At 40.8% G+C, this 134,784-nt stretch overlaps 7 protein-coding genes across 12 annotated transcripts in view; 4 read left to right on the top strand and 3 right to left on the bottom strand.

The window, feature by feature from the left end:
- The first annotated feature begins 17,147 nt into the window (after window positions 1-17,147).
- cks2 (CDC28 protein kinase regulatory subunit 2) lies at window positions 17,148-20,740 on the top strand. Its single transcript, XM_079666872.1, has 3 exons — window positions 17,148-17,377; window positions 18,213-18,340; window positions 20,193-20,740. The coding sequence occupies exons 1-3, from the start codon at window positions 17,319-17,321 to the stop codon at window positions 20,234-20,236; spliced, it is 231 nt and encodes a 76-aa protein (XP_079522998.1). The 5' UTR covers window positions 17,148-17,318; the 3' UTR covers window positions 20,237-20,740.
- Window positions 20,220-23,309, bottom strand: cimap1d (CIMAP1 family member D). The gene is made up of 4 exons (XM_079666884.1): window positions 23,105-23,309; window positions 22,290-22,400; window positions 21,746-21,859; window positions 20,220-21,287 (listed from the first exon to the last, which is right to left on the bottom strand). Exons 1-4 carry the CDS (start codon window positions 23,142-23,144, stop codon window positions 20,800-20,802), a joined length of 753 nt encoding a protein of 250 aa, XP_079523010.1. The 5' UTR covers window positions 23,145-23,309; the 3' UTR covers window positions 20,220-20,799.
- Window positions 23,310-26,378: 3,069 nt separating this feature from the next.
- cpamd8 (C3 and PZP like alpha-2-macroglobulin domain containing 8) lies at window positions 26,379-79,110 on the bottom strand. The gene is made up of 44 exons (XM_079688890.1): window positions 78,580-79,110; window positions 76,029-76,180; window positions 75,571-75,593; window positions 74,558-74,723; window positions 74,149-74,201; window positions 73,279-73,296; window positions 72,696-72,750; window positions 72,323-72,436; window positions 71,982-72,066; window positions 71,370-71,478; window positions 70,084-70,311; window positions 69,283-69,453; window positions 69,062-69,190; window positions 68,480-68,678; window positions 67,692-67,870; window positions 65,761-65,910; window positions 65,290-65,451; window positions 64,756-64,898; window positions 63,674-63,736; window positions 61,625-61,856; window positions 59,761-59,914; window positions 58,141-58,271; window positions 57,933-57,984; window positions 57,428-57,726; window positions 54,946-55,014; window positions 54,704-54,860; window positions 54,247-54,423; window positions 53,445-53,526; window positions 48,048-48,204; window positions 47,887-47,961; window positions 45,142-45,307; window positions 43,958-44,044; window positions 42,809-42,945; window positions 41,902-42,057; window positions 41,072-41,134; window positions 37,513-37,772; window positions 37,323-37,410; window positions 33,525-33,599; window positions 33,259-33,364; window positions 32,930-33,040; window positions 32,638-32,850; window positions 31,289-31,363; window positions 28,167-28,368; window positions 26,379-27,446 (listed from the first exon to the last, which is right to left on the bottom strand). Coding segments are annotated over exons 1-44 (5,610 nt in total). The 5' UTR covers window positions 78,666-79,110; the 3' UTR covers window positions 26,379-27,445.
- Window positions 79,111-79,452: 342 nt separating this feature from the next.
- On the bottom strand, window positions 79,453-92,205 carry LOC307019789 (uncharacterized protein). Its single transcript, XM_079650895.1, has 15 exons — window positions 92,052-92,205; window positions 91,639-91,703; window positions 91,371-91,432; window positions 90,769-90,889; window positions 90,104-90,202; window positions 89,909-90,012; window positions 89,620-89,778; window positions 88,405-88,546; window positions 87,164-87,305; window positions 86,173-86,285; window positions 85,687-85,692; window positions 85,121-85,154; window positions 83,910-84,324; window positions 82,215-82,497; window positions 79,453-80,455 (listed from the first exon to the last, which is right to left on the bottom strand). Exons 1-15 carry the CDS (start codon window positions 92,114-92,116, stop codon window positions 79,989-79,991), a joined length of 2,277 nt encoding a protein of 758 aa, XP_079507021.1. The 5' UTR covers window positions 92,117-92,205; the 3' UTR covers window positions 79,453-79,988.
- Window positions 92,206-100,907: 8,702 nt separating this feature from the next.
- On the top strand, window positions 100,908-102,155 carry foxe3 (forkhead box E3; the record flags this gene model as incomplete). The annotated part of the gene is made up of 1 exon (XM_079655227.1): window positions 100,908-102,155. One exon carries the CDS (start codon window positions 100,908-100,910, stop codon window positions 102,153-102,155), a length of 1,248 nt encoding a protein of 415 aa, XP_079511353.1.
- Window positions 102,156-107,814: 5,659 nt separating this feature from the next.
- foxd2 (forkhead box D2) lies at window positions 107,815-110,233 on the top strand. Its single transcript, XM_079662752.1, has one exon. It carries the CDS (start codon window positions 108,328-108,330, stop codon window positions 109,420-109,422), a length of 1,095 nt encoding a protein of 364 aa, XP_079518878.1. The 5' UTR covers window positions 107,815-108,327; the 3' UTR covers window positions 109,423-110,233.
- Window positions 110,234-129,775: 19,542 nt separating this feature from the next.
- Window positions 129,776-134,784, top strand: part of LOC307040114 (uncharacterized protein) — a 153,908-nt gene continuing 148,899 nt past the window's right edge. For all 6 annotated transcript variants that reach the window (XR_013808431.1, XR_013808432.1, XR_013808433.1 and 3 more), the window contains exon 1: window positions 129,776-130,231. The gene's annotated coding sequence lies outside the window, so the exon portion shown is untranslated. The remainder of the gene's footprint in view (window positions 130,232-134,784) is intronic.

Here is a 134,784-nt window from a genome sequence, read left to right as displayed (position 1 = left end):
GCTGCTAAATTGGATTTTCATAACAACAATATAAACTTGGTTGCATCCAAATGCGGCCTAAGGCCCATTTTGAAACAGCCCTCAGCTAATTCAAATAGCATAATGAAATATGGCCCACAAATTAAACTTGTGCTTGTCATATATTGTACTAATTAAACACACAATCCTTTACACATACTTTGTTTGGTTAAAATGTAAAGAGAGAGTTTATTTTTCATTTGCTTAGAAATCATTGACTGGGGAAAGTAATAGAGCCTATTTACATAAGGCCCAAAGAGAATATATAATAGATGACTGAAGTAGTTCTCTTTGCTTAGCCTGTTATGGTGCCACTGCAATAACAGTGAATATACAACAACAAAAAGTGGGATATGTCAGATTCAAAGAGAAAGCAATAGAGTGGTGCAGTGACACGTCCTAAAACCGGGAAGTGAGTTAGCATTTTACCACTGACGGTTCCCTCGTCTCAGAGTCAATGGGATTTCTCCATAGGATTTTGGAAAATAGCTCGAAATAAGAGGCGCTTTCACAACGGAGTACTATTCCCAGGAATAGTTCCGATAGTTCCTGGGATTTTGCGTTCACACCAAAAAGATCTGGAACTAGAACTTTTTTGCGAACCTTTTCCCCGCTTTTTAGCCCCTGCTAGAGAGTAGGGACCTTCCTGGGGAGAAAAAGGTTCCAATTTCTGATTGGCTGGGCGAATTGCAAACCACGCCCCATAAAGCTCTGAAAAGGTTTTGTCAAGCTGCCATTTTATTTGCTCGCATTAGCATTATTAGCATTAGTATTAGCCCTAGATTCCACGGGCCCGTCTGCGCCGCGTTACGGCCGCATACATTTCAACCATATTTGATGTAAATATTGCTACATTTTTTGGAACGTTATTATAGCTTTCTTTAAAACGTTTTTTATCAGTCTTTTATTTTTTTACGTCTGTTTATGTCTGCACCAAAAACACCAAGGCAAATTCCTCGTATGTGTTAAAAATCACCTATTATGCAACATGTGTCCCCTCTGTGTAAAGAGATTCTGAAAGTTTCAGGAAAAAATATTTTCTCACTTTTTGTCCTGATCCATTTATATAAAAACCTGTCTGAAAATGAGCCGATGTTTTGGCTTGTGTAAACATTAGCCAATCACCAATTCTACCGGAGATAAAGTTAAATTCTGCTGTGATAAAACGCCATCCTGTTCTAAATCACATCAAGGTTTATTTCTGAAACAGTATGGAGCTCAAATTATTTTTCTCTTGCAGGTTTATCAAAAGGTGAGTTCCTTTTTTATCTCCTGCTTTTTAAACACATGTGTTCTCCAGTACAGGGTAGCTCTGAGTGTTAGCTAGGCTTGCTAATGTAAACAAAGACGAGATTATGTCCGAAACACGTCAGGCATTGTTTCTGATAGCAACTTTCTGTGGGTCCAGCGCCGATTTGACTCAGATCGGCAGCAAATCTGTATCCGCTCGTTGTACCCCCGTTTTTAAAAGATTTGGGGACGGAGGAAAAGAGAAAGGGTTTTATTTTCTGACGCTGCGTGAGTTCCCCGACGCACCGGGGATACATATTTATGTATAAAATACATAGAAAAGTGCATTTTGCATGATAGGTCCCCTTTAAGCAATAGCTCGACAGGCCGTGGTATATGGTCATTATATCACAGCTAAGATTAGGATTAGGTAAAAAGGTAGGGAGTGGTTAGGGTTAGGATTGGGGGAAGGGAAGGGTTAGATTGAAGGGAGGGAAGATAACTGCTACCCGGGAAACAGGATGCAACGCGTCATCTGTGAAGCTCCGCCCACGATGAGCTCCCGCCCACATCGAGCTCATTGAGGCACTGCGCACTGCAGTGAGGGGCTTCTCGTCCGCGGCCGCAGCTAGACCATTCTCAGCCACCGTAGTGTCGTGTCAGGTGGGCGTGTCATGTAGTGTCATGTAGTGTAGTGATGGCAAAATGAAGCTTTGAATGAAGCATCGAACCACTTGAGAAGCCCCTCACTGCAGTGCGCAGTACCACACGCCCCTCCTTCTCAACCTCAAGATCGCCCCTCCTTCTCAACCTTTGAGACACGTGACGGGACGGTCCCTCCTTCTCAACCTTTGAGGCACGTGACGAGCTTCACTGATGACGCGTTGCATCCTGTTTCCGGGGTAGCAGTTCTCTTCCCTCCCTTCAATCTAACCCTTCCCTTCCCCCCATCCTAACCCTAACCACTCCCTACCTTTTTACCTAATCCTAATCTTCCTTCCTCCCTCCCAAAGCTAAACCCCAAAACCTCTCCTACTGTAAGAAATTAAAATCAATGTTGATATGACGTAATTTAAATTAAAGACAGGGTTTTAATATAAAGCAGTTTTATTCTGAAAAGAACGGAAGTTCACACTAACTATTAACTTAACACTTTTATTCTGAAAATTCTTCATTTCCGGTTAGCATTAGCATGTGGCTAACGTTTTGAAAACCGTGAATTGAAGGTGAAATGACATGTGATGTTGCACACTAAACACACTGGGATTAACACTCATTTATTGACGCTGAAATAACGTTTATCAGGGACGTCACGTGCCTCAAAGGTTGAGAAGGAGAGGCGTCCCGTCACGTGCTCAAAGGTTGAAGGGGCGATCTTGAGGTTGAGAAGGAGGAGCCTGTGGTACTGCGCACTGCAGTGAGGGGTACTACACTTGGACAATTGTGTCGGAAATAGGTTCATTTCTCGAAGCTTCAGTTACAGCGACCTCTCCTGGCAAAGTGCAAGGTTGCAGTGGGTTTAACGTATCTTTGCCTTGAAAAATATTTGATGCATGTCACACACACTAAAACAGAATATCATGTTCTATTTGCAATTAAAGATTGATAATTGTGTGTGTTGGGTTATTGAGAAGAGACTAGAGAATGCTGGACATTTTTTTGGGCGGAGAGGGCCTTTTATCAGTTATTAAAGTATTAAAGTTGAAAAGCAATGATTAAAAGTTTTACTCTTCCGGGCTATGAACCAGCTGCGTGGAGGACATCACCGCATCCTGACCGCCGGCTCTGTCCACTAGGCTATCTATTCCTTAAACTATTGAAGTGTTTTTATATTTCCCTTTGTCTTTTTGTTCACAACTTCTCCACATTTCGAACTTCGAAGTGTTTCACGAGCCAGAACGACCTATCTTTCTTCCTGGCTTGCTCTATAATGATCCAATTAAAATGCAATACCAACAACAACTCAACAGCAACAACGCAAACTACGACAACAACCCACACATTGCGCATTGTTTAGACCGGCGGGTTGGTTATAAAGTGTTGAAGCGCTCAAATTTGAAACAGTTTCAACCTGTCACCTGTCAGAATCGAGACGAGGCAGTGCATTGAATCACCTGATTGGACGGCGAACCAGTGAGTTGATTAATTCAGGAAATGAAGCAGTTGCGTTGTCACGTGATTTGAAGCAAGCTTCGAAGCACTGTTTCTAATGAATAGGAGGTCCAGGGTTGAAGCTCCGTTCGAAGCTTCAGTGTCAAACTGCCATCACAAGTGTAGTTTACTGTACTGTCCGCGGCCACAGCTAGACCCTTCTCGTGTGCCAGGCTGCAGCTTCATGCTACTCCATGATGAAGCCTCATGAGATAAACCCTTTAGAGAACCAATTCAAGGCTCAATGTTCCTGTTATGTCAATGAAAATCTTAGGTCACAGGATTCTCCAACAGTGCAACACAATAATACAGATAGTCAGAAAAATATAGTGCAAGTAAACATTAAAAACTAAAATAAAAATAGTTTAAATTGGCTAGTAAGCTTCATAAGGCTTCATCTTGCAATAACAATTGTGGATAAGGATAAGGAAGCACAATAGACGAGATTCCGTACAACCATGTTGTCGACGATATTTTTGTTTCACATTTTATCAGGGGGGAGAGCGCGAACGCAGTCCCCCACTACCACAAATAATGCAGTTGAGATTTCTACATTTGAGAAATTCATCTGGGTCAGCTTGGCCTGAGTGCAATGGCCGAGCCTCACCAAAGGAGAACCACCTTTGTGATCATGGTATCTCCCCTGCCAGGTAAGTATGATGTGTACACGACTGACACAGGCTAGTGGTACACAGGAATACAATGCTAACTGATGGTGCAAAAAATGAAATGTCCAAATTCTAGAGATATAAAGAATGAATACTATACATGACTGTAATATAGAAGACACACCATATTACCCATGGATGTAAGAACGATATTACCCCTCCTGTAGGCTACCCGGGCTCGGTGACACGATGGAATTAAGAGCTCATACCCTCACTTATATAGAGATCGGAACATGTAATAAGTATAAATTAATAAAAGCATAAATGTAGGAATAAAAACATGAATAAATAAATGAACAAATATAGGAATAAATAGCATCCAGTGTTTTCAGGTAGATTCAATCTGGGCTGTGGCTCAGCTGGAAAGCAGTTGACTCACAACCGCAGGGTCCTTGGTCCAACGACTGGTCGACACGTTTTTATTTTATAAAAGCTACAGCTAAATTAGATAATGCAGTTAATAAATGTATTATTTTATTAGGTTTAGCCTTCTTAGGCTACAACATGGTTAAATTTTCGAATATTATTAAGGAACACAAATCCCTCTTTGCAATGTTTACCAGCCTCCTTAGGCTTTTCAATCACAATCATTAAAGTTGAATAAATACAATATTGTTAACATGAAAATAAGATTGTATGTTCGTTGAAAAAAGGCGCATTTGCGTACCAACATTGAGAGAGAGAGAGAGAAAGAGAGAGAGGGAGAGAGAGAAAAAAGAGAGAAAGAGAAAGAAAGAGAGAAAGAAAGATATTTGCGAGTTGCATATGAACTCAGGGCAGGCCCGTAGCACCGGCTTTAGGGCGCCAGATCTGGAGAGGCAGGCGCTGCGCTGGCAGCTCTGGGAGGGAAAAAAAACATTTTTGACCGTTGGGGCTCATCCTAATTTTCGGCCTTGATGTAACAACATTCATAATTAAATAAATGTAACACCCTTTTCACCCCGGTTACACGTTTCATTTGCCCTGTACGATGGGCACTGTAAGTGATGAAAATGGGGGATGTTGGCTTATCTGGCGCCCGCAGCTCACAGCCAAAGTGCGAGGGAGAGAGGGAGGGTGCACCGGTACCGGCGCTGTTGTTATTGGAATCTGGTGCTAGCTGCGGATATAAGAAGATGTTTCTACAATAATGTGGAGGGAGTGTCCTCTCCAGTCAGACTGAGAGGCTGAAAACTACAGCTCAGTTAGGTAAAGGATTGAGTGTTTAGATAGTTCACTTTAGTCTAAGTTCAAACGGTTTGGTCACAATTTATGTAAACACATATTTCCAAGGCACTCCTTTATAATTATTGGGATAAACAGGTTTGAAATCATTTCAATGTATACTATAGGACAGTAACCAAAAATATCCTTTAAAACTGGAGAGATAAAACAAAAATGCGTAAATGTTAAGGTAAAATAAGATATGAATGAACAACACAAATAAAATAAGTGACATTCATTTGTTATTGGCTATGGTAGGTTATTGGTTATGTTCACAGTCTTATTTGATTACATCCACTTGTCTAAGATGACAACAGAGACTTTCGACCCAAAACCAGCTGTTGACTTGTGGATGCACGCAGCTAATCGCAGACTCAAGCAGAGAGAAAGTAGTAGGCCTACATCATCAGCTACCATGTCTGACAGAGAGGAAGACAGTGAGAAGAACAGTCAGGAGGGTAGTGATGACAGCTTGTAGGATTACTGGTCGTGCTAATGTTGTCTTGTGTTCACCTCTGCATGTGTGTTCTGTGTTCTGCACGTGTGTTCAGTGCCGTGTGTCTGGCAAATAAAGACCCCCTCAAAAGTTACGGTTTATTTAATTTTAAGGATGAGCACCAAGCAACATCTCCAGGTGCTCCTTTGAGAACCAGGGCAAAAAAGTGATTTGCATCCTTGTCTATGAGATAGACTTCTATCTTCTTCTACCGATAGAGCACACTGTTGAGATGTAAAATCTGCCTGTTTTCCACCCTTTGACCAACAGGGGGGTTTGTGTTCAAATGAAGCCCATGATGAAGCCTCATGAGATAAACCCCTTAGCGAGAACCAATTCAAGGCTCAAGGTTCTTTAGTTATGTCGATAAAAATGTTAGGTCACAGGCTTCTCCAACCGTGCAACACGATAATACAGATAAAGAGAAAAATATAGTGCAGTAAATATTAAAAAGTAAATACTAAAAGAAAAAGTTTAAATTGGTTGGTAAGCTACATAAGGCTTCATCTTGCCTTCACTATTATGAATGACAGAGCACATGAGATTCTGTGCAACCATTTCTTTGAAGATATTTTTCTTTCACAATCTATCAGGGGAGAGCGCGAACGCAGTCCCCCACTACCACAAATAATGCAGTTGAGATTTCTACATTTGAGAAATTCATCTGGGTCAGCTTGGCCGGAGTGCAATGGCCGAGCCTCACCAAAGGAAAACCACCTTTGTGATCATGGTATCTCCCCTGCCAGGTAAGTATGACTTGTACACGACTGACACAGGTTAGTGATACACAGGAATACCATGCTAACTGATGGTGCAAAAAATGAAATGTCCAAATTCTAGAGATATAAAGAATGAATACAATACATGACTGTAATATAGAAGACACACCATATTACCCATGGATGTAAGAACGATATTACCCCTCCTGTAGGCTACTCCTGTAGACTTATATAGAGATCGGAACATGTAATAAGTATAAATGAATAAATAAAAGCATAAATATAGGAATAAAAACATGAATAAATAAAGGGAAAAATATAGGAATAAATAGCATCCAGTGTTTTCAGGTAGATTCAATCTGGGCTGTGGCTCAGCTGGAAAGCAGTTGATTCACAACCGCAGGGTCCCTGGTCCAACGAGTGGTCGACACGTTTTTATTTTATTTTATAAAAGCTACAGCTAAATTAGATAATGCAGTTAATAAATGTATTCTTTTATATGGTTTAGCCTTCTTAGGCTACAACATGGTTACATTTACGAATATTATTAAGGAACACAAATCTCTCTTTGCAATGTTTACCAGCCTCCTTAGGCTTTTCAATCACAATCATTAAACTGGAATATGATTGTATGTTCGTTGAAAAAAGGCGCATTTGCGTACCAACATTGAGAGAGAGAGAGAGGAAGAGGGAGAAGATAGAGAGGGAGAGGGAGAAGAGAGAGAAGGGAGAGGAGAGAGGAGAGAGGAGAGAGAAAGAGAAAGAAAGAGAGAGAGAGAGAGAGAGAGAAAGAAAGATATTTGCGAGTTGCATATTAACTCAGGGCAGGCCCGTAGCACCGGCTTTTGGGCGCCAGATCTGGAGAGGCGCTGCGCTGGCAGCTCTGGGAGGGAAAAAAAACATTTTTGACCGTTGGGGCTCAACCTAATTTTCGGCCTTGATGTAACAACATTCATAATTAAATAAATGTAACACCCTTTTCACCCCGGTTACACGTTTCATTTGCCCTGTACGATGGGCGCTGTAAGTGATGAAAATGGGGGATGTTGGCTTATCTGGCGCCCGCAGCTCACAGCCAAAGTGCGAGGGAGAGAGGGAGGGTGCACCGGTACCGGCGCTGTTGTTATTACAATCTGGTGCTAGCTGCGGATATAAGAAGATGTTTCTACAATAATGTGGAGGGAGTGTCCTCTCCAGTCAGATTGAGAGGCTGATAACTACAGCTCAGTGAGGTAAGGACTCTGAGTGTTTAGATAGTTCACTTTAGACTAAGTTCAAACGGTTTGGTCACAATTTATGTAAACACATATTTCCAAGGCACTCCTTTATAATTATTGGGATAAACAGGTTTGAAATAATTTCAATGTATACTATAGGACAGTAAACAAAAATATCCTTTAAAACTGGAGAGATACAACAAAAATGCATAAATGTTAAGGTAAAATAAGATATGAATGAACAACACAAATAAAATAAGTGACATTCATTTGTTATTGGCTATGGTAGGTTATTGGTTATGTTCACGTTCTTATTTGATTACATCCACTTGTCTAAGATGACAACAGAAACTTTCGACCCAAAACCAGCTGTTGACTTGTGGATGCAAGCAGCTAATCGCAGACTCAACCAGGGAGAAAGTAGTAGGCCTACATCATTAGCTACCATGTCTGACAGAGAGGAAGACAGTGAGAAGAACAGTCAGGAGGGTAGTGATGACAGTTTGTAGGATTACTGGTCGTGCTAATGTTGTCTTGTGTTCACCTCTGCATGTGTGTTCTGTGTTCTGCACGTGTGTTCAGTGCCGTGTGTCTGGCAAATAAAGACCCCCTCAAAAGTTACGGTTTATTTAATTGTAAGGATGAGCACCAAGCAACATCTCCAGGTGCTCCTTTGAGAACCAGGGCAAAAAAGTGATGTGCACCCTTATCTATGAGATAGACTTCTGTCTTCTTCTACCGATAGAGCACACTGTTGAGATGTAAAATCTGCCTGTTTTCCACCCTTTGACCAACAGGGGGGTTTGTGTTCAAATGAAGCCCATGATGAAGCCTCATGAGATAAACCCTTTAGCGAGAAACAATTCAAGGCTCAAGATTCTTTAGTTATGTCTATGAAAATGTTAGGTCACAGGCTTCTCCAACCGTGTAACACAATAATACAGATAAAAAGAAAAATATAGTGCAAGTAAATATTAAAAAGTAAATACTAAAAGAAAAATAGTTTAAATTGGTTGGTAAGCTACATAAGGCTTCATCTTGCCATCACCATTATGGATGAGGAAGCACATGAGATTCTGTGCAACCATTTCGTTGACGATATTTTTGTTTCACATTTTATCAGGGGAGAGCGCGAACGCAGTCCCCCACTACCACAAATAATGCAGTTGAGATTTCTACATTTGAGAAATTCATCTGGGTCAGCTTGGCCGGAGTGCAATGGCCGAGCCTCACCAAAGGAGAACCACCTTTGTGATCATGGTATCTCCCCTGCCAGGTAAGTATGATTTGTACACGACTGACACAGGCTAGTTATACAGAGATATACCATGCTAACTGATGGTGCAAAAAAAGAAATGTCCAAATTCAAGAGATATAAAGAATGAATACAATACATGACTGTAATATAGAAGACACACCATATTACCCATGGATGTAAGAACGATGATACCCCTCCTGTAGGCTACCCTGGCCCGGTGACACGATGGAATTAAGAGCTCAGACCCTCACTTATATAGAGATCGGAACATGTAATAAGTATAAATTAATAAAAGCATAAATGTAGGAATAAAAACATGAATAAATAAAGGGAAAAATATAGGAATAAATAGCATCCAGTGTTTTCAGGTAGATTCAATCTGGGCTGTGGCTCAGCTGGAAAGCAGTTGACTCACAACCGCAGGGTCCCTGGTCCAACGAGTGGTCGACACGTTTTTATTTTATTTTATAAAAGCTACAGCTAAATTAGATAATGCAGTTAATAAATGTATTATTTTATTAGGTTTAGCCTTCTTAGGCTACAACATGGTTACATTTACGAATATTATTAAGGAACACAAATCTCTCTTTGCAATGTTTACCAGCCTCCTTAGGCTTTTCAATCACAATCATTAAACTGGAATAGGATTGTATGTTCGTTGAAAAAAGGCGCATTTGCGTACCAACATTGAGAGAGAGAGAGAGAGAGGGAGAGGGAGAAGAGAGAGAGGGAGGGTGCACCGGTACCGGCGCTGTTGTTATTAGAATCTGGTGCTAGCTGCGGATATAACAAGATGTTTCTACAATAATGTGGAGGGAGTGTCCTCTCCAGTCAGACTGAGAGGCTGATAACTACAGCTCAGTGAGGTAAGGACTCTGAGTGTTTAGATAGTTCACTTTAGTCTAAGTTCAAAAGGTTTGGTCACAATATATGTAAACACATATTTCCAAGGCACTCCTTTATAATTATTGGGATAAACAGGTTTGAAATAATTTCAATGTATACTATAGGACAGTAACCAAAAATATCCTTTAAAACTGGAGAGATACAACAAAAATGCATATATGTTAAGGTAAAATAAGTTGTTATTGGCTATGGTAGGTTATTGTTATGTTCACATTCTTATTTGATTACATCCACTTGTCTAAGATGACAACAGAGACTTTCGACCCAAAACCAGCTGTTGACTTGTGGATGCAAGCAGCTAATCGCAGACTCAAGCAGAGAGAAAGTAGTCGGGCTACATCATCAGCTACCATGTCTGACAGAGAGGAAGACAGTGAGAAGAACAGTCAGGAGGGTAGTGATGACAGCTTGTAGGATTACTGGTCGTGCTAATGTTGTCTTGTGTTCACCTCTGCATGTGTGTTCTGCACGTGTGTTCAGTGCCGTGTGTCTGGCAAATAAAGACCCCCTCAAAAGTTACGGTTTATTTAATTGTAAGGATGAGCACCAAGCAACATCTCCAGGTGCTCCTTTGAGAACCAGCGCAAAAACTGATGTGCACCCTTGTCTATGAGATAGACTTCTGTTTTCTTCTACCGATAGAGCACACTGTTGAGATGTAAAATCTGCCTGTTTTCCACCCTTTGACCAACAGGGGGGTTTGTGTTCCAATGAAGCCCATGATGAAGCCTCATGAGATAAACCCTTTAGCGAGAACCAATTCAAGGCTCAAGGTTCTTTAGTTATGTCGATGAAAATGTTAGGTCACAGGCTTCTCCAACCGTGCAACACAATAATACAGAAAAATATAGTGCAAGTAAATATTAAAAAGTAAATACTAAAAGAAAAGTAGTTTAAATTGGTTGGTAAGCTACATAAGGCTTCATCTTGCCATCACCATTATGGATGAGGAAGCACATGAGATTCTGTGCAACCTTGTCATTTACTATAATTTCGTTTCACAATTGATCAGGGGAGAGCGCGAACGCAGTCCCCCACTACCACAAATAATGCAGTTGAGATTTCTACATTTGAGAAATTCATCTGGGTCAGCTTGGCCTGAGTGCAATGGCCGAGCCTCACCAAAGGAGAACCACCTTTGTGATCATGGTATCTCCCCTGCCAGGTAAGTATGATTTGTACACGACTGACACAGGTTAGTGATACACAGGAATACCATGCTAACTGATGGTGCAAAAAATGAAATTTATAAATTCAAGACATATAAAGAATGAATACTATACATGACTGTAATATAGAACACACACCATATTACCCATGGATGTAAGAACGATATTACCCCTCCTGTAGGCTACCCGGGCTCGGTGACACGATGGAATTAAGAGCTCAGACCCTCACTTATATAGAGATCGGAACATGTAATAAGTATAAATAAATAAAAGCATAAACGTAGGAATAAAAACATGAATAAATAAATGAACAAATATAGGAATAAATAGCATCCAGTGTTTTCAGGTAGATTCAATCTGGGCTGCGGCTCAGCTGGAAAGCAGTTGACTAACAACCGCAGGGTCTCTGGTCCAACGAGTGGTCGACACGTTTTTATTTTATTTTATAAAAGCTACAGCTAAATTAGATAATGCAGTTAATAAATGTATTCTTTTATATGGTTTAGCCTTCTTAGGCTACAACATGGTTAAATTTACGAATATTATTAAGGAAAAAAAATGAAGAGATATATGGATACCTCTCAACATACATATGAAACAACTGTAAACAGATTTACTTTGTCTTTATGGATTCGATTGTGGACTTGATTGTGATTGCTGCACATTATCCCTTACTTAATAAATACTTTTTTTGATAATCTATTATATAGAAAAGTATATCATATTGATATATAATATATAATTTATTGATAATATATAATATAATCAAATATAACAATCAAAACGAAATAAGTAGTATTAAGTATTAGGGCTAAGAAAATATTGTACATGTGAAATAGTTGTATGTATTGATTTAAATTGACATGCATACGCTAAGAAAAATAGTCCGTTGTTACTGTTTGAACTAACGTACCAACGGCACTGTCTGAACATATTACATATTACCTACCATATTACGTTTTATACTTCTTACCTTCGATTTATCTTGTTCTTCTCCTCATTCGTCTTTGTTTTTCTTCAAGTTTTATTGTATTTCTTCAAGTTTTTATCTTGTTGGTCGAATGCACTTAAGCGTCAGCTAAATACAATGTAATGTAATGATCAAAAAACCCCTCTATACTCTAGACAGCGTGGGTAAATTACCGTACAGCCAATCACAATGCGTGACGTCATTACGTCGTGACGTCGTGACGTCACTGGTAAGAGACGGACCCCGAACACATATGGTACCCCGAACACATCTGGTACCGACACCGGCTTTAGGGCGCCAGATCTGGAGAGGCAGGCGCTGCGCTGGCAGCTCTGGGAGGGAAAAAAACATTTTTGACCGTTGGGGCTCATCCTAATTTTTGGCCTTGATGTAACAACATTCATAATTAAATAAATGTAACACCCTTTTCACCCCGGTTACACGTTTCATTTGCCCTGTACGATGGGCGCTGTAAGTGATGAAAATGGGAGATGTTGGCTTATCTGGCGCCCGCAGCTCACAGCCAAAGTGCGAGGGAGAGAGGGAGGGTGCATCGGTACCGGCGCTGTTGTTATTATAATCTGGTGCTAGCTGCGGATATAAGAAGATGTTTCTACAATAATGTGGAGGGAGTGTCCTCTCCAGTCAGACTGAGAGGCTGATAACTACAGCTCAGTGAGGTAAGGACTCTGAGTGTTTAGATAGTTCACTTTAGTCTAAGTTCAAAAGGTTTGGTCATAATTTATGTAAACACATATTTCCAAGGCACGCCTTTATAAACTGGAGAGATACAACAAAAATGCATAAATGTTAAGGTAAAATAAGATATGAATGAACAACACAAATAAAATAAGTGACATTCATTTGTTATTGGCTATGGTAGGTTATTGGTTATGTTCACATTCTTATTTGATTACATCCACTTGTCTAAGATGACAACAGAGACTTTCGACCCAAAACCAGCTGTTGACTTGTGGATGCAAGCAGCTAATCGCAGACTCAAGCAGAGAGAAAGTAGTAGGCCTACATCATCAGCTACCATGTCTGACAGAGAGGAAGACAGTGAGAAGAACAGTCAGGAGGGTAGTGATGACAGCTTGTAGGATTACTGGTCGTGCTAATGTTGTCTTGTGTTCACCTCTGCATGTGTGTTCTGTGTTCTGCACGTGTGTTCAGTGCCGTGTGTCTGGCAAATAAAGACCCCCTCAAAAGTTACGGTTTATTTAATTTTAAGGATGAGCACCAAGCAACATCTCCAGGTGCTCCTTTGAGAACCAGCGCAAAAAAGTGATGTGCACCCTTGTCTATGAGATAGACTTCTATCTTCTTCTACCGATGGAGCACACAGTTGTAAAATCTGCCTGTTTTCCACCCTTTGACCAACAGGGGGGTTTGTGTTCAAATGAAGCCCATGATGAAGCCTCATGAGATAAACCCTTTAGCGAGAACCAATTCAAGGCTCAAGGTTCTTTAGTTATGTCGATGAAAATGTTAGGTCACAGGCTTCTCCAACCGTGCAACACAATCATACAGATAAACAGAAAAAAAATAGTGCAAGTAAATATTAATAGGTCAATACTACAAAAAAAATAGTTTAAATTGGTTGGTAAGTTACATAAGGCTTCATATTGCCATCAACATTATGGATGAGGAAGCATATGAGATTCTGTGCAACCATTTCGTTGACGATAATTTTCTTTGACAATTGATCAGGGGAGAGCGCGAACGCAGTCCCCCACTACCACAAATAATGCAGTTGAGATTTCTACATTTGAGAAATTCATCTGGGTCAGCTTGGCCGGAGTGCAATGGCCGAGCCTCACCAAAGGAGAACCACCTTTGTGATCATGGTATCTCCCCTGCCAGGTAAGTATGATGTGTACACGACTGACACAGGCTAGTGATACACAGGAATACCATGCTAACTGATGGTGCAAAAAATGAAATTTCCAAATTCAAGACATATAAAGAATGAATACTATACATGACTGTAATATAGAAGACACACCATATTAACCATGGATGTAAGAACGATATTACCCCTCCTGTAGGCTACCCAGGCCCGGTGACACGATGGAATTAAGAGCTCAGACCCTCACTTATATAGAGATCGGAACATGTAATAAGTATAAATTAATAAAAGCATAAATGTAGGAATAAAAACATGAATAAATAAAGGGAAAAATATAGGAATAAATAGCATCCAGTGTTTTCAGATAGATTCAATCTGGGCTGTGGCTCAGCTGGAAAGCAGTTGACTCACAACCGCAGGGTCCCTGGTCCAACGAGTGGTCGACACGTTTTTATTTTATTTTATAAAAGCTACAGCTAAATTAGATAATGCAGTTAATAAATGTATTCTTTTATTAGGTTTAGCCTTCTTAGGCTACAACATGGTTAAATTTACGAATATTATTAAGGAACACAAATCCCTCTTTGCAATGTTTACCAGCCTCCTTAGGCTTTTCAATCACAATCATTAAAGTTGAATAAATACAATATTGTTAACATGAAAATATGATTGTATGTTCGTTGAAAAAAGGCGCATTTGCGTACCAACATTGAGAGAGAGAGAGAGAGAGAGAGAGAGAGAGAGGGAGTGAGAGAGAGAAGAGAGAGAAGGGGGAAGAGAAAAGAGAAAAGAGAGGAGAGAGAGAGAGAGAGAGAAAAAAAGAGAGAAAGAGAAAGAAAGAGAGAAAGAAAGATATTTGCGAGTTGCATAACTCAGGGCCGGCCCGTAGCACCGGCTTTTTAGGGCGCCAGATCTGGAGAGGCGCTGCGCTTGCAGCTCTGGGATGGAAAAAAACATTTTTGACCGTTGGGGCTCATCCTAATTTTCGGCCTTGATGTAACAACATTCATAATTAAATAAATGTAACACCCTTTTCACCCCGGTTAGACGTTTCATTTGCCCTGTACGATGGGCACTGTAAGTGATGAAAATGGGGGATGTTGGCTTATCTGGAACTCGCAGCTCACAGCCAAAGTTCGAGGGAGAGAGGGAGGGTGCACCGGTACCGGCGCTGTTGTTATTAGAATCTGGTGCTAGCTGCGGATATAAGAAGATGTTTCTACAATAATGTGGAGGGAGTGTCCTCTCCAGTCAGACTGAGAGGCTGATAACTACAGCTCAGTTAGGTAAAGGACTGAGTGTTTAGATAGTTCACTTTAGTCTAAGTTCAAACGGTTTGGTCATAATTTATGTAAACACATATTTCCAAGGCACGCCTTTATAATTATTGGGATAAACAGGTTTGAAATAATTTCAATGTATACTATAGGACAGTAACCAAAAATATCCTTTAAAACTGGAGAGATACAACAAAAATGCATATATGTTAAGGTAAAATAAGATATGAATGAACAACACAAATAAAATAAGTGACATTCATTTGTTATTGGCTATGGTAGGTTATTGGTTATGTTCACATTCTTATATGATTACATCCACTTGTCTAAGATGACAACAGAGACTTTCGACCCAAAACCAGCTGTTGACTTGTGGATGCAAGCAGCTAATCGCAGACTCAAGCAGAAAGAAAGTAGTAGGCCTACATCATCAACTACCATGTCTGACAGAGAGGAAGACAGTGAGAAGAACAGTCAGGAGGGTAGTGATGACAGCTTGTAGGATTACTGGTCGTGCTAATGTTGTCTTGTGTTCACCTCTGCATGTGTGTTCTGTGTTCTGCACGTGTGTTCAGTGCCGTGTGTCTGGCAAATAAAGACCCCCTCAAAAGTTACGGTTTATTTAATTTTAAGGATGAGCACCAAGCAACATCCCCAGGTGCTCCTTTGAGAACCAGGGCAAAAAAGTGATGTGGAGCCTTGTCTATGAGATAGACTTCTATCTTCTTCTACCGATAGAGCACACTGTTGAGATGTAAAATCTGCCTGTTTTCCACCCGTTGACCAACAGGGGGGTTTGTGTTCAAATGAAGCCCATGATGAAGCCTCATGAGATAAACCCTTTAGCGAGAACCAATTCAAGGCTCAAGGTTCTTTAGTTATGTCGATGAAAATGTTAGGTCACAGGCTTCTCCAACCGTGCAACACAATAATACAGAAAAATATAGTGCAAGTAAATATTAAAAAGTAAATACTAAAAGAAAAGTAGTTTAAATTGGTTGGTAAGCTACATAAGGCTTCATCTTGCCATCACCATTATGGAAGAGGAAGCACATGAGATTCTGTGCAAGCATTTCGTTGACGATATTTTTCTTTGACAATTGATCAGGGGAGAGCGCGAACGCAGTCCCCCACTACCACAAATAATGCAGTTGAGATTTCTACATTTGAGAAATTCATCTGGGTCAGCTTGGCCGGAGTGCAATGGCCGAGCCTCACCAAAGGAGAACCACCTTTGTGATCATGGTATCTCCCCTGCCAGGTAAGTATGATTTGTACACGACTGACACAGGTTAGTGATACACAGGAATACCATGCTAACTGATGGTGCAAAAAATGAAATTTCCAAATTCAAGAAATATAAAGAATGAATACAATACATGACTTTAATATAGAAAACACACTTGTGTACTAAGTCTGAACATTATTATTTGCTTTTTCAGTGAGAGAAATTCGACAATATCCCATCATGCAATGCGGTATCCAGAAAAACGAATCCAAAATTAAGTTTCATGTATTTTACTCCAAAAAGAAAATTTAAAAAATGGAGGTCGTCAATAAATCACATGCTTCTAATCAAACGTGTGTAATGCACAATTGAAATTCACGGGGAAATATTGTTTTATTTAGACTTTACAGTTTATTTTTATTATTATTTATTTATTTCCGGTTTCTTCCCGGTACCAGTCGAGAGAATAAAGCAGCGAAGAGCTCTTGTTAAACTCATTTTCGTTCTCAGAAAAATAGCTGGCAAAGTACCAGAAACATTTACAAATACATCAAATACCTTACCTCCAAACACCTGGTGCTGATTTTAACAATATGCCACACAACCAAAACGCAACATACAAGCCGAAATGTATCATTTTAATAAATTGTACGTGGAATTAAACATCAAACATTGCCTCTTCGTTAAAAGGTGACTGAGTGAAGCACTCATCTATCTTCTATAGGCGATCTTGTTAGATGGGAAGTACACGTGGTGCTGCCTTGACCAATCAGGTGAGTGTGGGGAACCGTTGGTGTTTGAATGTCTCCTGAAAACAGCGGCAGATGACAGCAGCTTGTTGCGCTCGCAAAAAATACTAGTTACTTTCTCTTTTCTTTCTTCAGTGAGCTAGCGTCTTCACTCCGCTTGAAAACTGCTTTTTGGGCTTCAGTTTTGTCTGCTATCATCAACTGAACATGTCGAAAAAACAAATTTACTATTCTGACAAGTACACCGATGAGGAGTTCGAGTACAGGTATGGTTAAAGATGCGTGGTTTGTCGTTAGCTAACGTTGTTTTCAAACGTCCGTTAACTAAAACTGAGTTACGTCGTTAGGTTAGCTTACTTAGCACGGCTCAATTCAACGTTAACGTGTGCTGACAACTTCATTTTGTATTGGGTTATAACGTTTAAGTCAGTATGGTATTTAACTAATTAACTAATACAACTCAAACACGCCTGCTAACTGCTTGTAAACGTCAACGTAAAGTTATTTTGAAAATGTCTATGAGATGACGTCATTGATGCTGCAATGTAAAAAAAGAAAATACCACATTTAACATGACTAGTTACGAGGCCTCTAACAACAACGTTATCTAATATAGATTCAAAGGTTTTATTGTTATATATACAGTAGCTACAGTGTAGTTATGGCAATGCAATTCTGACGTCCCAGGCTTCTCCAACAATAAAACAACAAGAAATAATGCAAGAAGAATGTTGCAAATGACCAATGTGCAGGTAAATGCGTAAGAAGTAAACTGGTAAATGCATAAGAAGTAAGCTATATTCATGTACAATTGAATAACATGAGATAAAAAACAGAATGAAATACTGTTCAAGGATAACATACTGCTTGTTTTTAGTAATAAATAAACATGTGAAATGCAAACAGATGAATGCTTGACAGTTATTAAGGAACTTAAGAGCTCAGGAGTTCAACAGTAGGGCCTGTGGGATAAACTGTCCCTGATACTGGTGGTCTTTGTATTGAAGATTCTGGACATTGTCTTCCTCAAGGTTTAGTTCACTTAATGTGTTTTCTGAGCCATAGTGGGTAATTCCTGACTGTTCCTTTATCTTTCCACAGACATGTGGTGCTTCCAAAGCAGCTGTCTAAACTGGTGCCCACCTCCCACCTGATGACAGAAGAGGAGTGGAGGGGACTGGGGGTGCAGCAGAGCCAGGGCTGGATTCACTACATGATCCACAAGCCAGGTAAGGGACGGGACGGGGGATTTGGGAACAACGTTTTTTATTTCTACAGGTTTTGTCTTAAAACAGTGCTCACAAGCCCACATGCACATTGACAAGGCTATTGCTTATTGTAATCATCCAATATATATTTTTTAATTGTTATTGATTAATGCATCAGTGTTTCTTAGGGTCAACAACACTAAATTCACAACTTAAAATGAAAGCGTTTAGTTTATTTAATAAAAGAGCACATGTTCAATGTGAAAGGTGACAGTAGATATAGATTAGTTGCAATTTGGTGCTATATATATTATATATATATATATATATATACACATACACACACAGCGCCCCTCCAAGACAATGGTAGGGGAAACACTGGGTTTAATTGTCATGACAATTGACTAAGTACAATTGCAATTAGGAAAAACAATAAAGTAAAGTTATATTATAAATATTAGTAGTAAGTAGAATTAAACAAATATATATTGAAAATATGTTAGTAATGCAACCGAGCTTTAACAATGCAAGGCATAAAGTTGTTAGTTACAGTGATGCAAATTAGTCGCTTTTCGGCGCCTCCCGCTTTTTTAACGCTGATTTGGGTGACTTGTGTAATTCGTGGAGAACCGAAGAGTTTTCGTTTTGGGGGGGGTCCGTCAGTCGACGGACGGACAACTTCTCACTTCAAAAAAGAAGAAGAAATCTAGATCGCAAAATAATTTATCAAGCGAGTGCCTGTTTTTCCTGGCCAAGGACAGGTTCATTGAACACAACACAACACGAGCGTAACGTGTCTTCACGTGGTTATGTCTCGTCTGAAAGGAGTAACGGAGAGCATCGGAACGCTGCTCCAGCTCTTCAAATATTGCAGTACCCATAAGGAGCCGTCCACATGCCGCAGTGTTTGCGAGGCTGTGTCTTTAGTTGTAAGCACAGTGGCGATCTGTTGTTATTAGCATCTGGTTAGCTAGCTATGCTAACGAATTTAAAGAGCTTTTCTACAACCAGGTGGAAGAGAGCTCTCTCCTGAGAGGCTCAAATAACCTCAGCTCAGTGAGGTTAAGGCACACCTTGATATGATCATTATAGTTATTAATGAGACATTAGAGACTCAATTATTAACAGGTATAAAATACTATATGACAGTAACAAAAAAAAGTTGTTAAAAATAAGAAGAATAGAGTTTGAAAGGGGAGTGATTTGTAAAATATCCAAAAAGAAAAATCTATCATTGTCAGATGGTATATTACGCTGTTTTTTTTCTGCTTCGTAGTTATAGTTCTCTCTTTTTTCTCCTTACCTGTGTTTGCATCACTGTAGTTAGTTGTTGGAACTGATTGAATACAAGAGATCAGAGACGAAATCCTCATTCCGTCCATTGTAATGTTCAGCTAAAGCAAATGCATTGTTTTATGGTACTTTCGGCAGTCTGAATACGTTTTATCAAAATGGATATTAACAATTTAACAGTATTATTATATATATATATTTTACCCTAACCCTTTGTCTTAGTTTCACTGCAGCTCCGCAATGAAAGAGTGCAGGGAAGTGCATAGATTGGATTTTGTATTTAAGACTGTATGTTTAGAAAGTACCTCCTTGTTTTGTGCAATTTGAAAAGCTGATGCCTTATTTTAACTCAGCTTAAGAGGGCATGTATAGTAAGGACTACATTTTCCACAATCCGTTACACTGCCACATGAGATCTCTTCATGACCATGTGGTGTAGAGGAAGGATTACAATAAACAGGAACTATCGTTACACATTTTTTACATCGGCATGTGAGTGCTGCATTAAGAAGAGAACTATCTCTGTGTACTGTACAGTATCTCATGCTGACAGATTCTCCTTCTTTGCTTTGTTCTCCAGAGCCACACATACTGCTTTTCAGAAGGCCTCTCCCAAAGGATTAAAATGGGAACCACCTCTAAATGCCTGCTATCATCTTTGCTGATTTGTATTGTATTTGAACCATACATCTCCTACAAACACATCTACATATGTTCTAATGTATAGTGTAGAAACCCTTAGTTGTGTTGTGTGTTTTTGTCCTTTCCAACTTCCTCAATTTTTAGAGGTAACGAGAGGCAACCTGATTCCACTGTGAGGGATAACCTTATAAACAATATGAAGGTGGGGTTTGCCTGTCAACTGTATATTTTAATACATTTTAAAAAATGTTTTCTGATGTCATTTTGTTATGATACAATTATTTACTGAGTATCCTACAGGCATAGGATTTCATTTTTCTCAAGCCCGCTTTTTATCCTAAAAGCTTTGTTTTTCCTGTTCTTTAAACTTATATTTGTTATGTACATAATATTATTTCTAGATATTCCAAATGTTGAAAGTGAGTCATGGTTGACTCAACACATTCTTTGTTGCTGAAAGAACAAAATTAAATGTACTTCTTCACATATGTTTGCTCATTTTTCTGCCAGATCACGTTGTTATGTTTCTTTCATTCTGAAGACGTTCAGTCAGAAACATAGACAACCAGTGGAGTAACAAACTCTGAGTGTCTGACGCCCAGGGAGAAGGCAGGGGCCCGGGCCTTGTGAACCGTCACTTTCTCTGGATTATAAGTTCCTGGTCCGGGTTTCTTGGTGGCATCTTTAGGTAAGCTGTGGCGTCCCAGCATGGAGTAGGCCGGCTGTCTGGGCAGATACACACTGGGGTCCGTGCTGTTGTATCTGCACGGCCCCGGGGTCTGGGCTAGATCCACTGACGGCCCTCCTGCGCTGTAACTACCTGACATCGTGTAGCTTGCGCTCGCCTGCTTGTTTGGGACCTGAGGGCCCATGAGAGGAGGGAGACAGTACTTGTTCGGAGCCGGTACTGGGTCCACGCTCCGGTAGTGCGTTCGGGAGCCCATAGTGTAGGAGGGGGGTCTGCGCTGCAGGTTGCATGGGGGGGTTTTCTCAGGGCTGTATGCTCCTGGGCCAGGTGTCTGGAAAAGCTCCTCTAGTGAACAGAAAAACAGTTTGTTATTACAAACATATGGTGGAGTGTGTTTAATTCGAGGGCTTCAGATTTACAGTTAGAACGGCTGACTCTGGATCTGTAGAGCAGTGTCCAAAACAAATGCCTTGTTCAAGGGTTCATCCTTTCAAAATGATGGAGCAGTTAGTTTGGTCTGCATCATTATACAACCCATGAATCAAAGACCATTATATTCTTTGAGAGAATACCTAAATATTGATATTGGTATACACTTACATTTTTGATAAACAAAAGTCAGTAATGTGGATGTTAAGGTAAATTATAAAATGAAAAGAACACTTGCCATGTTACAAGAAATCTACGACATTATCTTTCCTCAAATCAAAATATCAATATATTTCATAGCCCTAAAATGAGTTTGAAACAATGTGAATTCAGAATAAAAGTAATTTTACGTTGATATAAAGATGAACACTTACTCTGTGCCTTGGATCGGCCCAGCATGGAGTAAGCAGGCGTGCCGTCCCTCCCAAAGCGGGTGATTTTTGCATCAACGCGGTACTGCGGCCCTGGACTTGAGTCGACACAATACACTGCAAAATAAAAATAAAAACATTTATCATTGAATATATTATAAACTCTGTCAGCCTAGTTGTATCATGCATTGGTCTAAGAACGGATCCCATAACCGTTATGTGATGAATAACTATAGAATTGTGAGGTTTTGTCTCCCCCTACTGGCTCTCATTGTACATTACAACAATTAGGATGTTTACTCTGACTTGGCTACAGTTATGTATTTGAGTCATAGCTTAAAAAAGATAACATCCATTAGCTAAGTCCCCTCATACAAATGTCTGTTTCTAAAATTCTAATGTTACTGAGCTTTTGACAAGATCTATAGCTTTGGCCTCAATATTCTTACTGACACTAAAAGCATTTATTCACACATATTGAACGTTTTCTCTGCAGGTATGTAACATGATCATTTAAAAGTCAGAGAAAGACATTTTAAAAGCTCACTGGTGTCACTCATCCTGCCATGGAAGGAGTAGGCGGGGCTTGTGGACTTGGTGAAGTCATGGCCCATAAACCCAATGGTGGGAGGGAGCCCGTATCGCCCGGGGCCCGGCCCTACAGAGACATGGGGACACGTCAGCGAACCTCCTACACACACTATAACAATGTTGTTCATTAATGTCACCATTGTGCAGTCAAGAACATTCAAGTGGAAAAAACGTTTTGCCTAAAACTAGCTGGGCATCGGCCGCTTTTTGTGCCGTATAAAAGTAGTATATTTCAGCCGTACACTTTAAAATAAAAAAGTTGCATATTTATGGAATTTGATCAAACATGTAAACATTAGATAAACTTCAGTTAAGAAGTCCTAATGACCTGCATCATCATTCTGCTTAGAGTCATTCTCTTATCGTTGTAGGTTTGTCAGATAAACAGCCAGTGAACAGGATGCAGGCAGCATAGAGACACATCCCTGAGCTAAGTGTTACATCGGTAAACAACAACTTTAGTGACATGTGCACAAGCAGGGAAAGTGGAACAAAAATTCCTAGAAAGAGCGAGTCCAGGCAGGTCTGCAGACTGAGAAGTCCTCTGCTCAACTCGATGTCCCCCCTTCACATCATGAAGTAGCAAATGAGTAACTGGAATATAGATATGTGATGTCATCTTGCTGCTTTTACTGGGTATTGTTTCTCCCTTTATCTCTTCGTAGAAGTGACAGACACATACCAAATGATATTAAACATAGCTACTTATATATGCCTACAGTTCTACACACATGTTTTTACATAATCAGTAACTTCTATTAATGAACTTACCTTTTTCTCTTCCTGCTATTAGTGGGTATTTCTTCTCCATGTCTCTCTCTGTGGTTCCCTCAATGGATGCACTGCCACCAAAACATTCAGACAGAATGTCCGTCACGAAGCTAGTTTAAAAAGTCCTTTTTCTTTGCACCTTGCCACGGATAATCTGATCTGAAGCTAGCTGCATATTAGATAATGATTTTAGGAGTACCTCCATGTCAACCTTCACATATCGAAGTATTGTCCCTCCAGGAGTGGGGCCTCTCTGACGGTGAAACCCAGAACCCTGGATCCCCCACAATCAATCCCTAATTTCCTCTGAAACAAAGAGGAAACCTGAGCTCTTTAATAAATATCAGTGTCAACAGCAGAGCGGACTCTCCACTGGAAAGGGTTTGATCTATCTGTCCTCCCTTTGTCCACCTGGGGTGAATAGCCCTTCCTCCGCAGAGGGTGATGTATAGGTGCACTCAGCTGGTGCTCAGGAACAATGTCATCACTCCGATTCGCCCTCATGTAACGCTAGCTCTCCCTGCACTCCATGAAACCAAGATCCCCCTCTCCCTCCTCTCCCTTTTCACTCTTTCTGCTCATCGCACTGTGGAGAGGCGCAATATCACTCTTCAGCCATGCATGCAGTTGCCACGGAGACTGCTGCAGACATTTGGACCCCTGCACGGCTGGTGTTTGGTCACCGCAGGAACCAGGGTTTACTTTTAGACTGGAGGGGGTGAATCCTACTGCATCGTCTCAGGACTGTGTCTTTATTAGCAGCAGCATAAGAGATTCTCCCCTCGGGTCTATGCACATACAGTCACACACTATAGCCACATAAACACAACAAACACATTTAATAAAACTACCAATCAAATATGGAAGTAGAAGAACAAGTCGTCTTGCACCATCAAAAGCCAAATATGATCAAATTATTCCTCAAGAATATATAAAATACTTCTACAAATAAATAGTAATTCATGATAAATACAAGTAATTGTCTGAAAAGACTTTAAATTAAATATGTATGTATCCTGCATCAGCTTGGGTATAGTCTTCAAACTTCTGCATTACATTTGACCTTAAAGGGGTTCTATTATTCTCTTGTTTAGGTTCATTTGTGTATTTTGTGCTTCACTTATGGCTGGATGTACGGGGTCGGGGTGTATTCGTAATATTTCCTGGTTTGAAAATGCATACTGTGTTTTTCTCCCTCAAATGTGAACCCTTTGGAATTACCTGGATTTCTGCATAAGCTGGTCATAAAATGGAGGAAGCCACTGCTGTCCAGAAAAAACATTGCTGCACGTTTGAAGTTTGCCAAAGAGCACCTGGATGTTCCACAGCACTACTGGCAAAATATTCTCTGGACAGATGAAACCAAAGTTGAGTTGTTTGGAAGGAACACACAACGCTATGTGTGGAGAAAAAAAGGCACAGCACACCAACATCAAAACCTCATCCCAACTGTGAAGTACGGTGGAGGGAGCATCATGGTTTGGGGGCTGCTTTGCTGCCTCAGGGCCCGGACAGATTGCCATCATCGACGGAAAAATGAATTCTCAAGTTTATCAAGACATTTTGCTGGAGAACTTAAGACCATCTGTCCACCAATTGAAGCTCAACAGAAGATGGGTGATGCAACAGGACAACGACCCAAAGCACAGAAGCAAATCAACAACAGAATGGCTTCAACAGAAGAAAATAGGCCTTCTGGAGTGGCCCAGTCAGAGTCCTGACCTCAACCCAATTGAGATGCTGTGGCATGAGCTCAAGAGAGCGATTCACACCAGACATCCCAAGAATATTGCTGAACTGAAACACTTTTGTAAAGACGAGGAATGGTCCAAAATTCCTCCTGACCGTTGTGCAGGTCTGATATGCAACTATAGGAAACGTTTGGTTGAGGTTATTGCTGCCAAAGGAGGGTCCACCAGTTATTAAATCCAAGGGTTCACTTTTTCCACCCTGCACTGTGAATGTTTACATGGTGTGTTCAATAAAAACATATAATTGTTTGTGTGGTTTTAGCTTAAGCAGACTGTGTTTGTCTATTGTTGTGACTTAGATAAAGATCAGAACACATTTTATGACCAATTTATGCAGAAAAGGTAGTTCCAAAGAGTTCACATAAGATGCAGAGGAAAGTGCAGCAGACTGACCAGTGACAGGCCGAGTATACCTTTATCGTCAGTCATTGAATTTTCATCACACGGCCCTCTTTTTTTACCTTCACCTTAAAGGTCAGACTGATCCCCCAGATGCAGTTACAGTTGAGCCCTCTTTGATCTCCTCTAATCCGAGTGATGATTTGTAGTTTAGGATTTGAAGGACTCATTTCCAGGCCCGATCAGCCACAGGAACCAAGAGGGTTCGACAAGTGACACGTGGAGAACACAAACATTAAACTTTAACAGGCTCTAACTCTCTCCTGGCTGCTGCTTTGGAAACCTGAATCTGTCGTTAGCAGCTACAAAAACACATTTAGTTCGGAGCACGTCGACCTGGAGATGTGGGTATGATCTGATACACACATGTACATGCTCTCTGTCTCCAACACAGAAGCCTGGCAGGGTCACAGTCAGCCTATCAAAGCAGCCGTAATACAGCTCACTGCTCTGACAGGAAATCATCTCCAGACTTAACTAGCCTTTCAAAGGAAATGGAGCGACGCAGCTTTCTGCTAGTGCATCAAATACATGTATGTGCTCAGAGGTGGAACAAGTACCCAGGTCCTTTAAGTACAACTACAAATACTGTGGTCTTAAGAGTTATTATTAGAAAAAATATTCACTTAAGATTATTATTATTCAATTTTTATCACCAGCATGTCATCTTTTAATGTTGTATTTTGTCAATTTAAAATACAAATGCTGTGTTTATTAGTAGTACACCACTGCATCATGTTATATAAGCACGTTATGGGTTTTTATTACGTATGAAGTTATATATATAAATAATAAATAATTATGTTTTGAAGTAAAAGGTGCCATATTTGCCTCCAAAATGTAGTGGGATAGAAACATTTGTAGCATATAATGGAAATACTCGAGTCAAGTATGTCAGAATAGTATTTAAATATGAATACTTGAGTAAATGTGCTTAGTTAAACTTCCACTGACTGAGCTGGTTAAACAAAGTAGTACACACTTTAAAGGAGGAATAGGTTCGCAACCATGTGCAAAAGTCACATCATAAACTCAGGTGCCACATAATAATGACTGAAAACATGAGTAAATACATTATTTCTATTACCATGACATTCATACTAAAAACTCAAATAAACCACAGCTTTGGATTGTATACAAATTTTATTCTCGTTTGTCTTAAAAAGCACATTTTTGTTATGAATCGGGGCTACATTTAATCAAATTTGGTAAATTGACAGAGATTCAAAACTTCATTCTTGATTTCTTTTTTAAGTTGATTGCTTCACGAATCAAAATTGAACAAAAACAAAATAGCTTATGAACTGTACAATCAAATCTCAAGGTAGAAAGAGAGAGTGACTTGAGAGTAAATGTTGATGGTGTCTGCGTACGACCAGTTTGTGTCGCACAGAGGCTTTGTGTCATGTCTCCTTCTCTGTCTTAATGTGTCGATCTGTGCTGCGCTGTATGACAAAGGCAAGAAGCCCAAACTAATCTTTAAACTGAAAAACATTTGAGCTTATGTTTCGGTGAAGCATATGGTTAGCATATGTCTTCTTCCAGCAGGATACCAGCACAGGAATTTCATCAAACATTTCAATAATTGGGTTAAAGCTTGCTATGGAAGAAGGTAAAAGCCTTTGACAGCACATCTCTTTTGAATGTAGGGCAGAGAGTATGGGAGGGGCGTTGACAATAGAATATAATAAAAATGATATGACATCTAGCTAAAAATAAATACCACAGATAGAAAATATAACAAAATATGTTTTGCTTAAAGTCAGGTGTAATTACAAACATAAATACTTGATTATTTATTCTAGTGATTATAATGGCAGTACAGTGAATAACAAAGATGCTATGGTGCCTATTGGTGACCAGGAGTCTGCAGGAAGAACAACAACAGTCTGGAGGACACTAACACACACACACACACACACACACACACACACACACACACACACACACACACACACACACACACACACACACACACACACACACACACACACACACACACACACACACACACACACACACACACACACACACACACACACACACACACACACACACACACACACCAGACTCCATTGTCTCTTCCTCTCAGGCTGCACCCGTCCCAAGTCTCTCTTCTCTTTCCATTCACTAGCATATTCACAAATAATGTACAATTTGGAGGCGAGTATGGCTTCGCTCAGTCAGCGTCTCTGTGGACGAAAAGAAAACAGGACAAACTGTATTATGACATCATCTAAGACACTTACACAAACTGTATACAGTTCAATCTAACAGACTTCTTTGTGCAGATGTGAGCGTCCTTAACAACGGTCAATAAGTGGTCTGTCTGTTCTGGATGAACAACGTGTCACATGTTCTGAATTGACCAATCAGAATAGAGTATTCAACTAAACCATGTAATAATATGTTATTTCTTTTTTTTTTATTATTACTGCCACATTTTATTCCATATTTTATTCCATTCTATTTCTATGTAAATACTACTTTATTTTACTATATTTTTTATAATGTTTTTAAATGCTATTATAGTTCTCTATCTGTGTTTTTAAATTTGTTTTACTTTTACATCAAGCCAAATTCCTCGTAAGTGTCAACCTACCTGGTGATAAACTTGTTTCTGATTCGGATTATTTCCCTGAACAATATCAACCTGTTAAAACCACCTGTGGATATTATTATTTACTGTTTGAAGGAATAAGATCGGGCTATAGACAGGATAGACATCTCGGGAAATGTTAAGGGAAAGATATTTGCCTTTTACATGATACTTTGACAGAAAGAAACAGAAAGAAATGCAATAATAAAACCACTGTTACACTTTTAAATTCAAATAAAACACATGAAAAACATAACTGAGATCCAGAAAGCCTGATTACATTCATTTTTTAAATAAATAGAGCATCTCCTACCATCGCTCAGGGGTGTTTTTTATGTCCAGTGTGGGTAGCTGGGTGTCTGCCGACAGGAGAACCTTCTGCTCTACGTCCGCCCCCCCGTCAGGAAGGTCAAACTGGTCTCCTCCATCTGCATCAGCGAGGAAATGGTCCGAGTCCTGGTCGTATTCGTAGGAGTAGTAGGACACCTCTGCCATGGACCCCTGCTCCTCTTCACCTGCACAGATCAGATTGAGATTGAGACACAGAACATGTCAAAATCCGGCCTTTACATGGTAGCCGTTCAAAGTGTTAATAAATATCTGTTATACAATGACTATAGTTGCATTCAGAGTAAATAACGGGACGTCATGGATACATAAAGGTACCCTGATGTTAGTGAAAGCTCGTGGAGGGATGTTGTTGCATATAGGTCTGTCTGTTCTCACACATATGCACAAGAACGTACATGCATGAGAATGATCCAATGCACATTCCTGTTGAATAGTTTTATTCTGTTCCACTGATCTGCAGGTGGCGATAACACGCAAAGAAATAAAAGAATGGAGGGAGAAGAAGGCCGTTACAGTAAAAAGGTTTCAACTTTTTAAGGGAAAACATGCTTTTTAGATATTTTATGAAGTAGGAAACGCATACAGCATGTTTTGTAGACCTCCATATTCTTTAACACTTGATGTAAACTTAGCTTGCACCTTTAACATCTGAAGCTCTTGCAGCAGTACACCGTCACAAACAGTAGGGGTCCCTCTATGCTTAACATTTAGTTTTCTCACAAAGCATGATACCTTAGACATGTTTTTCTTTTAATGTTTATTAACTATAGGTCCACTATAATCATATCTTCAACTTGTGTTATCTTGCACTTTATGGTAAAGTCCAAACACACTCAAAAAAAGAATATGCACACATTTGATTCTTGCATAGAAAGTGACTCCAGCGCTTGCATATGTAGGATAACTGTCTGTGTATCTATATAATGTCCTCTGGTAGAAGTTCACTAATAAGACAAGTCTGCACAGGGACGCTAATTCCAGAGCTCCAGCTTCCTCCTCTGTTCCAGTGGAAAGTGTCAGATCGTTGGCACAGGCCTTCACCTTTTACACTCTCAGTGCACTTAGCGGGCATGTCGTCAACAATCTAATGGTTTACAATGACTGTGTTTCGACAGTACTTATTCAATCTAATCACCCCTGGGTTATCTTATTGAGGTGAGAGTGCGTCTGTGTAGGAGAACGTGCCTGTGAGCAAGCAATGTGTGTGTGTGTGTGTGTGTGTGTGTGTGTGTGTGTGTGTGTGTGTGTGTGTGTGTGTGTGTGTGTGTGTGTGTGTGTGTGTGTGTGTGTGTGATATATATGTATATGTGTGTTAGTTCATAACAGCATTCCTGTGGTGAGTGTGAAGCGTTTTTGTACTATGGAGACCTTTGACTGAGAGCAGCTTTGTGAGGTTCTGCTAACAGGAGCTGCAGGCTGGGAAACAAGTCAGTGCAGGCTGTGCCACATATCACCGACACACACACACACACACACACCGACACACAGACACCGACACACCGACACACACCGACAGACAGACACACACACACACACACACACACACACACACACACACACACACACACACACACACACACACACACACCCCCACCCACACACACACACCCCCACCCACCCACACACCCACCCACACACACACACACACACACACACACACACACACACACACACACACACACACACACACACACACACACACACACACACACACACACACACACACACACACACACACACCCCTTAATGTTCAGAAACAGCTCACATATCACCCTCACACACACAGCGTGCATGTACAGTACGCACTCTTCTGCTACTTGTGAATGACCGCAGTGGCTTTCTTGTGTTTTTGTTGGCAAGTGCACCACAGCTACATCCTCCCTCCACACGCAGACAAACATCCTATCAGGAATTCTCTGGCTGCCTCTGTGGAAGTGGCAGCTGATCTTCATGGCAGAGCTACAATCGAGCCTGCAGTGTGAAAGCCATCCACCTATTTATCACAGCGATCGCAGACATGATGTGGTGGCAGGGGAATGTGCTGCCACACACCCCACCTACGTATCTACTTTCTTCTCATCCTGCCTCTCATTTTACTTTTTTCTTTCATCTTGTTTCCCGCTCATCAATCTTTGACTATCTCTCCCCCCCCTTCTGTTCACACCCCCACACACACACCCTTTCATCTCTTTGTCTCAATTTTTCTTCTTTCTGCCCTTGTGGACGAAACACACACACACACACACACACACACCACACACACACGTCTGAAGTCTCAACTTTCTTCATTTACATTTACCAGACACAGATTCCCAGATTGACTTTTGATGGATGCAGAATAAGATAAGATTTGGAGAAGAAAAAGAGAGCAGATATGCTGACATGCTTCTGACTCTTAGGGCGGATTCACACCTAAAGGTCCGGTTCCTGAATCAAACAAGCAAAGATTAAATATTGGTTCAATTTCCCAACTGGTTCGGTCCGCCTTCACCAAGGCTATAAATCAATTGGTCTAGATAGAAAATGTAATGTTGGTGGAAATGTCTTTTGATTATTGGTCATACAGTTGGATCCTCGTAAGACTAACTGTGTTTTCCTAAGCTGAGAAAGATTGCTCTCAGTCAGCTAGCTAACTTTCTCTCAACCATGCTTTAATTCTACACTTGAGGATTGAAGGACCTTAGACTGCGCTAGCTAATTAGTGTCTTATTTGTGGTCTGATAAACAGAAAATTCATTAAATGTTTAGCCAATTAAGATACACATAAATGATACCCTTACTGTGACTGATTCAGGAAGTGTTCACACAAGAAATAAGGAGGACCAGAGTTCACTTAAAGGGGTCCAAACGGCTCTTTTGAGGGCGGAGTAGGGACAGTTTGTTTAGTTCACACAGGAGAACGGATCCAAATTAACTCCACCACGGGGGTACATATCTTCCTGGTTTTGGTTTAACAAGGCTGCTACGAATGTCCAGTTTAGAACATGTGTATTATCCCCCATAGTGGGCATAGAGATAGAGGGGAGATAGACGGTAATGCAAAGCTGTGTATGAGTAGGGGAAAGGTGTGTTTGATGAAGTTACCTGTGTGTACAGGCACTGAAGGCAGCTCAGTTTCCTGGGTTACTATTGGCTGCCTGTCCTCCACCGTGGCCTCCACTGGAAATACAAACACACACACACACACGTTAGATGATTCACATTTATGTGGCTGCCGCAGCCACTAAATAAACTAGTAAATAATTCAACAGAGTTTCAGTGTTGCATAATGTAAATACTGTCCAAAAGCATTATCCCCCCCACTGAGCAACACTTTACTGGCAAAACAATCATGTACACTCAGTCCCAACAAGATTAAAATGTTTCCAAAAATAGCAGGGGCTAAACTGTGGTCAGAGGGGCCGTGTGTGGAAACAAATTGTATCTTTCTCCTTTTCAAAACAGGGAAACGGTGGCATGAATCTCCCCCATGCAACCATACACAAACAAACAAGGTCGGGGCGCTCTAAACAAACATATGATTCTTTTGATGTTCTGCAGCATGAACTACTTGGCACAAACCGAGGACTTTTCCCACCAAAGTTTTGTCTATTCCTTTTTTTCCAATCTGCTCCACAACATGAAGGCTGCTTTGTTGTTGGGCTGTGCGTCGGAAAGGAATGTGACAAGGATTTCAAAGGGCTGGACAAAAGCACTCTGTCATTTGGAGAGAGCCCTGTAATACAGCAGAGAGCGAAAAGAGGGTGGGGGGGGGGGGGCGGGTAGCTCTCCTCAGAAAACTCATCCAGTAATCAGCTCAACACCTGAACAGCTGTTTCTACCGCTCAGACCACGGCACACACAAAAGACACACATGTGTGCACTGTGCACAATGGACAAGCGGGCGGACGATCGCGGACACACGATCGCGGACACACACACACACACACACACACACACACACACACACACACACACACACACACACACACACACACACACACACACACACACACACACACACACACACACACACACACACACACACACACACACACACACACACACACACACACACACACACACACACACACACACACACACACACACACACAAATAACAACTTAAAGGTCCAGTGTGTAATTTTAGCCATACCCATTGATTCAAAAATGTATGTCATAATCATAATTTTGTTTTTATTAGTGTTCCATGCTGGCCCCTCTTTCCACGAATGTAGCTATTGTATGTAGTCGGCTAATCATGTAAGAAGATGACACCTGATTATCCATCATGCTTTCTTAACTCCAATTAATTGACGGTTTCTGCAACTGGCAGACCTATTTTGAATAATTTAAAGAAGCTTAGATATCGGTGGAGATCCAGGGGTCTGGAACCAGGTGAGTGATTGAGGGAGACTGCCTAGTTGTGAGGTTGTGTGATAAGAGAGCTCTTACTCAGAGGACACTGGGACAGGGGGACCTGCTTGATGCGTGTCCCGTTTCGACAGGCAAACACCTCCATCTGACACTGGTTCTGATAGAGCTGTCCGTCCGACCCACACACCGGCTCTCCGTCGTACCCGCAGTCTCTGTAGCAAGTGCAGCGCTCAAACTGCTCTTCCTCCGGGCAGCCAAACACATTGTTGCACTGGTTTGCCTGCACAAAACCTGATGGAAAAAAGTGTTTTTAAGACACTGATGAAAGTGGGGTGTCCATGAATCATTCAGTGTGTAGCATGTGTCTCACCTATCCACTGATTGGTTGAACTTTCCACCTCATTGCATGTGGGCCCGTCACACAGCTCCCGAGCTAGCGGGCTGCTCTCGCTAACGTTGTAGAACCGGGTGGCTTCAAAGGCTGCATGAAAAGCACAGACCCACACCAGCACATTCACACATACACACACACACAAAACAATGATGACACTTACCAACACTATAGGTCATAAACTTGAAAAGAAAATCCAATTTCCACGAGAAAAAGAAGCCACTTCATAAATCACCGGTGAGTTAGACAGTGTTCCTGCTCTGTAACTCTTTAAAGAGCAGCACTTAAAATATTCATCAGAGACACACCTGGTTCGTAGTAGTCATAGATCTTGACCGGAACAGGCGCTGTCTTGCCCACAATGTACTCCCTGACAGCTTGAAAGGCCACACACGTCATGCATTGGCTGGGGATCTGAGAAGGGTAACATAGCACAGGATAAAATACTTAGAAAAACTTCCACAAGCACAATGTGCACAAAAATACAATTTTAACAAACAATATTCTCCCCAAACCTGTGCAAAGAAAGGTATCTCCACACATACAGCGTTCTTTTAAATGCCCAACAACTCACCTCATCAAAGTAGAACAACACTTTTCTTCCACTCAGCTCGTATCTCTTCAGACCCACTCGCTTGTCCATCAGCAGCTGTGGAGAAAGACACAATTAAATGTAGGCTCAGTAAAACCAACACCACTGGATAGGAAATATTTGTCCTTATACTTCTGTGGTCCTTCTCAGTAGTTTATAGAGTTACCCTGTGGAAACAAGATTCAAACGTAACTTTTTGAAGGCACCACTCATCCATTAGTATAAAATAAGACTTAAAGGGGCCCTATTATGATTTTTGGGGTTTCCCTTTCCTGTAGTGTGTTATATAGGTTTGTGTGCATGTAAATAGTCTAAAGGCTAAAATACAAAAGAGGGAGTTTCTCTCCCACACACTCCCCTCCCCGTCGGAAATGCCTCCATTGGACTCCTTTGTTTTCTTCTGTAAATAGTGACATCACTATGTAACACTCGTGCATCTATGGGCTAGCGCTCCTACAGTTTGGACGTGATAGGCTAAGGGGCGGGACATCTCTAAGCGGTTGACAAATGATAACCGGCCAGCTAACCAATCAGAGCAGACTGGGCTCTGGTTTCAGACGAAGGGTGAAAAGAGGTGCAGCAGCACAGGCAGTATGAGAACAACTTCTAAACCGCCCCTCTTCAACAATGTTTCCACATCACAATGATATTCATACTCTAGCGTTGCTATGGGATGCGACTAAGATATTACATTTGTGAATAAAAAGCACATGGCTTAGAGTTAAACCAGATCAACATTTCAACATTTGATTCTAACATCTATGGACTACTATTGGTCATGGACATAAAAATCGATTTAAAAAGTAATCAGCACCGGACAGCTCCGTCTCATGCTAAACAAGTTTTTATTTGTTATCATCTTTATTTAATGTCATGCTTCCCAACACATGGTATTGCTTTTAATCTATTTTCCACACATTTACAGAGCCGGAAACACAACTGATGTGTTCGATATAATGTATATGTGTGTTTGGTGTGTATGTGGATGTATTAATGTGAGTGTTAGCCTTATATAAACATAAACAGCTGAAGTGAATTGAATCAGAGATGTGATTTCTTAGCCTAGACGAACACTGATCAAACTGCAGTCAGTCATTGGGAATGTTTTAGCTGAACTGAACGATTCAAATAAGCAGTGATTTTCACAATGTATACTTCTAGTATAGTGCACCTAAAACCCCATCGTCAAGAGTCCACATGGTCTGCATTTGAATCCACAACTGGAATGCAAACCATATGCACTCTACCATGACACGACTGCAGGGTGGAAAATGTAAAAGGTTACCAATCATGGACTCTGCCAGTTGAAATCAACAAGAGATCCTAGTTTTCCTCTTGGACATGTGATCAGTTTTATATCCTCTGGAGATTTAGTGAACCTTGTGCATAATATATAGTTCTGTCATAGATGCATTAGATTAGAACATCTGAGTTTATGAATGAGTAATGGGGAAGCTGTTTACTACAAATGTGAGTGTGTGCATAGAGAGCCAGCAGACTTCATTCCCCCCACGGGAGATTTTTCATTCTGTCAAAGGTGGCAGCCTCTGGACAGCAGGGGTTTATGAGGTGCTCAGCCTGAGCTGGCGCCACCGAGACACTGACACACACACACTCTCTCTCTCTCTCTCTCCTACACACACTACACAATTGGTCTCTGTGTTTACCAAAGCGTTGTTTGTCTATCTAGCAACTAAACATTGCCAATGAACTCCCATAGCTCTAATGTTATATCCACAGTGTGTTCTGGGTCGTTACACAAAGCTCATTATATTGGGTGATAAGAGCCCGTGGCTGTGGAAGCTGCCGGTCAGTCACCGTCTAATCCTTCACGACTGCAGCTTCCACGAGAGCAACTAGACATGACTGCAGAAGCCAAGCTTGCCACCATAAATTGAGGAATGTAAGTGGCAGTCGGGCAGGCAGCAGTAAAAGCCTGAGGGAGGCCAGCAGGGGTGTAAACTGAGTTTGTTAGCCACTACAACACAGGTCAGCCTCAACGGACACACTCATAGGACTTCAGTGTGTGTGTGTGTGTGTGTGTGTGTGTGTGTGTGTGTGTGTGTGTGTGTGTGTGTGTGTGTGTGTGTGTGTGTGTGTGTGTGTGTGTGTGTGTGTGTGTGTGTGTGTGTGTGTGTGTGTGTGTGTGTGTGTGTGTTTAACATCTCCCCAGGTAGCCAGAGAGGTGGCTCTTTTAGAGGTGGAAGCCTGCAGACTAAGGCCCAATAACTGTGTAGTAATGAGGGAAAGACTCCTGATGGGTGGCTGGGGAGCTGACCTGGATCCAGCCCTTAATTTAATCATCACCTACTCTCGCTCTCGATTAGTAAACCCATAGCACAAAACCCCAATCCATCCAACATCTTTTAACAATAACAGATACTCGATTATCTGTCTTTTCCCTCCGTTATTTGTAACAATCCGAGGTTTCTCTGGAGTCTGAACCTCACAAGGCCTAAAAGAGGTGCCTGTGCCCGATGGCCTCTGACCCTGAGACATACGGGTCTACGGGGTCTGAGCCGGTCTTTCTCTTATCATACCTAGAAAAACCACCATGAAAAGGACCCTCACCTTAATGATTTAGCATACAACACTCAGACATACACAGAGTCCCACATGTGTGTTACATGCAGGATGTGTGCTACATAAGATGAACACAAAACAGAGATATTAAAGCCTAAACTCAACTAAAATGATATATTTGTGGTCATTGACACCGTAGTGTTCAGTTTTCTTTCAGAAGATATAATACGTTGAGTATGTTGTTCTTTTGAAATACACCAATTATCAATATTATCGCTTGTCACATTATTCCCTTTGCCAAGGAGGTCATGTTTATGCATCTCGGAAACAGATATTATTTGTCCCTTTTGAAGGTAGTCTTTTATTAATCGTCTTAAAACAATGGATATTATATCAGGGAATCATTCATTCCTGCTCTGAACATACAGGTACATGATACCTGCCAGTGTATCACAGGAAAAATAGGAAAAACTCCTCGAAAAATATACTTAAGATATGAAAAAAATATCGATATTTACAGTATGTGTGCGTTTGTTTTTGCATGTGCTTTAAGAGATGCTTCCTGTGTGGGTGTGAATGTGTACATAGAGCCTGGGGTTTGCAGAGGAAACAGGAAGAGTCTGATGCATTCCATGACATACTATTTTTTTGTGAAATTGCCTCCAGATGTGCATCTGTTTCTGTTTCCACCTGCCTTACAGTTCGGGAACTTACCTGACATGTGCCCTGCCTGTTTAGCAGTCTGTGAGCCACTGTGACGATAGGCATTGTGTATCGATGACCCCGTGTCAGAGACGGTTTAAAACATGGACATAGTCTAGGTCACTTATAGGCTGAAGTTTGTCAATGGAGCTAAGGTAAGCCCAGAAGAAGCTGCAGAGCAAACAAACCCACCTGTTACTCAAAGTAGCCACACTTTTAATTTAGCAAAACTTCAAGCCTTAATATAATTTAACCGCCTGATTGTTGATTTAAAAGATCACCCCCCGTAAAGATGTCACGAACGTGGGTAAATCAGCTATAGAGCCATATAACATTTTGTTATCAGGCTTTTATCATGTGTATTTCTGCTTTAATGCTGGGCGTTTTTAACATGGGGGTCTTTGGGGATTGATTTGTTTTTGGAGCCAACCTCAAGTGGCAATTCGAGGAACTGCAGTTTTTGACCCATCTATCTCTTGGTTGGTGTATTTTCTGAAATGATCTCTAGAACTTTGGCAAAGTGTGCACATGTATATTACTGTGATTACTACGTACCCTCTCTAGACTCTCAATATCTGCTCGGAAACCGGAAATCATGGGAACTTCGATGACGGCCATGTTGGACGATCCTGAGTGGAGCCACCTGCACAGAGAGTGGAGTTCAGGATGAAAATGGGGGATTGTCAGAAGCAGCGCTGTGCATATGTGCCAGCGTCTTCTCTTTCATGTAGTGTGTGTGCTGTACCTGGCACAGACTTCTAAGGAGATTTGGAAGTCCATTTTGTCCTGGTGGGCTGCTGGGTCGTCGTCATCGATGGGCGCCCGCCGCTTCCTGTTTAGCTCAGACCGGTTGTCAGCGCGGCTCCGGGGGCGAGAGGACGGATGACGGGAAGACGAGGAGGAAGGAGGCGGCGTGTGTCGCTCCTGGAAAGGCTCTTTCAGGTCCACCTTGAGCTGGAAGGCCGGCTTAGATACTGGGTCAGGTAGGTTGTAAGATACATCAATCTAAAGACAAACAGGGAGCAGTGCAAGTGCAGGATTAATGAAAAATATCAATGAAATTAAGGCTTTAAATACACATTACACTACATATATCCCTATAACTGCTGAATTGATGTTTACTTGCGATTTTAAATGTCTGCATTTTAAAGTTACTTTATGCAAGCTGCATGGCTGTAGAGATGGCAAAGTTAGTTTTTTTTTCCACCAATTTGGTTTAAGCTGTAATATTGCTATTTCATGAATTGACATTAAAGTGCATTCTGGAAGTCATGGTCCGCTGTCAGATAAGCTTACAGTTCATTATAATGTCTGCTATCAAAGTAGTTTTTCATTTGTTTGCCAAATTTGCAAAAATATAAATCTACATTTTTTGTATGAGGAAACAAAATCAATATGTTTTGGCAGCATCAATTGGAAACTAAGGACTAAGAGTTCATCTATTTAAGAACTCTGGCCTTAAAAAGACCAGAAAGGGAGAAATAGCTACTTAGGCAGAACTTTAACTTGTTAAACCCTGAGCCTGTTTTTCAGGTCTCAGGCTCGAAAATGACATACCCAGAACAAATAACTATATCTTCCCTTTTAAAAAGGGGTAAATGCATCATCTTTTTTCTCAAAACAATGATAAACCTGTGAGTTGGATGTAAAAAAGTCAGAATCAATATAGATTTTTTTTATTTTAATGTAAATTCTGATTGAACATAGTAAAAAAATGTAAATTATAGTGTCCGTCCAAGTGAAAACCACCCTTGAAGGATGGGATATTACACTAAAAGCTTTAGGAATCCAAACTATAACATATAATAAGTACCCTGTATCAAGATTGATTCAAAACAAGTGAAATTTGGCCTTTTTAGAGAGATTTAGAAAAGAAAACCCACTTCTGGGGTCATTTGGGTGCATTTTCCATATCTCTGGTCCCCCTCGTTCGATTTTGATGATTGACATCTCTTTTTAACCGTTAGAGCCAATAGTATCGAGGTGAAGTTCCTCAAATCCATCTAAACATTACCCATTGGTGAATGAGTGCTGCGCAGCCAGAATGCCCCGGAACCGGAAGCTGGGATACACTCTGGGGGCTACCATTAGCAGCTAATTTAAAATCTCTTTTACATAAAAATTGAATTATGGATTATCAATATTTTTTACATAAAAATTGAATTATGGATTATCAATATTTTTTTGAAACTTATGGATTAACCTTCAGCCGCGTTTGTATCGTTTTAATGCCATTGAACACAACTTGTGATCAGAAACCAACAGCTAAGGTGAGAATATCTCCGTGAGCGCTCCGTGATGCTACGTGTTATGATGTCTGTGTTTGCTTCCCCTGTCGCGAATTCTGATTGTTCAGTGATGATACCAATACCTATATAATCTGTGGAATCTCAGCTTTAAATCAGATATCTTGTATGTGCAGTTACGATAAGTAATAAGGGTATTTTTACCTTGAGTTCTGTGCTAAGTAAGTTAACATTTTTTTGCTCTGGGCTAATTTAGACGCTTCTTGTGAGACTTGTGCTTTGTTTCAGTAAAAATGGTTCATATTTTCAGTTAGCTGAGTTTCTAACAATTAAGTGAGTATGACACATTAATAGGTTTTTAAAAATATTAAGAAGCCCTGAGACACAGTTTCGTGAAAAAACTACCCGCCAGACCCGGATTAGGGTCCTCTCGGGTTTGTTAAAGCCTGAACCACAAATCATATTCACCGGACACCAGACATGCTTTTAGTAAACTTGTATTTCAGCCACAACACATCGACACTGCTTTGATGCTCTTTTTAAATTCCACAAAATATTATTATTGCAAGAACTGTAATAAATAAATAAATGAATAAATCATCCCATCTGAGTCCTTTGCAAAGCTACTAAATAATTATCCTGAAGCACAGGACACATCACCTACTGTACAGTCTGTTTAAAACACACACACACACACACACACACACACACACACACACACACACACACACACACACACACACACACACACACACACACACACACACACACACACACACACACACACACACACACACACACACACACACACACACACACACACACACACACACACACACACACACACACACACACACACAGGCACACAGGCACACAGGCACACACACACGCAGGTCTCTTTGATTGCCCCGCTCTTGTATTTCATTAGAGCCCAGGTGCTGCTGGCCTGAGGGTCTGTCAGAGAGTGTGTTGACGCACAGAGAGGTGTGGATGGAAGGAAAGTAGAGAGGGAGAGAGGTGTGAAGAAAAAAAATGGTGTGTTTCTGCGTGTGTGTGTGTGTGTGTGTGTGTTTCTGCGTGTGCGTGTGTGTGTGTGTGTGTGTGTGTGTGTGTGTGTGTGTGTGTGTGTGTGTGTGTGTGTGTGTGTGTGTGTGTGCGTGTGTGTGTGTGTGTGTGTGTGTGTGTGTGTGTGTGAGAAACCTGCTGAGTAGAAGATGTTTCAGAGACTGCACAGCAGAACACAACATCCGCTGCTGCAACTAGACCTGCCTCAGTCAAATCAACTCATCTCACTGTCTTAAGTTTCCAAAAGTGGGATTGTAAACATCTTTGATCCCTGGTGCTTTTTCACTTACACCTTGTTTGGTTTTTAAGCAGACAGACGTTTAAAAATGGGGGACAAAAGTGAAGAATGATTGTTTTCCTTTATTGGAAAGCATAGTCAAAGGTAGACAGAAATGAGGAGAGTGAAGCAAATAGGATACAATTAGATGAACCTTTATCTATAACAGCAATAGGAGACAAAGGAAAGGGCAGAACATATTTTATTTTTTATCCTTCTCTTATAACTTGTTTCCTTATACTGTGTTTATGTTTGCACCGCTGTGCCATGTTGGCAATAAACCGATTCTGATTCTGATAAGGGCTCACACAGGGATAACAAGAATACAAATGTAGAAGATGTAATTTATAGTATAGATTAATTCAAAAACAACAACATGGCCACAGGTCAGATTTGAACCCCGGCCCGGCGCAGCAAGAACTCTGCATGAGGCGCCTCAGGACGAATAACTGAATGATTGTACTTACGAAAGAGATTTTTTATGTCTGTGTTAAAGAACTAAACATCCTGTTCAGGGGACTTCAGGAATCAACAGGAATTACGCAACAACTCGCTAAACTCTACCAGATTACTCCAGTTTAAAGGGAGGAATGTGGGCAGTATTAATGCTAACTGACTACCCTACACCGTCACATGCAGAGTATAATGGTTCCCTTTTCTTCCAAGACAACAAATGTTTGTGTGAGTTTGTGTTGTGTGTGAGAGTACTGCAATACCTGCATGAGACAGCAACCCTCTCCTTTAGCGCTGACAAAAAGGCCTGTGGGGATACTGGGGATCTGAAAAACAAAACCAGAAGAGAAACAAAGACAGTCAGAGGGGGCAGGGAGAGGTGAATGAGTCATGTATCAAGTGAATGAACGCTGTAGGCTGCTGCACTGCCACTAGTGCTTCCCTGGCTACTAACCAGCAGTCCTTAATTGCCCCCAATTAAGCTGACACCACTAATCACAGCGGAGAAACATGCCCGGCTGAGAGAACATACTGCACTCTCACCTGAACAACTCTGGCTGTCTGATGGATCACTTTTACACACACAGCGAAACAAACACACACACACGCGCTGACCTGACGCCCTGATCCCTGGCCAAGGTGCTGCCTGCCCACACTGTCAAGTTGTAATGTGTGGGCAAGCAGGTCAATACAAAACGGAGTTATAAAATCAACAAACCAACAAGGCGCTTCTGGGAAATCCAGTCCAGTTAAGCCTGGTTTGGTTTGGCAGAGTAAAAAAGGTCCTGGCTACTGAACAGCCGGACATAGAAAGAGAGATTAATGTTTAATGCCAGAGTGTGGTTCTGGTGCGTAATCTCTCATCAATCACTTTAATAAAGAGGGGAAAATGTCTACGTTGCATGGGGTTTTCTCTCAGGGGAAAGCCGCCCCTGAAGTGCTGGAAATCATTAGTGGAGTTAAAGCCTAATGTTGATAAAGTGCTGTCAAACTGGAGGCAGGAGCATGGTTAATCAATTATCATGCCTCATCTGCATCTGCTTGCCGTGAATAAATCATGTATGTTATTCACTGTTTCCATGGATGTGGTTACCTTGGCACTCTGGAGGATTTTCTGGTTGTCTCTGTTGAGGTCAAAGGTCTCCTGGAAGTCGAGGTTGGTGGAGGCCAGTGAGATGGTGAGGTTGACCCCGCCCGCGTAGGACAGGATGGCGTACTCCGACAGAGCCTGCAGAGCCACACACGTGTCCTGCAGAGAGGTTGAAGAAAAACAACTTTACACTGGAGCTTTGGGTTCAATAAAATATATTTTATCTTAAGCAATATCCAGAGGTGGGAAGTAGTGGAGTACAAATACTTTGTTACTGTACTCCACTAATAATTGTTCTGACGACTTTTTATTTTTACTTCTTACATTTTCCAAACAGGCTGGTTCCTGTAGTTTGAATGTGTGTTTGATGGCCTGATCATTATTATTTATATATTATATTAATCATTGCGTGCCTATTGATTTGAACACGGTCCGTGTATCCATCATTTCCTGGTCTTCTCTAAAGAAGAGGGACCAATGAAAACGTTGTCATGTTGCCGTTGTTCAGCATGAAAACATTCATTAGCTAACAATGACATTATTGTTCTATTAATATAAAGGGAGGTCAGGTACTCTTTAAAACAGCTGCTAGTTATGGGTACTTTTTACTGAAGTACATTTTAAAGCCTCTTTACTTTGACTTGAGTAAAGAAGTTTAGTCAGCACTTCTACCAGAGTATTTTCAAACACAAGTATCTGAACTTCTACTTGAGTAAAGGATGTGTATACTTTTTTTGCCCTCTCTGGCAATATCTTTAGTAAGATCATTTTCAGTGCTGTGTACGATATGAATAGCTATGACAGAGGAGGATACATTTTTCTGTGCCTAAAAACAAACTGCATCAAATGCTATGATTTTGCTACAAGAGGCTGAACCTAAAGGCAGGAGACGCCGGAGGAAAGGGGCTACCTGTGTGGAGGAGAAGCCCCCCAAAGCGTTCCTCTGCTGGGAGAGCCATTTGACGACAGGCAGGGCGGACGCCACGTCCCCCAGCAGAGTGTAGGTCAGGAGACCATAGGCTGTCATCTCCACCTCCGCTGACACCACTGAAAACAAACATGTTAGATTTTTATCTAGATTCTACATTAAAGTTTGGGTAATGAGACAGTCTCAGATCTCTGAAGTTGGCAAGAGGGTAAAAAGAAAGAGGAAAAGCACATATAAATGTCCCATTCAATCTCGTCCTATTTTTCTGATAGGTAGCTAATGAGAATCAGACAAAAAATTACTTTATTAGGCCTGGAAGGAAATGTGATCTTTAACAGATGCTCCTTTGTAAAATAAAACGACATTTAAAGTTAAAGTGGACCTATTATGCTATATTGGAAAAATATATTGTAGGACCCCTCTATTGCAGCCCTGTTAGAGAAACGCGGATTTTGGGTCCTTAGCTTGAAAATAAAAAAAGAGGAGGCGGAGCTAATGCCTGATCAGAATTCTACCGGAGATAAAGTTACATTCTGCTGTGATAAAACGCCATCCTGTTCTAAACCACACCAAAGATTATTTCTGAAACAGTATGGAGCTCAAATGCTTTTTCTCATGCAGGTTTATCACAAGGTGAGTTCCTTTTTTTATTTCCTGCTTTTTAAAAACACATGTGCTCTACAGCACAGGTTAGCTCTGAGTGTTAGCAAGGCTTGCTAATGTAAACAAAAACGAGATTACGTCCAAAACACGTCAGGCATTGTTTCTGATAGCAACTTTATTTTCTGGCGCTGCGTGAGTTCCCCGACGCACCGGGGACACATATTTATGTATAAAAGACATAAAAAATAGCATTTTGCATGATAGGTCCCCTTTAAAGAAAAATACATATTGTACCACAAATTATAAAAATAAAAATGTAAAGAAAATGGAGAAGAAATGAAAACATATTTATAGAAACAAAGAGTAGTCAAAGTCAAAATGTCCACGCTTTACCACACTGTATAACAACATCAAATGTGTAAAAATATGCATGAAGATTTCAGTTTTCCAGAACATTGCTCTAACTATACAGTGTAATACAGTAATAATGCCAAATATATGAAATAATATTACATTAAATAGTAGTACCTGACTGAGAAAGGCCATCACTGAAGCCCATGAAGGTGTCCTCGTCTGTCATAGTGCTGCCCGTCAGACTCCAGTGGGTGAGTCCGTCTACAAAAACAAACGGGGTGAGATAAAGCTTAGTGACTCATTGTACCAACATCCTAATAGCTCAATCTTTCAGCATCTATGCAACCAAGCCCTGTGCCTTCATTGTAGCCTACTTGTAGAATACAATAAATGTGATTAGAAAAGAACATCTTGTTCCGCTAAACTCTGTCAAGTCGGCCAAAAGTTGCAGAAAGCTGTAGTCATGAGGAAGAAAAGGAAACGGCCGAAGGAAACAGATGATGAGATAAGAAACAGAGGGAATGGATTAAACTAATGCTGAGCGCTACAGCAGCTTCCTTCACAGTCACTTCTGTGTTGAATATAGAGGTGAAGGAATGAGCCCTAAAACTCAGAAATTAGTCAGCATTTCGGCACATCAGGTTCCTTCATCTCTATGTACATTTCTTTAATTTGTTTTTGGTTAAATGCCTGAAATAAGGTCTGTGGTTATCATAAGCATAACATATTTTCCCATTTTGTTCTCTTATCAGTACTTTACTCCACTACTTATTTTTCTGACGACTTTTTACTTTGACTTCTTACATTTTAAACCCAAATACCTGTACTTTCTACTTCTTACATTTTAAACCCAAATACCTGTACTTTCTACTTCTTACATTTTCCAAACAGCCTGGTTCCTTTAGTTTGAATGTGCATTTGGTGGCGTGATCATTATTATTTAGAGTCATTGCGTGCCTATTGATTTGAACACGATCCGTGTATCCATCATTTCCTGGTCTTCTCTAAAGAAGAGGGACCAATGAAAACGTTGTCATGTTGCCGTTGTTCAGCATGGAAACATTCATTAGCTAACAATGACATTATTGTTCTATTAATATAAAGGGAGGTCAGTTACTCTTTAAAACAGCTGCTAGTTATGGGTACTTTTTACTGAAGTACATTTCAAAGCCCATACTTCTTTACTTTTACTTGAGTAAAGAAGTTTAGTCAGTACTTCTACTTTTACCAGAGTATTTTTAAACACAAGTATCTGTACTTCTACTTGAGTAAAGGATGTGTACTTTTGCCATCTCTGAGTGCAGGTGACTCCGACTAAATGACCCAGTAGTGTCTCCCAGGTGTGAGTAAGGCAGTACCTTGTGTGATGGCCATGTGGTTGAGGCGGCGCAGGGCCAGCGGGGCGTAGGCGCTGCGCAGCAGAGCCATGGCGTACGCAGACAGCGCCGTGGTGTACGGGTCGTCTGCAGAGTACGTGTTGCTCTCCAGGAACTCCTTGGCTTTGGCCACAGCCAACTTCTCCTCCTGGACCAGAAAGAAGAGAACATAGGAGAAACAAATTAACACAAGGGTGTCAATACTTTAAAAGTCAGTGCAAAGGTGGACTTTTTGAGTTGGGAGTTTTGTTTCTGAAATAGGTCTAATTAGTCTCTGCTGGTGATGACCTGCTGTTTAGACCTGTGTATTTCAAAACAGTGTGTTTTAATTGCTGCTTTAAGAATATGTTTCCCAATGTTGGTTAAAAAAAATGAAGAACCATTTGATACTAAAGCCATGCTGGGTAAACTACCACCTTACATCTGCTCACTGGTATCACAGAGAGTCGCAAGTAGCTATTGCCTAAGATCCCAGGATGTGTTTTTATTACAAGTGCTAGGACTGTTTTAGGCACTAAAACTTTTATGTGCGCAACTCCTCTAACTTGGAACACTCTCCTCTAACTTGGAAAAAATATTAAAAATGAGCATTTTGGTTCCCTTGCATCATTTTAAAGCACAGCTTGAGGGATTGATATTTGATACTCCTGGTACCTCTCTTTGTAAATACGTTTGTAAATTGTACCCCTGTCATTATGTTGTATGTGTCCTTTTTTGTTTTGTGTTACAGGTGTAACCAATGTGCGGCAGGTCTCCCTTGTAAAAGAGATTGTTGATCTCAATGGGATGTTTACCTGGATGCATGAAGGCTACAAACAAACAATACTTAAGGGATGGTTATAGCTGTACCGCAATGCAAGACACAAGTGAAATAAAGTAATGACTCTCACTGAAAAAACTAAATACATTTTCTATACACGCCAACAAAGACACACACACACACACACACACACACACACACACACACACACACACACACACACACACACACACACACACACACACACACACACACACACACACACACACACACACACACACACACACACACACACACACACACACACACACACACACACACACACACACACACACACACACACACACACACACACACACACACACACACACACACACACACACTTCTCTACCTGTGTTCAGATGTTTAGAGGCTGCCCTGTCCAAACTCACAACCGCTTTTACTTAGATGCAGTTTCTGAACAAACATTAATTTTGTCCATTAAAAAGTTGTGAGTTGACTTTCATCTCATGCAGATGTGACCTCCCCTCTCATCCCTGAGATGATAGGCCTCCAGAGCCACTCACTGTAATTGCAGCAGTCATCTTTTAATTAAGTGAAATTGGAGGGGGGTTGAAGGTTCTGCTTTGATGTGAAGGATACCTTTTCACTTTTTATCAGTTGTAAAAGGAAAGACTCTCAGAAGAAGCCCTGTGGTTTAGATAACAGATGGATGGATGGGAGCCAGGGAGAGGAAACGCTAAAATAAAATAGTCAACTATGTGAACAAAGGGCAAAGAGAGCACGAAAACAATGAGAGCTTTGAAGGCTTTTTAAATTGCCAGAGTACGCAATACATGCTGTGGAGGATTTCACGAGGTTGTATCTTTTCCCATGTCTTCGAGCGATTGAACAGCACACATGCTGAAGTTTAATTGCTGATGATGACTATCAGTGAGAGAGTAAAGAAAAATCCAAAACAGATAAAAAGTAGGACAACAGCGGCATGGAGGAATGCAATCGAAGTGGCTTTCACGGATTTAATCGTCTCTGCACGTCAGCAGTGAAATGTTTTCATATAGTCCGAAATGAAGATATTAGATTAGAGGCACTGGGGCAAAACAAATATGAGCAGGCTGAATGCCAGCTCATCCGTCTTCACAACTATCAGGAATGCGGCGATATGTCCACACACGACCGCTCATACATTCACAGCAGGCTGGTGGGATGTGCTGCGAAATGTAAAGTGGTTCAAGTGGGACAGATGACTTAAGCACTTTCTCCTCTAACCCACTGACATCATTAATTCATTTTTACATAACTGCATCTGCTGTAGGTGACCAGCAGTGGTGGAAATGTAAACTTAGGATATGTACTCTTCTTATATACTTAAGTATATTTTTAAGGTATTCTATTTTAGTCTTACAATGTTCTGCCACTGTATACTTCTGCTCCACTAAAGACTGATTTTTTTTCTTTGCTATTTGGGGTTTTATATAGGTTTTTGTGCATGTAAATGGTCTGCAAAAGGCACAATTCCTGTGTTCCCTCCAGAGGGAGTTTCTCTCCGACACCCCCCCCACCTGCCGAAACGCCTCAATTGGACTCCTTTGTTTACTTCTGTAACACAAGCGCTTCTATTGGCTAGCGCTCTAACACATTGTACGTGATAATGCTAAGGGGCGGGACATCTCTAAGCGGTTGACCAATCACAACAGAGCCGGCCAGCCAACCAATCAGAGCAGACTGGGCTCTGGTTTCAGACAGAGGGTGAAAAGAGGTGCTGCAGCATAATATATGAGAAAAATAAAGTGCTTTTTGAACATTAAAACATTTAACCGTGTCACAGTAGAGACACAACATACAAATGTGAACCTGAAAATGAGCATTGTATCTTCTCTTTAAACGCAGTTTAGCTAATCATAGAGCAGTGGCCATGATGGAGTAGCACAGACCGCAGTGACATGCTGTTTTGTTGGATTGCTTACCTCCGTGTTTATCCCCGTCTCCAAGAGAGCTGCCACCACATAAGCTGTGAGTGAGATTTTCCCATGGATCCCTCCCTGTGGACAAAAGCACACATTAGCTTCAAGTTCATTTCACACTATAGAGACCTCCAAAACTCACAGAAGTCAGAAGAATATTTCACCTGCAGGTCTTTGTTGAGGATGCGTCCCATGGCGGGGAAGGAGCCATCATCTCGCTGATGTTTGATGAGCCAGGACTTGGCTGCACGTAGCTCCTCGGGGTCGATGAAGATGAAACCACGAGACTGAGCAAAGGACTTTAGCACAAATGCTGTCAACCTAGCAGAAAAAAGAGATGGAGGAAGAGGTGGAAGGGTTAGATCAGGGGTGTCAAACTCAATTTCATCGCGGGCCACATTTGCATAAAGCTTGCACTCAAAGGGCCGGTTGTAACTATATAAATATATAATAAATATATATAAAATAATGTATTATATGACATTATTGCCTCTGAATTGGATTATTATCTGATAGGGCAATAACTTAGTAGTTAACTACGTCTGAAAGCAGAAGTCCATGGCAAATAATTGCAAGTCTCTTCAGTGGCATGTCACAAAACGAGATGCATTGTGGGACATGTAGTTTATGGGCAACCTGCTTTTGTAAAGTGGAACGCAACCTTATAATAAACATATTATTTATATTCTTTGCAAGCTCTTGCGGGGCCACAGAAAATGAAGTCGCGGGCCGGATTTGGCTCCCGGGCCTTGAGTTTGAGACCCCTGTGTTAGATAGATGAAGACAAGTAAAGGGTAGCGGATAAGAGAGGAGTTATCTGGCACATTTCCACTGCAGCGGGGTAGCCCCGTTTAAGCGTCCCTAAGCTTCCTCGCTCAGGCCTTGGGCTGCCTCGCTGGCCGTCCGAGGTCGTGGCGCATTTACAGTTTAGGACCTGGGGTAGCAACGCAGTGTAGGCGGGGCGATCGGCTTTTTTTTGGCCAATGAGATGTAGGAACGTCGTCACCTCCTCGGTCGACCACGGTGTGCTTTTCTTTGACGTTGCCATTTTTGTAGCTCCTCATTTACAAAAATGCTGTGTATAAAAATGCTGCAAGCTTGCTTTTAGATATATATGCGACGCTAGGGATGATCTCGCGCGCGATCTTGTGACGATTCTCTCTGACCAATCGGCAGTCGAGAGTGTTGACGTCACTAGTTCAGCCCTAGCCCTGGCCCTGGCCTGATAGAACCACGATTTTATGGGGCTGGAAAAAGAGGGAAAAAGTACCCGCTAGCCGGTGCTACGCTATATGGAAAGGCCACAAAAAACTGGCCTGGCTACTCGACGACGATTAAGGATGCTTAAACGGGGCTACCCGCTGCATTGGAAATGCGCCATTAGATACTTTAAACGTTTGCTGACAAATCCCCCAAAAAACGATCAAAGTTCTGACTGCAATCACTTTTTCAACAGAGTGAGAAGTCTTCCAACCAGTCACACTCTTTCAATCTGTCAACAGGGGAGGATGGAGAAGGCTGTGGATGGAGGGATGTTTTTCACAAAGATAGAAAGAGAAAGGATTGCTACAGTATGTATAGATGGAGCTGAGGAGATGGAAAAAATAAATCAGCAATGAGGGGTACTTTTGAGTTTGAATGTGGCAGCTGCGCTCTTGAGAAATCTGAAATATATATCTGCATATATTTCCCAAAAGCTTTCTTATACAAAACACAAATCCCAGGGACGAAGGTTGCGCAGCTGGCCGGCCTGGAGGTGCAGTTTACGAGCCGTGGTTTTAGTTGGCCATGGTGGAGAAGTACCAGGGGAACCACGGAAAAAAGGCCAAGGTCAGCCCTGGGGGGGACAACGGCTGAGCTAATAAACACACACTCATCCATAAACAACAGACCTCCCGGTAGTGATCCCAACAACTCCTCAGTGACAGAGAGACATTCCTTAACAGCACCCCTGAAAACAACCGACTTATAGGATATGGCAATCTGCTTACCAAAAAAAGAAAGAAAAAACAAGAAATGGAGATGAGGAAATAAACAAACAGGTTTCAGTTTCTCGTAGTGAGAGCACAATCCAAGAAAGAGCATCAGGGGAGATGTGTAGGAAAAAAGAGAGAAACGCTAAATCTTCCTTTACTGGATGTTATGCATCCCTAAAGACAAAACTAGGAATAAAGCTGCAAGCCTTAAGGAATTTGTATCTTGCTAAGTGATATTGTGTGACTGGCTTTACATGTCAGGCCCCAGGGAAAGGTAATGGAGAGTGTAAATAGGATGAAGGAAAGAAGCACTAGATCACTTCCTACCCTCTCCCAATTCTCCCACTTACTTATACGTCCTCCTGTTTTTGAGTTTCCCTCTCTGAGCTACTCTTATCCAGCTCAATACTTCAAGGGTGGATCTCAATCTCACCATAAGACATTATACCGTAGTTGTGTGTGTTAAATGATGGAGCCTAGGTTTACAAGTTTAAAATAGGGATGTTACGAGTAGGACTTTTTTAGAATTTGCTACCCTACTCCTTTAAAGGTGGGGTATGTAATTTTGGAGAAACCAGCTAGAGTGCGCTAGAATTTGAGAGTACGCAGCCGAAAAAAATCTGCCCCTTCCTTCAGACTTCCTTACAGAGCCCCTCCTCCAACACACACGGACGCGCACATGACCAATGAGGGCACGAGATAAGTTTGTGCCCAGATGGAAGGCTGACAGGCAGGTAGGCCATCCAGTTACTTTAGCCGGGCCGGCTCAGATGATTGGTCGTGCTTTTTACAGCGCCACGGCTTCCACAGATGAATTTTTTTAATGTATTTATTGTCAAAGCATTTAATATATTCATTGCTATCGGGATGTTAAGAGCATTCCATGGAATATAACAAAAAGTGTTTCTGAAATAAGTTACATACCCCACCTTGAAGTGTTTTGTGCTTTCATATATTGAGAAGTTGTGTTGTGTGTGTCGATTTTAAAAGCATTCATAGGTCTTTTATGTTTGTGTTAACTTAGGGTTAGGGTTGAAGTGTGTCAAGACCACCAGTGCGCTTACAGACAAAATCACGACACGTTAATAGATGCAATGTATTATTAAACTACCAAGCTATGTGGTATCCATGTATGGTTGAGGGAGGTGAGAAAAGTGCTACCATTGGCTATAACGGGCGAATATTCACAAGTTGTTAAATACTCCAGAAAACAATCCTGCAGCAGTATTTGCACAACTAATGGGAGGCAAATATCTGCTACACGTTTGATCTGAACGCACCTTTAGGAAGAGCTGCCTTGGGGCTAATGAAACTGAAATGATGGATCAGGAGCTACTGCTGATACTTTTAAAACCAAACTAAACTAAGTAAAGACACCAGTAAACTGTTAGTAAGTGTCTGCCTGCCATTTTAAGGATAGGTCTATTTTTATAATTGTTTTCTAAGGATTACTTTTGCAGGCTGTCTGTGGATGATAGCTCTGTGACAAGACAACATTCCCTTTTGTGTTTTGATCGTACATATTGACAATAGATGGCTTTATTTTCACATTAGATACCTATGCAATGAAGCCAAACTACATCATAGGAAAGAGAGAAACATTGGCTTGTCGTTTTGGCACAGGACTGGAAACAGATATTACAGAAAGTTAATACACCAGCAGATATCAGTTCTCACCATCTCTGGTATTCAGCCCCCCAACCCCACTAACACTGTCAGATCAGTCTTTGGGCAGACACAAATGCCATGCCAGTCTCAACATGTAGAGCCAGGCACTGAGACTGTCAGAGAAAATGAAAAAATTATATAATAATGATAGAAGGAGGGAATACACCTTTGACACGTTCGTAAAAAACGCACTTATTTAGTAATGCTGCAACTCAGGCTTCCTTTCTTAGCTTAAATAGAAAATATGGACACTTTGGAGGCCTCCTGTATACATTAAACATATTTTTAACTACTGTAGGTTTGTGAAAGAGTTGAGGATAACAACGGACAGAAGGGGGCTGGGATGTTGTCTGTATTGAGATTAAGTTTAAAGATGGAAAGAACATTACACAACCCAAAGGGGTTCTTTTAAAGAGTTTTCCCTTTACTGTAGTGCGTTAAAGGTTTTTGTGAATGTAAATGGTCTGCAAAGGCTAAAATCCCTGTGTTCCCTCTCGTGCCTGAAACGCCTCTATTGGTCTCCTTTTTTAAAGTTAAAAGTAAGGTTATGTTTAGTTCAAAGGCCTACAGCTGGGATCAGTGGTTAGGAAATAAATGTAGTTGAGGAAAAGTTTGGAAATAAAAGAAACTGTGAATGTTTGCACAAACCCACACCCAACCACAATATTGGTCAGTATTAGCAAAACAGCAGTAATTTTTATTGAGCTCAACATAAAAAGGAGCCAGGAGTTCAAAACCTCCATCAGCCCCATGTCTCCTTGTCAGTGTCGCCCTGACTCTGAAGCGTTGAACTCTCAGCCCTCTGTGTGCAGTGTTAACAGCCTTGGCACCGGAGATGGGCAGTGCCAACACATTACTGCCATCCCTTGTCATTAAGTCCAATCTTTTCATTAGATCCTGTCAATTTCCACTCAGATGCATATTTACAAGCTGGAATACATTAACACTGCATTACGGGTGCTTTTAAGCCGGCCGTAAATGCACTGCTTTACCCGTGAACTCTGGAACTAAAAACTAAAAGCCGGGCTTGTTTTGGATGCTAACATGTTGTTGATGGATTCATAAAGTCTCTGATGCAGGTTTACAGAAGGTTCACCATCTGAGCTGTGCCCACACTTGTTGCCTGAGGTGCCAAGGAAAACTCCAAACCGCAGCTAGTTACATCCTCATATCCTCTCACAGTCATCACAGGAAGACACAGCTTTCCATAGAAGTTTAATGTTACCAATTACACACAGGTGGTGGGTCATTAAGAGGCATGCTCTGCTTGCTATAGGCAATGTCAAAAAAAGGTAAAGCGCCATTTGGTGAAGTGGCTCCAGACAACTTGTAACAGTGTCTCCAATAGTGGCATTAAGAGCTCGTCTGAGGGGCCAACGCAGCAGGGGACCACTCAGTGCAACGGATATGAACCCTGATTAACTGCAAATACATCTCGACAGCTTTGCCTACCTCAGGGATCCAATTATGCTGCTTGTTTATTATTCTCTGCCGTTTATGTAACCTGCTGTTTCACAGTGCTAGCTCTATTAAATATCATAATACCCACCTCAGCTCATAAATCAACCTGAGGTATGCACATTGTGCGTGGGCCTCCAAATACCAGCAGTGGAGCTCCCCATTGAGAGCATTGATTTCACTTTTATAAATATCCTGAGATGGTTCTGCCTGCCTGCCGGCCCACAGGGAGTGTAAACCTGAAATAAACACTGGGAGGAAAAACTCAACAGAGATTTTAAACACATCAACAGGAATAGATAAATCTGAGCTCAGCGTACCGAGACGCTGATAAAAACTTCATTACTTTGGCCGGCAACCTATGTCCCAGTTAAAGCTGAAGAATGTGGGTACAGCTAAGCATAGCTTGGCTGGTATGAGCAGTGTAAACTTCCACAGCTACACCTCAGAATGACTTACCACATACTGCCGGAGGAATCCCTCTCTCCGAAGGCGCTGTAGGATCCATCCTGCCGCTTATAGGTCAATTGTCTCTGGTAGCCTGGAGGCGAAAGAGCAATAGAGAGTTGCTGGGAGGGAAAGAATAGTTCCTCAAAATAAGGGAGAAATTCCAAAGATAAATGAAGACAAGCTCCAACTGAACATTTCCATGACTGCAGATGCTTAGTTTTACCGTCTCTTACCACTGCGACTGTTAACAGTTTCTCTGATGTTGGGTGCTAGAAAAAGGTTTAGTTAGAGTTGTCGAGTAAGTCTTGCAAGGGTAAGTGAAGAAAGTAGAGGAAGTGGAGTAAATGTTGCCAAGGCTCCTTGGTTACACAAACACAGTTCATTATCCAAGCAAAACTTTGTTTCAGTTGTTTCCAGAAAAAAAATCGACTTTCCAACAAATTAGAGAACATTGCTTCCGCTCAGCATTAAGTCACTTGGTCAGAGTCAGGCCAGAGGGGATTGGACTTGATGGGACTCATGCTACACTCAGAGGGCTAAATGAACAATTAGCCAACTAATTGGAAGTAGGTCAGCAGGATTTGAGGAATGTGTTTGAGAAATGTTAGTACTAATGAACAAAAACTTAACCCATATCTTTACTTCACAAATATACAAGTCATAGAACAAGAAGTAAAACAAGACTAAAAGACAACTTTTTTAATCTTCGTGAGGAGCTCATCTTTAATCCACTGCGGTACATTTGCATTCATAGTTTACTCTATGTGGTGCAATGTGTTATGAAAATCAGAAGTAGGTCTGGTTTCTGTACCTTGGAGCAGGTAGTCAGTGGCTTCGTTCTCAACGTCAGCGGTGAGCTGCCGGGTTTTCCGCAGGTACTTCAGAACAAAGACGTTGGGGGCGAAGTGGATCATGTTCTGCTCCCCACAGCCGAAGGGCAGCCGCAGCAGCTTGTCCAGGTTGTTAAGAGTCGGCCCCATCACGTCCCCTGATCCAGGTGCACACAGAAACAATACATAAAACGCATGTAAGCTTTACTGATATGAGCAAAGGCTTTAAGGCTTTAAAAGGATGCAGTGTAATGAAGCTAATACAAGGCTCAGGGTTGAATTTAGTGTTTACCAATCAAGGTTCGTTGGGCAAGATGCTTACACTGTAGCTGTGTGTATGACATTGAAACCTTTGAACCTTTGAACTTTTGACCCTTCATTTCTCCTGTAAGCATGTAGTAGTATTTCATGTATTGTAATGCAATTTCAAAAGTTTACCAATCATAAACGCTGTGGCCTTCTCAGATCCGGGCACCATGTTGTGTGGGACCCCCAGAGTGAAGGCCTCATTGTGGTTCTCATCAGAGTCTTCTTTCCTCCAGATCTTAAACTCCCCGACTGACCCCCAGCCTGTTGAGAAGCCAATGTGACGAACCTGGATGGACAAACAAATTACTTTTAAAAGGAATCTGTAAAGATGAAATGCAAATAGTATATAAAATACCATAAAAGAGTCAAACCTGTCCGTGGAATTGGCCGACCCACTGCAGGATCACTGAGTCATTTGATGGATGTAAACCGTGGCCCACCTGCAGAGAGAAAAGCACACAGGCTGAACAAACATATAGCAGTCAAGGAGAAATCATTATGAAGCCACTTTAAAAAGTAACTGCAGCTTTCTTTGGACTCCCCTCATGCTTAATGATGTCCTTCTGCCAAGTGTTGGTCACCCACCTCCCACACACACACACATCACAAACATACAAACACACCCATGTAGAGCACATTTCCTCTACTAGAGTTATATTGCGTAATCATATTAAACGAAAGGCCCACAGCTCATTCAACCCCGAAATGCCATCGTCCCCGGGAAAATAACTGCTGTTGGGTTGTAATACGCAGGCTTTTTAACTGCCGCCTCTGGTGAATGGTGCGAGGATAATGCTGTGCCAGCCACTGAGTGCCATGGATCACTGAGTGTCCTCACTGACATCGGCCCGTTAAGCGTGACCTTACAGGAAGCCATGCCAGTAAAAGTGGCGCCAGTCCTCCTAACACACAGACCCCATGGCCTGCTGGGTCCTTTTCACTCTCTCCTCTTTGTGTCTTTGTGGCATCCGCCTATGATCTAAACACAAATCTGTTGCACTTGTTGCTGCAGGAGGTTTCATCTCTCTATGTTCTCATCTGTTTACATGATCAACAGTCAATTCATTGCTGCCAGTCTATGACACTAAAATAATTCAGCTATTTATCGAAACCCTAACCTGGACGAACATGTATTGTGATAATTAATCTTTCAATGGAATAGTATTGGGATCAACATTCGTTCATAATCGTTTATTGAGATTTCATGACACCAAAGGATTACCTAAATTACAATCACAATAACATCATTTCTCAAATTCTCCAAAAATGTAATGTGAAATAGTTTGAGGGACTATCATTTGAAGAATTTTATTTGTATACACATTATCACTCAGTTTATTGTGATGACTCCTTCGTGCCTTCAGCCAAGAACTCTGCTAACGGAAAACCCCAGTTTAGTTTAAACAAACTCTGGCTTAATCTGATTTGTGTGTGTGTGTGTGTGTGTGTGTGTGTGTGTGTGTGTGTGTGTGTGTGTGTGTGTGTGTGTGTGTGTGTGTGTGTGTGTGTGTGTGTGTGTGTGTGTGTGTGTGTGTGTGTGTGTGTGTGTGTGTGTGTGTGTGTGTGTGTGTGTGTGTGTGTGTGTGTGCATGTAAACATGGTCTGTGTATAGCTGGAAATATTTATTCATTTTGAAATAAATTCTTAATATATTGATAAAACACATGACTACTAGACGAACCCAAAGATCTGTTTGACTAAGGCCCATTCCCAAACCACCCCCTACACCCTACCCCTACTCCCTACCCCTCAGTTTGCGCGTTCACGCGGAGGGTCCGCCATATTGAGGGCTGTTCCAAACCAACGAGTGTGGAGCGGTGTGGAGGGGGAGTGGGCTATCAAGCCCTCAAACAGCGAGTCTGCAGCGGTGCTGACTTGAGACCGGTCTCTACCTGACTGGAGTCACGCTGTGTGTGTCCGTCAGGAAACACGCTGTTTACAAGTAGTTCCAGCAAACATCCACTGATAAACTGCGATGTTAACAACCTCATGATAGCCTCATATGTTTTAACTTAGGATCATACCTCTGTTTAGTCTAGAAAAAGGTAAATGTGTGCATTTTATTATAAAGTTGTGTATATTTAAAGACTGTTGCAAAAACTAAGAAGCTTATAAACATCAGGTTTAAAACTAAAAGAGCTTTGAAACACAATGAAAGATGTTTGGAGTTTTATTTGAGTTATTAATTTACATTTTTTGTCAAAGAGATGCTGATTTGAAACCGTTGTTACATACAGTTACGGCATTTCCTGTTTCTGCCGGAGGGAGGGGAGGCCGTCCCAAAGCTTGCTGCTGTATTTACTCCCTCCATCTGACAGGAGGGAGCCTCGTTGAGCTGCGAGTGTGGCTACAGACGGAGTTCCCTCCGTCACAGAGGGGTAGGGTCGAGGGAGTGGTTTGGGATTGGGCCTATAAGCTTACTTAATTGATGCTATATTAATGTATTGGATAACAAGAAAACATTCTACATTGTGATATGTACCAACTGATAGAAGATTTTGGCCCAGCCCTACCTCTGATACTCGGTACTGGAGAAGGACTTCTTCACAATGTATACACAATGCTTTATTTTAAAGTTCTTGTTAGAGTTATTTATTGTGTTGTAATATTTACATTGGCTATTGTTTTTTATTTGTAATTGTTTTATGGTGTGTGAGCTGTGCTGTGTGATGTGTTTTGTTTGTTTATTTAACTGTACAGCACTTTGGTCTGGAGGTTATAAAGTGCTTTATAAATAAGGCTGTATTGTATTGATTGAAGATTCAATCCATGGTAACTCGGTTGCCGTTGAATTTTGAGTTCATTTTTTTTGTTTCGTTGGAGGACAAAATGCCAGCTCTTTGGTCTCCTCACCTGCACCACGCCTCCCTTCCAGCTGATCCAGAAGCTGCGGAACTCGTCCCAGGAGAGGAGTCCCGGTGTGGCCGCAGAGATCAGAGGCTCGCCCATCTTCCCCAGCGAGATCCAGGAGCGAGTGTTCTGCCTTCCCCCCAGCACGATCTCCAGCATCTCAGCACTGTCGTGGGGGCTGGCGGAGAGGGCGAAGTGGGCGTCGTTGTGGGTCTTCACTGCCACCTGGAACTGGTTCATCTTGGCCGGCTTTTTCACATACTGATACTCGTACTTGTTGGGGGTGGAAATGTGGATTCTCTCTGAGAAAGTAAAGACATTCACGCACGTAAACCCAGGTATTGTGTACTTATAGCTGTGACAGTGAACTAGTATTGAATTCATGCGTATATATCAATTAAAGAAATGTATTTAGTGTGATTATACAGCAGGCAAACTAGGATCTTACATTAGTCTCCTAAAATGTTAAAATAATTATACAATATCAGGAAAATACATCCACACTGACCATTGGGACAGAAGAAGACACTGTAGGTGTATTCCCTGGGAAGGCCTTCTGGCTGCAAGGAGATTAAAGGAAGACAAAGAAAGTTAAAAAGTGGGAAAAATTAAGATAATAATAAAGGTTTTGTACGTATTATCTCAACCCCATTATATTGAATCATTTAAAAACATATAAAGCAAGTTTTCTCCATCTCAAATACGTGCTCTCTTACCTCCACTTGGACGGTCCTACGAACATAATCCAGACCAATCGGAGTTCTTCTATCTTCCACATCATTACTGGTTTTGCCGGCCTGCATTCCATCAGCACAGCAGCTCGGTTCACTGTAGGCGATGGCGCGGGCTATCGGGACGGCACAAAAACGATATAAGCTTTCCTTATTCAAATTATATCACAGCAAAAATGTCTTCCCATTGGTTGTTTAGAATGATCAAACTATTGTGACTCTCCGTGGCTTTTTTCCACCATATATGTAGTATTTGTTTAATCTAAAATGCTAACAGTAGACCCGGGAGCACTGGGGCTGAGAACGTCCCTTTAAATCTGTCTGCCTCAAGTTTCTTTGAAGTTGTAGTCAAATTATTTCTTATTATCAAAACAAAGTATTTCTTAGCACTTTGTGAATACTAAGAGAGAACAGTTTGGACCTTTGCCAAAGAGATCTTTCAGCTCCTCCCATGCAAAGGGTCTAACACTCACTCTGTATGGGTTGCTTCAATAAACCAATATTTATGTATCATAAAATCTGCAACATTTCAATGGATTTGTGAAACATAAAAAAGTATAAAGTAAATACAAGTTGCTCTTTATTGGGGAATTTAACGGAAAAATTTATCATAGTGTTGCCGAATTTGAAGTGAAGTCTAACATGACTAATACCACAACAAGGCCATATCTGTTACGTCATGTGTGGTCATCAACATACGATACACAGGACAACATGTCTGTAAGAGGACTCCATGTTCTCCTGCCTGGGAGGACATTGGAAATGTGGCCCCGTGCCATTGGCGTCTCTTTGTGTGTGTGAACTGAGAGGGAAACACAAGGGGCCAGGGGACAAGGAGCGGGCCGTGGGGGGCCCATTGACCACCATTGACCTGCAAACTCATCAACATGCCACTGAGTGTCACAGCATAGCTCCGGCTGCCCCCCCACTGCCGGCCTGCTTTGTTCTCACATGCGTTGAGCAGGGGACTGTTTGTAACTGTGTGTGGGGGACCTGATCACACACAGCTCGGCCCCTCGGCTCTTTAAAGTCAAAGGCTTGCCTTTTTGTGAGGCATCACACTGAGCGCACCGACATCCGGGTGAAAGGCTGATATTTCTTTCAAGTGCTGCGCCACTTAAGAGCTCCAATTATGCAATGTCCATTATGCAGCACAATCTAATCTTGTTTTGCTTTGTGTCAAGTTTCTATTTTAGTACTGTCTTTCTCCAAATGTTTTGTCTTAAGTGTAAGTCTTTGTGTTCTATTATCTTATGACTGATGAAAATGTAGATAAGAACAAAGGCCTCCTTTCTGTTCATGTATTGAAAGATAAGGAAAGTCTATATAATTGTTGCAGTGATTAAACTGCTACCAGTTCATTTGATCTTTTATGCTAACAGTGAAAATACATGCCGGGAGACCACACATTGTATAAAAGGTTTCATATCTATTATTTTTGTTTATTTATTTATCATTAGAAATGCAATGGCACCTGCTTTCTTCCATTTAATCCCCATTAAAGTTTTATTGTGGCCACCATTTTAGGTGGTTGTTAAATTATACAGATTGTAAATTTGTAATTTGTGAAATATGCTGTGTGAAAAAATGACTTGGCTCTAATACCTGTGATGTTTGCAGACCCCAGTTCAGTGAAAGACAGCACAATGGATGTGGGTGTCGCCTCTCCAGGAGCAACACACTTCTTCCTGGTCAGGTGGTGCTTTCCAGGGTGGCCGATAAACTTTATGCCTTTTGGGACGGAGACTTTAACATGAACCTGTGGGAAGAGAGGAGAGGAGACAAATCAGAGGTAATGGATCTCCTCTGACAGCTACAGTGATATCATTTATGCCGGCACGCCCCTCCCTCATATAGCGTGTGCTCCTCAAAGCTCGGAAAGCGAGGGAGAATTTTTAAATCACATTGTGGATTTTCCATGCTGTCTGACTCATGCTTCTCGAGCTCCCTGAAGGATTAAGTTTCACTCATCGTCCAATTTTCACAGAGGCTCAGTAATGCGGAGGGATCTTTTAACTGTTCTTTATCCACACGCCACAAGTCATAAATAACTGAGCAGAAAATATAGGAATCACATGTTGCTGGGACGGACATCAAAGGAAGGGCTACTCTGGTTTGTATATTCACCTAACATGACATCAGGGCAGCACACGCACAGGCCATTTAACGGGCTCATCTGCAAACACCATGATGTCATGTGAGAGGAGCACAGGATGGACCGATTTAAGGCCAGGACGGAGCTTAAAGGGCTACAAAGAGAGCCTTCAACATACTTCCAAGCTAATCTAATAATTTCACATTAAAAAACCACCTGCGCTTCCTTTGGCTTCATCTTTTAGTCCGTGAGAACCAATAGAGCTCTACCAACAATCATTCCATAACAAGCCTTGCTTTGATTATCAAAACGTTTTGACATCACCGATGAGGCACATCATGTGTTTTTAGGTTGGTTTCCAGCACCTGGTAGAGGCTCTGTGTCTCCTCTGATCTACAACACATTTTCACAACTGAGGATTTATTTTGTGGTTTAAATTGTTAAGCCCTTCGACAAGTTTGTAATATTAGGCTGTAGGAAGCAACTAACTTCACTTTCCCACTTCAGGAGACAGCCTATGTCATCTACGCATGTCTTTAAACTGTGAACATCTACTTGCTGAGACTTCCCACTTGCTTGAAGTGACATCACATTGTGTTGTTACTCGTTTCTTTAGCAGTTTAACCCTATGTCTGACACATTTGATTTGTACATTTCCCATGCCATCCCATTTCATCTTTTTTGATGCTAACTCCCATTTTTCTTTCAGGAAGGGTGAAGACTTTCAATTTGACTTCTCTGGTACTTATGACATGAAGAGGGATATATTTTCATTTGACAGTGAGGAGCTTGACAAACAATGCACAAATAACATCTTAATGCACATTTTAACCTGTTGAGCCCCACACATGTAAGAAGGCAATGTAATAACACTTTCACAACCAAACCTTTCAAATTATAAAAGTATCATGACAAGCCAATGGGGATAATATGACCTAGAATTACGTATTATATATTTCACACATTTAACTATCCGTAAAAAAAACCTGCTTAAAGATTAAAAAAAATTCAAAACTAACATTTAGTTAAAAAAATTAATTTGAAGATCTTTGTCAATTAAATCTAAGGCACTTTAATAGCTTCTAAATACTTTTTCAGAATTGTTATAACCTGCAAAAAACTTTTAAACCTTCTTTTGAAAAATGCCTCACAGTTTTGTATGTTAAGGACTAAAACATGATTATGGCACTTTGATATCTACCCCTGTAGACCTGAGAGGTGGAACCCATGTCCACTTCAGTATGTTTTTTGAGATAAATAATGTAAGATAAGTACTGTGTGAAGGCCACTGCTGATGAGCCTTAATGTACACATGCTGCAGCGTCTAAAGGTAACTTGTTTCTTGTTGATCTGACCTCTCATTCACCATCTTACCTCGGCACAGGATGGTAGATAGTTGTAGACGGTGAGGGGAACTTTGGTCTGCTCCCCTCTGATTAAACGGTAGGGCAAGGTGAAGTCAACGAAGAAGGGCTTGAAGGTCCGAAGCTCAGCTCTCTTTGCTAAACCGAGCCCCTTCTCCTCCGACAGGCCGATGGCTTCGGTCACCCAGGTGGTGATCGAGTCCGGCACCTCCAATCTCAGCTCGGCCTCCCCGCTCTCAGAGCTGTGAGTTACACATGTACAACTTGAGTGGTAAATTTAGTTGGAGAGAAAATAGTTTGAGCATCTTTTCATTAAGCAATAACAAGGCGCAGACTACAAAGATGTGTTTGATGATGGCAGATCACTTTTATGTGAGTAGCACCTGTGTCAACACCAACACCTGCACCAATGTAAGTACAGTAAACACACTCAAATGGATAAGTGGTGGGGGATAGTCAGGTGTTGACCGGATCTGTTTCTCTGGATGAAATGGACTGACTCATTAATGGCAAATTTCATGTTGGTGTTGGCAAACGGTCGCAGGATATCATAAAAGTTGAAATACTCAATGCAGGCAGTTTCTTTTGATCAAAGTTGCCCAAAACTCGGTTTAATAGACTTTTAAAGGGAAATCAGAGCTTTGGAGTTTGCAGGAAATTAGGCAGAACTGAAGTCCGATCCAAAGGAATCAAGCATATGGAAATCTATGGGCAGTTCATTTACATTGGCTGAAAATGAATGGACGGAGCTGTTTAGTGACAGTCCGTTCCAAGGTCGCCCAGTTTAAATGAGGCACATTCACACCCAGAGGGGGAAAATACGGGACCTTTCCTCTCTCAAATCTCCCATCTTCACTCGCTGCTTTTTAACCCCAACTCCCAATCTTCTCTACCAACTTCCTCTTCTCATTTCATGTTTTTCTTACGATTAGCTACGAAACGATAAAGACACGATACAAAACGATAGATTACGATACGATATGAAACATTGTGATATGAAACATTAACATATGACACATTACCATATGTTATGATACGATACATTACCATATGATACTTTACGATACGATACATTACCATGCCATACAATGCGATAATACAATACAATATGATATGAAACATTACGATATGAAACATTGTGATATGAAACATTACGATATGAAACATTAACATATGACACATTACCATATGTTACGATACGACACATTACCAAATACGTTATTATACGATACGACACATTACCATACGACACATTACCATACGTTATTATACGATACGATACATTACCATGCCATACAATGTGATAATACTATACAATATGATATGAAACATTACGATATGATAAAACTTGATTGTCAGGTAAAGTATAACGTTTTTCATGCATCACAGCAGCACCTTTTGCAACATGAACATGAAAAATAATTTAAACAAACAAAGAAACATTTATCAAACCACTTTCTGCTCACAGAATCACACTTAGCTAACGAGTTTGGTTTTCTATGCTCTGAAGCCATGCAGATCAGGTTATTTTATTTGGTACAAGACTTAAAATAAATAACGTCTGTTAAGTCCATTATAGTCAAGTGCCATGTAACTAATTCCCCTCCAACATGCTTTCTTATCTCAGTTGGATCTGAAATAGCAGGAGTGATCACAAATGCTGCAAATAATTTCCCTGTGTGTGTCTGAACAGTTTAGTCCAGTACAAGCCATAGTTTCAGTTTAAAACAATTCTGACTGTTTAAGACAGCTTTACCTATTTACCTATACCTATTTTACCTATTGTTATGACAGGTCTCAGTGTGAAGGGAAGCATCTTCAAACAGTAAGAAATAATAACGACAATATGTCTTATATATAGATTGGTCTCTTCGGAACTCCCTTTTCTTTTCGGTTCCTGTTTCATCCTTTTCGGTTTTTGCTCCTCTCCACTCGGACCACCAGATTGTGACTAAATCCCACATGAGTTTATACAAGATGGTGCATCTGATCTGCCAAATGCATGTAACACGCAGACACTCACACCCAGTTGAGATATGTATACAAAAGATTGAAATACCTGACGTTGAGGCAGTGCCACACCCAAGTCTCTGGGAAAAATGTACGCCTTCGCTTCTCTGCTCTGCAACCAAAACACAAGCTGACATCAATAAAGGGTTTCAGCTGCTCACAATAAAACAACACCAGCATGGGAAAATGTATCATTGTGAATTCCACAGTGACAATCTCTAAGTAACGTCATTTGTTTACTGTTCATCACTAAAAAGAGAAGTGTTCGTGCCATTAAGGAATGTGGACCAACAACAAACTCATTTATTTTGTCATGTTTATGTCTTTTGTGTGACATCACTCATTTTAGATACCTTTGTTCAACCCCGGCATGACAAACACTGACATGAGTATTACTTTAATATAATTCTAGGAGCATTAAGTAATTATTGTTCTCACATGAGTTCTCTTTCAGAAAAGCAGATGTTAATTAACTGTGTGTGGTCCAGACTAAGATCACAGTGGATTTTCTTCAATAACTTGTTTTGACTGTCTTTCACAATTAGGGAGATTGGAATAAGTATCAGAGGCATTTTAAAAGTAATATATTCAAATAGAGGGACCGTTCATAGTTAGACACATAAAGGGGGCCACCCTGACAAAGGAAGCTGGGAAAGATTGTAGGCTTCATTTATTAAAGAGCCTTTACTTTAACAACAAATACATTATCTCGTGACACACATTATCAAACAGTTAACTCTCTGTTGATATTCAATGAGATTTAGTCAACTTTGATTAACAATTATTTTTGAAATATTTGTATTTAGTTAGTATTTTTGTGATTTTCTATTTTTAAAATGTAGTTTTTTTATTTTATAAATGATGTAAACACATGCTGCTTGTGTGCTAATATGTTTTAACCTCTGACTGAAAATAAAGGTTTAACTTTGAGTTTGTCTTGGGTTGTCTGTCAGATAATTAAAGCAATTTCTGTGCTATAAAAACAAAGCTTTTTTATTATTCCAAGTACTTATTTCTTTTAACTTTGAGATAGAAACGTATAAACTTCTAGATGCCAGTCAAGAACACTTTTCACACATCACAGTTATAGTGGAGCTTCACTTGTTGACTTCTCTACGGCAGGTTGTTTACCTGGCTGTGGGTCGAGAGTGCATGGCGGCCACTAAGGTGGAGGAGTGCGGCTGGAATGCGGGGACGGCCTCGTCCGTGTACATGCCTCCACTCTGCCGGTGGTTCAGACTCACCATGTCTGTCATCACCACCAGCCCGGTTTCCTGTGGTAAACAAAGAGAGACATTAAAACACACACAAAAAGGATATGTTGAATATGGCTAATCTATTTGGAGAATTGTAAGCTGTACTCTGCTCTGTTTGTGGATGTGCTTTTATTGTATTTTTGTTGAATTTTTTACTTTGCAAATGTAATTATATTCTTGGTCTGTACTTTAAACTGATTTCTAGTAACGGCACACTTTTTATTTTATTAGTTTTTTAACATTATTTAGTCATCTGCCGTATGTCTAATGTTGGGTGATGTTCGGTTGTGTTTGTGTAATGTGATAAATGTAAAAAAATCAATAAACACAAAAAAACCACAAATTATTATTATAATTTTTTTATGCCTATAGCCTCACTAAATGCTCTATAACTAAGAGTGATTCTCACTGAGAAAGCGAAGCGTGCGTCCTTGGTGATGTCCCAGTGCCACGGGAACACAGAGGAGCGTCGCCGTCTCCGTGACGACAGCCCGGGCCACCAGAAGTGTCCGTCATCTTTGGGAATCCCGAAGGCATCCGAGACGTCAAAATCTGCCAGCTCTTTGAACACCTGCACACGGGAAACACTTTGAGAGACTAAGGTTGTGGCTCAGGGTGTAAATGGACTTCTAGATGAATGAAGATGAATTAGTGGTTTGATTCCCCCCATCCAAGTCAACATGTCAAAGTGTTCTTGGCCAAGATACTTAACCCCAACTTCATTAGCTATGACTATGGTATTGAAGTGTATGGAAGTCATTTTGGTTCAAATTGTCAGATAAAATGTAATGTTATGTAGGACTCTATAAAATATCTAGCCACTTTTTGTAAGTGGACATAATGAAATATCGTTAAATATCACTGAAAACGTTTGACTGACCTTGTCTGGACTGAGCTGGAAGTCAGGCTTCAACAGATAAAGGCTCTTATCCACCGTGGCCACACACACACAGGAGCCTTTTTCTCCGCGGACACGCAGAGTCACAGGGTCTCCGGGCAAAGTCTCGTTAGATGACAGGGAAACAGAAACCTGCAAACGAATCAACACAATTCAATGCACAATACTTTAACCAACATTTGCTTTGATATGGACTAGCCTGCATTTATATAAAAAGTTTTTTTTAGTTGTTCTCATCTACCTAATCTGGCAGTAGAGATGCAATTTACTATGATAGTTGTTTATTAATCAGCTGATTCTTTTTATTTTCTGTAAATAAAATCCTTGCATTTGAAAGATGGAGCCAAACATTTATATAAAAAGGTATTTTTTGGGAGAGTGCGTTTTATTTGAGATGCATCATTGACAGGGGGAGACAGACGGGATGACGAAAGGACTGATCCCACGTACTTGGACCAAGAAAAATCCCCTAAAATCCAGATTCCAATAGATTTTAATTCTGATAAATGGCATGAATAAAAAAATACATTCTTAAAGTTGCTGTTGATTTACTCTTGATCTCTTTCATTAATCAACTCGCTAAATGCTTCAGCCCTAGCTGGCAGTGTTGCGTGTTAGTTCCTACGCAGGAATGTGGGTTTCCTATACATTAGACACATTTCCATCCTATAGTGTTAAACTGTCAGATGTGGTGGGAAACATAAGGCCAGAGAGTGGAAAACTACAGGGTCTGAAGGAGGGGAGGGACGGTGAGAGTCGGCTGTAAACTTTCACACGTCAAAAGTGTTTTTCAGCAGCGCGCAGTCACAAATTAGCTCCGTTAATCGGTTCCGCTGCCCTCCTTTCACCACTCTGTAACCTGTCATCCTCCGCTGTCACGACCCCGCTCATCTGCCTGCGGCCCGTAGCGCTCTGTCTCATCATGCCCTCAGAACCCCTCCTCCAACACACACTCACAAACACTCACTCACTCATGCAGAGTGTTGTAATGGCATACCAGGGAGCTGTAAATACTTCAGGGAGTTAACTCCACCTAATGCAGGCAGGAACTGTGGAGCTCTCCCGGCCAACACAGCTGTTTGTTTACAGACATCACTGTGGACAGAGCTGCTGCATGGATACCTCCGCTCACATCCAACATGTGAACAGACTTTTTCCAGGTTTTTATTTATAATTGCATAATAAAGCTATTTTATGGTAACAAATTCACATCCAACATCAATGTTTGGGCAAATAAAACCTACCTAAATGTGTGTAAATACAGAGTAAAAAAGGAATTGACAGAAAATGTTTTTGCTGGTCTATGAGTTAAACTTTTAAAAGAAGATTTTGTCGGTTCTGTTCATATCATGTTGTCGTGATTAATGCTTATATATGGGAGGCGTTTGGTGTAGTGGCTTAGTGCGTTGGTGTTCAGATCAGGGGGAGCACAGGTTCAAACCCCACTGCAGTCAGCATGTCGTTGTGTCCCTGAGACACTTTGCCCCAAATTGTTCCTGTAGGGATTGTCCACAGTATTGAGTATGCAAGTAACATGTAATGTAATGTAAATCATATAACAATAAATAATATAATAAAGTCTGTAGTTAACAAATGGGCGGGAGAAAGCATGGAATGAGCCAAGGGGTAAGGTGTCAGACATTTGCAGTTCCTATGTCTGATCTTTAAAGTCAAATGTGCAAAAAATGCAACCTTTTCATCTCAGAAGTAGGCTGCTGTTATTTTGATTCTCTGGCTACAAAGCCTGAGTGAAAGTATTTCTGATCGTAATGACATGACTATTGGACACGCTCGTTAGCCTTGTAATAAAATGTAAATCTTTTAACAATCCAAAAATGTAAATACCTGTGAATTAAAAATGCAAGGCTATTTATACGTTAATCATATGCCGTATATTTCTGGATAATTCAAACCTTGTTTTCAAAGTCGGGCTCGATGGGGATTTGCAGACTGTCTGTTACACCTTCACCGTTCTCCCTCACGTAGTACACCAGCAGACGGCTGAGCGGAGCCATGCTGTGGCTGATGGGGAAACGCAGATACGACACACAGCTGTCCATCTCCGCCTGGGAGGGGGAGGAGCCTGCAGCACCTGGAAGAGGGACAAGTGAGGTGGAAGAAGTAAGTCTTAAAGATCCCCTATTATACTGTTTTTCCTCAATATATTATAGGTCTCAGATATATACAAACATGTCTCTGAAGTGTTTGGCTCCAAAAACAAAACAGATCATTGCAGCATTACCCATAATCCCCTCTGTTTCAGCCCTGTTTCAAAAGTGCTGATTCTCTGTCTGTTACTTTAGATGAAAATAAGGAGCCCCTCCCCATGCCCCTCTGAGAGATATTTGGTTAAAAAGAACACAAGGGTGCTCTAGGAGGAGATTCAGGTGATAAGGTGGGGGGGGGGGGGGGGGGGGGGGGGGGTTACCTTGGTTGGTGATTGGCAAATTGTTACACAAGCCAAAAAAATCGTTATGACATCATAAAGTTGACCAAATCTGATCAGCTCATTTTCAGACAGGTTTTTATGTAAATGGGTCAGGACAAAAAGAGAGGGGGTCTTTGTTCCTTAAACTTTCAGAATCTCTTTCCACAGAGGGGACACAGGTTGATGTAGAAAAAACATGAACAAGTGGATTTTGCATAATAGGTGACCTTTAACTTCCAATATATATATCTGTATTCCGGGTAAACATCTCACCAGAGGCAGATGGAGGCAGCTGGGTGGTGTGGATGTTTTTGTCGAAGGTGACAGTGGCCCGTTTCCCTCGGTGCGAGGCGGTCAGGTTGGCGGCTTGTTGTCCCGACAGGACGATGTTCCCTCTGGACGCCACCTCGTAGTGCAGCGTGAAGTTACAGGGACACGTGGACTTGAAAGCCACTTCTGCTTCCTGGCCAACCTGTAAACAAACAAAGATGCAAACATACTGGATCATCAAGGAATGAAGACACTGTGGAATTATGATGAAATACATATTTTGTTTTGTTTAGAGCTAATCTTTTATGGTTTACCCCCTGTTATTACTTTATATCCGTTATCTGTTTTATTCGTGCCATGTCCTTTATATATTCATGTTGCACTGTTGGAAGAGCCTGTGACTTACGTTTGTCATTGCCATATCTACACTGTAGCAAACTTAACATTAAGGTACGGGAGACCTACATGTGTTTTATATATCTTTTCATAAAATGGTCAAAAATTAGGCACAGCTAAAATGTTGATGCTGAAGAATACAATCCACAGTCACAAGGGTATTCAGACTGAAAAGACCCCATCACTGACCTTGAGTGGGGCTCCGGGGCTCTGGATCTGGATGTGACACCTGCTGGGAGAGTACCAGCTGCTGATGGACAGGTAGCTGGGCAGGTACTGGTCTCCCACTGTCTTACCATCAATGGACGTCACCTTGGTCTATTCCAAACAAAAGCAAAAGTTCTGCTTTAAATGACATCCTCACTCTGCCCAGTTTATATCGCCTAACATTAGAAACTACCACCACTGACCTCCAGCCAGACGTACTGGGCCGCGGTGGGGATGGACGGGATCTCAAAGGAGGCCTGGCCATTCTTGGAGGTCAGCTCGCTGGTGTACACGTTGTCTTTGGGGGTCAGCTCCGCCTTCACACGCACCCTCACCCCATCTGCAGGACTCCCATCAGGATAGGTTACCTCGATCTCCAGGGAGAGAGTTAACAAATAGTAAGTTAGAAATATATACAAAGAGAACAACAGGGTAACAATAAACCTGCAATAGCAACTTTGATTCACTCTATAAAGCATCCCCAGGAAACCAAAGTGAGGTGAAGCAGCTTTTCGTTGTTATGCTTCCCAACTGTGGAAAATGCTTCCTTAATATATCTAAGGTTCATTCAAACCAGGGTTTAAAAATGGTTTGGTAGTCCGGCTTCCAATAAATAACTCAACTTCGGGGACTACAAAGGAAAAATGTGGCTTTCTCATTCACGGCATGTGTATTTATGTGTACTGTCCTTTTAAAATAAATAAACTAATAGTAAAAACCTTACTTTGAACCTTTAACTATTTATTTGTATGCTTTTGTATGTGTTGCATTTACTTTCTAATCTTTAGCTTATTTTGTGTTGTTATTGTCTTTAACATGCAGGTTAACATTATTGTTTACGTACTCTGGCTTTTTGCTTTTCTTCGGTTTATTTACATGTTACTTTTTTAAATGATTGTCTTTTAATTGTAATTTCAATGTTTACCTATGTTAACCTTTGCTCCTGTAAAGCACTTTAAATGGCCTTTCTCCTAAATACAGTAGTGGTGTGTCCACAGTCTCACCTTCCCTTTGTAGGGCAGACCAGGCTTGAACTGTTTGCGCGTGTCCTTGGAGTATTTGATGTCGATCAGCTGTTTATGGACGGGCGTTGAATCGTCAAATGTGGTTTGCCGGCTCCCATCCACGCTGGTCACTGACGCCCAGATGCTCACAGTTCCCCTGAAGTGGTCGGCCACATCCACGGGCATCATGTCTTTCACACACAGGCTGAAGTTAGCAGAGCCTTTGATCTACGGAGAGGAAGAGGAGTTGTGAATGTGTGGAACATAATTCTAGTGGCTGGGCTACGGCTCGCCCATAATAATTATAATTATGTAGAATTTGCTGTACGATAATAATAGTATTAACCAAATTCAGCTCCAACTAACAATTCAGACACAATCAACAATCTTATTTCAACACCAGCCTTGGATGTGTTATGAACTTCATAACAGCAGCATCAGGCCCGGTTCCAGAACAAAATGACTCAGGGTGCATCTGAGATTAGAGAGGGTGCAGTGGTAAAGTGCTATTTTTATAAGTGGGGAGTGGACCTAACACCCAGAAATAAAACACATAGAAGTATGCAGGCTTTACATAACATATAAGTAGCACTGTACAAACGACACACATACTACTATTAGGAATTAGCTATCATTAGCATCACTATTAGCTAGCACACGTCAGAATCGTCACTTCCTGTACTGACAGTGGAGGTGTCCTGAGAGTGGAGGTCTGCACCGGAACTGTCCTGAGAGTGGAGGTCTGCAGGCAGACCCCTCTCGGCAAAGCCGGCGAGTCGGGCGGGAGGACGTTAGTGTCCACTACAGTGGCCGCGGGTAACGTAATGTCCCCATGATCTGTACTGTTATTACCTGCAGTAGATGCAGTGTTTCTGCTGGCGATAAGGGCTGGTTGTTTTAACCATTTTCTGATGTCCATCATTGACTGCTGTGTAATGACTTTGCAAATGATGAACGCGCAGGGGCACAGGTCACGCCACCTGACATAATAACGTTACTTATACCGTTTAAATTGACCAAATAAATGCAGCAGACAATGTTATTCAACCACAATTACAATTTATTTTATTTCAACTATATTCTTATTATTACTACTAGGCTATTATATATGTAATATTTGCCCCTTTTTATAAAAAAAATATTGTTCCACTTTTAATTCAAATGAGGGTGCATAACAACTCAACTGAGGGTGCAATGCACCCTTATGCACCCCCGTAGAACCGGGCCTGAGCAGCATCCACACAGAGTATTAGGATAGCTGTTGAAAAGGGAATAAATGAACTGACCTCCATGTTTTTGATCACAGGATGGCCCATCTCATGCCGGTAGTAGCCCACTCCGTTCACCGTCATGTTCACTGTCAACTTCCCTGTCACTGGTTTCCCAAACGTATACCTGAACGACATCAAACACAGACCATGTAAGAGCTTTACATCTACAAGGCAGCTCATTGGTCAAATTTGTTGAATCAAAGAACAATTTAAAATCATCATGAAATCCCTCTGAAAAACAAAGAGAGGCCCTTTGGTTTGATGTAGGGCTAGGCGATAAAGCAATGCGATAATTTATCTTCTTACTTTGGAATCATATCGTAATCAAAACACCTTTTGAGATATCATGATTCATGGTCTCAATTTATAACTTTACAGAAAATGTAATTGTGAACTTCTGTCAGGGAATATCATATGAAAATTACAGGTGTTTTTAAAGTAAAATGTCAGTGTAAAGTTGGTCTTGTGTTTTTATTCACAAAGGATTATACAAATATAGGCTTTACAATGATAGCCTATTCATTTAGTAATTTACTCTATAGTGTGATGGAAGATTTTGGCCATATTCCCCAGCCCTAGTTAGATACTGTATATTGGATAACTTTGATTAATGTATGAGTGACTTACTTGGCTCTGACAGTCGCCTGCTCACATGAGCTCAGATCACGGATGTAGTTTGGAGGATCGATCATCAACTCAAACTTGGGCATCACTGTGTGGGAAACACAGATGGTGTGTTTTTAATGATTATGTCTTGTGCTTGTGACTTTCTTCACCAAATAACAACACTCATTGTACAGTGTCTTAAAAATGTTCTATCAGAATAATGGAGCTTTTGAAGTTTTATGTACTACACAAAAATATGAATATGAAATAAAAACACAAGAAATAACTACATTTTATTTTACTCTACTCTTGATAAACAAAGCCACTGAGTGTTTTGCTCTCTGCTGCATGCAGGGTCTCACCGTATTTCTGCACTTCAAAGGACTTGTTATAGGTGTGGCCCTGCACCTCCACAAAGATAAACCACTCTCCAAACACAGGCTGGTCCGACAGAGGGAAGCTCATGTTCACAACGCCTGTGAGACAGAGAAATGCAGTTAACTCCTTCAATGCCTGAATGCTTGAAAAACCAAAAACGTACCACAGTAGTCCCTTCTGATATGCCAAGAGTTTTTCTTTTTTTTCTCTGTCCTTTTTATGCAATGAACATTCAAGTGCATGTCCAAAATGTATTCCTTCAGTAAACACATTAGCTGTATAACCACTGCAATGAAATTTGAATCTCTGACCTTGGGATAATGATGGTGTAAATAAATTATAGAAGATGTGGCTCACCACAGCAGACAGACTTCAGACTTTTCCACTGGACCATCCTGGATCCTCTTGGATCCTAACAAAACAAATAAGAGTTATGAAAACCAGCGTTAAGATGACTCATTTCACATTAAAAAACATGGAACTACACAAGTCTTTGAACTGAACTTGACCCCAAGACCTTTCAAAAATACTTCTACAACTTTTCCTCAGTGGATGCTTAAGCTGCAGGTAAGAGAAGTTTAAAAATAAACATCTATGTTCTTGGCACTGCATATCTTGGCCAGTATGTATGTGTGTGTGTGTGTGTGTGTGTGTGTGTGTGTGTGTGTGTGTGTGTGTGTGTGTGTGTGTGTGTGTGTGTGTGTGTGTGTGTGTGTGTGTGTGTGTGTGTGCGTGCGTGCGTGTGTGTGTGTGTGTGATAAAGACAAAACCAAGAACTGAGAGAAGAAGCGCTTCCTTTCATGTTGTTTATCCTCGCACTGTTCCAAAGAGCACCCTGTTATCTAGGTGAGCTGCTCTGACTCCTGCTCTGTAATCTCAGCACAGGCTGGGAACTTAAATTGCCACCGTCCCCTGGGTGGTCCCGCCAGCCTCCACTCACCAAGACATACGCCTCAATCTGCAGAAAAAGAAAGGAGGAGACAAAAAGACAAGACGTTATGAAACAGACACAAACTGTAAATCCTGGAGAGGATCCTAAACCTCCTCCCGAAGACGCCCCCCCCCCCGCAACTCCTGATCCAACAATCATCCATCTGTGAAAGTGAGGATTGCCCCGTACCAGCAGCGGACCTTTATAGCTGCAAACATCAATAAAGCGTCTGTCTGCACAGTTGCAAAGTATATTTGGAGCCATTTCTCACATTCCAACAGAAATGACTCTCGCTCCACTCATGAAAACAGGTAACTGTACCTTTCTCTGAACTCATGGCAGACCAGGTTTCCCCTCCTGACTCCAGCTATCAGAATTGAAAAGCATGTTTGGGCTATATTGCCAAAAGTGACATGGTAAAAAAATGGATGTATCAGGTGTATAATGAAAAGATAGATTGGGACATTTTTTGCCATACATATTTAACCATTACCATATTAATTAAAGGGGCCCTATTATGCCTATTTTCAGGTTCATATTTGTATTTTGTCCTTCTATTGTGACATCTTTAAATGCTTTAATATTCATTTCTCATACTGCCTGTGCTGCAGCACCTCTTTTCACCCTCTGTTTGAAACCAGAGCCCAGTCTGCTCTGATTGGTTGGCTCGCTCGGCTCTGTTGTGATTAGTCAACCGCTTAGAGATATCCCGCCCCTTAGCTTAGCATATCACGTACAATGTGTTGAAAGCTAGCCAGTACAAGCGGGAGTGTTACATAGTGATGTCACTATGTTATGGAAGTAAACAAAGGAGTCGATGCTATTAGATGCATTTGTTGCTTTTGTATTTGCTTTAACGTGACGTTCATTTTGAATTACCTTGTCATTCACTGGCCTCAGGTCGGGGGTGACTGTGTAGACATTGATGAACACTAAAGGCAGGGGAAACAAACACATTGTTGTAAAATATATTAGGTTTGCATCGTTTTAATTTAAAAGCATTAATGCATATGCATATTAACTATTTTCTGTTTGTATCATATCAACATGTTAATGTAATGCAACATGTGTCCCATCACTATATCGTAATCCAAACACGCAATACATCAGGATCAAAGTACGTATTTCCATCTTTGTACTTCAGTTTCAACATGACGCCATCTTTAAGCTGATTTTAATTAACCGAAAGTTAGATTTTATGGCAAAACATTTTTTTAAATGAGCCTCGTCTTTCTGCATTTCTGTGCAGTGATTAGGTGATTAAGTAGCAGGTGCAGCATGAGGGAACCTTTATGTTTGGGTTTGTAGACGGGCTTGTCGGTCTGGATGAAGACAGCTGTGCCCTTGCTCTCCACGGTGACGGTGGTGTAGTTGTGGAAGATGTAGCCTCCCTCCGTCAGGTGACGGTTCCCCCACACCTTCAGATGGGCCTGGCCTCTCAGCCCAGAGGGAACCTGGTGGCAGAAACACACACACATAAACACACACACACACACACACACACAAACACACACACACAAAGAGGATCAGAGCTGGATTTATCTAAAGTGAATTAGGTCAACAGGGGAAGGATTGAAATGTTTCCTCTAAGCTGCTGCACAAAATGCACCTTCATTCGCACCCCCCCTCCCTTCTTTTGTATTTGTTATTATTAATATATATCTTTTTTGTTCATGTATTTATCTTTTCATACGTCTATTATTTTCAGCATATTTTCAACTTTTGTATTGATTTAATTTTGTACTATTTTCTTTGATGTCTTCTTTCTATATGTTCTGTAGAAACAGCTAAATTAAAATGGAAAAAACTGCTGACTCAAATGAGAATAACTATAATGAAACTGAAATAAACAAAAACAAAAGTTCACCTTAATACAAGATGTTACGGAATAAAAGGTAACAGCATAGCAAAGAAACGACATTTAAACACCAGAGGAAGATGCCATGCTATAACACATGACTGTACTTCAGGAGAATGAGGGTGGAGGTTCCAGGGAGGGAGAGGGAGACAGCGGGGAAGAATCGAGGTTGTGTACACTAGATTGATCTATTCCAGCCTTCGGGGGCGGCGGACCATACATGCACGTCAACAGCTGTTGCGTATTATATCGAGGCTGTTACCTTATTCCCAATGAATGAGCAGAGACAGATGTTGCATTACAAATAATGTTAGTGTTGATTTGCATGTTGCCTGAGGAATGTGCACACAGCGGGCAAGGGGCTCTCACTACTGTGCAGCTGTCACCACTAACCAGCAGCGAGCATGTTACTGTACTGAGGAAAGTTACACAGATAGACTCACCTTCAGTTTGATGGTGCCTTTGTCTAAAATGGAAACAAGGAGATATTTTAATGTAAGAAGAGCATTTTCATTCTCAGAAATCTGTCTAAACATGTGTGTAAAAGTAATAAGAGTTTTAAGCGCTACTAGAATGTGGAATTTTTGACCAGGAAATCCAGCTGCAGCCCGTCTCTATGCCCCTCTGAAGTAAAGCAAACATCATTTATTAATGGTGCTGTCAAACAAATAACACAGTGTATACACAGAGTGGCTGGTGGGATGGGTGGAACTGATGCCTACAATCAAAGATAGTGTCGATGAGAAGTTCAATCTTCAATCTGTTTTTGCCACTTGTGTGATCCTACATCCTTCCAATAAATCACACCAACATGGTGTCTCACATCTCGACTTGCTAGCGCACGTTTTCCTCTCTTAAAAAGGGATGCATTGTGCCGGTGTAACCTTAGCTTTGTTCTCACCGAGCAGCGAGCCGTGGCTGTGTGCGACCGTCTGCCCCTTCACCGTCAGCTGCACCTGGACGCGCGTCTCTGCCTTGGCGTTGAAGATGGTGACGCTCACACTCTCCTCCACGCCGGCTCGAAACACCGAGGGGGCAGCGACCAGATAACCCCTGAGGGGAGAGCAAGGAGAGCGAGGTGGGGAAAGATAAGGAGGAAGAAAAGTGAGAGGAATGAGGATGAAAGGGAAAAAGTAGAAGAGGGAGAGGTCGAGGGAGGAGATGAAGTGAAGGTCAGGAAACAAAGAGACATGAGAAGGACAGAAGTTAATGCTGCATATGATTTGCAGTTATGATTACCGTTTCTAATTTAAATTCATGTAATTATAGTATACACATTTGTGTTGCAGGCCCACTATAGACCCACCTGTTTCGAGTGCATCGTGGCCAATAAAAAAAGAAAATCTATCAAATAAAGTAATTCTCATTTCTTTATGTAATACCTGAGTGTGTATCTTCATTATTGTGAGTAGCTTTGTATAAAAGCATCAGCTAAATGATATGTGATGTAATGAAATGCCCTACAGGTGAACTGAGCATGAATTCAGATTTGTTTCTCACTTTCTCCCCGACGTCAACACACAAACAAACAGGGACATTCCACCTGGATTTGTGCAGCGAGATCAGGTTTAATTGCAACGGTTACCAGCGCCGCAGTACCTGTTGAAGCCAATGAGCGTTCTGCTCTGGTTTTCTCTTTGGGTGGTCCGGCACCTCTGACAGAAGCTTGGCGTCTGTTTTGAAAAATAACGACTGAGATTCCACACAGTCACTCTGACATTTAATTGAGGGAAGGAGCCTGTCACTGAGGTCACAGAGCAAAGGTCATTCTTTGATGCTCATCGATAGGACGGGGGGGGGGGGGGGGGAGAAAAAGCCCAATTTAACTTTTATTTGCAATGAAAGAATATGGCGTCTGGCGCTGAAGGACTATACCTCCCAAAAAACAAAGATTTATAAATGCATTCATTTTTCTAAAGCGCTTTTATAGGCGCCAACTTCAGATGCTCTTGTTGGCCTAGTCCTGTGTAACTGAAGAAGTAGTGTGATACATCGGAGATGCTGGTGTCGAAGGGAAGCTTTTTTTTTTTTTATTTTTTTTTTTTAAATAAGAATTTCCACAAATGGTGTATTTTTTTAATATCTAAAAGTTACTCGATGTGAGAAAAGGCCCAATTATTTATGCCCACCACCTGAGCCGACTACCTGAAAACGGAATATCTTCTGGTTTTTCCCAACTTAACCAAGTCATCCACCTCGTTTTTTTTAGGCAAATATGCCCACTCACCCGCTGAAAACATAACTGAAGATCACACAAATTAGGAATGAGCAAAGCCCTGAGCACAAACCCAATTGCATGCCTGAGAGAGGGATCAGGTGGTTGGCATTACAGCACTACAGCATTACAGCCAGAGGCTACTGCAGTTCCTGAGAAAGTCATGAGAAAATCCCCCTGGAAAACAAGGCTTCGGAAGAAGGAAGATAATATGAGGAAATTGACTCTGCAGCGTTTGATCTACAGTGAGTTTAACCAGCTCTTGGATGAGCGCGGATCAGGTGGTGGACCACGCTTATTTCAGTCACATGGCTCGTTGTACTCAAGTTCTTATTGTTTTTGACCAACTTCTTTCTCCTCAGCTGAGAGCTGGTCGGTGTCTGAGAAGGATGTGTGCTCTCTTAGATGAATTGTTTCACAGCCAGTCCTTTTTAGTTCAGTCACATGGTGCAATGTTCTAAGACTTTTTCTTTTTGAACACATTTCAGCCTCAGATCAGCTGTTCAATTAAGATTTAAGATGCTTCAGTGAATAAAGCCAGCATTGCTCAGTATGTTTGGTTAATTCACTACATATATCTGCACACAATCCCTCCCAACTGGATTACCTGGAAGAATTGTTTACAACTCTTTGCTATCAACACAACCATGTCAGGATTAAGTTTCTCGGAAGGTGACTAATCAAAACAAAGACAAAAGTCAATTTGACCTCTTTTGCCTCTGGACGCATAAACTGAATAAATTAGACGACTGTCAAACACATGTATTTTAATATTGTTCAATATCTTATGAGGCATGAGAAAACTTCTCCAAAAGCTGCACATATTCCAGATATCGAAAAAGAGTAACCTCTGAATATTTCACTTTGTGTACTGCTGGCTGCAGTGAATGAAAAACTCAAATGAAAGAAAAACATGAATGGAGAGCTGTTGTGATAGAACAATGTCATCATATGTTATGATATGAAATCCTCACATATTCACCAACAGTAAGACATTAAGACAGGTTAATGATGCATTAAGTATTGCAAGTTAACGATCAAAGTGTTCGCTGCACATATACAATTACAAAGTTAAGTTTATGTTGCTATAACCACAAACATTTTATGTGAAATTGTAAAGTTTAAATTAAAGTCGTGTAGTCCTTTCTCTAAAGTTCCCGGTTGAGTGCATCGGAAATTCTCGCAGTAAGTTCAAATCACCGCAGCTCACTTCAAAGACATGCAGCACAGTACTCACTGTCTCTCCGGGGCAGCACTGGGGCTCGCGATGCAGAGGAACAAAGTCCATGAAAGACCCAAAGCTGTCAGAGACCACCGCAACATGTTGGCCCCACTCCCCAACACAGTGCTGGTCTTCTATCGGAGTTTGGGATCTCCAAACTCTAGATGAGAGGTTAAATGAAATGTTAAGAGTCTGCAGCTCGCTCTCTCTTTATATCCATTGGCGTGGCTGGTGTTTAGAGCTCCGTCCGGAACTTAAACTTTTTTTAATCATCCCACTTCGCCAAATCCACTTCCAAGCGTGTTTTTTTTTCCTCCTTTCAGAGCCCCGAGTACACGGACAGTCCTCTCCCATGTGCCTTCACCCGCCCCGGTTCCGTTCTCTCATATTTCAGCATTACAAATTGGAAGCGTCCTCCCACTTCAGCCAGCTGTAAAGAAATGTTTGACATGTAAAAAAAAGTCCGTGCAACTATTGCTTCCCTCGATTGTTCCTGCAGATCAGGCTGCACTTCATTCCCTTCAATAGCTGCTCTCCCCTCTGAGCTGCAGCAGGACTAACCCCAGAGTAAGGAGCAGCTCGGAGCTGCTGCTGAGAACACCGTAAATTACCTGCACATGTAGGCCTGACATACTTCTGCTCCAGGACACATCCCAGAAGAGTTACCAGCTTCAACCGGTTGCTTTTGCTTTGGAAAACCTCACAAGACGTCTAAACTGGAATACAGATTTCAAAGAACATAAAAAAAAAATCAAACACTTTAAGAAGGATTACTTACAATTAAGTCACTTATTGTTGTACTTGTTGGAGTTGGAGATGCTCTCTGTAGATATCTGCTGCCCTCAAGTGGTAAGCGAGGTTAGATGCAGTTAAGTCTCAAATAAAAGAACAAGACTATTTTCTTTTAGGTAGAAAAACATTTATTTAAATACTTTTGAGGTACTGTATTGATGAGAATGAATGAGCATTGATGCACATTTTCCAGCAGGTTTTCTGAAATGCGTCACATAGAAACACAAAATGGCATTGACATAACATTTACAAAGTACCAAGATAAACAGTCAAGTGTAACATTGTAAAAGTAATTCACATTTTAAAAGTATTTCAGGCACCATGTTCATGATCAGGTTGAAAAGAATATCCAGAACCAAGAGGGACATCTTGTTGCCTGAGTGCAGCCTCTCACAGGTGCAGCATTGTAGACAATAGATCAACACAAGCCCTGACCCTTATGTTGAACATTTGACCAAGAAACAAGGCTCAAATAAAATCATCTTTAAGTGATAAACCAACAATGAGGTGTAGTTAGACTTTAAGTTAATGCAATTGCCACTGATGTCCTTTCAGAAGGGATAAAAGAAAACGGATCATTTTGAGTGAAAATTCAGATTATTTGTACTTCTGATTTACTCCTTTTGTTTGTTTTAAGTGCAGCCGTGAATGATATCGCCAACACTGAGGTCTCTCTGTTTCTCTGCCACTATGTTGTGATAGAGTTTGCAGTGCAGTTGTTCTTGTTCAGGCTCAGTGAAAGCTGCCTTGGAGAAGATCAGTCGGTCGTCCCGGTTAACCTCCACTCCGTGCGCCTGGCAGAGTCGGGTTGTGAGAGGCGCGTCTAAACACAAGAGCTGAGCCAGTCGGTCCAGAGGAAAGCGACAGTTGCGGCTGTTGAATCCGTGGCTGTATATGAGCAGGAGATCTCTGCGACATGACACCAGGTGACGATGCAGAGCACAGCTTTGAATGAAGTTCAATCTCCGAGCCAATCGGAGCACACGTACAGGGTTTCGCTCGTGGAAAGCTCGGTTGGTGGAAAGAGCGAGCGTGACGGCAGGAGAGCAGCGGAGACGCTCAGGGAGCTCCATGATGTGCTGCGCTGCACGGGCTGAACCTGGAGGAGAGGAGAAGCAAGCATGGAGACATTATTTACTGACATTAATGACATTAATATTGTACAAGTTGATCTAAACTAAAACTATTATTTAGAAACCAAATCATTAATGGTTATGAGCAGGACCTGTGAACTCATACTTGCTATTTCTTGTCATTGTAGAAGTTAATACCTTTTTGGTTGTTTTGTACAAAAAAAAGTATTTCTTTAAAACATGACGCTGATGACATCTTTTATTTTCAAGAAAAATGTACGCTAGAGGGGGTAGGACCAGAAAAGTTTTTTTAAGCATCTTCTTGCCCCTGTTGAACATGACAGAGGCTATTTAAAAAAAAAAATTTGTATTTGAATTTTTTTTCCCCTTTTTTCTTTCTCTTTGTTTTAATTACTATAAAAAAATATGACAAACTTTTATAAAAAGAATTCTTACAGGTGACCAGCAATACAAATGTCCTCTAAATGTATATTATTGAATCTGATGAAAGCAGAAAGAGGTACAGATAAAGTTATGACTCCAGTACAGCCGCTTGCTTTTGTTGAAGTTGACAAAATGTTGCGTTTTAATGTGAAAAGCACTGAGGGCAAATTATAACTTATTCAGAGAGGGAATGCTACACAGACAAGCTTTCTCAACAGATCTCTGCATTTACATCCTGTTTATAAAATGTATATGATGCTTTAACATGAAAGCAAATCAACCCCCCCCAAACGGTCTGTCTGTTTTGGATTAACAACGTGTCACGTGTTCTGAATTGACCAATCAGAATCGAGTATTCAACTAAACCAGGGATGGGCAAATGGCGGCCCCGCGGACCGCATGCGGCCCCCACCTCCTCTTTTTGTGGCCCTCAGAATAATTTATAAACAACGTAATAAATGTAACTCCTAGTTACGCAGGGAGCTGCGTACATGATTTCAAATACCGCGAAATCATCTGTGACGCATTTGTGTGTATTGTGTTTGTTTCCCGGGGAAACCCTCACAAGAAACACGGCTGTCGTTATGCCTGCTGTGACGTTAAGTTGCCTCTTGTAATTATGCCGTTACAAGCTTAAAAGTTGTTTTTATCATCTGAATTTGGCGAAACAAGTTTAATATTCTTAAAACCAAGACTTTGTTTATTTGAAATCAGATGAAAACAAACTGTCACGGACCCTGCTGTGTTATCTATGATTACTATACGCTTTTCATTCATCATTTCAGCGGGAGAGAGTGGGAGTGGTGCTGAGGAACAGAGTGCAGGCTGACAGGTGTCTGTGTGGACATTCCCCTTATTGTGGAGTAACGGGAATGCAGAGACTGGCTACAAGTGTTTTAGGTTCAAGTTAGACTAATATCTGGGTTAGTGTTCATGACTTCCTGTGTACGTCATCTTAATGTTTAATCTCAATTACACACACATTTTCCGTGCTTTCCAATAGTTTAAAATAGTTTTATTCCACTGTTTAATAACATGTTCAATACAAACATGCCACTTGTAAAAATGAAATAACATTTCTGTGAACTGATATTTGTTTAGTGAGCTCATTAGAGGATGTTCCCTTTGATTGTAAAATGTCAATGAAGATGTCAGACTTAGTATATTTGTTAATAATTACATACAACACATGGAATTTTTGTGTGTGTGTGTTCCAAGTGAATCTGCGGCCCCCTGGTGGCCAGTACATCAATTATGTGGCCCCCACCGCCATCAAAGTTGCCCATCCCTGAACTAAACCATGCAACGACTTGTGTTAAACAATGAAACACGGCGACCAACCCAAGTTGTAGAGCAGACCGAGAGCCTGGAACTCTTCCTGGTTGGGATGCGGTTCTGTTCCAGTTGCGTAACAGTCCAACAGCCAGCTCAGGTTCTCCTGCAGGTGTGTGTCGTTGATGCGTGGGTCGTAGAGCCGCAGAGGTTCACCACAGAGCCGGTACGAGGCGTAGATGAGGAACCGCACCGTCCGCTCTAAAATGGCCACACATTTTAACCCGGACGTCCTCTGGATGATCATGTCCTGCTTCACACCACGCAGCCGATCAAAGACAAAGTTGTACACCTGGAAGACAAGTTACATTCATGTTATTATAAGTCATGAATAGTTATTATGTGTTAATGATTGCATCTTCAATATTATGACGTTCTTATTGGGCCATTTAATAATGTATTTATGTTGTATTTGTTCTTAAATGTCTTTTGTTTTTATTCTGTAAAGCACTTTGAATCCCCAAGTGATGAAAAGTGCTATATAAATAAAATTGCCTTGCCTAGTGAAAGTAACCATATCCAAAACCTATTTATTAGCTGAGATCTGTATATTATGGTGGTTCACCAGTGATTTTCAGCAAAAGATTTATTATGAATTAAAATGGCTGCTATAAAATGTGGAATTGTATTACAAACAATACCACACAGCTTGTGCTACAGTACGTATTAAGACTGCCAAAACATTTGCTCACATTGCTATGTGTTAATCCCGGATTGATTACTGCAATGCACTTCTGACTGGCCTTCCCATCAAACTCCTCAATAGACTGCAAATAATCCAGAACTCTGCTGCCCGGATCATCCCCCGCACCAACTCATCCGACCACATCACCCCCATTCTCACTCAGCTACACTGGCTTCCTGTACGCGACCGTATTGACTACAAAAACATTCTACTCATATATGAAGCTCTCCATAACCTTGCCCCCATCTACATCACGACCTCCTTCAGGAGTATACCCCCTCCTGCACCCTCCGCTCTTCGTCCGTAAGACTTCTCACCGTCCCAAGCTCTCGCCTCAAAACCATGGGTGCTCGACTCCCAGACTCTGGAACTCCCTGCCACTACACATCCGACAGTCTGATTCCATAACAACATTCAAAACCAAACTCAAAACCCACCTGTTCAAACTGGCATTTTCTTTATAAACTGCACCCTGTGTCCTTTTTTGTCCTTTTGTGTCCTTTTGTGTCCTTTTTGTAGTCCATTTCCTGTTGTTTGTCTTGTCTTACCCCGGCTGATACTTCACTAAATCCACTGTTTTAATTGTTCCCTATATTGCCCCTATGCCCTGTAAGGTGTCCTTGGGTTTTATGAAAGGCGCCCCCCAAAATAAATGTATTATTATTATTATTATTATGGGCTTTTTGGCACTTTAAAAGAAAAGATTGATGACAGACATGTTTATATGAAGCTGTGTTTACTGTCTGTGTGTTGCAGTAGAGTTAACACAATGAGACAGGTGAGTAGAGAGTAGTGGTTCAACATTTGCAAATTAACTAAAGTTTTGTTGCAACGCTTCACCTGATCAATGTGTATTACCTAAACACCACAAATAATAATACTTACAATACAATACTTACAAATTACACAATGGGCAGGAGTGTATGTGCTAGAGTTGTTGATGCCAAATGTTCAAATCCTTAATAAATGACAAAAATCAAATATTTTAAAAACTGACTGACTGGGGAAATAACACTTGCCTCTGTCCAGGGACGCAGGTGAGGGGAGGCAGCAACCTCATCTATAAGGTAACACACAGTTTTCAGTAACACAGCAGCTGGACGGAGGTCAGAGGAGTTTGTGGAGTCTTTCCCAGCTGCTGGTCTGGAATATTCTTTGACAGCACGCAGGGGGTCTCCTCTGGGTCGTCGATCTCTCTCTGTGCCCGCCAACAACTCAAAGCGATGGAGGCATTTCTGCAGCTGGCGGTCCTGCAGCTCACGAGTGGGACACATGGTCTGGCAGGTTCCCCTGGGCACGCTTTCTTTCCCATGATGCTCCTGTCTTTCCTCCTCCTCCTCCACCTCTCTCACCTGGGCTTTGCCTCGCCATTGCTCTTCAGTCCTCTGTCTCCATTCTCTTCCCGCAGGGGCATCCCTCCTCTGCGAGAGAGAGCTGGGAAGAGAGTTTTGTTGTTAGTTTAAAACGTAAAGCATACAAAAGAATGGCTTCTCCTTGTGTTTGGTGGCCATGGGACAAAATAAGCAAGGCCAGCAAAATGTTGGTAAAATATTCAAGAGGCTTCTAGATTTACATCAGGCACCACACACACATCCACTGGTATTCTATTGAGTGGCTTGGTGACACAAAAGTTGATTTAAATCTTTGTCTTGGCCCTAATAGACAAAAATCATTCATATTTAACTAAATTAAGTTCTGCTAGTATGGTCACATTTCCCCCCTTAACCTCTTCTGTTAATTTGTATGGTATGAATTAACACATTAGCAGACACTTATTTTACATTTTAGCTGCACTCGAACAATCTAAGGGTGAAGTTAAAGCAGGTCCATACACTTCTTTAATACAACTAAATCTGAAATAGCAAAGCGTGTAATCACTGCTTTCATGATAGCTCTATCTAAGATCTTTACATTGTGTTCGCTGCTTTTTCTAAAGTGATGAAACAAAGGATAAAACAGCTAGATTTAACCAGGTTTAAGATGTTTATAACGGACTGGTAAAGGTAACGTTAGCTGCAAGTTGATTATCTAAAGGTAAATAAGGGTTAGCCATTAGCTTCGACGTTAGCCAGCTAGCAAACACAGATATCGTGCGAATATTGTTACTACTATCAAACAATATGTAAGTTATACAAATGCAAAGGGTCAAGATACAATAGTAAAATTGCCTTTGGACACATTTTATAATGACGTCGTTAATAAATATGTGAAACAAAGTGCATGTACTCACATGCGACGAGGCGCTCTCCTGCGGCTCATTGGTTCTTTGGAAGAGACCGACCGTCGGTTTCCAGAATCAGCCAATTAAAATGCTGTTTTGGTGTTACGTCACTTCCGGAAGCAGTCGCGATAGTTTATGACTCTATTGTGGGGAAAGTTATGAACAAAACTTGCAAATTTAAAATGTTGTTGAAAACATTTGAATAGTTGTATGGGAATTTGGCAATGTTAAAATGACAGGTAAGAGGAAGACCACCCTTTATTTAATCTTAAAATGTATTAAAATCAGACTTTTTTGGACCCTGAAAGTATTTTTATATTAAGTGATTTCTTTGTTCCCATGGAAAGTAAGGTAATACTTAAATGTTGTTACACTGAATGCTATTTAGGTACGTAAATAAGACAATTAAACAAAAATGCTCTATATCTAAGATGGATATGGTTAAAGACTCAGATCTTTGTTCAAAGTATTGAATCACCATTTAAAAAAAAAAAATGTGTCAAACAAGCCACTTTCATGTTAATTTCAATTGGAAAACACAAGCTAGGGATGGTTGACAAAACAAATACACAAACTTAACACTGTTCCCAAATCTTATTGAATACATGTCTTATTGTTGTGAACATAAATCTAAAAACATTTCAAATTGTCTTGCCATGTCACTTGAACAATAAGGGTCTCATATAAGTTAACCAATAACCATGACTCCTTTCAGATTTAGGTTTTTTTATTTAGGTATATTAAACAAAACTTGAAAATGTTTTCCATTTTTGAGTTGATTCTTATTTGTATTCCCATGTTGACTGTTCATGTTATTCGGTTGTTGTATTTATGAACAATGTACCGACCATTAAACAGTCATAATGCAACATTTTTAATATCATAAAACAGCTACAAAGAAATCAAGCAGTATATAAGAAACAGACAAACAAACAAAAAAAAAGTACATGTACATGCAAACGGGGGAAATCTGAGTGTGTGTGTGTGAGGGGGGGGGGGGGGTATCCAAAGTGCCTGTTCTGTGTATCCCATGCTGTGGGGTATTCTTCACGGTTAGGGGCAATAGAGCTTCAGGGTTCTTGCAGGGCCGAGCTGCTCCTCCTCCGTGGCCTGATGGACATTTATTGTATGGCGGCAGACGAGTGACGACAGCTCCAGGAGCTCTGAGAATGTGCTAGAAAAATGAAGAAAATACCAATGTGTGAATAAAAATGAAACCAAATGGATCGCCCACAAAAAGGTATACGCAAGGTATTTGAGCCTAAAGTCAGAGTTTTCATTGTCACAAAACAAAATGCTGTCTTCCACTAATCAACTCCTTTGGTTAGATGACTATTGATTAGTCAACTATAGGCGATACAGATTCTCACGTGAGGAAACACATTTTCCAAACTTCCTAACAATTCATTAGGCACTCCACCAAAAGAAGGCTTGCGGTAACAGTAGAACAAACTGTATGCATCACGTCGTATTTTATTTGTATTGTAAACACATCAGTGGTCTGAGCAAGAATATCGTTTTATTTCAGCAAAGACGTTCTTGTAGTATTCACGGACCATTTGATGACAGAAGCTTTAAAATAAGCCTAATATAAAATAGTAGGCAGCGTACATTAATTTCACTGTTATTAATGATTTTTATTATAATGAATTTTATTTACACATGGTCAAAAGTATAGATCAATTTCTCTTTTTGCTGCTTCTTTTAATTGAACTATTCATATCTTACACTGCACTAACTTTTATTCATGTCTTTCATTTTTGTAAAGCACTTTGAATTGCCTTGTGTTGAAAGGTGCTATGTAAATAAACTTACCTTTTGAATATGCGCCATAGGATAAGTTATTTAAAAGTAAAGCATCTATCTGGTTTCAGCTATATAAATAGGAAATAAATATATATTTAAAGAAGACTTTCATAAACAGAGCCATATAGTAAAATTCTCTGGGATGAAAAAAACAAGAACAATAAGGCACATAACAAAACAATCACAGCATCATCAGATTCCCAAAGACACGTTCTCTGTATAATGTCTGTCTCTGAATGTTCGTACCCCGACAGCTGCAGACTGATGTCCTTTGATGTCGTCTTCATGTATCTGAGGCACTCTAGAGAAGTGCTGGTGTCCTTCTGATCTCCCTCTGTGCACTCCTCAAGCAGCTTCTCACTCACCTTCAGGCAGGCCTCAGATTTATCTGAAATGGGTGAGTACCGGTTGAATAACATGTATCACAAGTTGCAACACTCAAATCACATGGTAAGGTTACATGGAATATCAAAAATGTCAAGAAGCACATGGTTCAAAACAGCATTCTTTTTTGTTTTAATATACTGATAACCAACTTCTATGACCATTACATTCCTACAGCACAGCAATATCTGTCAAAAGGGAAAATAACACTGGTGAATAGAGTGGTGCAGGGATGACGTATTTACCTGGAAGTAAGTTGCGAATGGGATTTCTCCAGAGGATTTTGGAAAATAGCGCGAAATAAGGTCTGTGGAAAACGAACCTGTTTGATAAATGCATGTTTTGTTCAGCCGGATAATCTCCACATGTCTACCCTACTTTTAATTTTCCAATCAAAAATCTAATCGCCAGAAGCAAAATGCTAAAGTTATGCTAAACGAACTATAGCAGGGTCGCACGACTTCAACGTCACGCCAACTTAAGATCGATATTCAAAAATACAGATTCTAAATGGTACGAGTTGAAGCGTTTGTTTTAACAGTTTGCAGGAGGCAGGTACTTGCTTTCAAGCAGAACAGGGCAAACAAACTTAGCGGGAGTGTTTACGTGTTCGGCGTAATGACGTACAACGTCCTCGACAACTTCTGTAGTCCTATTCGCCACTTGGTAACAACCATCGTTTTTCAGACACGTAAACTCTTCAGAAATCACCAGTGGGGTCACTGCTGATGTATTTAATGTCGTAGAACAAAACGTGATCCGTCTCTTAAATTTGTGTCAACCACAGACCTTATTTCCAGCTATTTTCCAAAACCCCATGGAGAAATCCCGTTGACTGAGACGAAGGAACCGGTAGTGGTAAAATGCTAACTCACTTCCGGGTTTTAGGACGCGTCACAGCACCACTCTATTTACATCAGAGATTCCTGTATTTGTTTTGCTCATCTCATAGGCGTGAAGTAGACAAGACTGTGTTAAAGAAAGGTGCTATCAGATATTTAAATCGGTTAATCTAATTAGGAATCAGATTATCGTTTTTAAAGGTGTTATTTATCTCATGTTGCTGAGTGTTTCATCTTTGTTCTTTTAAACGCAGTAACTACCTAGAAACTCCTTTCTGTCCCCTTCGATGTAGAAGTTCTTCACTGGCAGCTCGTGGCGGGTGGTGTCGACAGCTGAGGCGAAGGACTTGTAGTTCTTTGTGAACTGTCTGGCAGTTTCTGCCACAGGAGTCAGAGCAGCAATCTGATGGAACATTTCAATATTAGTAGGATAAGAATCATTTACTATCATAAAAATACAATGCACAAAAATGAACATTCTAAAACCAGGTATTCTCCAGCTGTTTTTTCTATTTAAAAACATTATCAAATCAAATCAAGTTTTATTTATAGAGCACATTTAAAAACGATTTTTGGTCGAGCCAAAGTGCTGTAAATGTAATAAAAACACTTTACTACAATAACAGGGTATATGCAGGAATCCTGAAGTCAAATGTAAAACCTTTTTTAAGACCCTTTTCATACATTTTAAGAACTCATCTCCACTTGGAGTTTTAACCGGTTACCTTGGCGACACATTTTACCTCACATTGACTATATACAGTATTGATTGTCCTTCCTCCTTATCTTCCAACCATTTGGACGCAAACTTGCATTTCCCCATAACGATGTTTAACAACCGGTGTAAACGGACCTTCGCACGCTATCAAGCAGTGAGCGTGAGATGTCCTGTTCAGATGACGTCAAATCCAACGGGATGCCATAAATAAACTACACAGAATCACACTACACACCTACGCAATGATTACATTCAGGCACACTGTAGAATACAACCTCTTTGGACCATTAATATACTTATTGAAAACAAGCTACAAAATGTAATACCTTGGAAAATGCACTTTAATAGCCTTAATTTTCGCTAAATTGATTTATCAACTTTTAATGCTTTTTAAGACCCCGCGGACACCCTGAATAATAAGCAAAGACAATAATTTACAACGAAAATATAAAAACAAAAACACAAGAAAATGTCAGGTGTCGTACTCAGCTCTGACTAGAAGGCCAGAGAGAAGAAGTGTGTCTTCAGTGAGGATTTAAAAACCCCTAGGGTCTGGGCCGACCTCACATGGAGGGGCAGACTGTTCCAGAGCCTAGGGCCAGCTGCTGCGAAGATTCAGATATAAACCAATGACCCTCAATGGGGTATGACTTTTCAACAGCACCAAGTCTACAGTTATAAATGCTGCTTTTTCAACATTTAATAACATTTTTAAGACGGGACACAATTCAAAAAGGTAATTACAAAATAATCCTGACCTGTAAATCTAGTAGCTCATGCGCTAGCCTTTCCTTCTCCATGACGAGGTACTGATGTTTCTTCTCCTGGACTTCGTTATACAGAGCCTCTTCTTCCTCCATCTCCTGCAGGATCCTTGCTTCTGCCTCAACCTTAAGCTTTGCAGTGTTGCTCTCCATCTGAAGACAAAGATTAAGGGACACTCAAAACTACCATTTCAGTTTTTTTTTATTACAATTATTTAAGAAAACGGATGCATTGAAAGCATGCTTTAGCAAATCAAATGTCCACCAAGTTGGACAAACTCACCTCAGCTGTGAGATAGGCCAGCAGGAATGTCTGCATCTCAATGATACACTTCTCTGTCTCTGGATTTCTCTCGGGCTCTGCTGCATTTTCCATAATTGATTTCTCTTCGAGAGTTTTAGAAAAAAAAAACGTTAAAATTGTCGTCTTATTTGTAAAAAAACAACAAACATTTTAGGAATTTTTAAATCGGTTTACCTTTAATGACTGAAATGTCAAAATTTGGTTTGAAGCAGTGTCCATGACCATCTGAGAAAGTGGACTGCAAAATACTTCTACCGAGCAATGAAGGCTCAGCTTCAGAGGACACAAGGAAAACAACGTGCTGGAGTTATTCATGGTAGGGATGGGAATTTGAAAGCAAATTTATATTCTAATATTTGACCCAAAAAACGGTTAACATATCCTATACATTTTTTAAATGTTTAAAAAAGAAAAAAAAGTTGTAAATGTAAATGTTCAAATAAATATAGAAACCAAAGCAAGTTTTCTTTGATATTTTTCTGAAGATATTTAAAATGGCACTGTCTTATATATTTAATTAATCCATTTGATGATATGTAATCAACTTAGGCACCCCTCACATAAAAAAAAAAAAAAAAAAATGGTATTACAATCCAAAATATTCATAACTCATATTCAAATACCTGAATCATTTTGAATATTCGATTAATCATGCCCATCCCTAATTCATAGCTTTCTTCTCATCTATCTGTCTTTTCAAATTAGAAAGATACACCATGCTGCTGTAGAACACTTAATATAACCATACTCACATAAAATTCACATAATTACAATTAAAAATGATCGTATTTGTCATGACATCTGTTTAATTCACAGTTATGAACATAGGAAGGCCTTACATGTAGCCTGTGGGGCCATGGAGCGTCTCGGGGGGGTGCCCACTCTCGGTTTGACTCCACTGGGTTTAGGTGAGGACGGCCTCAGCGGCACAGCAGAGGACTCGTTGGTCAGTGAGTTACTCTGTTAATGGTCATAGGGGTGCAATGAGCTACAAATGTGAAATATCAGCAGTGTAAACAGACAGACACCACAACTGCATGCATACAAGGGAGGCACGATTTAACGAATCATTTAAGAGATGATTGCCTTGGTTGCTGATTGGCTAGTGGTTACACAAGCCAAAAAATCGTTGTGACATCATAAAGCGGCCAAAATCTGATCAGCTCATTTTCCGACAGGTTTTTATATAAATGGATCAGGACAAAAAGAGAGGGGGTCTTTGTTCCTGAAACGTTCCGAATCTCTTTACATAGAGGGGACACATGTTTATGTAGAAAAGACAGGAAAAAGTGGATTTTGCATAATAGGTGACCTTTAAGAAATGAATTGGATATTGGCAGCATTCTATATTCTAAGTAAAAAAGGCTGCCATAGTTGAATAAGCACGTGTGAAACAGATCATTACATCCAGATTAAAAAAGACAAAGGAAGATAGCACTACCTTTGAGATACACGACTTCTCAGCAGACTGCATATATCGAGACTTGACAACATTCCCACTTGCTAAAGATTGATAAAGACATGGACAATAAAAGAGAAGAAATAAATTGAATATTATGAAGCTTTAAAGATGACAGCACATAGCAGGGCTTTATATAACATATATAGAAATAGGAACTGTACACTTTGCTGATGTGACAATTTCTCATGTCTTATAAATGACAGCAGTGCTGCAATAACTAACAAAGGGAACCCATGCAAATGCTTACTTTTAACAGGTTTCTTTTCAGGGCCACTGACTGTGACTTTAACAGCATTGCTGCCACTTTTCGAGCTGAAAACAAATGAATAAAAAGTACAAGTTCAATTAAATAATGTTGAAATTAGAAAATTATCGGTTTTCTTTCATTTATTATGAAAACAGGCGAAACCGGAAGCTAAGCTATAATGTTGATTCCAAGCTACCGATAACTTAGCCTATTGTTACATTTTAAAGTGTGCAATTGTATTAACATTTGTAGTGTTTTTGTGAGTTTAAAGTAGTGAAACATTGACGTTTATGGTTAACAAAAGATGATAGCGTGTCATTTAAAACAGCTTAAACATAAAACTAGAAATTACACGGCACTCACTTAAAAGAAAGACATACGAGAAAGGATAACACAATGAGAAATACAGTTACCTTTTAGTGTCAGTGGAGGAACTTTTGAAAGAGCTCGGCGCTGTTGATGTTCTTCTGGACGCCATAATGTTTTGAAGCAAACCGCCCGTGTGCCAGTTTTGTCAACCGGCAGAAACAAGACGCGAATCAATGGTTCCGCAGAGACACCATTATACGGTGGCCGGCCGCCGTATTTTTACCATACAAAAACATGAAACAAGGTCAATTTAGTTTGAAAGGTTTTTTTCTTCAAACATAATAACCTATAGGGAATAAAGTGATGAAGCGCATAGTTTAGCCTTTTTCTGCAGTGACCTTAACAATTACAGGCCAATTTATGTATACTGAACGTGTTGCATTATATTGAACAGGTGTTACTATTCAATCCAAATTGTGAGGGGAAGCCCCTCAAAATATACTATCTGTGTAGGCTATAAGGAATGCAGCTGCTGCTTTGCATTGAGTGCAAGATATGCCAAAAGCTACAGTTATTCTAGAGACCACTAGATGGGTGTAAGGGTCTTCTCTGCTCTATATACAGTCTATATGGTGTCAACACACATTATGTGACAACTCTACTTTCAATCTGTACAGATTACATAACATATTATTTCTCCCCTGTGTGTCACTGTCGACAGAAGTCAACATGCATTTATTCATATTGTTTACCATTTATTTCCCTGTTAGTGTCATCAGATGGGTAGCCTACAGCAATTCCAATCAGCAATGCAGGATTGGAAATTTGTTTACACACTGAGCAGGTTAACAGATTATAACCAGGATAACAGAGATGCGTCCACCTAAGCTGCATCTGTGAAACACTTTAAACTTGAGCACCATCACACTCACATGGGAGAACATGAAAACAGTTTGTTGTAAACAGTGAGGATTATACCAACTCGTGTGCATCTGGTTGCATGTATACGTCTTCAAATGTGTGTGTGACTATCTGCTTAGCAGGTTCTCTTACCTGGAGTTTACTGTTTGTTTGTGTGCACACGTCTTAAAGAACATAATGGGTGATGATCCCGCCTGTCTGAGCTGGCCTCGGACAACAGGAAGGACAATGAGAGGAGAGGGTGTGGATCTGAGTGGTAAACACAGGGAAGCATATACCTTCCAGACGGATGGATAAACCACCGGGAGTAGAGGGAGAAAGAGTACTGCTGCCTTTTAACAAATCTCACCCATTTGCGCAGAGTTTAATATTGGCTTGATTATTTGCATAGGAATGTCACCTCCTGCATAGCTTTTGCGTAATATCATGTAAATCTAATAAACAGTTGTTGAATTAAAGAGTGTATGCTGGCTAACATCCAGCTTTTGAAACTAGTTTTATTCTGACCTTTCTGCTTTAATGAATTTTCATGATAAAGGTTGAACACTTTGGCTTGGCACTCAAACAAATATCTCACAAATACATGCCTGTATTTGTATGTGTGTGTGTGCGCTCTACCTATCAGTATGTGTAAAGGCCGGGTCTTATCATTGCTCTCTTCTCTCTCTCAGAGTAATAAGGCTGTGTGTCTGCATGCTGGCTGTCCATCTCTCACCACCAAGCAATGCCACGACCACTAGCTGCCTTTGAGGTGGAAAACAAGCGTTGATTATAGTGATACGTGCATATGGAATGAAATAATGAGTTAAGGATTCAGTCAGTAAAATATGTGATTAAACCAAACAGTCGTGTTTTATTGTAGAAATGGTTTCTTTTTTTACTTTTCTTTAGGGTAAAGGGACAGGATCCAGTCCAAGGCAAAAGCTGAAGGGAAAGAGTGAGAAGAGCACGTTGAAAGACGGCAATATAAGGACACATGGAGTCGCTGAATGAAAGTCCTTGTTTCTTTTATGAACACTCCTTTCTTGCCTTTCTCTCTGCTCCGAAACTCTGACGTCTAACGAAGGATTTCCCTATGTCACCGTGACCTCAATGATACTCTGCTTTGCCCCTTGAAGACACTTTAGGGGGGTTAAAAATGCAAGATGAGACAGCTTCAATTCATGTTCTGCATGAGGTGAAAGGAAGGCTGTTTTCAGGTCTCCTAACGCATGTATGTACACATGACTACACACACACAGACAACCCACCCATGCAGCCCACACACCGGACCTTCTACCCTTTGCGGTAAAATGTTACTCATGACTACCCAGTCTGCCAGTCTGGTCCACATAGCCTGAGAGGAATGCCGCAGAAACAAAACGCCTCATACGTTCAACCTTATATGGAGATTTTGCAGCATTCTGTTGGATATCTGAACTAAATCAGACTGCTTTACATCTGATTCAACTGTTGTTGCCTGTGAAAGAACTTCAGCTCTCCTTGCAGACAGGTGTATGATTTCCTCTGTTTGCCCACGTCTTGGCGGCCCTTTGTTTAGAGAGAAGTTAGGGATGGACCCAGCCTGTCAACCAGAGGCTCCCAGTGTAAAGTAGTTAAGCTGGTATGAAGTGGAGCATTACAGTGTTTACTTCTAACACTCAGACTATCTGGGCAGCTCTGCTGGTCATTTTATCCCTTCTTAAAATCTCCAAACCCAAACACTTTCGGTGTATCACGTTTGGTATGTCTGAGTGGTAGCAAAAGCTATATAAAACAATTTTTTTTAAAAAGAGAGGTGGAAGAAAGCCATTGTTTTGCAAGTTCTTAGTCAAGAACCAAGTCCTGCACTTAAAGCTTCGAGTCCTTAACGTGTGCTCGTCAACAAATGTAGCCTAATGCCATTTTTAGTATGTTTCAGAAAATGTAAGATTGCTCATCATGTTTCTCTTCCCTAACTTTGACTAGATGCTGTTCAGTTGGTTATACTTAGTGAATGTGGGGAATTCATTGATGACTTTGTGAGTTATGGCAAGGGAAATGATTTGGTTTGTGGCTAACTTTCTAAAATAATGTACGTTTTAATCTTTGGGCTTGGGTGAAGGGATCAAGTGTCTTCAAGTCAAAAATAATTAAGCCCAAGTGAAGCTAGGAGACATTAAAGTCCAAATGGAGTTGCAAGTCTTTTTTTGATGGCATCACATTTTTGTCATGTGTCTCAAGTCAACAAGACTCAAGAGATTCAAAGCTTTATTGTCATGTGCACATTAGCTACGCTGTAGATATGGCAATGAAAACCTGAAGACACAGGCTCCTGCAACAGCGTATGAATATATATAGGACATAGAACAAATAAAACAGATATGCACATATGCAAACAACGCTCCTCAATGAAAATCAACAGTTATCAACACTGAAATGTTATCATCTTTGTTATGTAGCACTAGTCATTGCACTTTTGTTGACCTCAAATAAGAGAGTGGACAACAGTTGAGATGGTTGTTTTTTTTCCACATAACCTGAAATATTGCAGTGATAAATTGTCTAAATGCAAAACTGCAGACTCCATCAAATGACCCGCAGCTTTTATTCCGCTTTGTCCACATGTCGCTCACTTCCTAATTATTTAATGACAGTGCTTATCTTCAGAGGACCGGACCTCAGCTCGGTGCTCAGTGTTGTGGATGAACCTTGCAGTTTCTCTGAGCTGCAGTGCTGCAGGCTGGAGGATTTCCTACATGTGTCTTCAGGGCATGTAAAGAGTGTGTGTTCCGGCAGAAACTTTAAGAACATGCATCTTCAAGCACATCAGTACAGGTCAAAGGCTCATGTTCACCAATAGATTACTTCCTTTACAAATGTGAGAGACTACCTTATTCAAAAGTAAACTCAAGAGAGACACATTTTTGATCAGCCTTTAACCTCATTAAGTCTACCATGAAAATATAATTATCAACATTTCCGTCCTTTTTATTTATTTAGCTAATTTAGCTGATTCATGTGTATGTATTATACATCTCTCATTATATGCATTTTGTGTGTTTTGTTTCTGTAATAAAACAGTATCTAGTTTATCTCACTTCTCTAGATGTATGTGTGTTTTGCTCATTGCTCTTGTTATTATAAATACAGTCGTTCAAGGAATGCTTTTTGATAAGTTTGGATACAATCAGATTTGACTTGAGTTGTGCAGTTGTAGGATGCATTTGATTTATTTGTTTACTGTAAGTGGATTCTTATCCTCAAAGTGTTACATAATATCATTAAATTGAGGAGAAGGAAGACATTACATTTTAATGAGAGTTACTGTATGTTTACTGTACCTTCTGCATGAATACAGGAGTGAAGCAGGTTTTTATGAAAGTCTTAAAATTGTGCTTTTTTGCATAATGTGTATGTCTGTTTTTTCATCGATGTGAATTTTTGGAGAATGATGAGCAGCAACAAGTGTGTGTGTGTGTGTGTGTGTGTGTGTGTGTGTGTGTGTGTGTGTGTGTGTGTGTGTGTGTGTGTGTGTGTGTGTGTGTGGGTGTGGGTGTGTGGGTGGGTGTGTGTGTGTGTGTGTGTGTGTGTGTGTGTGTGTGTGTGTGTGTGTGTGTGTGTGTGTGTGTGTGTGTGTGTGTGTGTGTGTGTGTGTGTGAGAACCGTGTGCGGTGCTATAGCAGGGCAGTGTAGCGTGCAGCAGTGAGCAGTAATCCCTGCGTTTTCAGGAGCCCTGGCCCGTACTTGATGAGCTTGAGTAAGAAAAAGGTTGCGCTCTCTCTTGTGTTTCTCTCTCTCTCTCTCTCTCACTCTTTTATTCCCTCTCTTTTTCTCATGCCCCCCCCTCTCCATCCCCTGGAGCCACTTTGCGAATGAATGGATACCAAGTGTTTGCTCAGCAACTCTGCCTGTCCCTCGATATTTCTCAGGATTTCATCAAAAAGAGGATGAGCAGACCAACTGACACCAGAGACCAACAGAGACTTTAGGTTTACCTCTGACTGAAAACTGGTGAATATGTCAGGGGACACATTGCTCTCCTCTGCAACTGTCACACACCTGTATCCAACGAATTAATGAAAACACATCTTATGCTTTTGTTAAAAGTTGTTTGGTCTTGTTTGAATGCTTTCATTTTGCATTTTGACACTTCCAATCACTGTGTTTAACACGTGTGTCCTAATAGGTTTACATTTCCACTAGACCCTACAATTAAATCTGTAAATGAGTGAAAATGCCTTGGCGCTATAAAACAACTAACTTGGAAATTCTGTTTGTTTGTGTTGAAGGTAGGACTTCTAAACGTATTTTTGAATGCTTAGTGTGATAGCAAGTCCAGGCTATTTGCCAAGATAAATATATGAAGGATATATTTGAAGCACGATATGAAACATGTGCAAAACAACCTCTTTCTTCATTTTTTATACAGCATAAAAAAATTAACCCATTTTTAAATGTCATCCATTCTTAGAATAGTTTGTTTTGAATATTGCATTACATTTGACATTGCATATTCTGTGGTCAGGTTTACACTTCAAAGTATAACTCAGGCCATAATTAGAAAACAGGGACCAATACCTCAAGATAGGACAATAAAACCTACTTGGTTGAACCGTAACCGCGAGATGGAAACACAACACGCCAAGTGGCAATTATTATCCTAAATAGGAACCTACATTTGCAGGGCTCCACTTTAGGGAATCCCTGCTAAATGCCTGTAACTACACTGATGATTATCCACCATTAAAAAAAGTGCATTGTTGTATAAGGCTCTTTTTTGGTTTTCGACTAAGGGGATACCAAATCAAGCCCAAAACGTATGAGTGATAAAGCAGAAATAGGGCATTTTCTCTTTCCTATGAATTTACTGATATTAATGTAGACGCCAATGGAGCAGAAGTATCATCATAATTTGGGTAAGGGGGGATAAATATCAGCCCTTCCCTAATCATAGATACATGGGGTGAAACTAAAGCAATGTGTTCACTGTTTCAAAGAAATGCATGTGTATGATGGTGCATGATGTACAGTTTCTGTGACAAGTGTGAAGTAAGTGCAGAGGTGAAGAGAGGTGTGAGGAGGCTCTGGTTGGGTGGGGTGGGTGTTGGGGGGTGTTTAGGAGGAGAGGGGATTATGGAGAGGCCGCAGGCCCCGAGGCAGAGGGCCCGTTTCCTGGCCTGAGCCCCTGTTTGTCCTGCCTGACCTGGCAGCTCTGGGGCCAGATCCTGCTTGGATACAGCCGCTCCCACGCCTGTCTGAAGCTGTTAGCCACCGGCTGTGAGCAGCTAGCTGGGCTTAGTGTTGTCTGAGCTGCGGCTGGGGGGGGGCGACCTATCATCTGTATGTGTGTGTAGGGGGGGAACATTGTGTTGGCAGTGTGAGGATGACAGGGAAACACGCATCCAGTAAGGCAGTGGGCGGCAATGACTAATGACTTTGGTTTGATTATTGCCACCGTTTATTTTCATATCAGGCCTTTGAGAAGCACAATTAGTTAGTTTTTAGTTAGTGAAATCGGTGACATTTAATGTAATGTAATATAATGTAAGGAACTGGAAAACTTAATATACGGTTTTGTGGTGAAAAATAAGAAGTGGCCAAAAATGCTTTTGTGCTGTCCCAAAGGTGTTTAGGGGAGACACTATTCTCTAGGTGAACAGGGTTAAAATATGTACTCATATATATCAGCACAAAGTTCCCAAGTGTGTTGCTTGCATTGAGAACATCCTTTTTTGTATTTAAAATGTTCTTAATAATGTTTGAAATATGTAAGTTCTATCTAGTTAATCATTAACCTTGAAAAATATGTCATGTTTAATATTAGAGTCAATGGTTTTTAGATATATTTTTGTATCAGTGCATGATTCAGAAACTGCAATTAACAGACATAAATGAGTCTTTTTAGGAATGATATTTTAATTCAATCAGGCTACGACTGTTATATGAACACATCCCTCTGGAAAATGTATAGGAGATAGGAACGACACAAAGTCAGGCGTGTGAACGTGTTGGTGAAGTGAAGATGTTTAGCTCAGAGTAGGGGGAACATTGAGAAGACCATCATTTTTACAGATATCTAAAATTCTGTAATGCTATCTTTGATGTGTTGCCCTTCTGTTATCAAATGTTAAGCAGCATGAGGATATTATCAGTCTGCTTTGGGCTCAGTCCAGACATCCTATCGCTCACATCAGTCTCCATGGTGACGTGTAAAGTGACGGCAGCAGGTCACCCCTCTGTGTATCTTACCTTTTGTAATTAGCTTCAACCCTCTATTTGTCTAAATAATCAATTAGAAGCAGCATCCCATGCTTGTGTTGAAAGGGTGTTGTCTGCGTACCACTCGTGTGCAGAACATTGTTTTTACTTCAGGATCCATAAGATAACACTTCTTCTCTCTGGCTGCAGCACTGTTTGATTATCACTTTCCAAAAATGAAAATGAAATGAGGGGATATTTACTTGTCTTCCCCAAAAGCTTTGATAGCTCAATTGCTTGTTTTCAGTGGCTTGTTATTATTTTTCAATCGGTGGATTGGCTGCTGGGCTCTGTGAGTGTTGTTTCTGCCCTGGATATACAGAGAGGCAGAGAGAGCAGCGAGACACTGAAGGGGTCATCAGTGCATCTATGTTAGGGCCTCAAACACTAACATATATTTATAATAATGTTCAAATATGGCGTTTGACACTTCACCAATTTCTTATGATCTACCTAATATCATTTTTTTTTAATTAATAACCTAAATCTTTAGCCTGTAATTAGCTGGAAAATAAAAGCAGTGGAGCAAAACATGACTACAAAAGGGCTAAAAGTGTTAATGGGAAAATACTCTATTAAAGTACCACCATGTTTTACTTTATTTACAATCTACCACTGGTTATATACAGTGAGCTGAAAAGAACTGACCTTTTCAAATAAATTGTTTTTTAGTTACATAATCCTAAAATACCTTTAATAAAGTGGCATTTGAGTGCAAAGTTACTACATTAACTGTAAGCAGTTGTTGAAAGTAAATATACGTACAACTATACGTTATATTACGGATCCTGAAGTAAAAACCCACTTATTTTCCCTGGCTTTTAAATGTGGGTTTTTATCTACTAGTGTTTTGTATTGTTTTTACGTCATGTAGGAGAGTTTTTCAGTCTGTGGCTTCTGATCTGGTTTCATCGTCTCATGTTTTACATTTGTTTCGTGTCCTCTCTGTTTTTTATGTATTTATGCTATGTTTTTTTATACAGTTGTTGATGTACAGGACTTTGTTCAACTCTGTTTTTTTTAAATGTGCTATAGAAATAAAATGGATTGGATTGGATTGGATTACCTCAAAAACAGTACAAAGTACAATTTGGAAATATTTGTATATGTTTTGCCACTTTATACTTCTACATATTGACAACATGGTAAATGTAACTTCCCTGTGTATTTCACATCTTTAGTTACCAGCAGACCAGAATAATTTATACAAAATATAAATTAACTTATACATTTAGATATATTACTATAAGTTAAGTTACTAAGGAGTACACACAAAGTGCTCCAAATTGACCAGCTGCAACATAAACACTAATTAAAGCATGATTAATTAATTTGATGATACTTGATTCTGAAATGGACAATTATGCATACCGAGTCATGTCACTTTTTATACTATATTTTGATGCTTGTATACTTTTTGTCCTTTAACTTAATCAAGAGTTGGAATGCAGGACTTGTACTTAATTTCCACACTGTGGTATTGCTACTTTTACTAAAGTATTATATTTGGGTACGTTTAAGACAACTGGCTCTAATTTTGAAAAATACCCATAACTGCATAACTGTGAGGTCACGTGATTTTCCTGTCAAATTAAAATGATCTTTGGGGTTTTGTCCTCCTGCCTCCATCGTCACCAGCGAGCCAGTGGCGTCATTCGCTCCTCGCTTTATAAAACTGTCAACGCCTTCCTCTCACCTGGACTGACACACACCACCCAAACACCATCAGCACGGAGCAGGACACCAGACTCTGGTGAACTTTACGCCAACAACTTGCTCCTTTTATTTCGACTAAAGAAGACTATCAAACTGGCTTTTTTATGAATCTGGCAAATTACTCTTACTTCTCTGGCATGTGTAACATGACCGCTGAGACGCAGCACTCGCCTGCGGAGGTCAGTCCTGTGGTCCTGTCTCCAACCATGAGCCTGGACTCTCCGCTGCAGGCTGGCCCACCTCTGATGCTGCAGGCCCGGTCAAAAGACAACGTGTTGATCAAGTCCGAGCCCCGGGGAGGCAGCAGCCCAAACACGGAGGATGGAGCCGCTTTAGGGCAGACTGAGGAGCACCTGCCCACCGGGAGCCGCCGCAGGAAAAGGCCGGTGCAGCGGGGGAAGCCTCCCTACAGCTACATCGCTCTCATCGCCATGGCCATCGCCAACTCCCCCGAGAGGAAGCTCACCCTGGGGGGCATTTACAAGTTCATCATGGAGCGGTTTCCTTTCTACAGGGAGAACTCGAAGAAGTGGCAGAACTCCATCCGGCACAACCTCACCCTGAACGACTGCTTTGTTAAAATCCCCCGGGAGCCTGGCAGGCCAGGTAAAGGTAACTACTGGACCTTAGACCCCGCTGCTGAGGACATGTTTGACAACGGGAGCTTTCTGAGGAGGAGGAAGAGGTTCAAGCGCACAGATGTGAGCACCTACCCGGGGTACATGCAGAGCTCCAGCGCCTTCACCCCGACTCCTATGGGCAGGCCCACGTACCCAAACACCCTTTACGCAGGGATCGGGTCTGGGTACGGCTCCCAGCTAAGTGCCACCTCCCCGCACCCGGCCATGCTGCACCACTACCAGGCCTCTGGACAGGGACAGCCGCGCATGTTCAGCATCGATAACATCATCAGCCAGCAGTCCGGGGGAGACCTCAACTCCCAGGGGCTGCAGGGGATGGGACTAGGAGGAGGGGATATGGGCACCATGACCTCCAGCTGCTCGGTCACCGGCACCGACCCGTCTGCTTGCTTCCAGAACCAGGCTGGGAACCCCTCGGGGAACATGCTGAGCAGAAACAGTGGGAATCTCTCCTCCAACCTGAGCGCAGGGTATCCGTATTCCTCCTCGGCCTCCCCTCCGAACCTGCCCACCATGACCCAGTCCGGGTTCTCCCCCGGCAGCTCTCAGGTGTATTGCTCCGGGAACAGGCTGTCCCTGCCGGCCCTGCGCCCCGGGTCCTGCGCGGAGCACACGGACCAGCTGCTGGGCCTCTCCAACCCCATGAACTCTTACAACAACTCCTACATGAGGCAGGCCAACTTCGCGTCAGGATTAGAGCGGTATATGTGAAGAAAATCCTAATTTATTATAGGTTTTTATAGATCAATATATAGAAATATGCCCTCAATGACCCCATGAAAACATAGGACAGTAAAAACTTAAAGAAGAATATTATTAGGATATCAAAGCCTCACGTAAGGCCTTTCAAAATGTCGTATGGCCTTCTGTTGTGTAAATGGCAGATTTATACATTCCTGTGAGAGATTCGGTGATATTTAGTTCGCCATAATAAGAAAGAAAGACATTTTGTGACACAATACCGAGCCTCATGATAAAACATTCCTATTTTAAAGCCATTTAGATCCGTTTGACACATTCCATGACTGTATGTCAGAGTTTAATGTATTTTGTGCCACATTTCGTTTATTTTGTGTGTTTTAGAGTACGTTTTTTTTACATGTATTTGCTTTATCATTCAATTTAATTCTGCTGTTTTCCATGTAAATAGTTTGTTGATTTATAAAAAACTTTATGAAAGAAAAGAGTGTTATTGTAGACGACAGGTCGCCTGAAATAAATTCATTTTTACAGAAAAATCTATGTGGTCTTTTTTGCTCGATCATTCAAATGATTTTCTTGATAAAAAACACTGTATTGATCTTGTTTGGTTTTAGTCCAACAGCACGTCAATGTAGCTTGAGTAGTGGTAGAACTTTTACTAAATGAATAGGCATAAGTCACAATTATAAGATGAATGGTTTAATTTAGAAGCAGATTGTATTACACTATTGTTTTTTGAACATATTCAAGACTAAACCAGCTCCTAAATATTTTCTTTCAATTTAAAATAAACTTTAAGAGTCAATGTGTTTACTTTTTATTATAAAACCTTCTTAGTGAAACGCCACAAGATTAGAAATGTATATTGTACCTCTACATTTTGATATTTTCCACAAACACCAATTTGATTCAATATAAAAGCCAAAAGGTTTTTTAATGTACATAGGGTTTTATGACCAAACTACACACAATGTAGAAATAGACAATTAGACACAAAGATAATCTAGACAAAGGGACAGCCATTATCATTACACATGAATTAAATCATTTAAATAAGATCATTTACATTCAAATAACATTCGGAATTATACATCAAACGTTTGGACTGTTGAAGTCATTATCCGTGTCAGGTTTTAATAATCACTTTTACAGACTGGAGTCATCTAAATAGTCTTTGTCATAATTTCACTTACAGTATAGTCGTTTTTTCCTCAGAAAGAATTCCTTGAAATCCATTGATATATAAAGTTCTTATTCAGCTTCTATTAACTAATTTAACTTGTCTCATATATTTACAGAATATTTGTACCTTTGAAATATATTTTTTATTTGTCAGTTTTATGTTGCCAAAAATATTTGTGGATTGATGGATGCAGACAAGATGTGTCATCCATCATTTCAAAAATAACAAATCTAATCATTGTTCACTATTATCAACAATTTAATCTTCTATATTTAACGTGTGTTCACATCACGATGTTGAGAGAAAGACAGAGTGAGTGAGTGAGTGGGAACACTATTACATATTTAATGTCATTTAAAATGAAAAAAACTCTGAGTTTGTATTTGATCAGGTTTTTAATTATTCAACAATATTATGACATTTAATTTGCCTGTGTAATTTTCGGTTCTCAGACACTCGCAAACTAAACTGAACTCAAACTATGGATCATAGGGACTGATTGAGGTAATGCTGACATTTCTGAAGTCAATCACCTCCAGTGTAAAGACTGTTTCATATGCAAAGTGTTAAATCGAGTCAGCTGAGACTGTCACTCCACCTGCTGCAGAACCATGGCACAAATATAAAAAGGAAAATGGAACATATTTGCCTCAGGGCCACCTGGTGGGTTAACCTGACCATTCACTAATTATATAACCGAACACGGGAAAGAAGCTGATGGAATTTCACAGCAAATGATCGAGCATTGTTTGTTTAAAGGTTCATGTTGTTCCCTGTGATTGCTCTTTAGTCTATTTCATAGCTGCAATTCAAGACTAAGATTATTAATTAAGGCAACGTACTGATTGTGCAAATCAATGAATGTGGAGAACAATTGAATTACTTTCTTAATATGACACAGTTAGAGCTCAAAGGAGATGTCGTATACAGTATGTTTACAATTATGGGTTAGATTTTGCAGCCCAGGAAAAGAGCTTCTTAAAAAAGTAAATATTTGGATACAAGACGTAGATTGGTTTGATTTACGGTCTTATAGTAAAGACCCTGAAGCCTGATTGCATTTGACAATTTATACACACATAGTTCATGACCTGGGAGCTTTACAGATATTTAGATGTCAGCAGAATCACATTTAAAAAGTAGCGCATATTCATAACCTCATTGCTTCTGTGCAAAACAACTGGTTGTTCAGAACAGGTTGGAAATGAAGAAAACAGGTGTTTGCTTTCCACCACCAGGTGGCAGCAAAAGCAAGATGTTCAGCCTGACTGTTTTCACTCAGGGATTTATTTTGGCGGCTTGCAGTGAAATGTATGTCTTATGATGAATTACACACATTCTGCTTTCATTTAGCAGGTAATTAATTGCTTCAGTAAGTGCAGATAATAATTCCCTGTGTATGCTCAAAATGCTATTTTGTATATCTACAACCAGGTAGACTGATTCAACTGTTTTTGACTGTATAACCTTTATGCAAAGAGGCAGCTGTAGCATTTGAATAAAAGTGAAAGGTAGGATCTACATCTGCTTTAGTTTCTCATACTGAAATAAAAGTATTTTTGAAATGGTGTTATTTAATATTATGTACTGCCACATGGAATTGAATCAGTCTGCCGCCAAGTACTGTACTATCAAATTCTTCACATTGAGATACTTTGCTTTAGTCTTTTGTTTACATGCCACAGACTGCACTACTTGTCAGACTAATTCTGTACCTTTCACCCCAACAATTTGACAATAAACTAGTCACATTAATATTATCACAAACAAATCTTAAATTGATCAACGGAAAGAATAATTAATTTATCGATGATTAAATTGTCTGCTAAGTTGCAGGTGATCGCTCAAAATCAGCATCACCTCAGATAAAGACAGTAAAATCCTGCTTTTAAATAAATGTATGGCCATTATAGCAGTTAAATTAGAAATGTCTTTGTATTGAGTATTTTTCAATGAAATACCTCATTATATACCTAATTATTCCGTACTTTAAACATTTTGTTTGCAGGGCTTTCACTTGTTCCACAGTATCTTTACAGTGTGGCGTTAGTACATACTTAAGGTGAGATCTGAGTTCTTCCTCCACCACTGGCTCACTTAATTTGAAGCCCTAGTCCAGAAGCAAATTACATCGAAATTCACATGTCAGTTTTCGTGATTACATATACATCACACAAATTAAAAACTAAATGACATATACTTTATATTCTGTTAAAGTATTGTCCTATTGACATGGTGCTACTACTTTTTATTAACAGTAAGTTGCCTTGAATGTTTTATGCCCATGTTTAACACACTGGCGTTTACTGTCATCACAACAGCCATCACTGTCAGGATCTATTTTCTCCACTACCAGCAGAGGGCGCTCCAACACCAACAAACAGGAGACGCTCCACATCACGGATCATAAGAGCCAAAATCCCACTGAACCTCTGGAAATGTAATGAAAATTAAATATCCCACAGCGCATGTTTAGTCGCTTATTATATTTAATTAACTCTCTGATCGATCAAATAATGCATTCCGAGCCAGATATCTCAACCAGATTTAACGAATAAATGTGCAGGTTGGTACGCTGTGGAACTTTTAAAGAAGTACCCTCATAATTAAGGTGCTGTAAATGCAAATAGGAATATAATTTTGTTATATGATGTATTTATATATTATGAATATTTTATTGATTATTTGTCACATCATAGTGGTTATAGATATTCAAACATATTCCAAAAGAGTGAATTATAATTCAACAAGTCACAACTAGCCACCCGGATTATAGACAGTGGGGAAAACAAAGAGATTACTCCAACCAAATAAAATACCTGGGTACTGTTTTTCATCCCATTTCTCCAAAAATGTGTTGAATACAGGTATTGCAATTTAAAAATATTCTTTAATATGGGAAAGTAGTGTGTGTGTGTGTGTGTGTGTGTGTGTGTGTGTGTGTGTGTGTGTGTGTGTGTGTGGGGGGGGGTGTGTGTGTGTGTGTGTGTGTGTGTGTGTGTGTGTGTGTGTGTGTGTGTGTGTGTGTGTGTGTGTGTGTGTGTGTGTGTGTGTGTGTGCGTGTGTGTGTGGCAGCTGTCAGTGCGTCTATTTCATATTTTAAAAGGCTCGCGACAGGCAGGTCAGGCAGGGGGACACAGGGTTCAGTCAGGGCTTCTTTTTAACAAGTTCCATGCTTAACTTGCACTTGATTCCTCAGGGGAAGTCTTTTCCTTCAATAAATGCAAACATGTACAATTGCTCTGGACTCCAGAATAAAACGCCCAGTCCCCTGACAAGCTGTTGTTTGACTTTAAGATGAATGGGGTGCTGATTTAAATGCATTACAATAACTCGGTGTTTCTGCAGCGTAATGAACTGGAATGTGAGTCTGCTCTGAATAACACACACATTACACACACTTTACACATTGTCATCTGCTGGCCCTTTCACTCCTGACGAAGACGGATTGGAGCAGGTTGTTGCAGCTGACTGTGAACGCGGGGAATTATGCAGAAAATGCAGACGGATAGTTTTGTGACTTCTTGACAAGGAAAACACAAAACCCGTGAGAAGTGACCCGGGAGTCAGGAGGCTGGCCAAAAGCTCCAAGGGGGATTTAGGGATAAAATCAGATCATTTATTAGGGACAGAGAAGAGTTACGAGTGTGTTCATGTCATGAATGAAACAAATGCTAATGTAGGAGATCTAATTATCTAAACTGACATTTAAATATTTGTTAAAAGTCAATAAACAATAGTTATTTCAGGGGTAATTTCATATTTATTATAGACTTTATTTTACAGATTATAGGCAAACACATTATATATTTCATTTCCGCAACAACATTGCGTTTGAAAAGCAACAGAAATACAATGATGATACATTTACTATAGTAGATATAATAAAATTGATCATTATAATAATGATAGTAATTGTATTTCAGGCTCTCCCTTTCATGTTGTGAGGAGTTTATTTTTCAGATATTTTATAATTTAATTTGGCTTATATTTAAAACAAAAGGGAGATTTCATTTGATTCTCAATATGCATTTCTATTATGTTCTAACGAATTGGTAGGATTTTCATAAAAAAGTGATCGCAGCAGATATTGCTCACTATACCCTGCAGAAAAAAGGAAAAAGCCATTTTAATAGACTCACGCAACCTCAAGTTTAGAAATAAAACAGCATTTGAATTGATTCAATTCGTTGGTTTGTCAGAGGAAAACAATGTTTTAAATATTTGTAATTAATATTCTAAAATTATTTGGGCAAAATTTATATTAATAAATACATGAATTGATCAATTACAGTATAAGGTTGATCTCCAATATGTTATACATAAACAAACCTGAAAATTAATCCATATGCATACGAAAAATGTATTAAATTAAATGTATTTCTGGATCTCTATATTAGTTTTTGTTTTAACGAAATGTGTTTTTAGATTCAGGAGAAGATCAGAATATCACTTTCTGCAGGGCAATTTGCTCCAGTTCCTGGTAACAGTGACTCAAAGACCACGTGATCAGCGTGCTCCTATAAATACCCTTTGAGAGCTAAGGAGGATAGTGTGATAGTCTGTCTGGATACCTACCCAACCCCGTGCGTAAAATATATTTTGGAAAGACAGTTAGGATATCCAAAAGAAGCTTTTTTCAAACGAGCTACCGCATAAACTGATCACAGACGGAAACAATCGCATTTCAAGAAAACACGAATCCAGATTGGAGGAAGACCGTTGAACTTTGACTGTGGTTTTTTACGGCTGAAAGTCAGAAGTTTCTCGGCCCTGCTTGACAAGCCCCGGACGACCAGGACTCTCCAAATCCACTGCAGGTCAAAGAGTTCTTTATCTTTTCAATAGATTCTAGCCATGTGTGCATTCAGTAGTTGGAGATAAAACTGCAGCAAAACTCTGGTGTTGTTGTGAGGGGGGAGAGGGAGAGTCAGTTCCTCGCCGGACCAGAGGAGGGAAATCTGGGAGAGAGGGGAAAGAGAAGCGGCGTCTCCGAGGATGACTTTAGGGACGGATATGTCCGACAGCTCTGCATTGTCCGAAGATTTGGACATCGACGTGGTTGGGGGTGACATATCCGTGGGAAAAGACGGAAAGTACATCCACGATGAGTTTGACAATGACTCGGACGATAATTACTCCCAAAACGCGGCTGAGAGGGCTTCCTCTCCCGGGCTCAGCAGCTCCGACTGTCCGTCAGACCAGATGGGCTCTGGCGCAGAGGTCGGCACTGCAATAGGGGACAAATCCAGAAAAAACGCACTTGTGAAGCCCCCTTACTCTTACATTGCCCTGATCACCATGTCCATCCTGCAGAGCCCCAAGAAGCGCCTCACTCTCAGCGAGATCTGCGAGTTCATCAGCAGCAGATTCCCCTACTACCGAGAGAAATTCCCCGCGTGGCAAAACTCCATTCGCCACAACCTGTCCCTAAACGACTGCTTTGTGAAAATCCCACGAGAACCAGGCAACCCCGGGAAGGGCAACTACTGGACTCTCGACCCGGATTCCGCAGACATGTTCGACAACGGGAGCTTCTTGCGCAGGAGGAAGCGCTTCAAGAGGCACCATGCTAACGAAATCCTCCGGGAGGCTGCTGGCTTCCTACCCGGGTTTGGATACAGCCCGTACGGATACAACTATGGAATCCAGCTGCAGAACTTCCACGCAGCCCACAACCCGTATCACCCGCACCACCACACAGGGGGCTCATTCCCGTTCCCCAACGCCCACTGCACCTTGCCCTCATCAGCCTCCATATTTCAAGCGCCGCATCACCTTCCCTCTCTTTTAGGGGCAGATTTAAGAAAGCCCTTTTACCCTCAGCTCAGCCCGTCCCTGCCGCCTCTCAAGACGGACTCCAGCGCCCCGAGTCGGCCTTCTTTCTCCATTGACAATATCATCGGCGCGGCCCACTCCACCGCCTCTTCCTACAGCGTGCCGCCGGGCAGCCAGGCTCAGATCCTGGCTATCCTCACCCCAGCACTGGCCTCTGCTTCAAACCATTTGACCCTATCACAGGACAGCATATTACAACCAGGGCCACAGACATTTTCCAGCAAAAACCCCAATATGAACACTTGTCCTTTCTAAAAAGAAACAAAAAAATGTCAAGAATGAATTTATTAAAATGCCAAATTGTGGCGTCGTCTTAAGTGAAGGTAGGCTGTATATTGTTGGTAAAAAAAAAAAGAAAAAGAACGTTTTGGCTCTCCACATTTCCTAACAATGAAAAAAGGAGAGGTTTATTTATGGTTTGTAAATATGTGTATAATATTCAGAGACAAAAGCAAGAGAAACTCGGAGGAGGCTGTTTTTAACTGGCCTGTAATCTGGCCTCCATTTGTCAATGGGAGAAAATAGATCCTGTTATTTTATGTGTCAACCATGGCTAAAGAGGATGATTTCCGGCTTTTTGAAAATATAATTGAGAATTTTAATATGATTTATATTGTTTTTATTTCGTGCGTCGTGAGAACATGGCACTGTTGTTGTTGATAGGCTGACAGAGACGGCGAACTCAGGTTTTACTTAGAAAGCACATGGAAACAAAAGGGGGGGTGGAGGGGGGGATTCTGACACAAAAATATCAATTTCCCACTATCAGCCCCCCCCTCCCCTTCTCCCCTGGATCTCCTCTACACAGTGAATTTGTGATCATTTCATGTTGTCGGTGGACACGTAGGCTATGTGTTTTTTTGATATAAAAGAGCCCATTACCTCTCTCAATCTTTTAATTGTTGTTCGTATCTCACACTTTACTCTGTGAAACATACAGTATGTCATGTGTTGCCAATAGAGAGAGACACCTAAATGTTCATAGGTCATTTTTTGTTGTTGTAATGACAAGAATAATAAATGTTTGTGAATTTGAAAAGAAAGGAAAAGAAAAATCGTTATTTTTTATTGCGTTGAAAGTTAATGAGCCAGGGTTACATTTAAGGTTAAAAAAAGTGTATTTAAAATAAATATGTTTCTCTGATTTTGGAAAAGAAAAAGTTAAAATATTACAAATTAATTGAAGAGGTTCCTTCATTATAAATATTAGGCTTTTTTATTACTTTTTATAAAATATTATTGAGTTTCCTTGTATTAAAACGATGTTTCTAATATGATACATGTACATTTTTTTGCACATTGAGGTAATCTAAATATTTATTTTTGTTCTAATCATACAGCTTCTTAATATAATGAATGCATGTGGAAAATAACCAATTAGGACGATAAACAGACGAAACACATCCATCTCTCAGTATTACAGTTAATTAAGACTCTTTTAAGGTGTGAAATCCGCACAAAATCCAGTTTAAATATTTAAAACTCGACAAACAGCAATGAATATCACGCAACAGTGCGCAACTATTCCTCTTGTGTGGCTCCTTCGCTCGCTTGTTAAGGACCATTTTCTCTGCGTGTTACAAAGGCCCTAAATGAATGGGCACGTTAGCAGGCCTCGGCGGTCTGTAATTGAAAGTGAACAAGGATATACCCACGGTCTTTTGGGGCTTTCGTTGCCAATTTGTAGCAGCATTTTTCATCAGGCTCCTAATCCACCATAATGCGGCTTTTTGGGTCGTTTGTTGATGTTGTCAGTGCGGACCCCTGGCCCACAGGAGTGAATGTGCGCACAGCGAGCGGTCCCCTGTGAGACCAGCCACACACATTTGGAGCCTGAAAAGCAATCTTCTCTAAAGGCTCTCGGTTTGCTCCGCTTTCATGTCATCTGTGTTGTCTCGGGATCCAAATAAAGGAAGCAGTGGGACTCGGCCGGCCACAGAAAACAGGCCTATTGGTCTTTTTCAGAGTTGTTGGAGCACATGTTTCCAGACAGAAGGGCATGTAAAGCCTCCTTTATTTACCAGATCTGTGTGCAAATGGTTAAATTAGTTTGTGGGTGTTTTGACAGATGATTATTAAGGATGAAGGGTGGGAGGGCTGACTCTGTTTTCCCTCAGCTCAAGTCTTTGAAACGAAAACCAACACATGACTACTTTCTTTATTCAGAGCCGCCTTTATGTCCTCTCTTTTCCTTTCCCTGTAGGTGCAAATTGGCCAATTGATAAATATCACGTACGGATTTAAGGAATAACTCTGAGGATAGAGCTTCTCCCGCTGTATCCGTGCTGTTAATTGATATCCTGCATATATAATTTGCAGAGTAAATGAGGTGGAAAAAAACATTAGCAGCCCATTGAAGTTTTCTGTGCACACTCGCTCTGACAGGGAGTCATTACGCACCGCATCAGTCCATTAAAATCCACATGAAGCGTTTGCAGAGGTGGTTAAAAAGCATTTAAATAACGGCAGGAACGAAAAGTAAGCCAATAAAAAATCATGGGACACAAAGCATTACGCACACACACAAGGATGCACCGGCTTAGCAAATGGACGATTGGAGACTGAACCCATTTTATTTTTACAGCTTTTCAGCTTTTTTACGCACCAATGCTGTCCATCTCTCAGATTACAGACCATAATAGACCTGGGCATTAAATAAAAACAATTACAATTAGCTGCACCTTTACCAGCTTTGATAAACACATCAATGCATCAATAATTATAATCAAAACCTACTGTAAATTATTCTGAAATGGACCAATCTGCATAGTGAGTACTTTTACTTTTTGTACTTTAAGTATATTTACATGCCAATTATTTTCTACTTCTGCACATTTTGAATGCAGGACTTTTACTTGTAACAGAGTATTCCTACACTTTGGTATTTATTTTACTTAAAAGATCCGAGTTCTCCCGACTCATGGCTTTAAACCACAAACACTGCACGCATCTTTCAAACGCCTTTTTAATTTCTCCATGTTCATCCTGATATGATCTCATGTATCCACCCCTCAGAAGGATCCTTGTTTCCCTATGGGATGTCACTTTAGGACCACACACAGCTTCAGCGTGTCTTTATTTAGGGATCACGACATCCGTCATTTTACGTGACGTTTTCTCAAGCGACATAATGAGCGAGTGATATGTGAAGTGACAGCCAAATGACTCGACAGTCAGCAAAAACACATTTATTCATTTCGAGCCAGTTCCCATCTCCGTGTAACTGTTCCCATATGTCCTGCTTGGAAATAAGCGGATTTAAACTCGTGCCGCTATAATGTATTTATGGACGTAAATACAGAGGAGGAAGAAGAGCTTAGATCTTTTAGTTCAGTAAAATGAGTAATACCACGAGGTACGAATTCAGTCCTGCATTCAAAAATAAGCAAAATTACACAAATATTAGCACCCAAAAATAAAGGGCTCGTTTTGCAGAATTACCATTTCATGTTATATCACTCAATCATACTTAGTGATAGTGACCCATTAGCCTAATGTATCCATCCTGTAATTTTGCAGCTAATAACGGAGGAGCTGAATAATTTGTATACTATATTCTTATTAATAATTTTACATCATAATCCAGATTTATATTTTGTATTATTTATCTAAACAAAGAAACAATAGTGTTGTCGAATAAATGTAGTGGAGAAAACGTAGGCTATTAAATAGCATAAAATGTATAGGCCTACCTTAAAATTGTACTGAAGTACAAGTTACTTTCCCCCTCTGCTTAAATATCAACATTAAAGTAGATTATCTTTCAAATATATATATTTCTTTGATATTGCGATAAAGTCATAGGAATGACAGATCGTGTTATTGTTATCATTATTATCATCATCAAATTATCGTTATGGGTCTCGTGTCAAACAGCGCGTGACAGCAGGGGTTTAAATGAAATCGTTTTGGTTAAATCTTCCCTCTGCATGCTGCCAATACCGGAACGTCTCTGATCGATACACTGCACTGTGTCTTCAAGGACAGAGGCTGCTGACACTGTGTGTGTGTGTGTGTGTGTGTGTGTGTGTGTGTGTGTGTGTGTGTGTGTGTGTGTGTGTGTGTGTGTGTGTGTGTGTGTGTGTGTGTGTGTGTGTGTGTGTGTGAAAGAGATGTACTATTCCTCAAGGTCACGCTCGTAAACAAAACTGTTGAAAGCCATTATTTCCCAAATATGTAAAAGGCTACAGTATTATTATAAATCTTTAAGGGTTTTAGCCCCCTTGAATATTTCAGTATTTTTATAAATCTTATATGATCAAATAGGATGCTGCAAAATGCACTCATGCAGGTGCTGCTAAAAAACTGAGTTCTATATTATTATTACAGCTTGTTATATTTTCAGTGGATCACTTAGGGACAAAAGCCGTTTTTAACTATTTTTATATATGTATGTTTGATCTGAACCTTATACCTCAACTTTCTTAAAGCCCATGGAATAAACACCAGGCCAGAGATGTCTGTTCAACTGGAAACTGCTGTAAATCTGGACTAGGGAGTGTGGGCCTATTAATAATGAAAACAAACAACAAACATTTTCCGTTTTTAGATTAAAACAAACCCATGGCTCGCACTTGTGCACAAAGTCCTACCTTCATACGTCCACAATCTTAAGCCATATAAGCTGCTTTTCTCACTTTTCTATAAAAAAAAGGACTATCTCATCACTCCTTTCTCTCTTATTCCTCGGTGTGTGTGTGTGTGTGCGTGTGTGTGTGTGTGTGTGTGTGTGTGTGTGTGTGTGTGGGTGTGTGTGTGTGTGTGTGTGTGTGTGCGTGCGTAGAGGAATGTTGGCCGGTCTGGAGGAGGGGAGCAGCATCGCCGCTATAAATCACAGCCTCTCTCCCCCCCCCCTCCTTGCTGCCCCCCCCCCCCCCCCTCCGTGTTTTTGCAACAGACAGAGGAATCCTTCGCTTAATTAATTTAGAATGTGTAAATAAAGCGAGGACAGTGAACTCCCCATCATCTCTGGAAACACAATATTAACTTTGGAAGATCTTCGCCCCGCCGTCTCTGACACACCATAAACGAACACCTGCTGCAGGAAGAAAAAAAAAGATGGGAGAAAGCACGAACACGCGCACGAGCACACCGACACACACACACACACACACACACACACACACACACACACACACACACACACACACACACACACACACACACACACACACACAAACGGCAGGGGTGTTAATGACTGCAGATATTAGCCTGTACTGAACATGATAGCAGGTGTCACTCAGGCCTGTTTTAGAAAGTGAGGATGTGTTTACAGCAAGTGCCATCAAAGTTATCTATTCGTTGTTTATAATCAGATATTAGTCTAAATACAAAATTAGATGAACCGATGTTGACACTATAGATTTTTGGCACACCTTTTTTTATTGCACTTTCTTTTCCTTAAGACACGACGGCCGTATAGCCCATGACTGCACTTTTTACATGCAAAGGATTTATCACATTATTCAACTCCAATCCACACAAAACGATTAAAACGACTCAAATCAGCCACCTGCAAATTACGCGCATGCGTAGTGATACAACAAAAACGCTTTGCAGATAGCACACACGATGAGGCACACACTTGTCAATTAACCAATGTGATATGCACACATGTCAGAAGACCATTATGTTAACAGACAGAGCGTTTGCAGAGCTGCGGACACATGAGATTCAGAAAAAATAAAATAGTACAATTTGAATTATGTGACAGCTAAACATAAGCCCCTCCAAAAAACAAAGTTCCAAAAGCCACATGAACATAGCGTATACTTGAGACGAGAAATAATACTCGATAGAAAGTTAGAAATAATAGTTTTTTATGCATCTTAGCTTTCTGGCTTTGGACTTCTCAATATTTATTGAATTCATCTTTAGGAGTTTCATTCCATTTTTGATTGAGATTTCCAAACCACATAAGTAGAAATGGTGTTAAACTGAACAGTTAATCTTTTTGTGACCCCCTCACTTGAACACACTGCAGAGCTCAGGTGGTCTCATGTGGGGCACAGTTACCCTCTGGCTCCCCTCACTTCCAGCACTGGTGTGAGGTAAAATCAACACGGACTATTGAAACCACGTAATCCAAAAACTCCACACACATACTGTACTATTATTCAATTAAATTCAACCATTTGGTGCTCAATGGGGTCACTTTCAACGTCCCCTATGGGGGTCCTCAGGCCTCACATTGGGCAACACGATTCGTCTCCATCAACTCTTCTCTCCTCTCCTCGGTTTCACCCGCGCGCACTGGAGTAAAAGGCGCGTGAGCACTTCCCTCTGCAGCGCTTTGATAAAGAGGCGCAGCTGCTACCGGTGACATGCGGGAGCTTTTACCGGCTGCCTGCATTTGACCTTTGATGCCGAGGCATTATATTCTCAGCTAGGATGCACTGCGACAAATGGCAGCGGTGCAAAACATTTATTATATACCGGTTATTGATTTGGAAATAAACGTTTTCTCGTATTTTTTTTATGCAGTGTGTAAGTAAAATATACGATTTGCTCCAGGCCAAACCAGAAAGGAATTTACATGTCTTTATGGATTACATTGAATTAGTTATTGAGGGTCTAAGTTGAACATTTATTTGTATTCACAAAAAAGAGGGGTGGGTGGAGGAAGTAAGGAGGGTATAGAGGGATAGGATAAATACAATATTTGCTGTATTCCGTCTTGAATTGTAAGTTGATGGTGTTGCAATAAAAAAAAATGAAGGTATGCGTATAAATATATAGGCTCCTATATCTTCTAAATACAGAATATTTTAGCCAACTAGTCGAATTAATATAGCCTACAGTTATTAAAATCCGAGGATTTATGTTGCCTTTTTGTTCCTGGAAAAATATTACACACATCAATCTAAAGAAAATGGACATATGTTATTTAATGTGTTTGCTTTCTTGACTATCACTTGCATTGGTCTCCGCATAATGGTTTTTAAGAGTGTAATGGTTATACTTCAAACGGGGGGGGGGGGGGGGGGGGGGTAAATCAGTAAAGTTAAACAAAAGTCAGCTCAGGGTGTGATATAGGAAATACCAAGGACGCTGCAGCCTTCACGGTGAAAATGAAACTTTGTTTATGTAATCTTTTTCAGCGTGAAAGTGTGTTTTCCAAAAGTAGAGAGGGGGGAAACCTCGCGATAAAATTGAAGTTTACCATCCAGAGTGAAATGCGATCACGCTGAGGTCGTGGGGCCAAACTTTTTAAGACTAATGTTTATTTAGAGAAGTGAGCGCTGTCTATGGGACTCCCCGTTCTCCCAGAATGCTTCACTAATGTCTTTACCAGCCGAGAGACCACCGGCGGGTCTGCAGCCTGCAGCCAGGCCTCCACACAGGGCTGCATTCACACTCTGTGCCACTAACACTACACCAAGCTGATGAGATGCCTTTTAAAAAGAAATGTAGACATGAACAGATCAATTCTGGCTTTTGGCTGCAAAAAAATAAATGTCACTTAATATTGCATCAACTTGCAGGATTCTTTTTCCTGACATATGACTTTCTGTAACTAAAAAACAGAAAATATATTCTCCATCTAGTGCTGAATCCTAGGATGCTATGTATTGTTATTAATTAATTATAAGGATGATATCTTTCATTTGGATCTGTGAGACACAACATAGCGGCGAAAATTAAAGAAATAAAACAGAAAACTCTAAATAAAATTGCCACTGAGGCACCACTGAGCGAGTCTTACGCAAAGGAAAAGATCCAAGTCCGGGCAAAAAAATATCTACATTTTTATTTTTTATAACCAGAGTAGAATTTAACAATTTTCCTATAGCTATCTTGCCCTATCCTTCCCCATGGCATGATTGTTTGACCCTGCGAAAAACATAGCTGCAACATAGCATTAAACCAGGCTGAAGAGATGCCTTTTAAATAAAAAACAACTAATGCACAGAAACATTAGGACCTGAATACATCCCTTTTTTCTTTTAGTTGCAAACTAAATATGTCACTTTATATTGCATTTTCTTGCAGCTAATTCATTTCTGAGATGCAGAAAAGTCTGAATAAACCTTCTGGTTGTCTAGTTGATCTGTTATCCCCCAAAGGCAAATATGTTTCCACAATTCAGAAACTGTATTCCTCATCTAGAATTGAGCCCATACTTTTTATTTTGTCTTTTTGCTTGATCTGTGAGCTCCCACAGGCAAGCATATTACTAAAACAATAGTGTTTTATTCAGAAACAATATTTTCCATTAAATATTTAGTCTATAAAGGTTGCTATGTATTGTTATTAGAAACAAGATGTATTCTACTTGATTCCCATATTTCAAAAATATTGAAATGCTATTCAAAATACTGCTAGTTGCCAAATAAGTGAGATTTCATTGGGCTCAAAAAGTGGTGTTATCTCACAGTTTCGTTATAGTAGTGCAACAATTGACATTTTTGCAGCGAACGTCCCCAGTGCCTGGAGAGCAGCAGCGTGTTTTCTTACAGTTTGTAAAATTGAATTAGATACGGTGGGGAATCTGACCTCTCGCCAGACCCGCATATTTTGCACCCCTCAGGTTTTAGTGTTCCTTGGGTATTTTTGTTTTCTCAGCTGGAACCGCCATTAGAAATTGTGTCCGTGCATGCCGTCCATGACCATTTCTATCTTTACCATCTCTCCTCTCTAACCTCTCAGCAGCACCCCAACAACACCTCACTTTGTCTTGCAGCTCACACTCTACCACCAGCGCGGATCTGAGGTGAAGACAGAGCACGAGCATGCACACAAAGGCCCTGAGGAAAGCTCCTCGTGTATTCACAACACAAAGGGAAGTATGTAGGACCTTCGGTCAAGTACAAATCACCAGACCTTTACCCATCCTAAACTGTGCAATACGGACAATACTTGGCTGTATAATCTGTGCAATTATTTAGCTGAGCATTACTCATATCACAAAGGGTTTTTTCTGTATTACACTTTGAGAAATAATCAGTTTTTGTAATCATTAATATCTTCATTAATACAAATACCCCACTGTATTGTCGTAATCAAATTTTTACATTGTTATGGTTGTATATGTATCCAACAGTATTATTTAATTGTCATTATTAAAACTTCCACTGAAAACAGGGTGCTGCAGGACAAACTAGAATTGTATAATAATAGCTATTGTGCTCAAACTTGGTTAGCGCTGAGATATAAAGATGGCTGCCTTTTCCTATGCGAGTTATTGGCCAAAAGTGCCTGCACAATTGCACACAATATAGGCCCATATGATTCTTCAGCGCATAAGAGCCCTGAGGATCCACAACAGCAGTTAAAGAGTGAGCAGCACTTCACTGGAGAGGCAGAGTACAGGAAGAGTCAGGGGACAGGAACAAACAGGCAGAGATATATACAGTATGAAGAGAGATCAAGATACTATGCTACACTATACATCCTTTTATTTATTATCGCTATGGGTGCAAACGAAATGCATGTCGTTTATTCTCTCCATCTACAGGGAAGACTATGCAGCACATCCAGTTTATACATATTGTATTGATATGAACACACTTAAAGTATCAGGAGGTTTAAATTCATAAACCCTCTTCAAATCAGGTCATGTTCGACATGCTCAGCTTTTATGTGGTGAAGTGTAACTATGCAGACGTGCATGTAGACAAAACATAATAAAAGTGTTATGAATGGCAGCCACGTATTCCCACTACAAAGCGCTGCTCTTTAAACATCGCACACGTGTTGACTCAGTTTCACATGCAGCAATTCCTGATATCAAACTGCGTCTAGGACCAAAGCCTGGCTTTTATTTAAAAAATATTTTCCATTCAAACATAATAATGTGCTAAAGACAGCTGGATCATTCATTGCAAGACAATGGGTTCTTAGGTTGGAATCCAATTAGCGCTGATGTATCATAAATGGAGTCTATTTTTACATCTGTGAGTACATCTGTGTGTCGGTGTGTGAGTGCACAGAACGCCCAGGTTCAAAGGCGAGGAAATTGAAAAGGCCAAAGATGATAAGGCCACTCCGAGTCTCCTTATAGAGGAGAAATGACACACATAAAGAAAGGAAAGCAGAGAAACAACTGCCTCCACAGCGAGAGGCTGATGCAGGGGTGAAGTAGCCCCAGATTGCACTCTGAGTAGAGGTAAAGGGGCATCTGATCACATGTATGTATGTATGTGTGTGTGTGTGTGTGTGTGTGTGTGTGTGTGTGTGTGTGTGTGTGTGTGTGTGTGTGTGTGTGTGTGTGTGTGTGTGTGTGTGTGTGTGTGTGTGTGTGTGTGTGCGTGTGTGTGTGTATTTGGATGGGGGAGGTTAATGTTGTTCATGACTAGTAGAGTCATTTCAAAGGGCTAGAGGCGCGGCTGGATGATGGATTGGAAGCTGAAGGGGCTTGCAGATGGGTAAGTAGAGAAAGTGAGGTTAAGTGGCAGTTAGATGTTGCAGATCTAAGCAGATCAAGAGTGTGTGTGTGTGGGTGTGTGTGTGTGTGTGTGTGTGTGTGTGTGTGTGTGTGTGTGTGTGTGTGTGTGTGTGTGTGTGTGTGTGTGTGTGTGTGTGTGTGTGTGTGTGAGAGAGAGGGAGACAGGGAGGGAAAGCAGAGTTGTACAGATGTTTTTTTCAGATATTGCCACCAAGACTAAATGTGAATATTGTATTTGTGATGAATTTCAATGTTCTATTTGACATTAGCTTTGGATAGTGATGCTAATGTAAGCTCCTCACTGCTTTTAAGGGGTGTGTTTGCACACTGAGCAACATGTTAGACAGTGCACTACAGGTCTACTCATAGTAGAAATCAATGGAGGATGAGCATCCATCTGAAATCTGCATTCTCTGGTTTATGTATTAATGTCTGTCTGATCATTCTACCTGGAAGCATCACATTTCAAAATATCTTAGTTATAATCATTTAAAGCTTTCCAATACTGATCTTGGTTTTCTTTCTGAAATGGTTTTTGATCTCGGGCAACAAATGTCTGTACACACATCATGGAAATACAACCAATAATGGACAATCGTTATTTGAAACCACAAATATCATGGTGGTGCCAGAAAAAAAAATCAGGGGATAACTGATAAGTAGGCATCATCCTCTGGGGACCATGATTATTGGCACACAATGTCATGGCAATCCATAAAATATCTTTAAAGGAATTTCAGTCTGGACCAAAGTGATGTACAGACAAACATTGCCACAGACCACGCCATGTTGCAGCGATTCAGGGAAGGTAAGAAGGTTGCAGCTGTGCATTAGAGCAGTGGTTCCCAACCTTTTTCCCCAAGAGCCCCCCCAAATGACCCCTGTTGGAAGTTGCGCCCCCCCTACTGTCACAAACTGGATGAATGTGAAGTATTTTGTCAAAGGAGGATGAAAGCGTAATTAAGGAGCACTATTGGAGTGACTTTGATGGTTATTGGACTCAGGATTCATTCATTTGGATTCCCGCTGTATGAAGAAATTAAAGGACGACGCAAGTGGAAACAATCCACAAAGGGATTAAACTGTTTAAAACACATGTTCAAAGTAAGCCGAATTTTGCCGATGTGTTTATGTGGATTCAAAAGTTGTAAATAATCTACAAAATGGAGGATACCGATCTGATAGGAGCAACTGTGACAAATAATCCAACTGAAAATGTCCGGCATGGACAATGACTATGTTTTAAAATTGCACTTATCCAGAAATGCCTGGTTTGGATACTTTACGGGCAGAAAAAACATTTCTATTAAAGAAAGAATTATACATTACTGTCTTTTTATGCCTTTAATAGCTACTAACTTGAATTTTTATTCAAATGAATTAATAAATGATTTTGTATATGTTATTGTAATGTAGAGACAAGGCTTTTATTGACAATCATGTATTGCGTTACAATTACATAAAAAAAAAAAAAGTCTAAATATGATATTTGGCCTCAAATCATCTGAGGCCTGGCGCCCCCCCTGCGATCTTTGGTGCCCCCTCAGGTTGGGAACCACTGCATTAGAGAAATAAAGTTTTGCCGACCAGCCAGGCGCCAACAAGGTTCCGCAGAGGGGGAAATGAGTTGTGCATGTTCATGTCTGTTAGTCTTCTGCAGTATTGTGAGCTGCTGGCTGGGACAGGCCGTCCGGGTGGCGGCCTGTCAGGAGCCGTCAGTGCTGCTGTCACAGAGCATTGTGGCAGGGTGGGATTGATGAGGAGCAGCAACAGGATGCTGGGAAACAGGAACAGGAAGAGGAGGAAGAAGGGAACTCAAGTTGTGTAGAGATGTTAGAAAACGGTTTGAGGCTTTGCATACTATCAAATAGAATTAAAGACATGAACAATTCAATATCAGAAATGAAGGTCTTTAGACTGGAATGTCTAAAAACATTTTCTAAGCTTTGAAGCACCTTGATAAATATCAGTGTTTGCTAGACATTGATACAATACTGTGCTCCTTCATGGAGGCTATTACCCTTTCCCTCCTATTTCTTCTTCATGTGTTATTAGGAACATTCTGGCTTAGTGTCAATAAAACGAAAAGGGGAAATAAACAAGCAATAAAGTTTGCCGTCTCGGTTCAGCCTTACTGTGTTGTTTTAGTTGAACAATTCTCATAAATACACGCACAACTCAAACTGTTCTGCACAATGTGATTGGTTAATGACTTTATTTATGGTGCAAAAGTGCAGAAAAATCAACTTTGTTCCCAGAGGGAAATTACATTCGCTCTCTCAAAGTATTCTGGATAAAAACAATGGTTCTAAAAAAGAAAAATACTGCAGTGCAAATAATTGAAATGCAAAAACAGAGAATACCAGATTATAATTCACACAGAAAAAAATCATTCATACCATTCAAAAATATTTATAACACAACAATACAACTCTGATGAAGTCATGACATTGCTTATATGACCCTAACAGAAAGTGGGCACTCTTTCAACAGCCCAACACAAGTTAGGACAAATCTTCCAGGGACTCCTAAAACCACTCCATTCCTCTGCAGCACTCCCAACTCCCACCTGCTACTCCATTAGTTTAAAACAAACAGTATTCACAAATAAAGTCCGGTCTTAACCTTTCCTCCTGCTGAATCTGCTCTCCCTTTCTTACTCCTCTCCAATTATCCTAATCCTTTCACCCACGCTGTAATGTTTCCTCTCGTTTGCTTTTTTTTTACCCCTCGACAGCCGCCAAGGGATGTAACGGCTGATGTACAAATGCTAATAGCCTCCTCTTCCTCCTTGCACCCCTGCTTTCCTCTCCTGTTGGTTTGCTCGGTGCTCTCCCTCCCCTAATTCAATTCTACATGCTTTTCTTGGCTTGACCGGCTCCTGTCTTCATTCAACAATTCTTCTCCCTGCCTCCTCCATTTCTTCTCTGAACTCCTTACTTACATTCTCCATTAAATCCTTTTTAAACTCTTCTCCCACTGTTCATCAACTCCCAGCCTTCTGTCTCTCTTTTCTCTCCCTTCTGTCTCTCTGGTGCTGTGTTTTTAGTGCCGGCTCTGATTTGTAACCTCTAGATGTACCCCTTCATGCTCTCCTTCTCCGGGCCGTCTGCCTCCCTCAGAGGGAGCAGCTCACTGGGGCTGAGAGGGGTCACGCCTGGGTGAGGGATATCACTTCTCCCCTATCTCCTTCTACCTTCCCTTTCTTACTCACCCTTTAACTCCCTCTGTCTCTCTATATCTATTTCTCTCCCTTATTGTTCCCCTCTCTCCTCCTTTTTCCCCTCCTGTTCTTCCTTTCTTTTATCTTAAAGTGACATCATTGATTTGCTGAATTCCTCCAGAAGAACACAAGGCCAAAATCCCATTCCAAGTCTACCTTTAAAGATTTCATTTTGCCTTGAGAGGCATTCATTTGAAAATCTTATGCAACTTGTGATTTCAGCATCTCAAATATTTGAGATCTAAAGTCTAAAATCCCAAAGTTCCCTTCCGTAACATATTGACATCACAATGTAACACTTGTGGTATTATTGGCTAGTGTTCCAACACATTGTATGTGATAGGCTAAGAGGCAGGACATCACTAAGCGGTTGACCAATCACAACAGAGCCGGTCAGCTACCAATCAGAGCAGCCTGGGCTCTGGATTCAGACAGAGGGTGAAAAGAGGTGCTGCAGCACAGGCAGTATGAGAACAATAAAGAGCTTTTTGAACATTAAAGCATGGAGACATGTCCCAGTAGAGACACTAAATACAAATAATAACCTAAATAAGCATAATAGGGCCCCTTTAACACTGCAGGCACTTAGGGAAGAAGTGTGAGACGGTGATGAATGATTGTACATAAATGAGAGTTTTGTGTACACAGACACACATATTGTGTGCTGAGGACTGCGGAGACAAAAGGGACAAGATGGAGATAAAGAGAGAAAAAATATAAACCGGTCGGTGTGTGTTCTTGTGGGGGGCAACTGAGGGGATCGTCTTCCCCCCTCAGCCCCTCCCTGGCCCCAGCCAGAAGCCTCCAGGGGTCCCTGGGTTCCTGAGGAAAAACATCTCGGCCCCCATCACCCCTGAACCCAGCGCTGGGCTGTTTACCTTGGCCTGGCTGCCTGACAGCTTTACTGATGTTACATACAGGCACACAGGGACCCTGATTCAGAGAGGGAGAGGGAGCAGGAGCATGGGGAGAGGAGGAGGAGGAGGAGGAGGAATGGAGGAGTGAAGACGATGGAGAACGAGTGACAAGGATGGAGGATGGAGGACGAATGAGGAGAAAAGTAGAGAAAATAGAAGGTGGGAGAGCGAGAGGTGTGAGGGAGCGAGAGTGTTAGCTTACTCTGATCTTAATCGCTACGATCAGATCCATTTGCGGAGATCTCCAGAGGAGAGAGCTGTTCGCAGGGCAACAGAGTGCACACTGAGTACACACTGAGAAGAAATATTGCCGGCGTAAAGTCTGCGCTGGAAATACAGGCATTAATTTTCATCAGCTTTATAAGTAGATCGCTGTGTATATAGAGCTATATTTTGTTTTTAAGATCGTTGCTCAATGAAGTATGTGAGATTTGAAAAGCAAATGTGGAATGGAGACTCAATATTTGGACAGGATCTAACGTTACTCATTACAGTGTGCTGAAGAAATGTATAGGCAGTTTCCATACTGTTCATGGGGAGAGAATGGGGCGGGAGGGGCTGCTGCCACTCACTATACAAATGTTGACACAAGTATACCATATCTATTTTAAATAAATGATCAAATTGGAAACAAAGCATCATAAAACCCGCTTATTCTTTCAACTAAAACAAGTATGATCTATGAGTTAGGGAGTCAGAGCAAAATAGGGAGCACAATCTGGTAGAAATTCAGTAGAAATGTCCCAGATGGCCAATCTTTAAGCAGTTTCTGAAAGAACAAAAAACAAGGAGAGCCTCTCCTTTTGAGGATGATTTCAATTTGCATTCATCCTTCATCATTTCCGAACAAAACTTCCCCTCATGGCCCACAGTTTGTCTATTTGTAGGCGTTTGTTTGTGCATTTCTGAGCCGCGATGCTGGGCCAGGCCGGGCCACAGGGGTTTCTGGGCTGGGGTGGGAGGTCTGTGTTTTGCAGCTCCGAGCTCTAAGTCTTGTTTGTCTGTCCTGAGCAGCTGGACAAGCTGTAATAATACAAACGGGCCTTTGAACAGGCTGCTGTGTTGTGCCGCTGTGGCTTAGGTTACATCCCACACACACACTTGTTCGCTCAGAAATACACTAAGATCAGACTGGCAACCAACCGCATGCACGCAAAACCATACCAAAAAACACATGTTCACACACTCCTGAACACAGGTGGACATGCAGACATGCGTGCAAGTACTAATATGCACAGACATACACAATAGAGGGATGACGTTTTTTGGTAGGCCTGACACAAAAGTTAGCATCGCAAGACCCATTGATGTGGGAAGTGCTTGAATGCTGACTCATTTCCAGGTTTGCACCGCTCTACACACCCTCGATCGTGAACCATATTCTAATAAGCTCTGATCTAACTGTGATTGATCATCTTAAACTCGGCCATCACTCTGCCTGACGGCCTGTTTGTCTGTCTCCTCTGTTGGTTTGTTTGTTTGTTTGTGTATGTGGACAGCCGGGTGGCTTGCTTGTTGTTTGTTTATGGCTGATCATTTGTCACAATAAATCATTAGGGAGGGACACACACACACACACACACACACACACACACACACACACACACACACACACACACACACACACACACACACACACACACACACACACACACACACACACACACACACACACACACACACACACACACACACACACACACACACACACACACACACACACACACACACACACACACACACACACACACACACACACACACACAGTTGAGCCCCCTGGATTGTTTCCACTCCTCTCAAACTGATTTAGGCTAACACAAACACTTCAGGCTCGCTGCGCTGTCACCCTTTGCACACTGGAAGCTACAGCTTCAGCCGAGAAAAAAAAATGGGACATAGTTGAGTGCCACCCCACTCCACTACACTGACGGATGACTTCCTCTGTGGTTATGTAATGGAGTTCAGAGCTTCACCTGCCCTGGCTGGGCCGGGCCAGTGGCCTCTGTACACACATCAGGATATGAGAGGACGGGGAATTGGTCTGTAGGTTGCTGGGTCACTACTCTGGGGATCTACATCAATGCCAGTTGGGGAAAAAGGAAAGGGAATTGGGGTTGTCCACATGTAATCTACTACAGTATGTCAATATAAACACAAATTGAAGTACAATACCATTGAAACTAATGTTTCATTGCTTTTTGCAATGTTTTCAACCATCTGTGAGGTAAAAAGCGTGTAGAGCTATATCAGGCTATTGCTACATACATAATCAGTTAATACAGTTACTGGTCACCATGACAATGGTCATAAAGTGCATACTGTTAATGTTTTCGCTATATTACAGTAAATATAAGCCTTATTTGTAGAAATCTACCTGGTTTGTCAGCACAGGAAAAAGCAGCTAATACCATTGACCATCGATCTGTTCTATCCAAGTGATCCAGTAAAGCCATGACAGTGTCCCAGTGAGACAAAATGCACAATAAAGGATTCAAGATGGTAAGTGTGTATTTGATTAACAATAGCTGAAGCATAGTAAGGCTATGAAAAAAATCCCACACATACAATACTTAAGATATACAAATAGGTATAAACAAATAGGAATCTGAAATTGAAACAGCTAAATAATAAATCAGCCGTTATCAATTTCATTATTAGCCTTTGTGCTTTTAGTAGATAAACACAGATATAAATCACTGAAAACACCTGTGCAAGTGCACCATGGTTGTAAAGGGCTTTGACAGGGTGTAGAAGTGATTTGAATAGAGTGTATTGACTTTTCCTAACTGAAGCTGTGACAGTGCCAATGGAGACAGAGAGTCAAGGATGGACTGCCTGGATTATGCAGCTGTGGGTTATACAGAGTTGAACATCTGGTCACAAAGACAGCAGAGATTACGTTACACATGTCCAAAAGAGAGGAGGATGTGAGAGATACAAAGAGGATAGACAGAAGAAAATATTTTGTGAATTATTCATATGTTAAAAAGGACATCCAGCATTCTGTGGCTCTCGGCTGCTACTGTACTACTGTCAACCCAACTGAGTTCAGAACATCTCGCAAGCCAAAGAGGCATATTTCTCTGAAGAATTTCTACCAAAACAGCCGTAAAGCAACAACGAACATTCAACTTAAACTCAGTAAGAAAGTTATTTACGATAATTTTACTGTGCATTTAACAGAACATTTCCCTCAGGCAACTTCCCTCCAACCATCTCAGCTTTACGTTAATCACAAACAAAACTTAGAAGGCTATTCAGCTAGAAGGCAGAAATGTTTTCCAATCTATTTAAAAGATTATTTTAATAAAATAGTGAGAACAGAGACCGTCTTGCAATAGGAACACTCCAGCCAGACGATAAATCAGAAAAGTGTAAAGTGTGGTTGGCCAATGTCCACTATCCTTCCTCCCACTACCTATCTGATATTATTTTGATCATAACTAAACACATTTACAGCTTTGTATCTGTATTTTGCACAAAAATCCAGCTACAGACAGACATATAAATACTTGTTAAAGTTCTCAAAATCGCCTTGTGGTAGTTCCTTGTAGAGTAAGTGTCTCCAAGTCCACATTTAGCTATTATAACAAACCCACAGACTCATAATGTTTTCACTTTTCAGCATGTGTAGATTCAAAGTGCTTTACAGATTAAACAACTTCCTTATTTTCAGGAAACAACATTTTCCATACAAGTCAATGTAAGACAATCAAAAAGCAGGAAATCAGAAATAATCATACAACAAAGTTTCATACATGGCAAGTTTTACAGCAAGCATTGGCAAGCAAATCAGCAATAACAAAAACTGTGGATCTATATCACAAACATAGCTGCTTGGAGCTAAATCATTGTCAAACAACATGAGATTATTCATAAATGTCGTTACCATAGGAAACACGTAAGAAGCGTCAATTCCCAACAAACAAGCGCCATGTTGCACTTCCGGTGTTTTTATGGCGCCCTCTGACCTCTCCTAGAGAGATAGTGCACCCCCTACAGGCAACACCTACATCCTACAGTGGGAATTGTATTTACAGCAGTTGAGTTTTTTGCTCTTCCAACCTGGCACCTGAAACCACCTGGTTAATCTTGATCATTTTGACTCTAATGCATAACAATCTTTTACTTTAAAATTGAAAAAACTAACATTTGTGATTCATGATATCAGGACAGCGGAGAGTACATCTTCTGTTGCAAACTGAACACTTCCCTTCAGGGGCGCACTGGGACTAAAAATCAGCCCGGGAAACTCGACCGGCCCAACTAGGTACCGCTAGTCAATTATCAACGGGGGGGGAAACTCCCGGTATTTCAATGGCCAATCCGCCCCTGCTTCCCTTGTACCTGGCCATCAAATACAAAAATTAAAAATTGTACTTAAAGAGTTGGGAAAATATTGAATGCACCAGCACCAATGGTCTTTCTTGTTTGAAGTGAATATGTCAGCACCATAGACTGTATATATAAGCACGTATGTTTTTCTCCTTAATGTGAATCTTGATATTTTGTTGCACTTATTGTGAATCGCAGCTAAATGCAATGTATTGTAGTGTAAAGATTTTGATGGACACTGCTGACTGTAAGCCCTTTACGTTCTGTGCACCTACACAAAGGGAACATCTTTGTTTTTGTATTTGGACATGACCAACAGCTGAAATAATATTTTCCAACAAAAACACTCATAAAGCATTCTCTTTGTTGTCATATACAAAGAGAAAACTGTTGCAATTAATTCTGCTGTTCATGACCAGTTATGGCTAATCGAAAGACATGCAGGATACCCAAAAAGAGTAAATGTGAGTGTGAGGGAGAAAGGAAGGGAATAGAGAAAAACAGAAGGACAGCAAGACGACATTGTAAAAACAAAAGTGTGCCTCCGTCCTGTCCTCCCAGGCAATTGCTGCCCCCTGCTCCTGACCTCGAGGCCTTGGGGTGAGTTTGTAAACTGTTTCTCAGTGCCCTCAACATCTGACCACCCTGCCCTGTACCTGCAATAAAACACAGACAGAAGCACAACAAACGCAAGCCAGCCACATCAGCAAAGACTAACAAGCAGGCCTCAGTGTGTCCAAAAGGGAGCTCTTTCCAAAACACAAGAGTATGTTTTCAAGCTGTTCGTTTGTCCGTCTCTGTTTTTACTACCTCGTTTTTATGTTGAATTGATGTTATGTGGAGAACTGTATGTCTAAACATGATGTGTAAGTACACACTGGAAAGTCCTTGCACCATTTATCAGCCTTATATTTACTTGTGAACTTTTGTGGGAGTGCACATACCACGGTTCATTCGTCTCGCTCCCGCCACGCTTTGTTTTTACATGGCATGCTGGGATATTCTGTTGTGTTTGGTTTGTGACTCCTCAGCCAAAGTGTTCATTAGATAATGAAGGGGAACAGTATTTGTGGTGGGAAGGTGAAGGTCAAAACTGTGTTTTGAATACACACACATGACTGATTGGTCCGCTGTGTTGGGCTTTCTGATGAGTCAGTAAAAACAATGGCAGTAGGTTTTCTGGAAATAAGCTGTCAGTGGTTGCTTTTTTGTTGATTTTATACAACAACAACAATTATTGAATAAAGTAAAAATAAAATTAAAATACTTTAGAAATTGAATGAATTATCTTGGAAACAGGGAAATTGCTGCATGAACACCAGACATCACATTAAAAAAAAAAAAACCATAAGAACACATAAGCAAACAGCTTGAGATAAAAACAAACAATGAAAACAACCGGTTATTTAAACAGATGCTATTCATTATGTTAAGAGCATCCAAAGTTCAAGCAACACATTTCAAGAACAAACACATTGTTTTACATCAATAACAGACAGTGTGTGTTTAGAGTCAGTGTCAGAGTCAGACTTTATTGATCCCCGGGGAAATAATGGATTAGGTTACAGTTCTTTATATGTAAAAAAAATACAAACGGTATAATTTATGTTCTATATATATATATTTATGGTCAAATAAAATCACATATTGCGCCTTTATTTTCAACTGTTGTGATTTTTATTACTAATTATCAGTGTCCAGTCGCTGATTGGCTGTAAGGGAGGAAGAGACTTTGTGAGGGTGGGGCCACGCAGAACGTAGGAAACCAGCTGGTTAGAAAGTAGCTGAAAACACAAACGGGAAAGTAGTAGAAACAGTAATTTAGCAAACATTCACCTTTAACTACTTAAATTCAGTAATTTACTACATGTTAGAGCCTGTGTTTGATTTAAGTCTGTAAGTTACTTAGCTGTTAGCCACCGTGCTAGCAGTAGTGCTAACCGCTAAGCTATATGTTGCTTTGCAGGTAGCTTCGGCTAACAAACGTTTCTTGAAGTCAGTTTTTGTGTATAAGATTGATCAACTAACAATGAGTGTGTGAGATTAAGTGTCAGCCCTGGATTTGAGTTAGGCTAGACCCAAAAGTGACCGGAAAAGTGTGTGGCCTCTGATGAAGACACCTGCTGGGACTTCGTTGACCGGAAAAGCCTCGGACCTGCTGCTCCCTGCACCACAACGACTCTCCAGGACAACAACAGAACTGTAAGTTTGACATTTCATTCCTTTTATTGTTGTTTATGGAAAGTATTCTTGTGGCTGCACAACATTGGGCCATCTAACCTACAGGCCTGCAATGGGTTTTATTTTGCGTGTGTTTGGAGGATGGTGATTTAATCTTCCAATTCAACACTTATGGGGATTATAGTTACGGGACATTTACTTTGCATTGCTTAGCTTTTTTAAAATAATGTTTTATATTTCGTGTGACACCAGGCCTCGACTCTGTCAAAGCCTTCTTTCAAAACTGGACCCATTTTCTGTTATAGAAATACAGGTAAATAGTTTATTTACACTTAAATGTCCAGTACTTTTATTATGCTTCTTATGGTTTAGTTGAAATTGTTTGTAAGGCCAAAATGATATGATTGTTGACATTTTAAATTGTCTTATCGACATGGGAGAACAAAGAACTAACACACTTTTTATTTCAATCAATAAACCTAACCCAATTGTCATATCTTCTCTTTTTTGTTATGCATTGACAGCTTTTCAAAGTCAGCCACGTTTAAAATCCTCTTCGTTTTTTATGAATAGATTTAAAATTCCAGAAAGAAAGGTGAATTGAAATGTGCAGTGTGTGTGTGTCTATCTATCAGCTGCAATGTTTATAAATTAGTGTGTGTTTTTTTTTGTATGGAAGTTTTGTTTTAGTCTTTTCAAACCGCTTAGGCCTTAGTGTTGTGTTTTGGTTGCCTCTGTAGCACTTGGATAATGCAGAAACATATCTTATGTTTCACTCACACGTTTTGTTTGTGTTTTCTAGTCGAACTGACGGACCCTGCTGTTTGTTTAATGTTTGTCAAGTTTATGATTGCCCTGTTTAATGCTTCTTGTTATTCTTTGGAAAAGGGGTGGAACAGAGGATAGTTAGGGAGTGAATAATGATAAATGTACAGAAAGGGAGAGAGAAGGAGACAGAAGGAAAGACAAGAAAATGATGTAAATCCGAAGTTTTGCTGATCTCATGCCTTGTAGAGGACTGACAAATGGTTCAAGGAAGGGGGGTAGATCCAGAAGTGTGGTGGAAATGACTTTGGAAGAAGCACAAGGGTTTTATAAAGGACGCTGGGTTGGTAGGAAACGGCAAACAGACATGTAAAGGCCACACAAACCACAAAAATGTAGTTGAAATTAAACATTGATAAAGCCCTAGTGGGCTTTAGAGGGGCTATCGAGAGCAGCACATCTGCAGAAGTCATTAAGGAGTGTCTCTGTATGCGGCGTGACGCTGTGTTTTCTCTGCCAGGTCTGCTTTGGGCCTGCGCAGCAAAACTGGGATCAGGTTTCGTCAGCGTGCAGTGGGGGGCCGTCTCCAGTTGACGCGTGATGATTTAGTCAGGTGTGAGCGTGCACTTTCCAATTTGCAGGGAAATAAATTAGAAGTGATTTTTTACGAGGCCTCTGTCCCAGGCTGTCTCAAGGCGCCCTCTCCCTCCCGCTGCGCACTGTCAGCCCAACTGATGTGTTTATAAAGAGTGCTGCAGTGGGAGCGGCCCCCACATAAACACATGTACAATACATAGGACTCACAAGATACACATGTGCCTATAGACATGAGTAATGCAAACAAAAACATGCATGTAAAAACAACACAAACATTAAAAACACATTGTAATTGCAGTGTCTTTTTGCACAGAAACAGAATTTTGCAAACTGCACACAATGTCACATTTTACATGTTATACATTGCTCATTGTGTGTTGGGCAAGATTGTGGAGCATTTAATCACCATTTAATTGCATTACATTTTGATTAACTTGTACTATAGCGACCAAACATTAAAATATACTAGAATTACAGCAGCAACAGCAGGACCAATCATCTCAACCAAGCATGTATATGTCCTCCTGCTCATTACACACAATTCCTCTGTGTGTTCAGTGATTCCAGTTAGAGCATTTTCTGCAGTGTAACAAAAAAAACACTGTTCTTCAAGGTTTTTCAGCTTCTCTTTATGATATTTAAGTATAAAACAGAAACACAGGTGTGTTAGCAGTAGATGACACAGAGCAGAACAGATCCAGGCAGAGATGATGCATTTGTGGCGAGGGAAACATGTTTGAGCTCCACTGGGATCTAGAAGCCGGAAACCCAAATCCCATCTGACCTCTGACCTCTGTTTGGTTCCGCTGCTATTGCTCCCACACATGGCTCTGGCTGCCTTTACTTAATAAATCTGACTCTCTTCAAGCATTTATTTTGTTTATCTCTGTCCCTCTGACTCCCTGTCTTGCTGACTTAATGACTGCAGGACCTGTCTGTCTGATGGCCTGCATGGCTGTGAATGAGTGTGCTTCTGTCAACCTTTTTACTTACCCTCATATGTCAAATGAAAGGCTGAATCCATGCTTCTTCCAGGTGCATTTAAAGTGCAACTATCATGCTATTTTTTTTAGGCAATAGCATAGGTCTCAGATATATACAAATATATAAAAAACATGTCTATGAAGTATTTTGCTAAAAAAAAACAGATCACCCATTCTAGCCATGCCTCATATCCCTCTATTTCCCTTCCTGTTTCAAAAGGGCTGATTTGGGTATAAAGCTTTAAAGGTCCCATGTCATGCTTTTCCGGTTATTACCCGTCCCCTTGTGTGTTATTAAGTTTTTCTGCATGTAAACGGTCTGCAGTCACAAACCCTCAAAGTACACCCTGTAGCGAGTAAAACTCTAACACAGAAAATACCTGTCTGTGCTGCCCCAGAACGCCTCGTTGGAGATTTCTCTTTTTCTTCCTGGGTACAGTGACGTGCCCATACCCAAATGGACCCATTGGTCCAAATGGACCAATCTGTGGAGCCGTTAAGTTACGTCCACGGAGCCGTTACCAATCCCCGGACTTCCTCACATACACACACACTCAATCTTTTCTCAGCTGCAGCTCCGTCGAATTCTCCTCCCTGATACGGCGGGACACAGCGAGGCTGTGAGTCGGTGTGTGAGCACACACACAAACTCCCAGCCAGGCTGCAGGTGTGTGTGTTCGGGCTGGTTTCGGGCTGGGTTTCGCTATGTCTTGCTGTCTCGTTGACGGCCACTAGGCTCATAGGGAGGGGGGGGCAGGAGCTCCAACAAGCCGTTTAGGACAGAGAGTGAATACACAAACTATACAGAGATGCTGTATGAGAAACCAATGTAAGTTTGGAAGATTGCACAATATAAATCTATTTTAGTAGACCTCAACAATGGAATTCTGATCAGTAGAAATGGCCATGACATGGGACCTTTTAACTTTTTTTTAATAAAAAATAAAAAAGGAGGGGGTTGAGCTCATGTGGGACCCGGCAGCTACTGTCTAAGCTAAATACTGCCATGATGAAACGCCATATCATGGATTATCAAGGATTCTTTCTGAAACAGTATGGAGCTCAAAGGCTTTCTCTCTTGCCGGTTATACCACAAGGTGAGTTCCTTTTTATTTCCTGCTTCTTCACACACATGCTCTGTGCAGTACAGGTTAGCTCTGAGTGTTAGCGATGCTAATGTAAACACCCACCATATTACGTCCAAAACAGTCGGGCATTGTTTCTGATAGCAACTTTTTGATAGTGTCGTGAGTCCACATTTCCGATATTACGTCATATCGGACTCAAATCTGGATCAGCTCCGTTGTACCGCCGTTTTTAGAGATTTGGGTACGGAGGAAAAGAGGGAGGGTTTTATTTTCTGACGTTGCGTGAGTTCCCCGACACACCAGGGACGCATATTTATGCATAAAGGACATTAAAAAGTGCATTTTGCATGATAGGTCCCCTTTAAATACATGTTAGTGTGAACATTTCCTTTTTTAAGAGTGGAAAATTGTAATAACCACCAGTCATCAAATTCCAAAAGAAAAAGCTATTTCCGAACCCTCTGTATTTAATACACAATTGAATCTATATCTGCGTGCGCTGTGCACAGATCAACACAACATACACAAGTTGATCATTCACAGGTCTATAAAAAAGTCTGTTTTGTGATTTACTGCTGTTGTTGATTTATATTTACCAACGAAAAAATGGGGCCGCAGTGAAAATTCTGAGAAATACTTGGTTTCACATTTGGATACTAAAACGAGATAGTACAGGCCTCATTTCCCAGATTATCTATCTTTTATTTGACCATAAGTATTTTAACTAATTGGGCTGATGTTTTTGTTATGGCCCTTATGTGCTTGTATATATTTATTTATATTCCCACCCTGGTTGGGTAGTTCTCCCTTTCACTCTAACTGTACATCATAATTTAAAATAAGGAGAATTGTGATGCAGGGTTGTGGCTGAAGTTGGATCTGCTTCATCAAATATTCTCCTTTTACATGCAGCTGATAGCAGGCACTTTGGGGTTTGGAACTTCGTTCACTGTACGCTGAAGAATGAAATCTCATCCCATCCTCACACCACAATGACAAACTTAAAACACACTGCCTCATTCGATACATCAAATGAAAAAACATCCAGTTGGAAGGTCAAGGAGGTATTTGAGAGTAAAAGTACAGCAACAGACTCAATTGTACGATCCTGTATCCTGGAACAATATATTGGTCAGAGAAG

Source organism: Notothenia rossii (assembly GCF_949606895.1).
Source record: "Notothenia rossii genome assembly, chromosome: 1".
Lineage (NCBI taxonomy): Eukaryota > Metazoa > Chordata > Actinopteri > Perciformes > Nototheniidae > Notothenia > Notothenia rossii.
The sequence above is the reverse complement of the archived record's forward strand: the minus strand, read 5'-3'. Positions and strand labels throughout refer to the sequence as shown.

Excerpts from the sequence above, each read along its gene's own strand:
- cks2 (XM_079666872.1), top strand. The coding sequence starts at position 17,319 with ATGTCGAAAAAACAAATTTACTATTCTGACAAGTACACCGATGAGGAG. Across the intron at positions 17,378-18,212 it reads GATGAGGAGTTCGAGTACAG|ACATGTGGTGCTTCCAAAGC; the intron begins GTATGGTTAAAG and ends ATCTTTCCACAG. Across the intron at positions 18,341-20,192 it reads CTACATGATCCACAAGCCAG|AGCCACACATACTGCTTTTC; the intron begins GTAAGGGACGGG and ends TTTGTTCTCCAG.
- cimap1d (XM_079666884.1), bottom strand. The coding sequence starts at position 23,144 with ATGGAGAAGAAATACCCACTAATAGCAGGAAGAGAAAAAG. Across the intron at positions 22,401-23,104 it reads AATAGCAGGAAGAGAAAAAG|GGCCGGGCCCCGGGCGATAC; the intron begins GTAAGTTCATTA and ends ATGTCTCTGTAG. Across the intron at positions 21,288-21,745 it reads GGGCCGATCCAAGGCACAGA|AGGAGCTTTTCCAGACACCT; the intron begins GTAAGTGTTCAT and ends TCTGTTCACTAG.
- cpamd8 (XM_079688890.1), bottom strand. The coding sequence starts at position 78,665 with ATGTTGCGGTGGTCTCTGACAGCTTTGGGTCTTTCATGGACTTTGTTC. Across the intron at positions 58,272-59,760 it reads GGGGTCTGCAAACATCACAG|CCCGCGCCATCGCCTACAGT; the intron begins GTATTAGAGCCA and ends CCGTCCCGATAG. Across the intron at positions 42,946-43,957 it reads TGATGGCCTTTCTCAGTCAG|TGGTGTCAGCGGAGGTGGAG; the intron begins GTACTACTATTT and ends GTTTGTTTTCAG.
- LOC307019789 (XM_079650895.1), bottom strand. The coding sequence starts at position 92,116 with ATGGCGTCCAGAAGAACATCAACAGCGCCGAGCTCTTTCAAAAGTTCC. Across the intron at positions 89,779-89,908 it reads TGGCCTATCTCACAGCTGAG|ATGGAGAGCAACACTGCAAA; the intron begins GTGAGTTTGTCC and ends CTTTGTCTTCAG. Across the intron at positions 88,547-89,619 it reads ATGAGCTACTAGATTTACAG|ATTGCTGCTCTGACTCCTGT; the intron begins GTCAGGATTATT and ends ATGTTCCATCAG.
- foxd2 (XM_079662752.1), top strand. The coding sequence starts at position 108,328 with ATGACTTTAGGGACGGATATGTCCGACAGCTCTGCATTGTCCGAAGAT.